This window comes from Myotis yumanensis, unplaced genomic scaffold (genome assembly GCF_028538775.1).
Source record: "Myotis yumanensis isolate MYYU_CA2020_CCGP unplaced genomic scaffold, mMyoYum1.0.hap1 SCAF_4, whole genome shotgun sequence".
Taxonomy (NCBI): domain Eukaryota; kingdom Metazoa; phylum Chordata; class Mammalia; order Chiroptera; family Vespertilionidae; genus Myotis; species Myotis yumanensis.
The window spans coordinates 73,267,206-73,411,384 of NW_027223755.1; the positions used below are offsets into that span (position 1 = coordinate 73,267,206).

At 42.8% G+C, this 144,179-nt stretch overlaps 1 protein-coding gene across 1 annotated transcript; it reads left to right on the forward strand.

The window, feature by feature from the left end:
* Positions 1 to 1,498: 1,498 nt before the first annotated feature.
* On the forward strand, positions 1,499 to 103,868 carry PRDM6 (PR/SET domain 6). Its single transcript, XM_070411491.1, is given in 9 exon segments — positions 1,499 to 1,791; positions 2,283 to 2,868; positions 11,934 to 12,037; positions 12,039 to 12,242; positions 71,636 to 71,763; positions 75,263 to 75,387; positions 86,936 to 87,278; positions 95,665 to 95,841; positions 102,972 to 103,868. Coding segments are annotated over 8 exon segments (1,767 nt in total). The 5' UTR covers positions 1,499 to 1,791; positions 2,283 to 2,297; the 3' UTR covers positions 103,087 to 103,868.
* The last annotated feature ends 40,311 nt before the right edge of the window (positions 103,869 to 144,179 follow it).

Sequence of the window (144,179 nt, forward strand, 5' to 3'; positions counted from 1 at the left end):
GCACCGTGGGTTTTCCCTCGAGGGGCCTGCCTTAGACTTGGGAACCATCACTCTATCCAGGGATGACTGATGACCTTGTCACTACGACGCCAGTCAAAACATTTTCGGTCCCACCCTGTTCCAAAGGGCATCGAGGCATCTTGCGTGAGACCCGGACAAAGTCTAAACAACGCGTTTCCCAGGCTCAGACGACGCGAGTGTAGGCAGACAAAAAGAGACAAGCAGAAGGCAGGGAAGTGTGACTAGTAATTGCTTAGAGTGGCGGGTGTTAGACAAGTTGGTGTGTTTGGACAAAGACAAATGCCATTTCTCTGAGGTGTGTACAGAACTCCAGCGACGGGAAAGCGCATGAGCGGGCCACTTTCACACACCCTGCCCTCGCCCACCGAGTGCTGCGACTGCCTGGAAGAGCTGGGCGTGTGTGTGTGTGTGTGTGTGTGTGTGTGTGTGTGTGTCTGCACAGGGATGGGTGGGCGTGGCCCAAGGCGCTGGGTGGGCAGGGTGGCGGGTTGGGGCTGTGCTTCCACGCTGCCCCTCCACCCGCTAGGTTTTGGGACTAGAGACCTATACATGACCCGCCCCCCCGCCCCCCCCCCCCCCCACACACACCCACCGTCCCTGGCACCCAAAGGAGGACAAGCCTCGCCTGTCTGGGAGCAGTTGTAATAGACATAGCTCTGGATACTTGCCTCGGATCCAGCAAGGAGGAGGAGCGAGACCCCCAGGAAGACAACTCGAAAGCGTGAGTGGGCTGAGCGTTGGGCACGTGGGGCTCCATCCATTCAGCCGCCTTCTAGGCCAGCGGCCAGCCCTGCAGGACCGGCCGCCCTTTAGAGACCCATGGTCTCTCGTATCTCAGCTCTACAAAGCCTGCCTCCTCCGCTGGGGACTAAGGCTCATTCCGGCGCGCGACCCGCCCCGCCCCCAACTCCCCCTCCTGCCCCCCCCCCCCCCCTCCGGGTTTGTGTGAGAAGTCGCGCAGCGGGCTGGTCGAGGCTGTACTCCTCTGCAAACGGGACCCGGCAAAAGCTCAAACCCCATCCCGGGAACTGGTTCACTTGCCCGGCCCAACCCGCCTCCCGGACGTGGACCCCCGCGCGTGTGCGGAGGTGCATTCGGGTCTCCGCATTCCCACTGTTTTCTCCATCAGGGCAGAGAGCCGGTACCTAGAAAAGATCTATCATGGGCAGAAAGAGACAACAGGCGCGCGGGAGACGTCACGCAAAAAAAAAAAAAAAAAAAAAAAAAAAAAAAAAAAGTCGGGGGTGGGACAGCGGAGGAGGTATTAGTGCGGGAAAGGCTCACGGGCAGTTTGTGGATCCAGCCGAGTTAGAACTTCCTTCTTCCCTCCCCTTCGTTCTTCTGGCCTGCCTCCCGCCTCTTCCCCCCATCCCACCCCTCCCCCCTGCCACCCCATCTCTCTCTCTCTCTCTCTCTCTCTCTCTCTCTCTCTCTCTCTCTCACACACACACACACACACACACACACACACTTGTATTTTGTGCTGTCGTAAAACCCACGTGTCCAGCCAGGAGGCTGCCAGAGCGCGGAGCCAAGGAGCCCGGACGCAGCGGCCGAGCGCAACAACCCACCGCGACTCTGCCCCACGCCCGGGTCCGCTCGCGCCCCCGCGCCCTCCGCGGGCCTCCGTAGCCCGTGCTCGCGGCCGGATCTCAGGTCTCTCCTCCCGCGCTGCCAAGGGCATGTAGCGCCCCCGGGGTGCACACGCTCTCGCACCGGTCCGAGACACACGCGCCCACGCACCCGCCGCCGGCGGCTCCGAGTTTTCAGGTAAGACGAGGCTCCTCAGGGGTGAGTGTCTGCGGCCCCTGGGAGAGGAGGCTGGAGGTCCCGGGCTGGGGGCGGAGGGCGCGGCTGACCCGCCTCCTAGCGCCGGGGGCCCAAGCGGCTCGGGCGCTGCGCCACTCCGGCCGGGGTCGGCTCCGGGCGCCGGCCGAGGGTGGGGGCTGCGTCCCGCAGCCGAGTTCCGCGGGGAAGCGCCTGCGCTCCGGGCTTCGACAGTGCAGGGTGGGAGCTCGGCGCCTCTGGCTGCGAGGCCAGGCAGCGTGGACACAGCTCCCACCGCGCGGCGCGGCAGCTTCAGAGTAAACTTTGCGCCCCAGCGGAGTTGGGAGGAAGGAGCCGCCGAATCGGGCTGCGGCTGGCCAAGCCCAGGGCTGCGGCTCCCGCTCCGGGGTCTCGGCGGCTGTCCTGCCCGCCCCTCTCGCGCCAGGCCCGGGGCCCGGCTCACACGCACCCTCCTCTCTGCCCTCTGCCCCCAGCGTGAGGCGTCGGACATGCTGAAGCCCGGAGACCCCGGCGGCTCGGCCTTCCTCAAAGTGGACCCAGCCTATCTGCAGCACTGGCAGCAACTCTTCCCGCACGGCGGCGGCGGGGGCCCGCTCAAGGGCGGCGGGGCCGCGGGGCCCCTGGGCGCGCCGCAGCCTCTCCAGCCGCCGCCGCCGCCCCCTGAGCGCGCGGAGCCTCCGCCGGACAGCCTGCGCCCGCGGCCCGCCTCGCTCTCCTCCGCTGCCTCCACCCCAGCTTCCTCCTCCACCTCGGCCTCCTCCGCCTCCTCCTGCGCCGCCGCCGCCGCCGCCGCGCTGGCGGGTCTCTCGGCCCTGCCCGTGGCGCAGCTGCCGGTGTTCGCCCCCCTGGCCGCCGCCGTCGCCGCGGAGCCGCTGCCCCCCAAGGACCTGTGCCTGGGCGCCGCCTCGGGCCCGGGGCCCTCCAAGTGCGGCGGCGGCGGGGATGGCCTGGGCGCCCCGCGCTTCCGCTGCAGCGCGGAGGAGCTGGACTATTACCTGTACGGCCAGCAGCGCATGGAGATCATCCCGCTCAACCAGCACACCAGCGACCCCAACAACCGTACGTAGCCGCAGCCCGCGCGCTCTCTCCTGTGGCGCTGGCGCCGTCCAGGGCGGGCGCCCGTCGGGGAGGCGGGTCGACCCGGAGGAGAGGGACCCCGGGTGGTGGACTGGTCCCGGCAGCGGGTCCGCACCGCCCAGAGCACAGTGGCAAAGGTTTTCTGGCGTTAGAGAAGGAAGGAGAACGCACGGGGCTCCCGGCTGGCACCTCGGGGTTACCTCTTCCCCTCCGCTCATCCTCTGCTCCGCAGCCCCATGGCTGTAGGACTCGAGTCGCCTGCCGGCCCGGGCTTTCAGATCTCCGCCCTCCCGCGGGACAGTGCCCGGGGACGGTGCCCGGGGACGGCCGGCTCCAGGCAGCGCGCGACGGGGAGTCCCGAGAACCGGCTGGCCTGGCCCTGGGGGTGGGTTGGGGAGGGGGACAAGATAGGGACGCAGAGTTCCTGGGGAGCGTGGATTCCAGGGCTTGCTTCTCCTCTCTACCCTCTTCTGGGGTTAACTCTCCGTTCATTTTCGGGCTGCAGGGTTGTCCAGGAATCTAGGGGAACGGCCGGGCGCTGCTGGCTGGTCTGGCCTCGCGGGACTAGGAGTTTTGGATAATTCTGGGTCAGTTTCTCCAGCAGGCAGACATTATTCTTAGGTCTACCATGTATTTAGAAAAGTAAATGCCAGCTGCTTCGTGAGAAATTTTCCGTCTTCAGGATAGAGTTGTTCCTTGCGGATCCCACATTCTTCTTGCATCCTTGACCCCTTCAAACGTTCGCAGTCCGTAGCCACGTTTGATGGCTTGGCTATTTGTAAAAATGGGGCGACAGTAATTTAGTTTAAGAAGCTTACTCTCCTTGTCCCCCAAGTAAATAGCAAAAACTTAAACTTAAGGTCTCGTCCAGCTTCGGTTCCTATATTCATAATTTCAAACGCTCGTCACAAGTGTGGTTCCATTTTGAAGTTTTGAAGCAAGACTCCCAGTGAAGACCACGAATGTGTATTGCTTTGTCTCCGATCCCTTTTGGTAACTGCGAAAGTTGTGCTGTGTTTACACCTAACGCGTTAGGTACTAAATACACTTCCAGAGACCTCTGGAGAGAACATTAAATCAGGTTCAGAGTCAGGTTGAAAGCAATACAGGATTTGAAAGATCAGCACTTACCATTTTCTTCCTTTCGTTCCTTCATCTAGCTTCTGTGTGAGGATCATAAACATTTGCTGTTATTCTGTTTTTAATAAGCCCCTTCTTGCAGAATGGCTACCATCCCGTGACCTTTTTAATTCGTTGTAAAAGCAAAATACCTCCAGGTTATAATTATTTGAAGGGCTCCCAAAGTCATTACTTTGATGAAAAAGCATGAGGCATGAGCCTAGTGGTTAAGTTGTATTAATCTTTTCATAATGGTGGGAGGTAGTTGTTCTAATGGAGATAATTATTACTAACAAAGAGAGCAGTTGTACTTACTTTTTTCCGTTGTAGAATCTGAAGGTAAAGTGCTGGTTTAAAAGGAGGGTTCCCACTCGGATTTGTTCTGCAGTTAAGAAGATGCTTGCATTTCAGAGTTGCAGAAAATATGTAAAAATTATATTGTCTTAATGGGTTTTTAAAGACACTTCTCTCCTACTGGATTTGAATGTGTTGTTTACAAAGCATTTTTTAAAATGTGAAATAAAAAGATTATTCTTTGGGAAAGGTATTCCTTATTGCTAAGGGTAAGTGTAGTCACTGTGGACTGATAGTGCTTCATCCAGCCTGCAGTTTCTCTTCTGAATGAAAACAGTGCCGGAAAAGACGCCAGCAGCGTGCCTCACCACCCTGGCTGTGTGTTGAGCTTCCTATACTGTTTACAAGGCTGGCTTGAGATTCACTATATTCTCACCAGAGAAAGAATTGGGTTAGATTCCTAATTAATATATGGTTCTTTGAATCACTTTATTGCCTAGGCAACTTTTTCCCTCTGGTTGGAGGAAAGGAAGTATGATTTATTTAAATGATTTCTATTGTGTTAGTCTTTTGGTATATCCTTTTGAGTCTAATGGATTGCTTTAATATGCAAAGTGCATAAGAAAGACGGAGGGGAAAGGAAGTCAGATCGTCCTATTAGAGTTACACTTCATGTTGCTCCCTAATTAAAGGGCAGTTGAGAAAGAAAATAGCAGAGGTAGCTCTGTGCAATGGGAGGCAAGCGGAGGCATTCATTTTAAACCAGAGGATGTGTTTTACAAAGGTGAAGTGGGAAGTGATTGAGTTTAATCTAACTAGGGGCTCAAAAATCAGAAATGCAAAGGATGGGAAACTGTTTCCCTAGGCAGGGGAAGTTGGTATATTTGTTATTGAAAGAAGGTGAAAACCAGAGCTCTCACCCTTCCTTCCAGGTTGTATTTGGGTGGGTGCGGGGGTGGGGGGGGCAGGCCAAAGGGAAACACCTATTAATTTATGACGTAGAGAAATCCCCAGTTTTCCTTCCCGTCTTTTGCCATTTTCTAAAAGAACTCTGTGAAGAGACCACTCAGCAGTGCTTCATTTTGTTACTTTGCATTGAGTAATTTTTCTCTTTTTCTTACAAGGCAAAGAAAGGGACCTCCTCACTTCTCTGTTCCCTACAGAAGAGTAACTTTTTTTGCCTGGGATCAGCAACCCAGTAAGGCGTGTGAATCAGTAACAGTAGTCTCCCCTTGAAACTTGATTGGCATCTGTAGCAAATGCCATAGCGAAAGGTCTTCTAGCTCTCTTTCCCACAAAAAAAGATTAAAAAACAGCAGGAACCATGCAAGCTAGGCGAGTGAGCTGTTCCATTATATTGCTGATATCCAACGCCATGTATTCCATTTATTCTGTGGTTGAAGTACACTTTCCACTGAAGTTCTGAATGCCTAGCTGCCTCTTCTTTCATCTCTTTAAGGTCCGGTGGGGCAATGTGTGATATAATTGGGGGGTGGGACCCTTTCTTCCTCTTCTGTATTACTGCCCTCATTGCTGCTGGGTTGCCCGAAGCCATTGATTCCGTCAGGCTCTGTGTCAGTGGCCTCTTCTCAGGTTCTGGTGCCTCACTTGAAACCCTGTCACTACTCTTGGAGGGTAGTAAGAGCCCCGGGGCTGGGCCTGGAATTTGTGTTTGTATGGAAAGGTCTGGGCCAGTCAACCTTGCATACCTTTTTTTGGAAGTTGCTCCTCCCCTGTACCTGACAGGGAGACGGAGAGCTAAGGACCCCACCCAGTTTCTTGCATCAGGACATTCTATCCCCTCCTGGGTTGGGTGAGCCCTGCTACGCAGGGAACAGCACCAGGAACAGCAAAGGCCCAAGGCTTTCTACTTGGTAGTGCCACCCTTTCCAAGAGTTTGGGGAGAGTGTCCAAGGGAGAGAAAGAAATCTGCACCCAACACTGTTTTGTCTGTTTGGGAGTCAGGGTAAGAGGTAAAGGAGAGTGAGTATTTTCTGACATTCCCCAATCTCTTCCCACCCAGTTGGAAAACACAGGTCCTGTTTAGGAAGCGTCCGGGCCCAGTCACCCACCAGCAAGCTTTCCTGCCATGAGGCACACTCTGCACACCTGAGTCCCAGCTGTCCATGGCCAGCTAGTGGCTGACACTTCAGACCTGGTCCCGGGTAGGCGGGAGGCTGTGCGTCAGTGTGTGGGTTTGTGTGTTTTATATTTTCCTTTCTTTTCTCTCTTTTTGTGTGCAGGCCCAGTCCCATCCCCATAACACACATGATTTAGTTATTTTACATCATTCGTTATCTCGCGCCCTGAAACTGAACATAGAGCCATATATTAGATTGAGGTTAGAAGAGGTGGCGACTGTTTATTTAAGGTGATAAAATGGTCCATCAGCAGTAATCTCCATCGATATGTGCCACCAGGAGATGAAGGATGAGGGGACAAGCCACAATTAATTGCCCTATAGTTTTGTAGGAGCGAGTGGAGCCAGCCCAGACCCGCTTCGATCTCTTCTCGCGCCTCCTATTCATCATCTCCGCCTTGTATATGGCGGCTTCGCAGGGGCAGGGCTGCACGGTTTATCTCCATGCAATATTCTCTCACCGCACACATGGGCGCTCCCATTTAATTTATAAATACAGGTGTGGGGACACTAATAAAATCCACATTTACTCTTTCCTTCTTTCTTTTCCTCCCCATTTTGTCTCTCCCTCTTGGCCCCAGGTCCAGCTGGCCGGCCCGGCCTCAGCCAGGCTGAGCTTGGAAAACCCAAGCCTCCGAGCTTGGCCAGGAGCTTTAAACTCGCCTCGGGAGAGTCCTCCAGTAGGTTCTGTGGCAGCTGGGCTTCCCCCGGGGCCCAGCCACAATCGGCTCCCTTTCCCGGTGGCTGGGCTAACTCACCGGCCTCCGGATCTGCTGAGGAGCCTGGGAGACCCCTGCCGGGTGGGAGGAGAGGAGGGCCTAGTAAGGGTCTCCAGATTTCCGTGGCCTTGCACGAAAGCCCCACGCTGGTAGGAAGGGGGTGAGGCCTTCAAAATGCACACTAGGTTAGGGGGCTCCAGCTTGCAGCCTCACTGCTCACTGCATGCTTCGCCCATAACCAGTTGCTGCTGGAGGGCTGGGGGAGAGTGCTATCTGGATGTGAACTCTGGTGCGGGAGGTTACCAGCTACCCAGCTCCGACAGCCCCTCTGTCCCTACGGCCAGCCTCCCGAAAATGCAGCAACCCTTCCCTCCATCCAGACGCCCAGAGCGCATGAGAGGCTTGCCAGCAGGCGGCACTCCTGGGGCAGAGTCATCCAGCAAGGATCAATGGGTGCTGGCCCCACTGGACTTGGGCTTGCAAGACTGAGGGCAGCAACCTCAGTGGTGGTTGGGGAGGATTCATGGTCCTGCAGTTACCTCTGCCTAGGCGGGGGCAGACTTTTCAGCTGCTCCTTGGTTCCCTTTCCAGAGGATCAGCGAGGGCAGGGGTAGGCTGCCTGTGCCTGGTGCTTCTCAGGGGTCCTAGCTCCGCCTGCATCCACACATGCCTTTGGCCTCTCCAGACACGAAAAAAAAAGCCAGAAACATTTTATATTTTACCTTTCCTAGAACAACAAATGAAAATACCTGAAACAAACAAACACCCCCATGGCCTGTTTTGCCCTCCTTACCTTAAAATAGACTTATTTTCAATTACAAAAGTAATACATGCACTTGTACAAACATCCAAACAATACAAAGGCTATGAAATGAAGAGTGAAAGTCTGCTCCTCACTCCCCTTGGCCTGGCCTGCTGAAGCCAGGAGGTGAGGGAGTCTGTAACTTAATGACACCTCATTCCCTTATTCAGAAACCCATCACAGGGGCCTTCACAGACCTATTCAAGATAGAAAAGCGAGCACGATTTCTTATATTTCTGATACTAAAATGGCATTTCAGAGTATCTTGCTTGAGGATATTATAATATTTCTCACAGTTACAGAAAACCCGTTATGAATAATAACTATGAACTTGTAGAAAGCTGACCCTGATTTTAAGAGAAAGTAAGAACCTTTATTTGCCTCCTCTTTATGAATACAAATAGGCTTATATTATGGATTGCTTGGCATGGAATGCTGTGTGTAATATATGTTGTGTGTGTGCATGTGCATGTGCGTGTGCATGTGCGGGGTGTGTGTGTGTGTGTGTGTGTGGTTTGGGCATCTAGCTCACTTCTCCCTCAAACCTTTTCATGTAGGTGTTCATGGCTTGCTGTCCAGAAAACACTCTGCTAGAATGTTTGTCTACCTGTACCACATTTGTCAACCCCTAGTAGTCAGCTACTTGTTTTAAACATCCTTAAGCTTCTTTGGGACTCCAAGACATAAGTCAGAAGCCTCATGTTTTCAACGACAGAGCTTGTGTATTAAAAAAAACAAAACCCCAAAAAACCCCAGTAACATTAGGATATAACAGTATTTTGCTGCAATTGGTCAACTTTTCTGACAGAATATTTTGCTAAAGCACAAAGTGGTTTATAAATTCAAAAGACTCGTGTTGGGTGGACTAGTTACAGTGGACTGGCCTTGCCTACTCTGCTGTGGACCCAGCATGCATGTTGTCTTCTAAATATTGGGAGAGCCTCAGCTTTTCACTCTGCAAAATGCTACTAAGTTTTTTCAACCTCTCCTGGAGACAATGAAACTTAAGCTGAAGAGAGCTTTAGAGGACTTCTTAGAGAAAGGACTAGTGTATCATGTATAACAAATATTAAGAGTGTGCTTGTTGTCTGGGGGGGGGGGGTGGGAGGGTGGTGGCGGGTTGTGGCTGAAGTTAGTACTTTAGCTCCTTATTTTATTACTGATATAGTTGGTGTGACGCTCCATATTGTGGAGCTATTGGAACTTGACAGAATCTTACTATGTATTGTTAGGGGAGTGAATACTAAACACTTTTGCTTCTCACCCTTTGTTTCATTGAGTCAATCAGAAAGGGACAGTCAGTTAATAAAAAACCTGGGGTGATTTATTTTATGGACATATTGCCTTTGTTTAGCCACTTGTTTTAAGCTATCTTTGCTAAGGTGCTGAAAGTCCATCTCTGAAGTTAGATACTAAAATTCAAAATTATGGGCATTATCTATTTACTTTCCAATTTATTCTCTTACTTCATCCCCAAACTCAAGAGTGTGGGAAAGAGGGAGAGACATGTCTGTAATTCAATCAGCGATTTTGTGGCCCCCAAAGAGTGATTTCCGTGCAATAATTCTATTGATTGAGCTACGAGTTTGGATATAAAATTCTCCCGGCTCTCATTAGTCTTCCTAAATCTCTACTAGTATAGTTTTGGAGGCTTTGGAGTCAGGCAGACCTGATTGTGAATCTTTCTCTACCAGTTTCTAGTTTCTGATCCGTAGTCAAGTTACATTGCTCAGTTGCTTCATCTGCAAAATGGGAATCATGACATTTGGATAATATGGTGACCGTTTGGGTTAAAATAGGTAGGTGCCTGGAACATAGCTGGCACTTGGTAATCATGAACTTTTGTTTTTCTTTTCATTCCCCCTTTATTTCAAAGTTTTTATTTGCAGTCAGAATCTTGAGAGGGTGTGTGAAGTGCATGTGTTCTGGAAGGGCTGACATGTGGAGAACGAGAATGCCTCCTGTCTAGGCCCTAAGGCAGCGGTTCTCAACCTGTGGGTCGTGACCCCCTTGGGGGTCGAACGACCCTTTCACAGGGGTCGCCTAAGACCATCGGAAAACACATATAATTACATATTGTTTTTGTGATTAATCACTATGCTTTAATTATGTTCAATTTGTAACAATGAAATTGGGGGTCACCACAACATGAGGAACTGTATGAAAGGGTCGCAGCATTAGGAACGTTGAGAACCACTGCCCTAAGGTCAAAAGCAGAGCTGGACACTGTCTTTTTACATTAGTCTATGTTGCTGGAAGAGGGGGCCTTTGTGTGATGGGGGTCCAGTGGTATGGACACATCACCACCTGCAGAAACAGGTGGTTGTTTTTCACTTGAGAGGCCCGGGGACACCTCCAAGAAGCTGCACTCAGAGGCCCCCTTATTCCCTGGGCTCTCTGGGGAGGAGTGGAGTAGCTGAACAAGGAGAAGCAGAGCTGACTGGAACCTTTTGCTGAGAGGGGATGCTCACACAGTCAACAGGTCAACCCTCAGCTCTCTGTGAAGCCAGTGGCAAAACCAGGGTTCACTCACCATGCTGGGGTTGATGAGGTTCCTTCATTGAAGATTCTTCAGTGACTCACTTTGCCACAAGTTCCTTGAGCGTTTTTTGTCTGTTTCAGCATGAAGGGGGCACACCCTGTGATCCATCAGGACTGGCTGCGACCAAGGCCCAGCACAGAGAAGCCCCAAGGGCCACCTCCCACCCAGCAGCGTTCCCCTGTGGGTACTGGCTCAGTATCAGGCCCAGTGCCACAGGGCTCCAGGGCCGGGGGCGCCTCTGCTCCCCAGGGAGGCTGGGCCAGGGAGGGCGGGCTTCGCCAGCGGGCGCCGAGGCTGTCTCCCCCAGGCAGGTCTGCTGGGCTGGGGCGCAGACACGGCGGCTCCGCCAGGCCCATTAATAACCCCGAGGGCGCTGCGATCCGACAGCGCGGTTGCCGCAGGCCCTGCTCCCCGCGGCCGCCCGGCCTCTTACCTCGAGTTTGAGTGGAAGCACACTGGGTGTCTACAGCCCGGCCCCCAGGGTGGGGGTCCCTTTGCGCTTTGGCTGCTTTGGCGAACATCTGAGAGAGACAGCTTCACAACAGCTCGTTTGTAAGGCAGGATGATAGCCTTTAGCCTGGGGCGTCCGCCGTCTGAGCAGGAGTTGGGGTCCTCTCCATGGAACCTGTATTCTGATCATTAAAGACCCATTGCCCCGATCGTTAAATTTGCTATTTGTTTCTTCTTGGCTTCTGGGAAGAGCTGGCACGCAAGCATGGACTCCCCTAACCCGCCGGAACAGCCTTCCTCTCCCCATCGGTGCCCGCCCTCCCGGCTGCAGCGCGGAGAGTGGGCACTGCCGGGCGCTGAGGGATCCCGCGCTCCCCGGGTGGCGGTGTCTGGGGCTCCGGCTCTGCCCTTTGGGGCGCTGGAGTGAGGGCGTGGGTTCAGAGGAGTGGGAATGGCCTGCCCACCCGCCCTGGTGATTTTTAAAGTGACTTCTCTAATTGTAAAAAGAGGCGACCCATGTAGAATCTCTCCTAGATACCAAATTGGCCAGAGACGGGCGTTCTGTCTCGGGCTTTCTTCCTGATACAGCAAACACCTGATGGAGAGAGAACTCGCGGGAACCGGGAGGATGGGAGGGAACTGGAGCAGGGGGGAGAGGGAGAGCTAGAAGCCTGGAGGAGAAGCCGCGAACCGTCGGTTCAGCGGACACCACAACGCCACCCACACCCAGCTCGGAAGGCATTTGGGGGCGCCCGGGGTTCTGACCCGGTACCAGGCGGATTTGGGTTCAGCGAATTCCAAGGGAGCGATTTGGGTTCACCTCTCCCCCGACTCCCAGTAGCCTCGGCGCCCTCCCGCCTTCACCTCCCTGCAGGTGGCTCCCGGGGGTGGGGATGCGTTTGTCTCGGGAATTTACCGAGGGTGGGCCACTGAGCTGCCGAGTTAACCTCTCCCTTCCCTCCCTCCCGGTATCCCCGGCAGGTTGCGACATGTGCGCGGACAACCGCCACGGAGAGTGCCCCATGCACGGGCCGCTGCACTCGCTGCGCCGGCTGGTGAGCACCGGCAGCGCCGCGGCCGCCGCGCCCCCCGCCCGAGATGCCCGAGTGGCTGCGGGACCTGCCGCGCGAGGTGTGCCTGTGCACCAGCACCGTGCCCGGCCTGGCCTACGGCATCTGCGCGGCGCAGAGGATCCAGCAGGGCACCTGGATCGGGCCCTTCCAGGGCGTACTCCTGCCCCCAGAGAAGGTGCAGGCCGGCGCCGTGAGAAACACGCAGCATCTCTGGGAGGTAAGTTGCCCGCCGCCTCGCGGAGCCAGAGCTTTGGGCCGCCGAGAGCCTGGCCCTTGGAGGGTGGCAACTTCGGGGAGAGCTTCCCTTGTTTCCTAGAGAGTAATAGTGGAGAACAGATTTCTCTGGTCATGCAAATGCCTGGTGTTTGCACCATCTGCTGTAAAGACCTAACACCAAGGCAGCCGAGCCAGGGACACAGGGCCTGCAGGTTTCCGACGGTGGAATCCCTTAAGGAGCCTCTGTTGCAGCTGAGATGGGTTTGGTCTTTGATATCCCGGCTTCTTGAGAGAAAGAGAAACCAGCTGAGGAGATGGAGCAGAGAGCTCGGGCCTTGGGGGTGTGAGCTGGGTGAACTTTTTGTCCCATTCTAAGCTCTTCCAGTGTGTTTTTGTGGACTGGGCAAAAAGGAACATAAGCATAAATAGGAGGAAAGAGTCAAGCTCATTCTGTCAGATAAAAACAATTTTGTAAACACTGAATCTGAGAGACTGCAACATGTTTCATTCATAACTTTCAAAGTTCCCTCAGTAAGCAAATTATAGCGTCCTGAATCAGAAATCACAAGTTCTAGTTCTTCTCTGTTGTCCTTTGCAGTAAGGCGATGCAGTCTTCAAGAAAATAAAAAATCAAAACACAGGGACACTTTGTGACAATAATCCAGTTGAAGACAATGTTTCAATAGCACAATCTTACCTGACACTATTACTTAAAAATAAACCACCTCTTTGAAAAATGTTAACCAGAGCTTTCTCCCAGAGCTTCATGGTTGACGACTGAGTTCCACTCCTGCAGAGACAGACCCTTAGCCTGTAGGTAATGCCCCCACTAGCTAGCCACCCCCCACCCTTGGAGTTATTTATGAAATACAAGATGCTAGAAGTCTTACTCTTAAGGGTAAGACTTCTAGCATCTTGCATGACCGAGGCCAGGCAATATAATGGAGTGGGAATAGCCAGAAAAGAGTTTCTGAAATGTCAGCAGCCAAGTTGGCATGGACATTGGGGCTCCATTAATGGGTCATTTCTACAGCAGCTTGCCCCTCACACTTGGCTCAGTGGCCAGTCAAGATGATTATTTGCACTGTGAGCTGCCTCATATTCACTACCTAAAACTCATGGGACTCGATAACCCAGTCATATTTTTGCTGAGCACTCATTCTGCCTAGCACTATGTTACACCCTGGAGACACAGTGTTGTGAAAAGCAGACCCAGCCTCCAGAACCCTTACATGACTGTTGGCAATGGGATGTTGAGGCCTGTGTCCCAAAGCTCCCTTTGATGAGGGAGGAGCTAAGAGTATGAGCTCACAGCCCAACACACCAAGATGATCGAATAGGAGATATGGGTCACATACCCTATAGGGCAAGCATGTCAAACTCACGGGCTGCAGGCCCCATTTATTTAAACAAGGCCTGCGAGCCATGAGTTTGACATGCTTGCATAGGGTACGAGCTAATTTTCCTACAGTTACCTGCTGGTGCCCTGAGCCTGGCTTCCAGGTTTCATTTCACTCCTAAAGTGAAATTTAGTCCTTCTGCATAAGATTCTTGAATGAGGAGAAAAAAAAGTTGGGCATATTTATTTTACCAAATAGTGCTTTTTCTCTTTTTAACAGAAACTTTTCTAGGAAAAGAAGGCAGGAGAAAATGGCTTGGTATGCTACAGAGAGGCAGGTTAGAAGTTAGAGCTTTTGGATAGAAAAAAATGACAAGTGGGATATAATCAAAGCGTCTGGTTTCGAAATATTTCCCAGTTGTTTTTTGTTTCTGACTAATTAATCGTAACCTCCAATGTGGTTTAAAGTTTATAAAACACTTCTAGTCAGTTTTCATGTTCCAGTGGTGTTATTAGGAACTCTAATACCATACAGTTAAAGATCTGCCCATACTTTTCTGAGGAAATTATGAAGCCGTTGTTCAGTGGTACAGATTTGCTCTATCTGAAACTGTTCAAAGTGAACATTATTGCCCTTTGATGACTTGGGGTTAGAGTGCCAGGGGACAAATCCATAAACATGAAAAAAGAAATCCTATAGTTTTCAGTTGTGTTTTTTTTTTCCTAAATGGCTGTGGATGATTGGGATGTAGTCAGGAGACCACTATGCATATAGAACATGGTTGATATATAATAAACTAAAAACATGGAGCCTTTCTTTTATTGCCTTTACTTGTTCTTGATGAAGTTTAAATTCTGTTTTAGTAAAGAGACTGGGAAATTTAATTAGGTTTTGTTGTTGTTGATACTTCAATAGACATAAAGTGAGTTTTACCTGTTGTTTGTGTGAGTTGAGTGTGTTGGAGGTAGTGGTGCATAGAAGTGGTTCTGTGTTATAAAAATGAGTTGCTTGGTGTATGCATTAATGATCTACAAGTCCCTCCTCCCTATTCAGGACAGTCTATTTGTTTTTATCATCTGCAGGAATAGTTAGAATAACACATGTTTAGGAGATTGAAGGGATATTAAATGCAGCCATGAAAATGTATCAGTCTCCGGAGGGATCATGTAAAATGTAGCTGACTGGGGCCAGGGAACTTAGAGTCGATGGCTGTTGGTAAGAAAAAGCACTGTAATAGGTTTCAGATTTTTATTAGTATCATTTATTTTTAAGCATTATGATTTATTGTTTTTATGAAATGTGACTATTTGAATTAAGTTATATTTATAGCAGAAGATTCTAAATGTTGGATTGTTCCTTAAATTTTATTCTTTCCTTTCAAACCTAAATTCAGTTGTGAAAATTTTTAATCATTTTATTATTTATATTTAGAAAGAATCGGTAATTGGAATACACTGTAGGTCTATAGGAAATTTTGGCAATAATTATTTAGTGACTCATGTAAAAATTATCCATTTTAAAAACACACTCTTTTAGATATCTTCCAGAATATCACATTGACATAAAGCAGATCTTTAAAAAAATTAAAAGCAGTTGAATCATGACTATTATATTTTAAAAGTCAACTGGAATCGTTTTTCTTTCTCACATTTTTTCAAGTCACTTGCTGATGAAGAAATGTCTTTATATTTAGAGTTCAATACTCAGGTCCTGATGGATCTTACCAGGGTTACTTATCTTTATTTCAGTACAATAAATGGATTGCTAATCTTTTCCCGTCACTGTTTCCAAGTAGATGATGGATTTTTGTTTCAGTTTACAGTTCATTGTTTTTAGTATGGTTGTACTTTATTATACACATGAAGGCTTATTAGAGAAAACATCAGATTCACCTTAGTTATTCCTTTTGTTTAATAATTAAAAGCTATATTTTCTTTGTAGAAAAATGACTTTTTAATATTTAACATACATCAGCTATGGAGAGCTTATTTGATGGGTTTGTAAGTGTGCTATCATCTTTGTGTATAATCCTGGTTCTTAAGAATATAGCAATTAAAAGAAAGTTCAATATCATTCTATTACCTTCAATATGTTTTGACTCTTTTGAATGTTTATAGGAAGTTCTAAGAGTTTTTCTTTTCTTTTTTTTTTTTTAGCAATAAATGACTAATTTTTTGTAATTTAAGGAGATTAATAAGCTAAAAGCCAAAGTATTAATCTCTTTTTGGCCAATTTCTTTTAAAATCAGAATTTTAATATGTGCTACAAGAAATAATAAATTCAGATAGTTTAAAACAAAAACATTACAGGATGGATTAAATAATCACTTGCCGTACTTACATACATTTATTCCAACAAGACTTGAATGCATGATATATTTCTAGCCCTTTGGACGTAATGGGAAAAATCTTTCTGAATGTTTTGCAAAGAAAACATAGTCTTTCTCAGCAATTAGGTCTTATTGATGAGAGTGAGATAATTTTATCCTAATGTGTTTTCTAATAAAGAAGTGAAAAGGCACATTTGATTCCAACATTTATGAAAACATTATCTCAATTATTAATGTGCTCTTTTCCCTTGAGATAAATTAATCTAGTTGCACATGGTTTCCCCTTTCTGTTTAACATCAGAATTTAATATGGCTGGACCTGAGGAATGTACACAGTGTATACTTAAAATTCTACTGGAATAAAATACAGAAGTTTAAAATAGTTACAGTTTAAGATAGGCCAGAATTACTCAGGCCTTTCAATTCAAAGTCTTATTTGACAAGAAATTTTAGCAATGATGACAAAATAAATTGTACCTAAAAAAATTATTCTGGTAATTGAAATAATGTAGTGACTTGTTAGGATTACAGTCAAGGTACTAGAAAGGGATTTAATTTTACAGAACCTGTTTTCCCTTTGCCTGAGTAAATTTGAGTGTCTCATTTTCACTTTACTATGTGGACATTTTCATTGTTTTTCTTCAGAAAATCAAAAGGGATAACATAACGTGGTTCTCTTTGTGGTTTGATGTTGTGCCATAATATTTTAGATTTAATAAGAGTTTTGCTTTTAAGCAAATGGTCTATTTTTCATCATTAACATTTAAGTTAGGTCAAAAGACTTTAATGAAAACCAATATTAAAAATATATTACACATTGCTGCATGTTTATATTTCAAAACCATCATAGGTAATTGGTACTAAAAGGAAATGAATTGATTTTATATTTTAAATGTATTTTATGTTTCTATAAATGACCCAATTCCATTTATAGTACTGTACCCATTTGAATGGATTTAGATGTTGAAAATTAATAATTTAAAATTAATTATTTTAAATTAAAATAATTTTAAAATCAAATTAAAATTGTTCCAGTGATAGTACTATAATTATATACTCCATATTTTGCTTTATAGATTTGGCTCAATTTGGCTTGACTCATCAAAACACCAGGGGATAGAATTATGTGGCTGTCACAGTTATATTGAAGTAAAAATTGTGTTTCTCAGTAATTTATCATTTAATACACTAGACTGCTTGTCAGCTTGGTTTTGAATGTGTCAGTTTTATGAAATCCAAATAATTTCTCCTTAAAAATAAACCATAGTAATGTTACTATTATGTTTTAAATTATGCAGGGTAACAGCTGGTATATCTCTTTGGTTTTGCCTCATTTGATTTGAAGATGTCTTTTACAGTGGTGCCCATTTGATAGAGTGTGAGCATTTTGTAGTTTTACATAAACTGTAAAACCATCTGCCGCCTGTTGGAATCATTTCCAGCATTGTGTTAAAAATCAAAACTTAGTACTTAAAATTGGCTTTGAAAAGATCCATGTAAAGTCTAGTTCCTTTTAACTTATGCATCCCCCTGGACAGTGCCACCTTGGTTTTCTAAGTCCCAAAACGACCCTGCTTAAAAAAAAAAAAATTAAAACAGCCATTTGGAGATTCTCATGCTAGTGAGGTTTCATCCAGATATGCACGTGACGCTACAGTGCATTAGTTGCAAATGCTTTATAAAGAGTAATATGTTCTGTATCTCATTAGTCAGTTCAGTTTATCTATTGTTTACAGATTTCTTCTTTTATTGATAGTATTTATCCACATAAAGAAAATAATTCAAAAGTATTTCTTGACTGCATATTTTCTTACAGCATATAATTAAAAAAAATTTTTTTTCACACTGACTTAAAAGTGGGGTAGAGAAATTCAAATCAGAGTCTCAGACGTTCCTGGATAGATGAGGTACCCCCCCCCCCATCCCCCCCCCCCCCCCGTGACTGCATGGCAGCAAGCGATCTGGTGAAAATGTGATTATGGCAACACTGGGTCTGAGAAGCCTGCAGGGGAGCCTTTATATTTCAGTGCCAATTAAGGCAGTTTTAATTATTGGAGTAAATTTATTGTTATCCAGAAATCACTTATAGTTGGAGTATAATACTATGGGTTTTAAAAAATGAATACGAAAACTGCCTCGTAGCTAGCTGAGGAATCATGTCCACAGTATCAACATTCTCTTTTCTCAGAGGGTGGATGTGATACGTTGATAGTGTGGGGAAAATGTTCTGCCGTTTTTTAAGAATGCCTGCACAGAACCGCTTTTAGACTGCCTTGCTCTGTCTTTTTCTTTCTTTCTTTTTAAGAATCTTATATACTCCAAGATTTCATGAGTTCAGGCATTCCTTGTGTATTTACACAAGAAATACAGACTCTGGTATAACTACTTAGCATAAAAGCCAGAGAAGCCAGAGCAGAATATACTTTTCCTTGTAAGCATTTGCCACCTCACTCAGATAAGTTACAGAATTCCATTATCCAAATTGTTACACATGTGTGACAGAGGTTGACCTTTCGTCATGTCAATCCTTTTTGTGTAGGCCCCAGGCTCCAGCCTAATGGCTCAAACCCTGATTTACTCACTGTAATAAGGGCAGGAGGTCGAGCAATTGTCAGGCTGCCTGTTCGTACTCTTCTTGGAGCCTGGTTGAAGGCTGTTAACACAAAGCTTTTCAAAGTGAATTTACAACCAGCACCACTGACAGAGGCCAATCAGTGCACCATAAATGTCAGGTTAGTGAGATTGAGCAGTAAGTAAAGTACTGACAGCACACTATTGGCTGGAATCAATTGGCCAGGGTTTAACTGAAAAGAGCAATCTACGTGTGGCGGGCTTAGGGCGAGAGCTAAGCGTGCAGCCTCGGTTTCCATGGACCATCTGTTAGATTTACCTGCGAGCAGGAGCGCAAGGGTGGAACGGCACCCATTTGCTTGGGTGCATCCGGAATCTTCCGTGTTGATGTGCTTCAGGATTTGGAAGTTGAGAGTGGCCGAACCTGCTGACGCTGAGGTCGGTGGTAAAAAACAAAACAAAAAACAGCCCAGGAAAAAAGGATCAACTTTGACAATATGGGGCTGTCAGAACTGGGGACACAACCAGTTCATTACAGTTCGGGGAAAGGCAATTTGTTCAAATTCTGAAACGAAAGCAGGGATTTACAGGAGCGCGCAGACACTAGCCGGCTCTTTTGCTCTTCCTAAGGCTCAGCAGTGTGAAACTTTCATGGAAGTCACTAATGAGTGATTATGGGTTGAGAGTCTGAATATCCATGAGATGTGGTTTCCCCACCAGACGGAATGTTTTTATCATTTCGTGTAATGACAGCCTGGACAACAATTCATTTAGCTCTGAAGGCATCAGCATTAAAATGGAGGAATCCATTAAGATGCTGTATGCAAGGATTTATAAATTAGGCAATTTCCTTGATTATTGCAATCATTTACAAAATTGATTGTTCCCGTGTGGTATAGACAGATTTCAGCAACGATCATTGACAACAAGCACATTCTCTGATATCTATAGCTACTGGTCACTAAAGCAGGTCACTATTCCTCATCCTCCCTGCTGTTCTTGGTCTCAAGGTCAGACAGACTTTCAAAGAAGCTTAAAAATAATGAGTTTTCACTTTGTTTCAGAGAAGACCCACCCAGGCTGGGAGGGTAGATGCAAGTTGTGCTAAATGATGCAGCATTGTTTTTATATTTCAATCTTAATTTTGGAGGAGGGTGTTGATGATCCTGATATGCTTCAGATCAGTAGCACAGATTTTGAGATGGTGCCAAACTAAAAGGAAATTATTTTCGCAAATTGCAGCTGTAAATATTTGTTTGATTGAAGAACTGAAAGTCAATAATGTGTTTTATTTGTTGGTCCTTAGAGTTCTAATTATCCAATAGATATATCTTGGAGTCGCTGGATTTTAGGTCAATTAATTCTGGAAGGCATAATAAAGACATTGTTACAAGTGGGAAACGTTCAAAATGTTGCAGTTTTTCCTATACAAGAACACGCACAAGTTCACTTGGTACTTAATCACTAACCACAAACCACAAAGTTGCCTTTATTCCTGAAGTATCAGAGATGGGCATGCCAAATGTGTGTACAGATTTTTGTCCAATGAAAGCTAGCAGTTTATGTTTAGTACAAAATAACTGACTGTAGGCATTTACTTTTAATCATCTTTTTGTTTTTAATCATAATTTTCCATTCTTGGATCTCAGACTGGGGCTTGAAAATAACATTTTAGAAAATTGCCTAACACTGTTGGGAAGGCCAAAATTCTTTAGTTTGTCCTGATTTTTATATATATAATAATTTGATTTCAAGGTATTCCTTTGGTTAAAAGGAGAAATGCTATGTTTGGTGGCACCCTGCATTTTTATTTGACTATGGTTGCTTAATATGTTTGCTTTGAAGTTTGTTTTCATTTTTAATTAATTGTAAAATTCACTGCTTAAAAATTCAACGAAAAGGCATTATTTTCACTTGTCTTGATATTATCTCCTCATTTTTATTAAATTTTTTTGGGGGGGCAGTATTTCTGGTTTCTGTCAAGACTTAAAAGTCATGTGACTAGATTTGTTTTGTGTGAACTGAATGAAGCACTCAGTTATATAGATGTTTTTGCCAGCACCCTTGTACATTTATTTAATAAACCAAAATCTACTGCATGCAATTGTGAAATGATATGGGGATTAAGCCCATTTTATTAAAATGAACAGTGTTTTTCACTCTCTGTGATCATTTTAAATTAAAGCTGTCTCAGATAATGAAGTGTTTTCTATAGAAACATTCGGTGTAATCTAATTCAGTAGAAACTTCTTAAGTGCTTTTTAATTGGAATCAAATGAAATGTAATCAAGTCATGTTTTCAGTGTCTTGTAAAGTACTAAGACCTTTAGCACACTTGGGAATATTAAGGTTTATCACAAAAGTAACAGAATTAAATTCTCAGATATTCATGTAAACTCCAGAATGGTAGATAACCCATAATAAATTCTAGGTTAGAGTATAGTGCTTTCAGAATCTGTTGTGTTTGTCCCAAACTAATATTAAACCTCATTTATGATAACAGAAAAAAGCACAAATAGTACCTGTGGGAAAGAGTTCCGGAAAATATTGTGCTACTGAGGAAAGCATTTAATTTCAATTTATTGCAATTTAAAATTTTACCTGCATAATCTATGAGGTGGAAAATCTAATTATTAAGCTTTAAAATGGTAGAAATGAACTTTTATATTAAAAATAATTAAAGCTCATTGGCCCTGGCCTGGTGGCTCAGTTGGTTAGAGCAGTGGTCAGCAAACTGCAGCTTGCGAGCCACATGCGGCTCTTTGGCCCCTTGAGTGTGGCTCTTCCTAAGCCTTAGGACTACCCTAATTAAGTTAATAACAATGTACCTACCTATATAGTTTAAGTTTAAAAAATTTGGCTCTCAAAAGAAATTTCAATCGTTGTACTGTTGATATTTGGCTCTGTTGACTAATGAGTTTGCTGACCACTGGGTTAGAGCATTGTCCCGATACACCAAGGTTGTGGGTTCAGTTCACAGACAGAATCAATCAATCAATAAATGGAACAGCAAATCCATCCCTCCCTCCCCTCTATCTAAAAGCAATAAAAAAGAATGCTCATCATAAGAATTCAAACTATATGAAAATATAAACCAGTGGTAACCATTGTTGAAGACTTTTATAATGTCCTTTAAAGAGATGACTAATATAACACATATTTCATATTTGCACCATCTCCTTGATACTGCAAAACACGTTTTTAAAGCAGCAACCAATGGGACAGTCTTCATAGGATCTCCTGCAAATGTTTAAATTTGGCTCACGCATGAATAGATTTTAATTTTGTGTTCAGTCCCGTTCTCCCCTCTCTGTATTTTTCCTGGTGGGAAATTTCATTAACAGTCTGCAGAGCCTACTGATATTATAGCAACACTTATACCGATATTGTTTGCATGTTTTATAGCACGTCTTTAATAAAATCAGAGCCTTTCTGGAGTCTTTAGGGAGATTTTAATGGCCCTCAGAGAGAAAGGAGGAAATATTTGTTTTCCTTTTTTACACATGAAGTTGTTAGCAAAAAGATCAGATCTTTTTGAAGTGCTTTTCTAAGTAGGAAGACATTAATTTATCTAGTTGTGAGGCTTCAGTGAAACTTCTTATTTTCTTTGTGCCTCTATTTCTCCATGTGTAAAAAGGAGTTGTACTGGACTATTACGAAAATTAGAGAGACACTGTTTATGACTTTTTTTGTAACCAGAGAGACTTCACTTTTTCAACTGGAATTTTAATAGTAATTTTTAAGTCTCTAGAGGACTGTGCAGATAGTCATAAATAACTGCATTACTTGTCTGTTAAAACCAAAGATTATACTCGGTAGACCATGATACCCAGTTTGGATTTAATTACCACAAAATCAGGCTTAGCTAATATTTAAATGCACATTTATTTAACACTGCTTATAAGTAAGACAAAATTATGTATTAAAGGAATACCACACAACATGGATGTAAAAAGAGTCATTAAATTTCTTTTTTAAAAATTTAAATTCTTTATTGTTTAAACTATGGCTTTAATTTCTAAAACTACATTTCTGATGGAGGCCAACAAGGGCACATGAACATTTCCTAGAGGTACAAGATTTCAGAAAGTGAAATCACTCTTAATCCTCACAACAGAGAACTGACTTTCAAAGTTAAATGGAAGGGGAATGACTTAGTCACACCAAGAAAAATAGTGAGGAAGCCCTAAGCCAGAAGGTCTTTTGATCATAGACCCCAGATCAGGAGCAGTTCATCAGGTGGGTATGGCACTAGATGTTGAATTCTGAATAGAAAAACATCTCAATGCCTAGCATAGTGTGGCTTGTGAATAAATGCTAAATGACAACAAATCGACATAATGGCACGTTTGCCACTGTCCATAAAAAGGGTTGTGCAGCTGTGTGTGTACCAGTGAATACTGATGTAACAGTACGTCATACAAATCCTGACTATGTGTCAGTGTTGACCCCATGACAATCAAGAATGCCAAGTGATAGTCTGCATTTAGAAAATTTTTGATGAAAAAATAAACACAAATACCAAAACGTGTCATAAAGAAGAAAAATGTAGACTAAAATGAATATTTTTTTCCTAACACATACTTATTTCATATTGTAATCATTTCTGTTATGGTTTCTGGAGTTTTTACTTAGATAATAACCTAAGAAGGTGTGGTATTCAAAATATTTTATGAACCAGATTATACCCTGCCCCACAAACCTGGTTGCTGCATTCGTATCTGCACTCCACAGATAACAAATCAGCCCCAAATCTAGCATAGCTAGTTGGGCATTAGCAAAGGTATTAAACAAATAAACAGTAAGAATATTGGGCATATTAATAGTAACCCATAATGGGTATAAAGTTTCATTTTTGTCAGATAAAAGAGTGCTGGAGATAGGTTGCACAACAATGTGAATATGCTTAACACTATTAAACTATACATAAAATGGTAAATTTTATGTGTATTTTATGACAATTTTAAAAAAAGAGTAATTTATTTTTTCCAGTGATTTTTCCCCTCTAGCTCAGTAATTCTTAAACTCTAACATACAGGCATAAGGAGGTCAGCAAAATTCAATCTGGGAACCTGCTCCTAAAAGATTCTGATTCAGTAGAACTGCATTGGGGCTCAGCACTCTATTTTCTTAGCAAATGTCCTGTGTGGTCCTGGGACTACACTTCAAGAAGCAAATGCCAGGCTCCACCTTGTTCTACCTTATTCCTGTGGCTCCCTTCCCACCTCTTCCCTTGGCTATTCTTGAGCTCACCTGGCCTTTCTTCTGCTTCAGTGCCATACTGAGTCTTGCTTCTGTATTAATTCTAGTCTTAACTTTGCTTTCATTCCTGCTACACCTTGGCTAATCTCTGGACATTTCCCTTATTACCCCTTATCTCCCAGATGGATGGATGGATGGATGGATGGGTAGATGATAGATAGATAGATAGATATAAAGATAGGTTAAATATTAAATAACTACTAACAAATAGCAAAATTGACTCCTATGACTTTCACCTTTCCTATATTTCAGAAGTTTACCTGGTCAGGTGGAAGGAAACAGCCAAAAAGGCAGAAACCTTTATGCTGCATGTAAACTGTGGCATATAATGAGCCCCTCAGTAATGCAAGTGTGCTTCAGGAGGAGGTGGCCAACTAGGAAGCATTTGGTAGTGTTCTCAGGGCCTGAGTGCCAGCTCTCACTGGGCCTGAGCCATGTGACCATGAGCAGCCGCCTTAACCCCCTCAGCTCTTCCCAGCACTCATCTGACTGCACAGCCCTCTCCGTCTCCGCCAGCCCCTCTGTGCAGAGAGGCCCTGTATATTCCTTCATGGTGATTGCGATTTGTAGTCTATAAGTTTTCCCTATCCAACTTTACCTACAAATTTGCTGATCTTTTTCTGTCTTCCCCTTTCTTACCTTCTCACACTCAGACGGCTCACCTGTTCCTACTGTTTCACTGACTCCTTATGTGGAGTGGCTCTCAGACTACAGTTGCTGCATGATCTCTCCTACATCCTACATCCTTGGTCGTCTGAGGGACATCTCCATTTCAATATCCTGACATCGCTTCAAGTTGGGTTCACTGCTGCCCCCATTGCACATCTCCTCAACTAGATGTCACTTTATCCTTAACTTATGGTGTTCTCATAGTCCTTTTTGGCTAGTGAGCCCAACATTTTGGAGTTACTGTAACTCCTTTTAAGTATATTTGTATCTTAGCAACTAACAGAATGTCTGGCACGTAAAAGGCATTTAATAAATACCGTTGATCTGATAGTAATGAGAGCTACCACCTTAAGCTGAGACCATGTGCCCAGCACGCTGCTAAGAGCTTTACAGGGGTTATGTTAATTCATCTTCTGATCCAAGGAGGTAGTCATTTTTCAGATGAAGTCACAGAGAAGGTCAATAACTTGCCCACGGTTGTATGCAGGAGGGGTAGGATTTTCACGGAGGTGTTGTGGGCTACTACAGAGTCCTCAGTCTGAGGCTATGCTGCCTGCCCCTCCCACTATCAGACCTGAACTCCGTGCAGCTGACCTGGCCCCTGCACCTGGTGCGAGCCCCTTCCTTGGTGGGTATTGCTTTGGTTTCTCAGGCGCAGCCCAGCCAGAGCTTCACAGAAGCCCATAGCTCGGGCCCTTGACATGATGAGTCCACCTTGGTTCTAGGACTGTGGGCTTCATATTTATTACCCCAGGAAATGCAAACTCCCCGGCACTCAGGGACACACATGTATTGAGAAATTACCGTGAATGAGGCGTCCTGCAGGTCACAGAGATGGGCAGGACCAACTCTGCCCTCAAAGACCTAGAGAAGCAGGCCAGTGAGTAATTCCAGTTAAAAACATCATGCAAAACATGGCTTTTCCTGGTGCCCAGGAGAAAGAGGTGACTTCCTGCGGGAAGAAATTGAACCTGGGGACAGAAATAGTGAGCCAGGAGTCAGGGACTTGGAGGAAAGATGCTCCGGTAAGATCACCCCCTCATCAGTGGAGCTCCACAGCCCCGCCCCGTACAGCTTCATGCCTGTCTGCTCCTTCACCCTAAGGGAACTGGTTCCGTCTCCTTACCGACATCTTGCTAATGTCCACTGTCTCGCTACTGTCCACTGCGGGGATCTAGCCTGACCTGCTGCTTTTTTGGGGGGTGTGACCTGCTCTTGACCAGGAAGGCTCACCCTTCTTATTGTGGTCACCCTTTATCTTTTGCCTTTTTAGAGTCACATCACCCAATAATTTATTTTGGGCTAATCCCGGTTTTCACTACGCTGTCCACATTTCCTTCAACCAACCCCCTGACAGCTGTGAAACTGCTGCTTTATCACTTGATATTGCAGCCTCAGTTGGTAAGCTCATACTTGGGACATACTTAGACTAAAAACTCTTTATTATTTATATGTCATTCAACCTTGAGTGAGCATCCTGTATTTTTATTGGCCAAATTGGGCAATTTTATTAAGGTGAAAATTGAGGAGAGACCTGATGGGAGAAGGAATGAGCTTTGTGACTGTCAGGGAGGCCAGCATGCCAGAAGCCCAGGGTTCAGAGGAGTGTGGGAGGAGATAAGCTCAAATAAATAACTTAGCATTTATTCCGAATGAAGTAGACCTAATTGATCACTCTGGGTGCTGTGTGGAGGACAGTGTGTGGTGGGGTGAGGATGGACGCTCTTAGGAGGAGCTCAAAGGACAGAAGGTGGCTGGAGAAGTCAGGAGCTGTGAGCCTGTAGCTGTTATTTAAGTCTATGGGACCACTTGAGGTCAGCTGGGGAGTGTGGGTAGGCCGAGCTTTGACTAGAGAAGGGCTAATAAGTCTCCAGTTCCATAAATTTCCATGGATTGGACCTGCAGGTTGAACATGGATTAAGAGTCATGTTCAGGGTGGGGCAAAAGTAGGTTTACAGTTGTTTATATGAAAATAATACTGTAATTAATAAGTAATTATACAGGAATAAACTCTGTGTCTTTGTGTATTCACAACTGCAGACCTACTTTTGCCCCACCCTGTAGTTGGAATGGTTTGGGTGGCTCATCTCATTTCCCTCCTCTGCTAGTATCGGCACAGTCCTCACCGTTGTCTGCATGGTTAACGTGACAGTGAGGCAGTAGGATAGTGGCTTTGGAATGATGTCACCACTCCTAAATGTGTTGGGATCTCTTAATCATGAGGTCATTATATGTTCCAGTTGTGGCCCTATCCTGGAATCCTTCCCCAAAGAGAGGGATGCTTAATCTGACTCACCCATATCTTCTATCAAAAACCTCATTCACTTCCTCTACCCAGAGTGGGGCATCTCCCTAATTCTCTTGCATTTTTTACATCGCTTCTTGTGAAGTCTTTATTTTATTTTTTTATGATGACAAGGGACAAAGATAATTATGAAAGGGAATTTGGAAAATGCAGAAAAATATTTTAAAAGGAAAAGCGAATGAGCTATATAATTAATTTGGTGTCATTCTTATTTCAGTTAGATTTTCTTTTAATATATAGATGAAAACATGCTATTTGCCTCATAAAATTATAAACACTGTCCCCATACAGAAAATTCTTGGAGGATATAGCCAATAAAATTATTAGCTATATGCTATAAAAATGTATTAGCTATATACGCTTAATATGGTTCAATTCAATTTTTGAACATTTGTGTTGACCCTCCCTTTCTCCCTCTCTCCTTACTTTAGACATATTTCTAATCATTTGATATCCTGAGCATCTTGGGTCATGCTTGCCAAAATACCTGCAGGAAGAATTATGCACAGAGAAACTCACTTTATACTAATGACCATAATACTAAGAGCAACAGCAAACCTTTGTCCATCGCTTTCTAATTTATAAGAGATTTCACAACCCGCGCACTGATTTTGTAGCTGCAGCCTCTGAAATGCAGGAGCGCTCTGTCCGGTCTGGTCTGGTGTGAGTGAGACGGGGAAGCTGGGGCCAGGAGGCTGCCTGCCCTTCCTCAGAAGGCCCGGGACTGCCTCTTTTGACCCGTGTGCTCCAGGGGAGCTTTCCATCTGTCCAAATGTTAGCCTGGAACTAAACGCCTCCACACAGTGATGAAATCCCTAACAAATGTAGCGACAACACTGAACATAAGGCCTTAATTTTTCCCCAATTGCTTGCATTTACAGTTAATTCGATTTGAATTATAAGTCACCTCCATGTGCATGACTCATGCGCTCATTATTATGAGCTTTGTTTGCTGAAATGTACAAAACAGAGAAGAGTTGGTCTGCAAGCAATGCATAGCCAAGGTAATATTGAACTGGGTTCCAACTGAGAGAGTTGTTTCATATCTTTGCACATCTTGTATTCGAGTTCTGGAATTCTCTAAGAAAACGAAAACATCTTTTTTAAAAAATATGTTTTTATTGATTGTTAGAGAGGGGTAGAGAGGAATATCAATGGGAGAGAAACATAGATCAGATGCCCCCTGCACGCCCCTCCTGGGGATTGAGCCTGCAACTCAGGCATGTGCCCTGACTGGGAAGGGAATCGAACCAGTGACCTCCTGGCTCATGGGTTGATGCCACACCAGCTGGGCGGAAACATCTTTTAAAAGCACATTTGGACCACTGTCCACAGTGGCTATTGGAGGGCATAAATATGCAAATCAAACTTAATTATGTAGCAAAGTGAAGAAAACATTATTTTCCCTTCCCAGGACATTTTGCTTCAGGCCAGCTGAAACCTTTTTCCAAGTGCAGATCTTTGTGGATCCAGAAGGGTGATAAACTAGGCCTTGCAGTTGTGATGAAAGGGAGGAAATGGTTTCAAAAGCAAATCACTTTCACACTTTATAAAAGACTGGAGAGCAACAGTAAGGAAATGTCCAGAAAACAAGCATATAAATAGATAATTGCTGAAATATTTGGATAATTTTGAGTATAAATGCAGGCTAACATTTTTGGACAGTGAAATCAGCTTTTCATAATAACTCCGTCTCCCAGCCAGTAATTTCCTTGTTCTCCCTAATTTATTTCACTTCTGTGGAGCTGGCAAATTCCTATGTTCCGTACCTCAAACAAACCAGTTTCCCCACTACCGCGTTCTGTTGTGAGACTCTTGTCTTGCCCCTGGCTTTAAAAAAAAAATTGATTTCAGAGAGGAAGGGAGAGGGAGAGAGAGAGAGAAACATCAGTGATGAGAGAGAATCATTGATTGGCTACCTCCTGCATGCCCCCTGCCCCCCGGGAATTGAGCCCGTAACCCGGGCATGTGCCCTGACTGAGAATCGAACAGTGACCTCCTGGTTCATAGGTCGATGCTCAACCACTGAGCCACACCAGTCGGGTTTGCCCCTGGCTTTCATGAACAAAAGAGAAGCTCAGGATCCCCAAAAGGGCTTTGGGCTTTCTGATGACTTTCCCCCTAGGGCTCCTGGGATGTCCAATATTGCAGCAGCCCATTTAATTTGGGAGCCATGTCCAAAGTCACTCTAAAGTTATGCAACATTTAACAATCTTAGGGCTCCTGGTAAGGTGGGTGGGACTGGAAGAGAGCAGTAAACATACCCAGTCAATCTCTGCTAGGCACTATGGCTAACGTCGGCAAAGCCAAGGCTGGAGGCTGTCCTCGAAGGCAGTGGGTCATTTGAGGTATTTGTGTGTATGTGTGTGTGTGTGGTTTTGTTTTTGGTCATTTTTTTCCTGGCTAAGGGAGAAGAGTGGCAGCGCCTTCTACTTCTGAAAACTCTGTTCAGGGGCCTGGAACAGTGGAAAATTTCATGCTCTTGACTATGGATGGCAGCAAGTTTGTGTCTGGAAAGTTTAAAATGGACGCTTAAGGGACCCATTAGAAAGGAATAGATAACTAGTAGGAAGTAAGGTGGGGTGCCTTTTGGTATGCTGTCACCTTTCCTCTTGGCTGGAGTCAGGGATGGATTTTTCTCAGCGTCCCCCTGCTGACATAAGATCTCTAACGATAGAAGTGCTATTTAAATCTTGCTGAAGTTGCCAGAGCAAGGAGTTTTATTAAAAGTAACTGTGGAGCATGTCGCATGGGGATGAATGTGAAGTCCCAGCAACATTGCTTTGCATGCATGGTGACTGTCCAACTGAGAACTGGACCCGAAGTTGTGGAGATGTGTAAAGCGTCGATGGAGGCAGTCCCAGTTCTGGAAGTATTTGCCCTGGGACTAAGGAGAGCCATTCATCTGCTCATTCAGCGTAGATTTGAAAAGTTTCTCTTACGTGCCAGGTGCTACATGCAGGGTCGTTGAAGGATAGTGTGGGGTTAGAAAGACACAGTCTGTGCCTGGGAGAAGCTTACAGTCTACATATAAGGAAGACATCAACTATTGGAGAAAGAGATTGAGATGAAGCACATAAGGCAAGATGAGTATGTATGTTAGACACCTGACTGAGACAATCCAGAGGGATATCTGAAGCGTGAAGGAAGCAGCAGCAGGGAGAAGCGTCACCTGAGGCCACTCCAGGCAGGTTTGCACTCAGGTTTTTCCAGGATGAGAGTACGTGGAATAGTAACCAGGAGGAGAGCTGGAATTTAAGGTGGGAAGAATAGCCATGCAAAGGCCCAGAGGAGGAGCAAGAAAGTCGTTTTTGTTTAAAAGGCTGGCTTGGTTTGTGGGTCCCTCCCAGTGGGGTGATAGTAAGAAAGGAGGCTGAAAAACCAGGAAGGCACGTTGATGAGCTTCTTGAAAACTGATTGGAGAGTTGAGAGTTGAAGTGCAGAGAGGAAACTACGACATAATTTCTAGGAGGGTGACTTGAGGAGGGCTGGTGGCAGATGAAGAGGACATGGGTTTGATTCAGCAGATGATATGTCAGCTGGTATAACTAGAGGTAATGGAAGTTTCACTACCATCTGAGATCGGCCTTCATTCAGGCTGATAAAGATTCTGATAAAGCTGGAGGCATCCCGGCTCCCAGAGAATGCCAGTGACTAAAGGACAGCCCGTCTTCCACATGAGCTGTCAATGGGGGTGCACAGCACTGGGAGGGCACTTAGATTTGGTCTGTAACTCCAAGTAACATCTAATCAGATGGACGAAGGAGGAGGAGGGGACAGGTGGGAATGGAATAATGCTCGAAAGGGGAATGGGAACATCTCTAAGGTAGGTAACTGTTCTCTGTGTTAGAAACTTTTCTTTTCTGGCGGTGACTGTGGTAGGGCCACACACAGTTGTATGATCTTCTGTTGAAACAAAGAGGAGTATCTTACGCTTTGTGATAGATGATTGCGTTCTGTTAGGAGTTGGGGATCTAATTGTCTCTGCCCTTATGTAGTCTTTCAACAAACAGTACAGAGCTGTGCAAGTACAACAGAAAAAAACAAACAGAAATCTAGAAATCCCAGTTATATAGGAGCACAGAATTGAAAGATGGAGTGAGGGTGTTTATATGTCACTTCCAGAAAAGTTTGGATAGCATACTGAGTGGCTAACATGTAGTGGGTAGCATTAACTGCTATCTCCTACACATTAAGACATGGGAGAGAGAAAATAACCTAAAACCTAAACGAACCTTCCAACTAACAAGAACACTAAGGAATGCAAATTTTAAAGTGAGTCCAGATTAGTGTAGGGAAGAACAAGATGAGAGATTTTAAAAAAAAAGGAAGGAATGAGAACAAAATGAATGATAAAGGTTGGAAGTGGAGACCTGGGCAAAAGGATGAGTGTGTATATGACAAGAGGGAGAGGGAACTACGAGGGGGAGAGGCACTGAGAGCAGCTGGAGCAGGTGGAGCTCCCGTGCACTGAGCACGTGCGGGTTCCAGGCCTGCCACCCTCAGGGCCACCGGCTGCTTCCTCAGCTGCAATATCACTCCTCCTGCTGCAGTGACCACAGCTTCTGGGGTGATGCCTGGCCCTGCCCCCTCTTGGAATTGGAGGAATGCATCTGTTCCTGGGCTGCAGATTAGAGCTTCGGGCTGGGGGACTCCAAGGAAAGCTGGAGTCCTTGGGTGGCCTCCCAAGACATGCTTCAGACCCTCAGCTGATATTTCTAAACTTCCTTCTCTGACAATCTATAGTTTCTGTTTTTAGAACTACATTGTCAGCGGTGTCAGACCCTGTCCTGATGATTCATCCATTTAAGACCAGCATTACTATCTCTTGTTTGGAAATTAAGCAACAGAAAGGAATTCAAGGGAGCAAGTTAAGTAAAGACATTTAAATTAATGTATATCTATAAGGTTACACTACCAAGTTAAGTCAGCTCAGTTTTATCCCAGAGCTCTATACAAGGTTTAAAAATTTTATTTCATATATCAAAATTTATTTAATTTGAACATTTTAAGTTGAGTTAAACAATTTTAAAGGTTTTCTCCCTCACTATTTCTTCTACAATACTAGTTAGTACACATTAGATATCTTATAGTTTTTGGTGAGTTTTGAGAATCTTTCATTTTAAAAAGGGGTTGGTTTATTTATTTTTAGATCACCTTGCTCCAAAAAGAGATTTAAAGTGGCTCTTAGAAACTCTTTGAGGTGGATAAATGTTTTGAGAAGGTGAAAATGGAAAATTCTAAATAGAAACAAATGTGCATTATTTAAAACTATTCTAGGTACTGTTTTGATGCTGGAATGTGTTATGTCTGAGAAGTGTTGTCTTGACATGGGTGCCCGATGTTCTGTGCTTGTTTGTGGAATGGATGTGATGTGACCATGATGTGCTGTTGCTCCATGATCTGGAGGCAGTGCCATACATGGACAGAGGCCACAGTCTCGGTCTGTGGGGAGTAGCTGATTAGCTGTGCAATGCTGGGTTTCTCTGTTAAATTGTGTGTGTTTTTTCCTTAGTAAATAGGTAATTGGTGCTTATTACCAAAAATTCAGAAAATACAGAACAAAATTTAAAAATTTCATAGCCCACTACCTGGAGACAAACTCTAAAATTTTAAATGTATTTTTTCTAAAAAAATTTATATATATATATTTGTGTGTATTATGCTGAAAATTTTTTTTACTTAAAATTGTTACTTAAACATTCCTAATATCATTAATATTTTTGTAATCATTCTATTCAATATATTGTCCACCAAATGAATGAGTCATAATTTGCTTAACTGTTTGTTTCCTTGTTGTTAGACTAAATTTAGCATCTATGATATTTATAGTTTTCCATTATAATTTTGACTTTTACATATTGGAAATTATTTCTCTCCTATGGGGTTATGGTAATGGGTAAGGTAATATATGATAAATAGTAGGTATTTATTGAATATGGGTTCCCCCTCCCTTTTTTAAACTTTTGGGCTTAACAGGGCTGTTTTAAGGATCTGTGAGTTGCTGAAAATGATAATTCTAAAAATTATCATGTTTTGAAAATGATAATTCTAAAAATGAAAAATTCCTTACTTTATATAGGAGAGAGGGTTCTGAAAACTTACTTTTCTGGTCCAGTTTTACAAACCAGATATCTTTAAACCACTAGGGCAGGGGTTTCCAAACCACTGGGATTCTTTTTTCCCCTCTAACATTTTATAGAAATTAAAATATAAGCAGTAAAATAAGTAGAGAGATATGGTATATTAAATCCTCTTGTATCCAGCATGTATCTTGAATAATTTTTCTTTTCATTCTGCTTCCTCTGTTCTTTCCTGCCTTTTTATTTTGGCTTTGCTTTAATTTCATTTTGTATATTTTTTTTGTTGGACTATTTTAAGTAATTCCCTGATACTATAACATTTAATCTGCAGAAACTTTAGATTAAAAGATACAGGTAAGCCTGGTTAGTGTGGCTCAGTGATTGAGTGTGGACCCAAGAACCAAGAAATCACTAGTTGGATTCTCAGTCAAGTCACATGCCCCCGTCTCAGGCTTGATCCCCAGTAGCGGGTATGCAGGAGGCAGCCAATGGATGTTTCTCTCTCATCAATGTTTCCATCTCTCTATCTCTCTCCTTCCTCTCTTTCTAAAAAATCAATAAAAACATTAAAAAATAAAAGATACAGATAAAAAATAGCACATAACCACAATACTGTCATCATACCCAGTAGTATTAACAATAATAGTATCATCTCCTTTCATAGCCCCTTACCTTCCCTCCTCCCCTATCTTTTAAGAATTGATTTGTTTGAATAACAGTTGAAACAAGATTTTTACATTGCATTTTGTTGAAATACCTCTTAGGTCTTTTTTAATCTAGAAGAGTTCAATAGTTAGGGAGGATTTTTTTTTTAATAAGAATTCTTGAGTCTTTCCTCTAACCTACCGAATCAGTATCATCAGCAATGTAGTCGCATGGTCTGCATTTAATAAGAGCGCTGTTGCTGATTCTGATGGACAGGCAGCTTTGAGACCCCCTGTACAAAAGAGAATACTTAAGACACATTTGGAATGAGGATTTAGCAGAGGAGTAAGCTGTTCTCTAGTTTATTTTACAAATGTGAACCCTTTATTTATTGGATTTCCTCAAAATGGGACTCACTTCTTGTATGGATGATGATTGAGATGATATATGACTTTTCCTACAATCACTCATTTTCATCCCAGTGGTTATTCCTTGTTAGGGGTGTTTTCACTGCTTTCTATTGAGAACTTTATATTAACACTTGGAGTGGGGGAAACGAGTTAAGTCGGCTCGCGTGAATTGCGCGTACTCCGCGGGAGCCGTCTTAACTCGGTTCATATAGATTTGCGGTGGAGTGCGGGAAACGTGTAAACTCGGGCCGATTGTAACTGCGTATTACCAAATATTTGTTTGTTTGCCGTTCACAAAGATACCTACCTGCATATGCGAACCGTTTCATACCCATTGGGGTAATAGGTATCATAAAAATCCCTGATTTTGCGCGGGAAACCTAAATAATTGCCCGCGCCATCTTATATTTTGGTGGGAAATTCACCCCACACCGGAGTGTTAAAACTACTCTATTTGTATCATATCTGTAGTTATCTTTTCTGGGCAAAAAAATGTGTTTAAACTGAGAACATGGCCCTAGCTGGTTTGGCTCAGTGGAAGAGCTTCTGCCTGTGGACTGAAGGGTCCCAGGTTCCATTCTGGTCAGGGGCCCATGCCTGGATTGTGGGCTCAATCCCCAGTAGGGGGTGTGCAGGAGGCAGCCAATTAATAATTCTCTCTCATCATTGATGTTTCTATCTCTCTCCCCCTCTCCCTTCCTCTCTAAAAGCAATAAAAATATATTTAAAAAACCCCACTAATACGAAATATGTAGGGAAGTAGGAAGAAATCATCTATGATCTCTCTGCTTAGAAGTATTTACTGTTAGTATTTTCATTGTACTTCATTCTAGTCTTTTCATATGGTAGTAAACTTTTTAATAGACAAACTCTAAAATCCTATGAACATTTTTGTAATGATTAAATATTCTCTACTATAAGTTTAGTGACTGCCTAGTATTTCAGCATATGGGTATGCTCTAATTTTGGTATTTATCTTGTTTAAATTGTCCCCCAATTTAATGTGGGTAGCTCAGTTGGTTAGAGCATCATCCTGATAGCCCAAGGTTGTCAGGTTGACCCCCTGGTTAGGGTACATATAAGAATTAACCAATGAATGCATAAATAAGTGGAACAGCAAGTCAGTGTTTTTCTCTCTTTCCCTTTCTAAAAATCATACAATAAAAAAAAATTGAGAGAAACCAAGATGGTGGCATAGGTAAACACCTGAAATTGCTGCCTCCCACAAACTCTTCAAAAATACAACGAAAAGACAAAACGGACATCATCCAGAACTACAGGAAGGCTGGCTGAGTGGAAATTCTGCAACTAGAAGGAAAGAGAAAAGCACACTGAGACTCAGAGGAGCTGCAGAAGTAAATTGCAGAGGTACGGAGGCTTGAGCGCGCGCTGAAAGGGGCTGGACCTGAGGACCCGGCTGTCTTTTTGAATCGGGAGGGAGTCACAAGCTCCCGACTGCTCTGAACTCCAGTTCCGGGAAGTCTCTGGGGACCCAGGACTCATACCGGGAGAAACTGGACTATCTGGCAGCAGGCAGAACTTGGAACTTGAGGGCAGCTTTCCCTCAAAGGTGCTTGCAGCAATTACCGGGACACTGAGACATGGGGCTCCTTAGGGCAGGGCTGAGGATCAGCCATAGCTGCTTGCTCCGCCCTGTTGATTCCCTGAGACCCCGCCCCACCCAGGCTGCAGCAGAGGCTTTTGCATATGAATGCCCTGGCCCTTTGCAATCTGAAAAATACCTAACAAATTGCAGCTGGGCCAGACAGACCCAGAACTTCCAAGAGAAGGCCCAAGGCCCCACAGCAGCTTGCATTGCTTCACAGCTGGGCCTCATCTGGCCACCTCCAAACCCCAAACAAGGAAGGGGAATCTGCAGATCTCTTTGTAGCTCCTGTTGGGTAGCCTCAGGCAGAGGCTAAATTAGCACCTCCTTAGATCCAAGAGCCAGTGTACCCAGTGGTCAGAGTGGGACCATCCAGATTACAACTCCTCAGATCCATAAGGGACACACTGAGGGGGCAGACTCAGTGAGCACCAAAGCCCCACTGAAGCAAGTCTTGCCCCAGAAGGGTGTCTTTAGCACAGAAGTTCTCCTACTGTAGACACAGCTGATTCTCACAGCCAATTGGCCTGGAGGTCAATTCCTCCCAGTGATAACTACAACAATCAAGGCTTAACTACAACACGACTACAACAAGACTGTGCACAAAGCCCACAAAGGGGTGCACCAAGAGTGTCCACCTCAGGTAATTGGGGAGGCTGAGCCACTGGGCCCTATAGGACACCTAGCACACAAAGCCACTCTACCAACACAGGGAAGCATAAAAAATGCGGAGACAAAGAAAGAGGTACAAATGACAGAAATGGAGAAAAGCAAACGACTGGATATAGAGTTCAAAACCACGGTTATAAGGTTTTTCAAGAATTTTCTGGAAACCGCCGATAAATTTAGTGAGACCCTGGAGGATATGAAAAAAAGACCAACTAGAAGTTAAGCATACACTGACTGAAATAAAGAATAATATACAGAGATCCAACAGCAGACAAGAGGATCCCAAGAATCAAGTCAAAGACTTGGAATATGAAGAAACAAAAAAACCCAACCAGAAAAGCAAAATGAAAAAAGAATCCAAAAATACGAAGGTAGTGTAAGGAGCCTCTGGGACAACTTTAAACGTACCAACATCCGAATTATAGGGGTGCCAGAAGAAGAGAGAGGGCAAGATATTGAAAACCTATTTGAAGAAATAATGACAGAAAACTTCCCCTACCTGGTGAAAGAAATAGACTTACAAGTCCAGGAAGCGCAGAGAACCCCAAACAAAAGGAATCCAAAGAGGACCACACCAAGACACATCATAATTAAAATGCCAAGGGCAAAAGACAAAGAGACTCTTAAAAGCAGCAAGAGAAAGAAAGTCAGTTACCTAAAAGGGAGTACCCATACGACTGTCAGCTGATTTCTCAACAGAAACTATGCAGGCCAGAAGGGAGTGGCAAGAAATATTCAAAGTGATGAATAGCAAGAACCTACAACCAAGATTACTTTATCCAGCAAAGCTGTCATTCAGAATCGAAGGCCAGATAAAGAGCTTCACAGATAAGAAAAAGCTAAAGGAGTTCATTACCACCAAACCAGCATTATATGAAATGCTGAAAGGTATTCTTTAAGAAGAGGAAGAAGAAAAAGGTAAAGATAAAAATTATGAACAGCAAATACATATCTATCAACAAGTGAATCTAAAAATCAAGTGAATAAAAAATCTGATGAACAGAGTAAACTAGTGAATATAATAGAACCAGGGGCATGGAAAGGGAGTGGACTGACAATTCTTGGGGGTAAGGGGTGTGGGGGGGTGTGGGAAGGGACTGGACAAAAATTGTACACCTATGGATGAGGACAGTGGGAGGGGTAAGGGCAGAGGGTGGGGTGGGAACTGGGTGGAGGAGAGCTATGGGGGGAAAAAAAGAGGAACAACTGTAATAATCTGAACAATAAAGATTTAATTAAGAAAAAAAATTGTTTCCTGGTATGGATAATACTCTATTAGAATCCCTATAGCTTTTTTTTTTTGTACATTTATTACTGTTTTCCTGGTTTAATTCTTGTATTTCTGAGTTGAAATGTTTATATGGCTTTTATTTTGCCTAATTTGCCTTTAGAAGAGTTGTATCAGTTTACATTACTCTGAGTGGATGAGAGTTTCCCTGATACCTTATCTATGCTGTGGACTTTTCTATTATAAACCATTTATGTGTCCCTCCCTTTTTTGTATTAGTGGCTTTTAATGTAGAACCCCAGTTATGCATTCTGAGGCACATTACACCTAATGATTCATGATTTGGGCCTTTTGACTCAATTTTAGGAAAACATGCTTTGTAGGACTGGGAAGCCACCTGTGTGGTCAGTTCAGAAGCTCTCAGCCCCTGTTACAGGGAACAAGGATGATGGGAACATGTAGCTGGTACTGATTTTTTTTTTTCATCTAATTTGAGCATTTTGGATATTGTATTTTTAGCAGAGATAATGAAATGTCCAGGTTCTATAGGTGGTTGTATTTCATGGGTAAGCAAAATGAATCCAAAATAAATACACCTTGCCAATTATTTTTAAGATCCTTGGGGTCCAAGTTTGCAGGAAAAATATTTTACAATTGGGTATATTATTTTCATCTTTATTGTGCTTCATTCTCTTCCCATATTTATACTGATGCTGCAGTAGGCATGTGTTCACTTTCTCCTCCCATGCAAGCTTTATTACCACTCTAATAAAGCTTGAAACTTTAGGCCCATTTGATGCAGACCCTAATATATGCCCCTTGATTTCTTATCTGGCTTTTTGGCTGCCTTTAGTCTAGTTTCTTGTTTCAGATGAGTTCTCGTCACAGGGCAACTGAAAAAGGAATAACATGGAGAAGAAAGGGAGAGACAGCTGAGGTTTGGGTGGGGAAAGGGAGAGCTAGGATATTTGAATATTTTGAAAAAAAACCTGGAGAAATCCATGGTTTGGAGTGGATTACAGCCATTAAGCAAAACTCACCAGAGTGGAATGAGCAAGGTCAGGGGAGAAGGGATCCCTGGCAAAGTTTGACCTGGCCTGGGCGGGCCCGCCTTGGATGACCCTCCTGGTTGGGCAGCTGCTCCTTTTATGTTGAAGGCCTGTTGGGTTATGCGTCTCTGTTTCACACTGCAGTTACCCTGCACAAACACACCAAAATTCTTTGCGTTTGTGACTGTTTATGCAGCACAACAGGAAGAGCTGATCTTGTTATTTCAGTGTAGATGGTCAGCAGGATAATTCCGACTGAAATGGAAATAAATGATTTTTATCTTAAATGGTCCACTTTAGCCATTCACATTATTAGAATGAATGTTGCCAAATTTCAGTTTACTTTTGTGCTGTTTAGACACACTTCATATGGTGCTTTGTTTCAAAAGACCCCCAAGTATTTTTATGGAAGTATTTACAGGAAGTTTGCTTCTCAAGGGCTAAGGCAAAAATGTTATTACTCCTTTGGTAGATGCATGTATCCAAATCTGCTTTTGAAGACAAAAGCCCAACTTAGAGCTGGCATTCACTGCAATGATTTGGGTCTTTCACAGATACAGTGTCTAATTCAGAGACTTTGCTGTTTTTGGCAATCGCACTGCCCTGATTTAGGTGGGACAGAGATCAGGGATTGAAACGGCTCTACTCAGGAGGAAAGTGGACAAGCTTGACAGCAGTAAAAACCAAGACATTGCTGCATCCGGAAAATTTATGGTTAAGACCAGGGAAGTCTGGAGAGTTAGACAACTCTGCCATTTATTAATTTCCTGGCCTATGCAACGTGTTTTACTTTTGAAGACTGAGCCACGACCTCTGAAAGGATATGTCTTTACTAGTAAGCTCTGTATTTTTTCTTCATATAAAATAAAGATATTCTACCTACAGTTTTCTAAAAGAGAAAAGTAAAACAAAGGGGGAAAAAGATCAATGCTTTTCCATCCAGATCTATGAAAATTTTTTATTTTTTCTTCATTCCTATTTTGTCTACCCCAATGGTTTAATGCCAGAACCTCATCATTTACAAGTATTTCTCCAGAGACTGAGTGTGAGCAACTTATAAAAACATTTCTTTAAAACTTTGCATTGCATTATTTTCTGAAAACTCTCCCAATACCTTACTCAATCCTTATAAACACACACACACACACACACACACACACACACACACACACACGGACTCGTCAGCTGTGGGTGTCTTGCACTGCTAACCCAGCTGGGCTTGTAGTGTATTTTAGGTCTTAGTGAGTCACAGTCTATTTGTTTTGGTGCCTCATTTAAATTGTGGTATCATAAATCACTCCATTTTTTAATCATTTGAGTAGCAAACACCCCAAAGCATTAAAGTTAAACAATGTTAATGGGGATTTATTTTGGATGCCATTGTTTTAATATGACAAATGGCCATGCATCAAGCTGCGTAGCACAGTTTATTTATGCAGACATAATTAGGCCTTTGAAATGAAATACACAGTGAGCCATTTGCCAGAAATTCAAAGCCTATTTGACATGGTCCCTCCTCCAATCTTACTCCATGTATGTGCTTAATAGATTTAAAGCAGAATGTAAGCTAGATGGATACTCTTGGTTGGGAGAAATTGCATTTTTGCTTAGGAAATAAGTTACCGGATATTCAGAATGTTCACTTCCTCCTCCATTTCTTTGGCTTTTTAAATGATTTCCAGTAGGAAAGACTTGAAAGTTAGAAGAAAGATATTTTTGGTTTCAGACATCTGAAAAAGAGATAGTTTCCCAAAATGGTCTCACAGAAGAGAGAGGGGGTTTCCTGCTCTGAAGTACAGTAAGACCCGAGGTGCAGGGGCCAGAGAGAAATTGTGAATGTCCTTTCTCAGAGGTCTCGGAGAACAGCATGCATGTGCTCATTTTCAAGACGTGCCAGCACTATAGCATCCTATCTCTGTACGTTCATTCTGTTCTTATGTGTGTATTGGGGGAGAGGGAAAGGAGATGTAATAGTTCATTTACAGCTGACCAGATGTTATTTTAAGGTCCTAAATACTTACATTTCAGTAGTTAGGAAGTAGGGACTAATTGGGATAGCAGACAAGTTCTGAAAATAAGGAGCCAACCTGCAAAGAAATCTTACAAATTCATTTCAGCTTTTCACTCTTATTTCTGCATAACTAGGCCCAGTCGTCTTCATTAATCTGAGAGGGGGTCAGGGAGTATCAATAAAGGCAGAAAGAGAGACCAGTATTCCTTGAGTTACAGCACATTTGTGGCAATCACTGTATCGTTTGCTTGGCGTGTAATGTCAAAGGAGGTAGGTGACTGCTTAAAAGTCTGAAAGGAGGGAGTTGTTGACCCGCATCATTGACCGTGATTTTTCTGTTGAAGTTTCAATGTAGCTTCTCTGTAGTAATGAAGGGCCAAGAAGCCTGGCAGTGACCAGTGGACCACTACTATTTGGATGAGTATTTTCTCTGGCCTTAGCCAATTAGTTATGGAAATGGTCTTATGTCAGCCACCACCATTCCTGGGTTTGGACACACTCTCAGAACCAGCCCAGTTCTTTTAAGACATTACCAGTTCTTGAATTTCATTTTAACCAAGTTTTGTCTGTTTAAAGAAGATACACCTCCTGGATAACAGGTGATACATATTCCTATTTTTTTCTTAGAATGTAGGAAATAAGATCAATTTTAAGGAGACTATTTCTAGGCAATAACAGGAATTTCTAAAGGTTTCCTACCTGTCCCTACCTTGGTTGCCAAGAAAGAAACCTTTTAGCTACTCACTTGATCCTAGCCTCCCAAGAGTTATTGTATTGATCATAATCATTAATAAGCTTTTTATGTTGTATGTGACAGACACAAAATAGTTTCTTCGATTGGTATAAGGAAAGTTGGCAAATGTTTATTGTTTCTGTTGTTTTGGTAGAAAAAACTTAGCAAATTTAACTGAAAACTCAGACTTGCAAAATTTATACAAAAGACCTCACCCTACTTTCAAAACTCACTTTCTTTTACTGCTTTTCACCAGACACACTGGGAAAATCTGACAGTTGAGGTGGAAGGAAAAAAAAATCAAGAAGTTGAGAAAAAGTTCTCATGTTGAATTCTTAGAATTGTAAGCTTGAGGGTAAAAGATCTGGAAAATGGAGAAGCGACGACTTATTTGGGGTTACAAAAATGAAAACATTGTTAGTTGTGAGACTTAATACTTCTCAAGGTTTGTTAACTTTTAAATCTATGCCTGGAAATATGATGGATGAAAGTAAAGCAAAGGATTTTGATCCTAAATCAGAACTTTTAGAGAAATGATATTCTAAGAGCTTCCTCAGGAAATATGTTACTGTGGAGCAATGTAGGATCATATCAAACAGAGGACGTGGCATACAGATTGTCACTGATAAAGTGCAGTAAGAACCTCCTGAGGTAGGCCTTAGAGCTGTAGGTCTACCCCAAAGCCACTGACTCTAGGTGTCTGGAAAACACCTTGTATTACAAGCAAGCACAACAGTGTTTGAAGACATTAAATAAAGCTGATTGTGTGACCTTCCCAAGCATCTTTCTTCCTTCTAGGGCTGTGCTAGGAATGAGCCATCATGTGCTAAGGAAGGGCCTGCGTGGTGATAACATCATGAATAAGGCCTTAGCAACCATGCAGGTCGTTCAAAGCCTCACTGTGCTTTGTGTGGCTTTGGACAAATCACTTTTAATTTTCCTTAGCTTCCTTTTTCTCCTTTGTAAAGAGAGGAATACAAATCTTACCTAGCTAACTTTGATTCATTATCTAAATTTCATAGCATGTTGGTTGTCACATAGTAGGTTCTCTGTAAATGTATTCTTCCCTTAGTGCATTAAACAATTTTAGAGTATGAAGTTCTGTTTCACTTATTATCTAAGCCAGAAAGAATCAGAAAATCCAGCATTTCAAACCTAAGCAATTCTAGTTTATAAAAATAGCATCTGAACTGGCTGCAGCCTACCCACTCACCCTCCCTCCCTCCTGTCCTCCTTTTTTCCCTCCTCCTCTCTTTATCTCTTTCTCACCAGCACTTAGCCCTGAAACACATCTTGAAGAATCAGGAAACTCTCAAGCATGGGGAATAACTAATTTCTTAATACACGGCAGTGCACGAATGTTTTTGGATTACAACCAGGCGCAGGGGGTCTCTTTTTGTAATGGCTTTACTTAAATGCTCTCATTTATTTAAGGATATTGTTTAAACGATAAAGTCTATGTGTTCCATTAAAGTGTTTATAGTATTAAGAGATTAAAAATTGCATTTGAGCCAAATGATAGTCAATAAGCAGTTAGTAATTTTCCCAAGAGATCGTCTGAGAAGCTTTACGGCTGTAAAGTTGCACGTGTATTTTTTCATTCTTAGTAACATACAGTATTTGCTGCTACTATACTCTGTTTATTATGTTAAAAGAGCCTCATTCTTAATATTAACAGCATTTGCTGTGTGCCAGGCATTGTTCTGTATACTTTGCTCACAATATCCATCTAAATCCTCGAATCATCCCTTTGAGGGTAGTTTAATTAGTTCCATTTTATACATCAAAAACTGAGGCCCTGAGAGGCTAAATCTATTAAACAGCATGATGTATTGTAGTCATAAATTTTAATATCTGTCTTTCTCAGTAGACTGAATAAAAGCAACGTGGGATCAAAGGTCATGTCTGACTCAAATGTATATCCTCAAGTTTTGATAAATATTTGCTGAATGAACAATGATGATAGAATTATTTTTTGATATTGAACGGTTGTTATGGTGCCTTGTACAATGTCAACTGTTTTGCATAGAGGATGACTTAGGTTTGCTTCTCAGCTTTGTTCCCTAATATAAGTGTGTTGAGTAAGTTGCTTAGCCTTTCTGTGTCTCAGATGCCTGAAAGGCAAAATGGACATAACGATACTATATTTTTTGAGGTTTAAATGAGTTAATACTTATAAAGCACTCAGGACTGTGCCTAGTACAGAACAAGCAGTCTATAAGTAAATATTAGCTATCATTATTATTTCCAACTTGGGCATGTCTCATTCCAAAGTATGCGCTCTTCTTATAGCACCCCTATCTTTCTTTTTAAGATGTATTTGCATATTTAAAAATAAAAATTGTGTATTTTATATGTACAACATAATTTTATATATATTATATAAAGTGAAATTATCACTATAGCCAAACTAAATGACATACCTTCTCCTCACAGTTACCATTTTTTGGTATGCAGTGAGCGGACCTGAAATCTACTAGCATATGTCAGTGTTCAACACTGTGAAAGTTTAGTCATGATGTGTGCACATTAGCTTTCTTGATGTCCTACTTTATTTTTAAAAAATCTATTTATTCTTTGCTGAAGTATTTAGACATCATGTATACAGCTAAATACTTCAGTATACAGCTCCACACACACACACAAAGCCCACTGCACCTAATTGTACCTAACAAAATTAGCAATAATCCCTCCATCTAATATGCAGTCCATTTTCAGTTTCCCTTTTTACAATAGTATAAAATGTCCTTCTACAGTTACTTAGATTCAGGATCAACTTTTTGGCAAGAATACTTCATAGAAGGGACCATGTCCTTCACATTGCATAACCTGGTGGGCTTCATCATAGCTAGCTGTCGCACTGTTAGCATCAACAAGGTGTAACTGTGTGGTACAGGTGACAGCCTGGTTGTTCCAGTATAAAGTTTTTCTTTTCTCCTTATAACCAACAAGTAGTCAGTCGTTGGCACCCTGCAGATGTCTAGTTCTCATGCACCTTTCTTCTCGGGTCTTAGCATCAGTTGATGACCATAGCTGGACTCAATTATTTCATTAGGGATTGCAAAATAGAGGTTTTTGGATTCTGTCATTTCTTCTACACTCACTTATCAGCTGGAAGGGGTATGACATCAGTTGGATACTTTGAAATATCATTTGTGTAGGAAAGGCACAATAACTGTCTCCTCCTTCCCCTTTAATTACCATTGGAGAAATAGAGAGTTTATGCACAAGCTATTTCCAATGGATGCAAATTATTTTCTAAGGGTTTTCTCTCTCTCTCTTAAAAAATATTTTTCTTTATTGTTCAAAATATTACATACTAGAGGCCCGGTGCACAGATTCGTGTACTGGCAGGGATCGGCCTGCTGTGGGAGTGCCACTCATCCCAGTCAGCCGAGTAGCGCTCCCACTGTGGGAGCGCACTGACTACCAGGGGGCAGCTCTTGCGTTGAGTGTCTGCCCCCTGGTAGTCAGTGTCCATCATAGCGACTGGTCAACTGGTTGTTCTGGTCATTCTGCCATTCGGTTGCTGGGCTTTTATTATATAGGATATCTCCCTTGTTCTCCCCTTTGACCCTCTCCAACCCGCACCTGCCCTCCCTCCCTTAGGCCTACTGCGCTATTGTCTGTGTCCATGGGTTATGCATATGCATATATGCATATAAGTTCTTTGGTTTATCTCTTCCTGTCCTCCCCCCTCCCCTTCCCTCTGAGATTCGTCAGTCTGTTGTATGCTTCCATGTCTCTGGATCATCTTGAAAAAGTTCATGTAGAGAGATCCAAATTTCCTTTGTTTATTACCGGAGCTAACTTCCTACATTGTGATCTTTTCAGCACTGAAAATGCCATTCATTAACACATGGAGTGCATAAATGTGGAGAAACACCTCAGGCCCTCAGAATTAGAATTATTGCTGGCTCAGCCTTCACATAAGGCTAAACAAATTCCTCTGTCCAAGTAACAATGAGTTATGTGGGTTTTTTTGTTTGTTTCCTCTTTCTAACTTGTATCAAAGAGAAGTTTCTAAATCTTGGATGTTCTGTAAGTACCTTCTAATGGGTTTCCTTGTTTAGTTTTTCACAAGAGTAGGTATATCATCCCATATCTCTGGTTGAGCACTCTCAAAGTGTGTTGACATTTCAGGAAGCTTTGAATGTTTCTAAATGCATCAGAGTTTTGGGCTGAGTGGTTGGCCCAGACTCAGAAATGTGCTACTCAAGACAGTTTCCAAGGATGATTTCTAATGATAAAATTGTGGCTGTCTTTGTACACACGCGCATACACACACACACACACACACACACGCGCGCGTACACACGTGTCTGTGCAGGTCAGTTATCTCTTACAGACCCTTGCCATTGTCTTATTATTGTAGAGGTTTTAATTGTTTATTAAAACATTTTGCTCCCAGATGTAGTATTCACTTTTTTTTTACTTTTTCTGTTTTGCTAAGATACAGATATTATATCTTTACAGTTGTTGAAGTTTGATAAACCTTACATGTTATCTTTCACAAACATTATCTAGAAGACCATTTCCTGATGAACAGAACCTTTTGTCCATCCAATTCTCCTTGCTCATGAAGTGTACAAGGTACCTATAATTATCTCCCTAATAAAGGGCCTTGCGAGGAAAGAGGGCACCTTAATATTGATACACATTTTATGTTTTGAAAAGAAGATACAAAGCCAGCGACACCTAGTGTGAGACAGCTGTGAATGTGGAATCAAAACGAAAATTACTTGATTGTAGAAATAGTGTTCTCCTTTGTCGTCACCTCCTTTTCCATTTAAAATAAGGTATTCTTATTATTATAGGCTATGAATTTTGCCAAACTTAGGAGAGAGTAGTAGGAATCTCATATACATTTTTTTCTATATAAACATGCGTGTTTCTCCTCTGAGAGAAATAACCACTTTTGCTAGTACAAGTCATCTTCTCCTTTTGAGATGGAATCAGAGTCAAAACTTCTGCCATAGAAAAGGGGAAAAAATAATTCTGGTAGTTTACTCACATCCTTGAGGGGGGAAAAAAAAGACAAAAGGACAGAACACAACCAAAATATCCTTTTTCATTAAAAGTCAGAATTAGCATTGCAAATGCAATTCAAATTTCAGAGCTGTCACTTAGGGCAAACCTTTTGATAAATTGGATCTTGATATTTACAAAATCTATTAAAATACAGCCAATAGTGTGTTTGTTTACATGTTGACAAGATGATATACACCCTGAAGGTCAGGGGTGATGTGAACTGTTTATGGTGTTCTTGTCAAACTAGTTTAAAAAAAAGGAAGGGGCGGCTGTTTAAAGAGTTTTGATGGAATAATGGCTTCACCACAAGTGTGACAGCAAATGAGAGGATCATCTTGAAAAAGTTCAATTGGACTGAAACAAAAATCTGTGATGTTTATCAATCAAAAGAAAAAAAAAAGAGGGAAAGTTTCTCTTTTTTCCATAGCATGCTAAAAAAAACTGGCAGCTCAAATGGAAAAATAAATAGTGAAATTAAACAGAAAACTATTGATTTAACTTCTTGGGTGGTTTATCACATGCCACAATGAACTTTTCATTCTGTCTTGTCATTTATTAATTACCCTCTTTTAATCAAACCAGTTAAGGATCACTTTACAAACTTTTGGGTTACTTCTGTATAAAGAGTTCCAACAACTCAAAGTCACTTTGTCCTATTACCAAATCTCTTTCTCATATTGTCAGTCAAGCTTTAGCTCTTTCCCCTTGTAAAAACTCAAAATGTATCTGAAAAATAAATGTGGGGTTTATGTAATATTTTTTCTAGTTTGAATTTACCACTGCATTTTGATTCCCCTTCCCTCCCCCCGCCCCCTCAATTGTACTGGGTTTAATTATTGGAGATTTTAGCTCTAAAAGAATGTGGATGCATTCAAAGTCAGTTAAGTTTTTCAGTCGAGGTGTTTATTTTAGTACTTCAAATTAGCATCTAGAAGAAATGGAATAAAAATTGTAATTTCAAGAGAATAGATTAAGCTTACTTTAATGAAGAGGGTTGGTACAGTCAGGAGCAAAATATGCATTGGTATAAGTAGATGGATTTAGATGTTATATCCCTGCAATCTGTTTAGAAAGCATTTTAATTTATATATATTTCAAATTACAGTAGGAAACAGAAAGCTAATTTATGGGCATGTTTGAATTTATTTTTGAAAGGAATTGAAATTTTTCATGTGTTTGTCATAAAATAGATTAATTAAATGAAATTAAGTCTGAATAACTGTGAACACATAAAAATTATTAATTTCATATTTCCACCAATAATTTCTAGTATAAGACTGCTGCCAAATAGTATGTGGTTTAGATCCCAGGAATTAATTCTTTGAGTATGTTGCAATTAATTGGTTCATCTCCAGTTACTATTTAGTGTGCATAGTTGTGTGATAGAATGTTATAGAAGACAGTGTTGTTACTTTTTTTTCTTTTGTTAATCCTAACCCTAGGATATTTTTTTCATTGATTTTTAGAGAGAGTGGAAGGGAGAGAAACATCGAATGTGAAAGAGACACATTGATTGGTTGCCTCCCGCATGCCCTTGACCTTGACCGGGAATTGAGCCGTGACCCTTGGGTGCACAGGGCTGATGCTCTAACCAAATAGCATACTGGCTAGGGCAAAGACAGGGTTTTAAGAAGATGATCACATTGCAGGGACATTTAACCTGCAGTGATTGACACATTCAGCCTCCACAGGCAATAAGGACAACCAGATCTTTCAAAATAAATGCATAAAAGGGGCAAAAAAAATTCTTTAAGAAAAAACTCCCAAATCCCTGTTCTCCTTACGTAATTCAGCTTTGGCTGAAAACAAATTTCTGTGGTTGTCTTGATGTAAAGATCGTGGTCATCCCAGAATTAGCCGTTGTTAAATAGTTTACATAGACTGGAAACCATAGTGAAGTAAAATATATGAAAGTATTTTGAAAACATTAAAGTCCTACACAAATGCAAAGTGTTATATGAACACGAATGAAGCCACCTTGGCCTATGTGCATGTAAACTGTTTTTCTCATCCTATTTGATGAAGGCTTAGAAATCATTAACTCAGATACCAGTGTTAGTGGAAAGCCTTTAAGGCAGTATTGGGTTGTGAAACTCACCATCCTGAAACAGCTAAGGCTGTTCCCCCAAACAAAACCAAAACAAAGCAGGCATCCCTGGCTACCAGAGTGAATGCAGAGGTTTCTCCCTGAGGTGGCTCCACTCTGCGCACATGGCCAGGGTTGCAGCTCAGCTTTGTATTTAAGGCCTATCCATTTAAGAACACTTCAGGGTGTGTCCATTAATGGTTGCTATAGATGGGATGTTGGAAATGCAACATTACCCCAAGCTACTTTTAACTCCCTAGTCCAGAGCCCCAGGAACTATTTCTAAGCCACTAAACTATTACTAATGCTGATTAATCACCCCTGACGGCTTTGAAATAAAACAAATGCTTTAAGAATTAAAGTCTCTGTGTCTCATTATCAAACTTATTAAGTCATTGCAAACTGCTGCATTTTGGATGAAATTTTAAATTCCTAGGACTCTATTCATGAACATTCACACCCCCCAACACATACATATTTATCTGGGTTACACAAATATTAAAATAACCAGAGCAATCTATTTGGACAGCCGAGGTCAACATAATTATTTTAGGGGTTCATTTGTTTGTTTTGTTAACTGTCACACTGCCTTGGAATGTTTTTTTTTAATTTTTATTTTCATTCTCCTTAAGTAAAGAAAATTCAAGTATTAAAATTATATTTCAGATGGTCTAAGGCCGTGGTCGGCAAACTGCGGCTCGCGAGCCACATGCGGCTCTTTGGCCCCTTGAGTGTGGCTCTTCCTAAGCCTTAGGAGTACTCTAATTAAGTTAATAACAATGTACCTACCTATATAGTTTAAGTTTAAAAAATTTGGCTCTCAAAAGAAATTTCACTCATTGTACTGTTGATATTTGGCTCTCTTGACTAATGAGTTTGCCGACCACTGGTCTAAGGTCTTAGAATAAAAATGAAACTTTCTTGTTTGACTAAGTCTTACTGTTCTGCTAGACATGCATGGGGGTTTGCAGAGGTCCCTGAAGTGGCCTTAACTAGGTTTCCAGTGAGACTTTCAGGGAAGACTTCAATATAAAGCTATATTTCCAGCCTCATCCCACTTTGAATTCAGACTTTTATCTCCTTTGGGAAATGGTTGCATTTACAAATTTTAAGACTAATATGATCATAAGACTAATACAACATTGAATGTATTTTTTGGCTTGTTATAACGTGAACTACAGAGGCCTAAAGTGAATCACACCACTTCTATTTTATTTCTGCCCTGTTTTAATGTGAGTATAGGATTCACATTGGCCAAGAATGCAGTAGAAATATGACATTATTCACCCAATCCAGTGGACTGTTTTACCATGTAGATACCTAGGAGACCAATCAATGTGTTTCTAAGGGTTATTATTTGTTTTGTAGAAAGAATGAAAATGTAAAAACAAACAAACAAACAAACAAAAAACACCAACTAGCTAGAAACTAATTAACTAGTAAATATAATAGATTACAAATATATTTTAGTACATTTGATTCTATTTGGGGATATTTTGGCTACAGTTTTTCTTTTTCATTTTAATCTTTTTTTTTTTTTTTGTGGGGAAGAGGCTGGGTATGTAACGTTATTTGGATTTTTTTCCAGTTGCTTGTAGTGCTATTAAAAGTAGCACTGAATATTGCTGATCATATTTATGCTAAACTTAAGCAAGAGAATCCGTATTGCAGGGTATTCTGTTTCCTTATAATTTTCTAGCTGCCATTCTTTTTGATACTATTTTTTGATGTTCTCTCTCTGTCTGCCCCCTCTGCTCTCCTCACATGCTCAGAGTTCTGCCAACAAAGTGTGCATGGGAACCTAAGCAGCTGAGGGGCACCCCAGATTCATAGCATGTTGCTGTGATAAAAGCCCACATGTTGCAGCCAGGCTTCTGGGGCTCCATTCTGAGCTCCATCACTTTCTAAATAACCCTACAATCTTGTGCAAGTTACTTCTCTTCATGCTTCAGTTTCCCATCTGTGAAATAGGTGAATGGATGGCTGTGAGGAGGAAGGGGTATGATATATGGTGCATCTTTGGAACCTTCCCTGGCAAAATTAATCACTAGATAGGCATTTGCTGTCATTTCCCAGTATGCTCATTTCCCCGTCATGTGAACGTTCGTGTGCACAGTAGGATGAGGATAAAGGGGCCTAAATTGGGAGTCCAGAACCCTGAGGTCTGGACCTGGTTCTGCTCTGATTTAGTGTGTAAGGTGACTGTACAAATCACTCTAGGAATCCTGGGATCATCAAATTTTTTAATTTAAAAGAGACTTTTAACATGACCCTGACATTTTACTCATGGATATACCAACCAGAAGATCCACAGAGCTTGAAATTACTTGCATCTAGTACATCAAACCCATAATTTTATAAGTATTATTGCTTATGATGAGGCTAACATGAAAAATTGATTTAAGGAAGAATATTCAATACATAATGGTACGGATAGTGTAAAGAGAAAGCAAAAATAATTTATGTCAATGCTGAGGTAAGGGAAATCCTGCCTACTCCAGGTTTCAAATAGAGAGAGAGAACTGGATGATGGCCCACATGGTTTTCTATAACTAAAGATTTTTTTTTTTCGTTCATGATTATATGGCCAAAGATTTTAAAAACTTTGTAGGCCCAAGTTTTTCCTAGTCTAGTAACTTTTTAAAAAATCAGAGCACAGTGAATATTGGTTCAGCATCTGACAGACTCTGGAATCCTAAGTGCAAAAAGAAGCAGTAGTTGGCGATTGCACCAAGTTGAGGGAAGTGTGAAATGCACTTTAGAAGGAAAAGACAGATATGAAAACCCAAATGTCAGGAATGGCTCTGATAGTGGCGGGTTATCTTATCAAACGCCTATGAACATTTACTCATTCACTTTCAGCCCAGATGGTTAAGCGCCTGTATCATCTCCTCTCCTTATCTGTGTGTACACACAGGTAAACCCGGCTGCACACAGTAGCACGTGTTTGAAATGTTATAGATATTCGGAATCTGTTTTATTCGAGTCATGCTTTAGGGCTCTGGGGAAGCTGGATGCTTTAAGGAGAACTGTCAAACAGTTTTCTTAAAGCAAAGCCGACATCATCAGAATGTTCAGGATTTGGGCGTATTAGACATCACGTGTTTGGTTTGCCCCTCCTCCTGCTTTTTAAAGTGTACTGGGTCATTTTTTTAAGTGAATAAAAATGCTAATAATAAACTTGCACCTCTTTGACAAATAAGTAAAAGAACAGCTTGTTATTATTCTCTCCAACAAGGGACCCAACCTGGCCCAAATCAGCTTTAAAGTATAGTATGGAATCGCTTGGTAGGTTCTGAAAGCCACTTTTTTGTTTTTTTTTGTTTTTTAGATAATCTATAAACTGATCTCCTCCTGGGGACAATCCAGGAGGAGTACTGCTTGAATTTACAGATAAAATTGACTGAAAGCTAGGTCTTGCAATTGTGTTATTAAATTAGCATCCATTCCCCCTCCGCCCCCCCCCCCCCCCCCATAATTTTTGTTTTTTTTTGCATGGTGAGCTTGAAAGAGAGGAGAGTGTGGGCCCTAGGGCCTTTGCTATTCTTGAATGGGTCTTCGGAGAATTATTTCTTGATTGACACATGCTGAACCCATCTTTGGTGAAATAGGCGTCACTCAGTGTGTGCAGGCTGTGCGGACCCTGGTGACTTAATTTTAAGTCACTGCATCTCCTATTTTGAATGTAATGACTGATCCAACGGTCCTTAAAATGTGGGGACTTCAGGACTTTGGGTTGTTATAGGCACAGAGTTGACTTGAAAGATGACAGAGATTTGGAACCAACATGAATTGAACTGAATAGGAGAGAAAGGAGCATGAGGGTTGGGCAAGGTGATGGGCAGGATGACCTGGAAGGAGGAAGGGTTAGGGTTAGGGTTAGGCAAAAAAGGAGCTTCAGGAATAGTCTGCATTTGAGATAAAGTACTCAAAACTGGGTTGTAAAACCAAGGAAATAAAACCATGAGGAGCACCATAGAATTTGTACTTTAACTCAATAGCAATATTAGTTTCTATAATTGCCCTTGTAACAACAACCAGAGTTAACCCTAAAAAATAATTGACTTCATTTTTACAATTTGTTTGTGAAAAGATGCTGACATTATTGTAGCTATTATTGCAAACTTCAGTAAACCCTGCATGTATTTTTTTTTAAAAAAAAGAAACTGTGCAATTGGTAGTCATAGCCGATATCAAACCATTCAAAAATATTCTAAGCACTGTTGCAAGCTCATAGACCTCCTAAGTGACATAACTTCAGATCATAATTATTTAATAATTACTGTGGCTTGTGAAAAAAATTAGTTAAGTTCTAAGATATAGTAACATCTGTAACTTGACATTGTCTGTGCTTGGCCAAATCGACTTGCCTGTATTTTCTTTCACAAAACATTTGGTCTCAATTGTAGTTTTCTTTCTTAAAAAAAAAAAAAAAGTTCAGAAAAAGTTCAAAATGACATGATGAAATATATATTTGTTTGGAAAAATGATCTGGTTATTACTCTGGCAGCTATCTTAAATTTTTAGGGTTATGTGATATAGTTTTTATATTAATACCATCTTTGAAATTTATTTACGTGATGTAACAGCTCCAATGGTTGCATTACATCCTTGAAAGCAAAAATGTACAAACTAGCCAAGATTTATGCAATGCCTAAGCGAGACAAAATTATTTAAGTAAAAAGATAATGGGTTTTAATAATGCCATTTAGAATTTGACATGTATTTAATTTATGGAAAAAGAAATTCAACGATGGTTTATAGAACAAAAATACTCTTACCTAATAAAAAGGTGGCAGATATCTTCATAAGGCTACATCATTTTGCTTTCTAAAGAGAGCAAAGTTCTGAGAAATGGGTTTTATGAATGAGACAATCTTTGTAGGCAGTCCTCCCTACGGTGCATGGAAATGTATTGCATTTACTCTTGCTGGGACTTTGGTTTGTAAATGGTTTACTAATCAAGAGAAGGCAAAGTGTTAGTTCTTAAATACATTATAATTATAGGTATGATTGTTTCTGAAGTTATTTATTGGCCTAATCTTTCATCAGACATGTCCCTTCTTTCAAATTGAACCTCAGATTCTAAGTTAAACATTTTTGTAAAAATAAAGTCAATTATTTTTTAGGGCTACTTCTGCTAGTTACTCTATTGAGAGAGAAAAGTATAAATCCTGTGAAGCTTCTTATGATTTTACCTTCTTGCTTTTATGACCCAGTTTTGAGTAATTATATCCCAAACTTAGAATTGTCTTGTAAAATAATTTTAAAAATCCACATACATACACATACACATACACACACATATATACAGGGTGTCCCAAAAATAAGAATGTATATACACTTTGAATAATTATCAATTCCAATGGGTTAAACATCTGAAAAGAAACATTGGAATTATTATTCAAAGCGTGTATACATTTTTGGGGGATATATATATATATATGTATATGTATATGTATATGTATATGTATATGTATATATGTATATATATATATGAAATTCTGATTGTTTTAAGGATGTAGGACTAATATTATTTTTCCCTTTAAACTATTATTTTAACTTAAAGTGAAATCCAGTGTGAGCCAATGAAGTAAAACTGAGATGACTTAGCAATTTATTTTCAAGTTTGAATGTACATCAATTCATATTTCAAACATTATCGGATACCTGGGCATTTATATTTTTATTTCAAAACAATTGTATAGAGTTTTTTAGAATTTGTTATTATTTGACACTTTTAGTATTTTATAATACAGGATCACTGAAACTACAGAAAAAATAATTTCTTTTTCTAGGAATTCTCTTTTGTAGCTGTGTCTTAGTCACTATTCTTCACTCTTTATATGCCTTATTTCTGTAAATCTTTGCACAGCCTCTGAGATGATTATTCTCTTTTTACACATCAGAAAACAAACTGGAGATACTAAGTTACATGCTTAACGTCACGCAGCTGAGATTTGATTCCTGCTCTGTCCAATCCCACTTAACACACACAGCCAAGGAATGAAAATCCTCTTGTCATTTTCTTTTGTACTTCGTTTTTCAGAAATATTGAAACCCACAAGTAAAAAGCAGTAATAATGGTGTTATTTATTGAGCACTTACTATGTGTCAGACACATGCATTATTTCATTTCATCCTCACAAAAGCCCTTTGAAGTTGCATTAACATCTTTCTCATCTTACAAATGAGATAAGTGTTTTGCCCAGGATGACAAAGCTCCTAATTGCTGAATCCAAGATTCAGACCCAGGCTGCCTGATTCTGCTCCAATACCCTGTCTCCATTTCTCTGAAATCCAAGTGTATACATTCCACATTGGTATAATTGAGTTCACTTACAATTATGTGGAATTTTAAAACTATAATTGCTTAAGAGTTTTTTTCTTTTTAAAAAAAAGTATGTTTCTATTGATTTGAGAGAGAAAGAGAGAAGGAGAGGGAAACATTGCTGTGAAAAAGAAACATCTATCAGCTGTCTCCTGCACACCCCCTACTGGGATCAAGCCTGCAGCCCAGGCATGTGCCCTGACCAGGAATCAAATTGGTGACCTTTTGGTGCATGGGACGATGCTCAATCAACTAAGCCACACTGGCCAGGGCAAGAGTTTATTCTTGAGTTTATTATAGAGTGTAGAGTTATACACTATAGGTTGGCAGACATAAATTATAATTAAATTTGCACAGTTCTAATGAAAAAGTATGTGAACTACAGTTATGTTATTCTTCCCCCTCTCCCCCCTTATTGGGCATTGCAATATTATTATTTATATTCTCAAAATGGTTGTGTTATGGCTTTTATTCATCTGGGTTCCAGCAGCTACATACTTACTATTTATTTATTTTTGTTAAACCTCACCAGAGAATATTGTTTTTCATTGATTTTTAGAGAGGGGGGAAAGAAGGGAGGGGGGGAACAGAGCAAGAGAGAAAAAGAAACATCGATGTGAGAGAGAGACATGATTGGTTACCTCTAGCACGTGTCCTGACTGGGCCGGGATTGAACCTGCAACCCAGGTACATGCCCTTGACTGGGAATCGAACCCTCTACCCTTCAGTGCTCTGGATGGCACCCTAATCATTGAGCATACCAGCCAGGGCTCCACATACTTACCTTTAAGACATATTCACATAGTCATCAATTCATAGGATCATAGGTGTTGGGCTGAAGGACCTCAGAGATCATCTTACTTAATATCCATACTTCACATCCGAGGACATGCAGAGTCAGATAAAGTGGCTTACCTACATCACAAAGTTAGCATTGCCCAAGTCAGAATTAGAACCCAGGATTCCTTATTTGTAGCTCATCTACCAATGACTAATATAAAGGTATGGACCAGAGAAAGGCAAACAATGCTTTAAATATATAAAACCTTTACAGCTTAAAAAGCAAATGATTCTGTTGGATGGACTGATTAAATGTGATTATATACTTCCTTTTTAGTAGGAAAAAATGAATGGTGCCATCAAGGTTTTGATAAAGCTAAATGGGGATGCTTTGGAGTATTAATAACCATTGAGTCACTAAATCCAGAATAGGCAGTGGTTAATGTCCACAAAGCTGAAAAACTGAGCTGTCCGGTGTGATCTGGCCCACTCACAGGATGCCTAACCTAAAAATATCAGCCTTATGAAATAAATCACCAAAGAACTCCATTCCAGTGGTCCTGGAAATATGGTCAGAGATTTAGGCGTAACCAATACATCAAAACAGTTGCAATCAAATACACAGTGAAAATGTGGTAAAAGGAGCATAGGAAGCTCAGGGTAAAAATGAGACCAATTCAGAGACCAAAGAAACTTACCAGTTTTTGAAGAGCACCTCCTGAAACGTACATAAAACACCCCAAGAATTCTAGCTTTTCCACACATGCCCTTATCTCCTTTTCACTTCATCCAGTACTGCCCTTCTCTGCGAATGTGTGGAATTTTGCAGTTGTGTGTGTGTGTGCATGTGTGTGTGTACACACGCATGTATGTGTGAACACACCCCCTTTGAGAATCTACTGAAATCTGTGGACTTAGATGTAAATACATCATTTTCTTGAAATTTTAGGGTGTTTGTGGCCCTGTCTGAAACCTCTCTGTGGACCCCAGTGTAAGAGGTCTCTTTCTGTTCTTTCTTTGGAAATAAATGCTTCCTGTGGAAAGAAGTGAATTCTAAGTCTTGTCTAAAAATGAGGAAGTGTACAGGTTATAACAATGTGGTAATTAGGTGGTTGCCTTTCTTGGTGTTGACATTAGTCTTTCCTTTGCTAACCAGAGGATTTGCAGACCTTATACCCCAGATATTCAGGTTTGTTGGGTCTCTTGCTTGGATTTCCGAGGAATCATGCCTCATGGACTTGATGGCCTGTCCAGGAACACAGGACCGTCTCTCGGTGAGACAGTGCCATGTGCCAGTGTCAGCTGCACAGTTGCCAGCCCTCTGGCCCAGCTGTGTGAAGGGAGCTTTATCAACAAGCCCAAATCAGGGCTGAGGAGATGCCTGGGCCACTTCCGCTTTTTGAGGCCCTTGATATATGGAAAAATGGAAAAAAAATACCCAAACAGGGTTACGAAAACAGGGATATACTTTAAATGTTTACCTTTAACAACTTAATGCTTTCAATACCAGAAAGATATAATTGTGCTATTCATAATTACAGGATTTATAAAAATGTTAATTTATGGCTCACTTCAGGCAGTGTGGTCCAGTCAAAGGACCCACGATTGGAGTGTGTAAAGAAGGCCTCCTATTAATCCTGTCAACCTGTCTGGGATTGTATGTATAACCTCATTTGAAAATCACTTCAAAGGCCCACATTGAGGCTCTTCATGGATTGGCCCTGCTGGCATCCCATGGAGAGGATTCGCAGAAAGCTCTTCTGCAGGAGGCGCTGGGGTGGCCCTGTCACCAGAATCCCCACCTTCTCCCCTGAGCCCACCTCCTGAGGAGGCTTGTCCTCTTGTCCTGAACTGCAGGGATGCAGTCAGAGCCTCAACCTGGTGCTGTCCAAGGACCCAAATGGACCATGTGTGCAACAGGAAGTCTCAGGATGGTCATTTGTCCTCCCAGGATGACTTCAGCACTTGTCATGGTTCCTTGAATTTCTTTCAAAGGGCATTATGCCCCCATTCAAGCCTCACTTGAAGGTAAAGCTCAAAATGCAAATAATCTTTCTGGGAGTAGCACCTTGACCGAGGTTCCCGGCTAGGAGAAAAATCTCAGCTACTGGGGTCCTGGTGCAAGTGAGCACTGGACCCTGTGGAGAGGGACTGAAGCAGGATGGAGGGTAGAAAGAGAGTCACCTACAGGGAAGGCTAGGAGGAGCAACAATAACCCTCAGCAGGGGGCAATTTGGGGAGTTGGGATGGGGGGAGGGACCAGCATTGGCAGAGAGGCAGGTATGTGCCAGGCTCTGAGTAGCCTCTGGCCTTGCCATTATCTGAAGTCTTCATCCAACTGTTTTGCAGTGGACTCAACTCTTCAGAGACTGTTGGGCATTTTTAAAGAAACTTAAGTGTTCTAAAAGATAAATATGTGAAGGTGATGGATATGTTAATAATATGTGGGGGTGATCCTTTTACAATGTATAACATAGCAAATCACCATGATGTACACTTCAGATACCTTACAATTTTATTTGTTAATTATACCTCAATAAAACTGGGGGGAAAAGCCCAAAGAACTGGAAAAGATAAGTGTTAATTTTAGCCAGTGAGGCAAAGCACACTTCTTCAAGTAATGTTGCATCCCTTAAAATTCTCCCAGTTGGATTTCCAACTCTGCTTGGCTGTGTTGGCCTGCCCAGAGAGCAGACAGACATGGTCCAGCCCTTAAGGCTAGGGTATCCTTTCATCTGTATCCTTGTGACTATCCATCCTTTCATCTACCTATCCATCCACCTACTCACCCATCCATCCATCCATCCATCCATCCATCCAACCAACCAACCAACCACCAAACAAACCAACCATCCAACCAACCAACACACATTTATTGAACACCAGGTACCTATAGTAAGCTAAGGTCTGTGTTAATTGTTAGGGATACTGTGTGGCAAATAAGACAGATTTTATCTTTGCCTTCATTGAGGTTATAGTCTGGCAGATTTTAATCAAGTGTTTATTTAATGCTGCCTTCACAGTCCAGAATTTGTTTAAATAACTAGTTTTAACTTGTTACGTTCTGTTGTTCTTTTTATAAAATTATAATGGATTACCCTTCCCATACCTAGTAATCCAATTCTAGACATCAAATGTCCAAAATTTGAGTGGGGAAAAATCTACAGATTGTGGTGCTAGAATAAATGTCTTCTGATTTATGTGTGTATCTCTCCTACTGAACTATAAATTATTTGAGGGTAGGGACTGGGTCTTAAGTTTTTAATGCCCGGCATTAAGCAGAGTGGCTGGCACATAGGAGCTGCTTACAAAATGTTTGTTGAAAGAGTGCTGCCTGGAAGGGCAGCAGTGTACCTTCCAGGCTCACCATCACTGCCGTCACATTCTGTCCTTGGTACTTCACCTTCTGTATTTTGATAGGGAGGAGACCTATGGCAAACGAGTGTGTTTGTTCAGTCCTCTGTACAACTGTGCAACCCTTCCTTCAAGAAAAATGGTTCAGAGAAGCCCAAATCCATCTCTGTCCCATGTCTCTTGTTCCAGGACAAACTTAGCATTTCATTCAGTTTTTCCTGTAAACAGTTATGTTGGGAGGAGAGCAACTTCAGGGCTCTCCCTCGGGACCATGCCTGGCCTGGGCCAGTTGTCACCCGCAGATGCTCACTTTGTGGAGCACTGTGAAACTGAGGGTTCATAGTGTCTCTGCCATTGTCCTGGGATCCTGGGCAGGAAAGTATAAATCGGGAAATGAGTGTCTCGACTTGACGTAAGGAATGTCTCCTAAATTTAAGACCTGAAAATATGTTTTGTGCCCTGGACAGATGGTCACTTTCCCTCTAATAAAGTGTGTCTGACAATCACACTTTATTGGTGTGGTTAGGAAAAGAATGTCGTAGACTTAGGAAAACATAATAATTTAAAGAGTGACACATTTCAGCGAAGAAATAAAGCTGTAGACTGCTCTGAAAAGAGAGTAAAACCATAGGAAACCATTACTTCATTGGGACAAATATTTTGTGTCTTCAGAAAGTTCTTACTAAAAAAAACCACGGGTGAGTTCTAGGGCATGGTGTGTGCGTCTGCGCATACATGGAAGTTGCCTCTGTCTGATTTTTCAGGGATATTCCCTACTCACTACCATGTAAGCATTTAATATGATTGCTGTCTACATAGCAGTTTGCACCTAGGCTCTGGTCCAAGCTGTTTCTTGGACATCGTGTTCCTCATTAGCTCCCACGTTGAAGTGTAAAACCAGTAACAGTTTTCACCAAGGTCTCTATGGTCTTACCTAGAATTTATAAACCAGAAGTTTCCACAACAGTGAGGGTTAAACAGTACTCCATAGATGCATTGCATGAGCCATTGAGAATTCGAGTGTGTGCCACAGTGTGTGAACTAACTTTAGTGTGTTATTTTATAGTTCTCCGGTGCAGAGCTGTTTGGTATACTATTATGAATAATGTGCAGATCCCATCAGCTCACACTGGTAATATTTCTAGAATTATTTTAACAAAATGTTCCCCTTTCCTGTTTGATGGAAAACTAAGGTTTTGTTTTTCCAAATGGAGGAGCGTGTTTGCTCGGATTTCCCCGTGGTTTATTTTCCAAAATTGATCCTTTCTCGCATACAACATGTTTTTGCTGTTTACTTTTTTCACAACTCACATTTACCGATGTGAGAAAGGATGGTGCATTTCTGCTAGTCAGTGGGAGACCAGCCTCCAGGCAGGATGCTCTGACTCGGAATGCTGAGGTCTAGTGCCACTGATCCCTTTCCAGCTCAGCAAAAGTGAAAATGAGAGAGAAGAGGCCAGAATGGGGGGGTGGGGGCGGCGCTCATTGGGAACTGGGGTGTTTTACTCATTCATCTCAGTGTATGGAGAAAAACGTGGTAACAACTTGAGCTGTCTTTGTCACACACACAGTTCATGGCAGCAATCTTTATAAGCGCCCCCCCCCCCCCCCCCCGCCCGGCACTTAATAAATACGAGAAGATACAGGCTTCCTTCATAACTTAGATCTCAATATTCAAACTTCCGTGAGAGTTTTTCTTCATTTACACAGATTTCTCTCCCCTGAACAAACGTCCATTTTAAAACGTGGACTCGTACATATGAAACAAGCCTGCACAGGCTCCAAGTTCATGTCATTTGTAAATATTTAATAGAAGTCAGGACTTCTTGTTGGTAACCTTAAAAACTGGATTTTTAGTAAACCGAACAGAAGCAACTTTTAAATGGGTGAGTTCTGTCGAAGAATTTTGGAGTTTGTGAAAGACATTGATGAGGATACTAAAAAAAAGAAATGAAAGAAAGGAATGGCCACATGAAACTATTTCTGAGGCTGTTCTTAGCAATGCAGGGTTAGCAGCATTTTCCTTTTTTGTGTTGATGTTGTGTGGACATGGAGACAGTTGTGCACTGTGGATATTATTGCTGCCACGGAGGAGAGGGAAAAAGAGGTCTGCAGCCGAGCCTGTGGATGGCACCAAGCCAGTGCCCTGAAAAATGGCAAACATGTCACAGCTAACAGCTGGATGCAGAAATATTTCTCTTTAATTTGGACGGATAAAATTTTTTTCCCAGCAGGGCGCTCTTGGAAGAGTACAACATCAAAGAGGGCGGGTCTCACCAGTCAGACATCAGCTGGCTCCGGGATGGAGCAAAATGAATGAACTGTCAGGACTTTTCCAGCATCGAGGCTTCTGCCAAGTGAAAAGTTAAAGGTTCCGTGGCTTGTTCAGATCGCAGACAAAATCCTGATAATGGAAGCCTAATTCTCCCAAGTCTTCCTCTGATCAACAGGCAGAGGATGTCTGAAGAGGACCCCAGGTTGATGGATGGCAGGCTTCGTATTGATGGCTGCTGGCGTCCCCGTCCCCGGAGATAAGTGTGACTCAGCCATTGTTCAGCAGCTCTCGGGAGTGCCCAGATCTCTGGGCTGGAATCCCAAGTCGCCCAGTCTCTCCTGCTAGCCTGACACAGACCAGTCTCCAACCCACAGTGTGACCAAAATACCCGTTTCCATTTCTTCACGAGGCCGGCGCTCTGCGGCAGCCTTCGCAAACCCCGCCAAGGGTGTTTTACAGTTTATTGACACTTTTCAACTGTTTTTCTGATGACCGTATTTCAGTCTTGACTTATATGTTAGTATTATCTGCAAGCTCAACATAAACCTCTAATGATTTTCTAATATTTCTGGGACTTGATGAATGTGAATTGACAAAGTACAGTATATAGCTTTCTATCAGCATTACTGAAAATACCGCGACGGTGTATATAACCATTACTCATTTATTTTATGGGGCGTTTATTACTTGCCCTTTGAAGCCTCGTTTCAAAATCTTGCCATTCCGAGCATTCCAAAACAGTCCAAACCAAAGTAAGAGGAAAGAGTTTTCGTATGAGAAATAACAACAAAAATACATTAATTCTAATGGAGGGAGGAAAAAGAAGTGATTAAAATGAAGAAAAACACCTATAGTATTATATCCTGGAGAAAAAAGTTGGAAAACTGAACACAAATAAATAGGGCCACAGTAGCTAGTATTTGCTTTAATGAAGAAGCTTTTCTTGTAAAATAGGCATCTTCATCTGCAAACTTTTGCCTCACCTGGTTTTTGATGTTCCCGGCCATTATGGCCCATTGCCAGCGGAAGGAGAGTGGTTTAATACGGTGTTGGGGACTTGTATCTTTATCCATGGCATGGTTGCTTTGTATAAATTTTACTGACAGATTAAGTAATTCTCACTAAATTGACATTTACTCTGAAAATAGGCTTGCTTTATAAATGCCATTATTAATCATTATGAACATTTTTATGGCCCTTCTTTGGAGAATTTCAGATGCTTTTAGAGGAAAAGCTGTACTATTTCTCTTTGATAGGACAACTGGGATGTGATGAAAATAGCAATAATATGACAACCTGTGATTCAGGAGGGTTTCATCCTTGTCACACTCATGAACTGTCTGACTGTGGGCAAGTCATTTAACCTTATAGCCCAAGGTTTCTTACCTGTAAAACAGAATAATGTTCCAGCCTGCTTTGAGGTCAGTTAGAAGGCTCAAATAAGCCTGTGGAAGTATTTCATAAACTAAAATCCTACATAAATGTGTATGACCTGATATCCTCCCTCCCTCCCTCCCTCCCTTCTTTCCTTCCTCCTTACCAGAGGATATTTTTTAAAAATTGATTTTAGAGAGATAAAGAAACATCGATGTGAGAGAGAAACATTGTTCAGTTGTCTTCAGTATGCGCCCCAACCGGGGATGGAACCTGTAACCTAGGTGTGTGCTTTGTCCAGGAATCGAGCCCACAACCTTTTGGTGTACAGGACGATGCTACGACTGAGTCCCCCGGCCAGGGCTTGCTTTCTTTGTGTTAAGGTGGGGACAAATGGTTTCACTCATTTTTAAAGCGTTGTTTTGGGGTCTGTCTTCTCAAGCCTTGATTTGCTTGATTGGAAACGTTAAAAGTAAAGCGGTTAAGAGACCACCGTGGTGTTCTTGCTATCTCCCTCTCTAGCTTGGGAGGAAGTGCCCGGAACCCCTGGCTAACAGGGATCTCTATGGATCTGATGCTATGGCTGCCGTCCACAAGTGTGCCCCACTCCTCGTCCAGGTACAGCGGATCACACACACAGCTCACCTACCTTGACATGTCCCTGGCTCATGTAGGAATGAGGCACTGTAAGTTGGACCTCCTCTGGCCAGACATGCCAGTGGTCTCAGAGGTCAGGCAACCCTGCATGATCGGTGGCATTCAGAGAGAGGTCTTTGGGGTCCTTAAGCCGTAATTAATTAGAACACTTGTAATAACTACCTGTTAGCTCCGGGGATGCTCCCAGAATGCTCTTAGAGGTGTGGTGGGAGCTTGTGTCTTGTGGATGCCATTTTTATAACGCTGTGTTAACTGAAGACCGATTGAAATTTAGGTAATGGAAAATGTAGGACTGAAGAAATGCTTCTGGACTATTTTCTAGGTAGGATTCGCATTCATCCAGTATTTTAAATGATTTGTCTTATTTTTCGATAGACTCATTTGGGAAATAAAAACATAAATGAGAATGACTGGTTTTCTCTTACACCTCCCTGATTCCATCCCCAATTTTTTTCTCCTCTCCCTCTCAACAGAAGTTGATTTCCTGGTATATACAAAGCCTTGTGTAAGGTAGCTGTGGATAAATTTAAAAAATATTCGAAATGCATTTCTGCTTTCATTGAGCTTACAAACTGGTAACTTTAGCAACAGGGAGTTTGCCTACGCTGTGCATGTTATCCTGTGGTCAGTGTCCCGAGCAGGTCAGAGATGATGCTGGGCTGACGTTTTCCGTATGGTTATGGTGATGGCCCAAAGGACAGCTAATGCTCTTTGGGCGCTTACTGTGTGCCCAGTGCCTGTCGAGTCCTTCATATGTACTAGCTCATGCCTATCAGTCCTTTGACCGCCATTAGCCCCACTCTTTTTCCAAGACTGTCTAGCTTCCTCAAGAAATTACATACCTGGCCAAACTCACACGGCCACCTGAGGTGCAGCCACGATTGTAACTCACAGGTAGGGGAGCTGACACCCACATACGTGCTCTTAACCTCTGTGCTCTATCCTCTCCATTCACTTCCCTCACGTGTTTTCACGGGTGGTGCTTAAGAAGTCATCACTAACAACCACACTATTAAAAGTAAAATCTTTTTATTTAGCAACAGAGGTATTCCGGTTTTAACCTTTCACAGTCAAAACAATGCTGTGGCTCACTGCTCTCCACAGGCCACAACGCATTGCACCTCCCGACACAGAGGAACCTCACAGGAAAACATTGTTATCCATTGTGGCAAACAGGATATTTTCCCATTGAGTTTCTCAGATTACTAATACACTCGATTATTGAAACCCTAATTTTCTGAATTTTACAGAAAGGCGGGGCCCTATAAAGGCATGGGGTGGAGAATAGGGGGAAGAAGTTTGAGAAACCGTCTTTGTATCTGTTCCTCCCTAGATCCTCCATGTGCAGTCAGAGGACCCCAAACCGCTAGGTCCTCAGGTCTAAACCGGAAAACCCCCAAAGTCCTCTCTCCCCTCAGCCAGTTTCTGTGGTAATTGTTTAAGACATTTTAATCCTCTTACGAAATTCACCCTTGCATTTCATAGAATTATAAGAAGTTAGATTCAAGGAGGATGTCATATTCTCCTAAAAAAAGCCCTGGTTGTGAGCTCTTACTACTAGAATGAAGTTTTAATTGCCTTTGGTGGTGATTTCTTCGCAAGCTTGGAATAAAATCTGAGCTCTCTAAGAAGCTGAAGGATTATTGTGGAGATTCAGTTCAGTTCACTTCAGCATGCTTTGAGTTCCTCTTACATGCTGGGCCCTGTGTTAGATGTTTGGGCCTAAAATATGCTCCCTCGTGTTAGCTGCTCAGCAGAAGCTGAAGGAGGCTGGCATTTTAGCACAAGACCCAATGCTGGTGTCTGCGGCCTCGGCACAGGGGCATCCAATGCGTGGAACCATCAGAGAGGGACCCTGGGACGCCTTCCTGCTCATCTGGGAAATAAAAACATAAATTAGAATGACTGGTTTTCTCCTACACCTCCCTGATGTCATCCCCAATTTTTTTCTCCTCTCCCTCTCAACAGAAGTTGACTAATTATTTTTATATAAAACCTTTTTTTTTCTCATGCCAAAATTCAGGCACCCAGGTTCTGGGAGGAACAGATTACTGTTTTAGTTACAATTCAAGTTCCTTTCATTAAGAGCAGTGACTCTCTTCTGGGTGTTTGCAGGGTTGCATGAGCTGAGGGCGGCCTCAGCACCCTTCTGATGGGAAGGCAGAGGTGATGGAGGGTGTGAGGACACCTGGAGACTGGGCCCCATTCAGCCACTGACTGGTGGTAGTCTTGCTTTGTCTCAGTCACCAACTTTTGGAGACCCCATTTCCTTATGTGTAAGCCAAGGAGGTTGGAACAGATGGTCTTCGAGGTCCTTTCCAAATCTGATTTTCCGAGGCTCTAATTGTGGCCAAGGCACTCAGTGTTCTAGCGGAAGAGCTGGTGACTGACCTCTTCATGGAGGTCTACCTGCTGGAGGAAGTGTGCTGCCTGTGGTTTTCAAACAGGGTCCCTCAGTTCACTGCAGGCCCCTGGTGAGGCCCCAGGAGCCGCCTCAGAGAGCAAGGGTGAGGTTCGTTCGCTGAGCTGGCGGTGTGTTCCCGTTGGACTTGCTTTTTATCCATTTTTATAGTGGACCAGGAAACTTTCTTTCTGTTTTTATAGTGGACCAGGGCAACTTTTCATGTTTTTAGAGTGGAATTGCATTTTAGACTTCTTTGCATTAAAAAGGATCCCTTGCTTAAAAAGATCATTGAAAGCCTGTGCTGGTAAAAATGAAAGAAATGCATGCTTTTCTCTGCCCTCCCGCTCCCTGGAAAACAAGCACAGAAAGCCGGCTCTCAGTCAGAGGATGGCTTCGGGCAGCACAGGAGTGATGAATGTTCGCAGTGTTTCCAAGCTATCAGTTCAAACGGTTTCCCTGGAAAGTGGCCCTGCTGTACCAGACTCATTCAGGGGAGCAGTAATTCCTTTACAGCTGGGATTACACACTTAGATACTGAAAGAGGCCAAGCAGATAAGTGAATTACTGAGGAAGCATGTAAGACTATAGGGAGTGGTAGGGACTATGGAAAACTAGAAAAGCACATGGCCAATCTAAAGGGACCACTTTTGCCCCAGCCAATGTTCTCAGTGGTTAGAGCTTTCGCCCACACACCAAAGGGTCTCAGGTTCGATTCCTGGTCAAGGACATGTATCTGGGTTTCAGGTTCCATCCCCGGCCCTGGTTGGGAGGCAGCCAATCAATGTGCTTCTTTCACATCTCTCTCTCTCTGTCTCTCTCTGTCTCTCTGTCTCTCTCTCTCTCTCTCTCTCTCTCTCTCTCTCCATTTGTCCCTCCCTCTCTCCCTTCCTCCTTTACACTCTGTCTAAAAATCACTGGAAAAAAAATATCCTTGAGTGAGGATTAACAACAACAACAAAAAACTAAAGAGTCCACTTACTTTTTCTCGCTTCAGTGGATGATTACCAGACAATGGGCAGGTGCCCATATTTTGATTTTTTTTCTCTCTCAAGAAAATAGGTAAAATTTTCAAAAATGTTAAATATATATGTATTTTTATTGACAGTATTACAAATGTCAACAATACATTTTCCCCTTCTTTAGTCTCCTCTGCCCAGCCCCTCCTTGCACCCCTGCCCCCCCACCCCCCGCCGTCTTCACCACCCTATTGCCCGTGTCCATGGACTATGCATACAAGTGGAGGAAAAGCAGTGTTGGTCAATTGCCCAAATTCAGCCTGGGAGCCACTAGTCTGCAGATCTGACTTTAGAGAAACAGATTGCTCAGAGGCACCAACATACACGAATTCTTATTCAAAAGATGGTTTTCTTGCTATTATATTAAAATAGGCCCAAGTAGGTCTCTGGCTCACACTGTCTCTGTGATTATTATTATTGCTAATGTAAGTTGGCAGCATTTATAAATGACAGAGCCATGGACAGGCCACTCATAACCAGGGTTTATAAGATACAATGTTGGTGCATTTTTTGCTCATGCTGTTCTCATTTAAAGTAGATTCTTGTTCTAGGAAAATAAGATTGTGGGAAAGAGTGGTGCTTCCTAATATCCAGGATGGCAATAAAACATGTCTTTTGCCTGGTGGTTTTCAGTTAATGCCACACATGGTTTGTAATGAGGGAGAATTTGTGATTGTTATTTCAACCACATCTGTTACATCCTAATAAGTATGATTGAATTGAAAACTTTAAAAATCCCCTTAACTTGGTAAAAATTAGCTCTTTTCCTTTATGTTTCTGCTCCCATTGATACAAGATAAAAGAGAAAGTACAGACCCAAAACAGTGGCTTTCAAATATCAACAGCAACAATCACAAAAGAAACCAGTAATTGATAATGTAGTGATATGTATTACAACTATTTTTCCCAGGAGCATAATACAGGTATAGTTTTTAATCTTGAGAAAAATAGTCAGCTTCTTTATTTTAACAACACATGCAAAAACTAATCTACAAAGAAAGAAATGGCTAAGTTTTCTTTTTATTTATTTCTCTCTCGATTTTTTGGGGGAAGAACACACACCAAAAAGCAGGAAGTATAATCTAGAAAGCCAATATAGAATTTTTTAGGAAAAATGAAGCATTGCAGATAAAGTGTTACTTCCCTTTACTCCACTCTCTTCTTTCCAATAAGCCAGTATTATGAGGACGTTATCAGGAATCCTTCCAGTGTGCCTTTTCAGAATTTTACAATATGTATGTAGATAGATAGATACAGATAGATAGATAGATAGATAGATACATGGCCATATGTATATCACAATAAACACGATTATAAGGTAGGCTATTAATAATGTTATTTTGTACATTTTGAAATGTTAACAAATGGTATTATATGCAACCTGATTTTCTCAGTCAAGGTACATTTTTTGGTATTTATCTATATGAACTGGATCTTAATATATACAGATCTAGTTCAGCCATTTTAAGTTCTTTATACTATTACGTTGAATAAGTAAGCCACTATTTATTCTTCTGATGATACTCATCATTCACTATTATGAACAGTGCAACAGAGAATGCCCTTGAACTTGTCTCCTCAGGCACATGTATCAGAGTTTCATTGGAGTAACTTTCTAGATATGAAATTGTTGAGTCATTTTCAACTCAAAATTTTGGTTGTTTATGTTCATTCAGGATAAAATCCAGTTTTCATCAAAACTGTGCTGAAGTCAAGCATTCTTTCAGAACAGATCTTTCCCTAATCTAAATCTAAATCTAACTCTTTGCCTTCATTCTCACTATTTGAATGAATAAAATTTCTCACCTTTAACACATACATAAGTCCTAAGGGGATTGTCTAAACACTTTGTATATGGCTTCTAATATTTTTCTGCTTATTTAAAATCTTCTGAAAGGTAATAAATACAAAATAACTCTTGGTTTTGGCATTAATTTGTCTCCTTAAAATCCTTACATTTTTACACCTATTCAGTATTGAACTTCAAATTTTCCTTTAGTGTCACACAAATGTAGATGTTAATGCAACCTCGAAGAGCTTCCTGAACTTGAAATTGTTGCTGCTACTCTAGACTGAAACCGGTTGGAACATTTCCCCTTTCATGTAGGAGGCAGAACATCAGCCCCTTTCTGGTACAGTAGATGGGTAAGGCACAGTGTCCTTGTATGCTTTAGTTACATGCAGAATTTTACCCCCTTCTTTTTTTTTTTTTTAAACTGAGCTCTTCAATGGAAACAAAGTTGAGCTGGTGATGGAGAATAATGATAGGGCCCAAATTAGTACCTAGAACTTTTTTGAGACGTTGTCCTTAATTCCCATTTAGCACTCACATTTGGGTGTTTTCCCAATATTATTCTCCTTTAACTAGAGGAATGAACAGAAATAGGCATCAGTGCCTTCTGGTCCATTGTTTCTCTCTTAAGAAACACTGAGTTTAAATGTTAACTCTTAACAGATATGGCCCAAGATGATCGTGAGGCCAATGCAGAAGCACACGTGTTTGGCCTCTCTGTGTAACTGATAGGAGTTGCTAGCCACAAGAGCAGGATGAGCTCCCACCTACTGTGAATAAACTTTGTTATGACTTGAGGTTTTATGACATTTATGAAGCTTTTTATTTGGGAGAGAGTCAGGTGATATGGAGGTCATCAGGTTTTTGTTCCGAAAGATCACTCTGGCTACATTTAGAGAAGAGATTGGAAGAGGCCTGGAGAAGCTGTAGAGACATCAGTTAAGAGACTATTGCAATACTTTTGTGAGCAAGGAGGCTAACTGGGGAGGGAGAGATGGATGCACCTGAAAAGTTTAAGAGGCAAATCCAACCAGCTTTGGTGATAGCTGGGCTCTGGGGGCTGAGGGCAGGAAGAGGATCAATCAAGATCAAATGAGTTTCCTCAACTCTGATTGGCTGCACGATTATGGGCTCTAATTAGGTGTACGGGATTTTCATCACAGCTTCCTGTGAAATAGTTTAATATCAGTATTAGCTGAAGCTAGGGAAGCTCAACCTCACGCCATGTTCTACATTGTGTGATATTTGTAAGAACCCTGACTAAGCAGCTGTCTACTTTTCTTCAAGGCAAGTAGCAGTTTCATTGTACAGACAAAAGTTGTAGGATTCCTGTAGTCATAATATGCTTAATTTAAGGAAATTAATGTTGAAACAAGAGTGTAGGAGGAAACACTTTATGCTGTACTTACATGCAAGACTGATTGGCTAGTGTCTGGTGTTCAGATGAGCTAACACAGAAGGTAGCATCCACTACATATAAATGTTGAGAGTTTTCCTTGCTAGGACGTTGGCTAGAAGCACAGAGGAGAACTGCATTTCTCAAAATGCTTCATAATTATTTTCACCAGCAGTTCTCTTGGAAAGCTTGTTTGTTCATGGGGAAAGGACAGGGCAGAGGGCTGGGCCATCAACATTTTTGGCTCCATAATAGATAAACAGTGGCGTTTAAGGAACTGATGGCCTTGTTCAGTGTTCATGGGCTGTCAACAGCAGGCTCGGGGTTGAGACCTTCAATCTTTGAACCAGCTTCTTAAAACAAAATCAAAACAAACCAAAACAAAAACAATAAAATAACTACAGTGCCATCTAACCTAAATACCAAGTCTGTCGTCAGATTGCTCATGCAGCAGATGTATCCACCCCCCCGAAATGATTCCATTCTCTGCCATCATCCCCAAACCAGGAATTTAAAGAAGTTATTAATCTAAAATATAATGTAATGATGTATTCATTCTTCTTGGCTATAATGATTATCAGCTGGGACCACTCTGGCATCTGATGCCATCATAACTTCTCAAACAATTGTCTTTATTAGATTGGTGTCTATCTTTTATTTGTGGGGGTTAATGGAACAGTTGGGGTGGAAAACTGAGTTCAAGGAAAGAAAAAAAACAGCTGTTTTAAAATGGTGATTAAGAAAGGGGGGGGGCTGTCATCACTAAGCCCTTTGGCCCCCACAATAGAAATACTGAGCTAAATTAATGTGAATGACCATAGTAATTTTAAGACCCAAATGTAACCAGTGAGGCTCTCTGTAAGACTTATTTTCTATGACTGTTTAGGAAGAAGTGGAAAGCTGATTAGCAAGAGTAAAAGACATGATTTCTTAGGATGCTCTGGGCATGCTCTGTCAGATCCCACCACTGATTTTATTGGAAAAGGTCCAGTTTCACAATGGTCCTTCTGAGAATTGTACCACTTCCTGGATTCTCCTTGGACAGGGAATGACCTAGAATTGCTGTCCACATGTAACCCCTGATCTCCTGCTCCTGTAGGGACCACATCCTCCCAGGTGCCCAGGGCTGACCTGGCTCCTGGAAGCTGCCTGCCTCTGCTGTCGGCACTGACTCCACCTGTGCCTGGCTGCCTGCTTGTTTTGCATAAGACCTTTTTGTCCAATGCTGATTGCCTGGTTTGAAGCAGATTTCATTTCTTTGAATGCAGTGTTGAAAGAAAATCTGTTTGAGATGACCCAAGGCAATTGTTACTAGACCAACCTCAGTTACGACGTTTGAATCCATAGAAAACAGTATTTTTTTCCTTTTCGAGGGTCTCTCTTTTTTGATGACTCCTCTCCTAATAGTTTCAGGTCCGGACAGTTGCAATCCTACATCTTCTGCGAGGTGAGAGTCCATTTATTTCATCCACATCAGAGTCTATTTGACCAGGGCTGGTACAGCTCCATCACTCTCCACCTGCCTCCTGTTGGGTGTCGCCCAGCTTGCAGGGCAGATGATTGCTGCCTCCGAATGCCTTCGGACAGTTGTGTGCTGGAGCCTGGAGGCCTGCAGTGTGGATGTTCCAGCCGTGTCCGTGTGGCCTCTCCTTTCAGCTGGCTTTGTTTATCCAGCAGCTCATTACTTAAGAGAAGCCTGTCAAAATAGGTTAAATATCCTTTGGGAAACATGGTCCCTCACATCCTTGAGATACCACAAATATGTTTAATACAGGGAAGATTGGCTTGATAAGAAGAGTGTGATTGACTTGCATCACTGAAAAATATTTCCCTGTTATTCCGGTTGAGTTTCCATGAGCATCAATAAGCACTAGCAAAGCGAAGGACAATAAATTTCTGCAGCCGACACATAAAGACACCAAGGGAAGCAGGGAAAATGATTGCTGATGATTCATTCTAACTACTTGACCTTCTGACCTCTTCTCTAGATATATGACCAAGATGGGACACTACAGCACTTTATTGATGGTGGGGAACCTAGTAAGTCGAGCTGGATGAGGTATATCCGATGTGCAAGGCACTGCGGAGAGCAGAATCTAACAGTAGTTCAGTACAGGTAAAGTATACCTCGATTTCCCACTTACGGAGCGGAAGCCCTTGGGCTTGCATATACGAATTCAGGCTTGCTGCTAGTTTTGAAACAATTCTGCAGGGCTTTTTGCAGGACCTCTGCAAGGACTGGCAGAAATTATTTATTTATTGCTAGGTCTCTGAAACCTTAGTTCTTGCAGCAGTAATTGCATGAGAATTCAAGAATAAAGATCCTAGTAGAAGGCCTCTTTCACTCAGTGCACGTGGTACAGTCATTTCCACATCCTCACCTGAACTTCCACGTTGGCTGGATGAGCCCAGCACACCCGCTGATGGGCGCACACACACAGATGTGCAGATCCAGCCCCAGACGCCTCGCTTTCAGTCACCTCAGGTTTTCTCCCCGGAGGAAGAGTTTCATTTGCACAAAGGCCTGGGAAACCAAGGTCCCTCGGCCTTCCCAAGGCTGCTTTTCCAAACCCGTTCTGCTCAGCAGCAGCACCTGAGCCAGAGTGACCTCTCCTGAGCCCTGGAAAGGTGCCAGTCCATTGGACTTTGGTCCTTGGACGATTCAGAATATGTTTCAGGTGAGGCGGTTCCAGAGCACAGGGAAGCCCCTGGTTTCCGAGCTGTTTGCCCAAAGACAAGGTGGAGCCACCCCCATTTCTCAGAGTCTCACAGGGGAGCCTCTGGAGTGGGGGGAGGGGAGGGGAGGCTGAGAAGCAGATGCTGAGCCACATCTGCTCAGTGCACCTGTTGGTCAAGCTTCCCCGTTTAGTGCTAAAGAAGGCTGGCATGGAGACAAGCGATCACATAGGAAAAAAGCCCTACCACTAAGCCTTCTTTTCTCAAAATTCCCTCGAAAACATGTGCCATATAAATACATGACCTCAGTTATAAACAGCCATGCTCCCTTTAGAATCAGAAGCAACTGTTTAACTTTATTAGGCACCATTGACACATCAAAGCAAGAGGCCCTGACCTCGGCAACTTGGAGTTCTGCCTGTGGCTCTTTATTTTCCTTTCCTTTTTTTTTTTTTAAATGAAGCCTTTAAAAAAGAGAGAAGGAGCTTTATGCCCCGTATAGGTTAAAGGCTGCACCACTCTGGCTCGCTCTCTGAAGGTCTCCAACCCAAAGGAGCATGTTGGGGCAGCGTGCGACACTGCACTGCCTTGGTTTCCTGTGCAGTTATGTGTCATGAAATAATGGTCACACCAAACAGCGCACGGCAGTAGTTCCTTACCCTGCTGTGTCCGGGCCTGGCCCACCTTTATTGAGGCTGCATTTCTGTGATGAAGGTTTTACGAAACTCGCAGCTAGAAAATTAGTAAAGATTGCGCTTGTCCATTCAGCAAGAGATAGCTTGGCTGGGCCTGTAATGAGCGCTCAGGGAGCTCTTGAGGCGAAGTCGGGATCCGGGCAAACGAGAAAGCCCGGAGAGGAAGGTGGGCATGAGTAAGTCATTACCTAGCTGTCAATAGTAAGTGGATTTTATAGCTCCCCTTTCTTGAGGGCGCTTAAACTCCAAGTTCTCTCTGCCGTGCCGATCTGTTTTCGATTACTTCAGATCTTTATAAAATGAGCTACAAAAACACAATTTTAAAAAAAAAGAAACACTGGCATCCATCACCGGTGACCACGTCCAAGAGTAAGAAAATAGAAAAGTTGGACCCTGAAGAGCCAGCCTAATTTTTATTGTACATGAATGTCCTCTTCACAGAAAGTCAGCTGGTTTAGATTCGTTCTGTTATGATTTGTAATATCTAAATGGAATTTTCTTCAAAGCGCCCTTGATTGATTGACCCTGAGCTGAACGTTTTGTTTTTATTTTGAGGCTGACAATAATGTTTGTTGGCATGTGCTCTGCTTCAACTGTGTGGGGACGCCGCGGAGCTATCTTTATGAGTCATCCAACCACAATACTAAATACATGTCAGCAAAGGAAATATTATCTGAAAAGGGAAAAATCCCTTTGATGTGCTTCAGCATGCAGAGATTTCTGCGAGTTTTGGAAGCTCTGCCCGCTTGTAAGGAACGGTGTACGCTTACACTTTTTTTCCCCCCCTCCCCTTTCGGCCGACTCCGTGCCTCCGAGGACCACCCATCGCTCGAAAACAGTTCTGCTCTTTCAGCGGCAAAGTGTGTCATTTGGTTTTAGCACATTCATTTGCCGGGCGCTGTGTTTATATTAAGGGAAGCCAAACCGAGAGATGAAATGTTACAAGGGTGAAGTACAAAGTAGACTCAATTTTTCTCAAGTTAGGAGATGCCAGTGATTTATAGCTCGGCTCCAATTTTGATTTTTTTTTTTTTTTTTTTATGTAGCAGTGGAAAGAATTAATAAAATGCACAGCGCTCGGGGATGCAGAGGGAGGAAGGGTAGTGAGGGCCGGACAACTGGCTGGAGTTTTTGTCAGATATTCATAGAATGTTGGGGAAAAACATTCTGCTTAGCTAGCAGTGCCCTCGTGAGACAGAATGGCAGCAAGTAAGGAAAATAACAAGATAAATGAAATTTTTGCAGCTGCAAGTAAAATATTGAGAATCTGCACTTTTTTATTGATCTTTATGATCCTATTGCCAAGAGCCACTTTGTGGTGACAAAATATGTTGACAAGTGCATATCTCACTGCTATGAAAAATGTGGTGAAGGATTCGCCTTCTGTCTGCAGTGTTGTACAAGGAACAAATTGCCTGCTACAGCCCATTCCTTACACAGAGGCTACGGTGAAGGCCCACCCTCAACACTTTTATCTGGAACTGGAGGCTAATATTTGCAGCAATTCTTCATTGAGAAAACCAGTTGCGGTCTCATTTTTTAAAAAAACCTGTAGATTTTTCTTTGCAGTACCAAAGCTGTGTAAAATAATGTTTCTTTCTTGGTACCTTCACTCTGTCATTTCAGAGTGTAATCTTTCCACCTGAGTCAAGTGCTTCTCTAGTACTTATCGAATTGCCATCCATTTCACAGAAGAGGGGGTTTCTCTTCCCCTGTATCTAACTTTAGAAGGAAGGCGATGGGAGGGGGACTTTTATTTCTCTCAATCCTTACATCACAGAGCTGTTTAATTTTATTACAAATTTGTGAACTCCCAATGCCAAGTTGCAAGAATACACGTAATGCTTTTCCTTCAAATAAGAAATTAATAGTGTTAATTTATATACAAGGTTGAGGCACCAGTGTCTGCAATTTGCCAAGAGAGAGAATTTTCTCATCAGTGTGAGATGGAATTCTTTTTTAAAAAATGAACCCTTCCTTTTTGCTGTCTCCTGGGCCAAATATCAGTCTCCTCAGCCAAGACGCTGTAGGAAGGGGCCCTGTGGAAATAAACTGTGAGCTGTTTATCATACTGGGTTACAGGCTTTCATTGGCTGCTGGGAACAATAAGGTGGGTGCTGATTTTATTGTAAGCATTAACTGTGTAGGTGGAGATGGGCAGAAGTTTTTGGGGGCAATGAGAATGTGATGGGGGCACATGAGTGCTACATGTTACTAAGCTGGGTTTTCTTTTGTTTTGAATAGGTCGAATATATTCTACCGAGCCTGTATAGATATCCCCAGGGGCACCGAGCTTCTGGTGTGGTACAATGACAGCTATACGTCTTTCTTTGGGATCCCCTTACAATGCATTGCCCAGGATGAAAACTGTAAGAATTTATTTTAGCTCTGAATTTACACCTCAAAATCCCTATAAAGCTGACGTTTTAGAGTGTTGTTTGAAACTCCTGAAACATGCGGTTCACTCTGCTACATGACACAAGCGTGCATGGTCTGTTCCATCACTCTCTTTTCCCTGTGTGTCCTTGGCTTTTTCGCAGGGCATCTTGCCTTATACAGGGCAATCCTTCTGTGCCTGTTAACAGTGTCAAAACGTATGTCAGAGTTTCACATAATCGCCGGCAGCAATGTTTGGGCAGCTGGGAGTTACTGTGTGTCTGGTTCTGTGCTTGCCACCTTGCAGGGTACCTTGTAAGGTACAACTTCTGCTTGTAAGGTACAACTTCTGCTCCTAAGGTGACATGCAGTCCTGCTGCGTCACCCCCCCTGCAGAAATGAGAGAATGAGAAAGCAAGGCCCGCTCAGCCGGACTAGCACCCCACCAGTCCATGGCGTGTGCTTTCTCCTAATTGGTCACTGCAAGGAGAAATGATGGTAAAAATTGTAGACCTATGACTGAGGAATGTGTGTCCCTCTACATTTCTTAGCCTGAATGAACCATGTAATGTTCTTCTATCCTTCTTGCCAGGGCAGTCATTATCTTCTTAAAAAGAATCTAATATCTAAGCAAATGCAAACTTGCAGCAATTTCCACTTAAACTTTATATCGGTGCTTTATCAATTCTTTGGAAAATATTTTAAGGTGATTTTCAGTATTTGAAACAGAATTGGGTAATTCTGATGACCTTCAGTGAGAAACACTGGTTTCAATGATGCTATTTTCTTTCTTGTCCCAAAATTGACTAATCTGTGACCTGATTCTTTGGGATTATGCAACAGAAAAAGAAGCAGAGAGAATAGATCTATTCAAGAAACTTTATTTTGAAAACAAGTTTTATGTTACTCTATCCTTCTCCACTTAACTTTCTCTCTCACCCACACAAACGCCACCCCCCCCCCCCCCCCAATGTTCACATTACTACTGAACAAAATGCTGATGATCAGGTATTTCTTTTCCATGTTGCCTTTATTTTCTTTGTGAAAAATAGAATCCTCAGAAGGCGTATTACTATCAACATTCCTTTTCTACTTGAACCCAAAACCAATCTCAAATCAAAACATGAATCTTTGGACATATAGTACATTCCTCCGTCTTCCCAAGTTTCCATTGGAAAGTTTCTTTCCTGCAGTGATACCCCAGTTTGAAGGAGTGTGTGTTTGCATAAAAGAAAATCTCAGTGTTGGACATGAGTGTGTGGTTGGTGTTAGAGGCAGATAGGGGCATGGAGGCCAGTATGCTCTTTCATCCCAGAATGGCCCCAGCTTCCCTAGCACTAGCTCTAGGTCCCTGGACAGAAAAAGCACCAGTATCAGACCCCCAAGCCCCCACCCTGACCCGACCTGCTGGCATGGGCCTGTCTGTACGTAGAGCCTTGACATAACCTCACTTTCTGAAATACTGCATTTGATCCAAAAGGATTCCAGAAGTCCTTTAATAAAACCTGCTACAAACTCTGAAGATGTTATTATGATATGTGTGTTGAAGATTATCTGGGAATAAACAGCAAAGCCTAGAGTTCTAAAGTACATAGCCCCATAGTCCAACTAGCCATTTGTTTGCTCATTCGTTCATTCATTCATTGTTCAGATATTTACTCAACACCTACTATAGGCCAGTGTCTTTGCTAGGTGCTGCAAATACAGCAGTGGACAAAATAGACAAGAATTCCTGCCTTCATGGAATGTTCCTTCCTGTGGAGGGAGACAGATTATGAACAAATAAAGGAGTTAATAAATAGTTTGTCAGGTGGTGATAAGTGTTGTAGAGATAACAAGACAGAGAAGGGGCAAGGAGTGCCAGGAGTTGGGAATCACAGTTTTAGAGAGTGATCAGGGTGGTTCCTACTGGAAATGTGACCTTTGGGATGAGACGTAAGGAGGTGAAAGGACAAGTGTTACTGGGGAGAAGAGTGTTCCAAGGCAGGCTGTCCAAGAGCGCAAGACCTCGAGATAGGACTGTTCCTGGCTTGTTGGAAGAGCATCACAGAGTTTGGTGTAGATGTTTGGGAGTGAGAGAGATAGAGAGAAGTTAACTTAGGTATTGGGGGGAGGTGGGGCTTGTAGGGCCAGGAGGCCACTATCTGGGCCCTGTATTTTACTGTGTAGGCCATTGCAGAGTTCTGAGCAGAAGAGTGATACGATCTGACTGAGGTTGTAACAGGATGACTCTGGCTACTGCGTGGAGACAGTGAGGGGTGAGGGTGGAGCAGGGGAGAGATGATGTAGTGTGGAGCAGTGTAGACGTGGTGGAGGTGGGGAGAAGTGGCTGGATTCTGGATATATTTCTATTTGTTTGTTTTTTGTTTGTTAATCCTCACCCGAGGATATTTTTCCATTGATTTTTTTATTTTTTAGAGAGAGTGGAAGGGAGCGGGGGAGAGAAAGTGAAACAGATGTGAGTGAGACATATCGCGTGGATGCCTCCCACTCATGCCCCGACCAGGACCAGGGATCAAACCTGCAATCCAGGATTGACCCGGGTTCAATTCCTGGTCAATTTATTTGAACCAGCAACCTTTTGGTCCTTGGGCCAACAACACTTGCTGACACCTTGGATGCTGAGTAAGAGAGAAAGGAGTCAAGACAATTCCAAGGCTTTGGTCTGAGCCACTGTAAGGATGGAATGGCCATTTACTGAGTTATTTAGTTAGAAAGGAAAAGTGCCATGGAACGATGACTTAGGGGATGCATTTCTTACCCTTGACATGGATCTTTGGGGTGGAAGTCACACATCTACAACATTGCTTCCGCTTCATGGCTTTGTTACATGATGAGAGAGACTTAGAGGTTGGGCTGGAGGATTCCTGTGTACTGTTCACAGCCACCTGAAAATTGGTGTCTGAGAGCATACCTTGTGGTCTTCAGATTCAATACCATCAAAAAATGTACTTTCTGGAAACACCATTTGCTTTGCTTTTCAGTTCTTCCTTCTCCTAGAGTCCAACCCGGATGAAGCTTTGCTGACTAGAGTATTGAATAATCTCTACCAGGGCATATGTTTTATCATTTAGCACCTGAAATCCTCGGAAGAAAATCCACAAAACCACAGCAGCTTGAAGTATTGTGGATTCAGTAGGTAAACTAAGCAGCTCTTTTGGGTCGAGTTTAATCTCTAACTGAGGGCGGAGGGAACTTTAAAAGGAATTAAGTCACTGACTAAAATGCTCAACAGTGACAATCCCCTTCCCCCCTAAGGGTATTATAGGAATTTTATTTCAGTTCCTGTCTCATATAGCTGTCATGTGACTGGCCACCCAAGAAACCAGCAGAAAGCTGCATCATAGAGTGTGGGGGAGATAGATATATGACTTTGACTCTAACTCGAAGGTGGATTCTCATTCCATGTGACTCAGTGAGGGACCTGGGAATGCTTATACTGAGGACTCCTTATTCTGTACTGAGAAAATACTGTGTGTGATTTAAAAGCACAGATGTGGGGAAATGCCTGGGCAGGTAATGTGGCAGATCGGCTTCCTCAGCACTGAGAAATTTAATCTCAACTGGATCAGCAAACATAAGAATTTTTATTTTGAGTTAGTCACAAAATAAATGAAGGGCCTTAAAAAATGCTTCTTGCCCTGACGGGGTAACTCGGTTCGGTTAAGGCATTGTCCCTCTATGCCAAGGTTGCGGGTGCAATCCCAGTCAGGGCACATACAAGAACCAAGCAATGAATGCATAAATAAGTGGAAAAACATATCGATGTTTCTCTCTCTGTCTCTCTTCCCCCACTTCCTTTCTCTCCGAAATCAATTTAAAGAACTGTTCTTAACAAAAGCTTCTTGCGATCAAAAACTTACTTGACAAAATGCCTCCACAGAGCCTCCTCATAGTGCTGTGCACACAGCGCACAATTAATACATGCTCACTGGGTAAATATGGAGAATCTGATTGCCATTAAATATCTGGGGATTAAATATTTCAGCCGGATTTTTCTTTGTTAATGAAATTGATATTTGGCCCAAGACATTAAAGGAAAATATGATTTTGCTCAGTGAATAGTACTGGTTAAGCACTTTCATTTATAAAAATATCATTTTCTTCCCATGGTTCTTTCAACATGGAAAGTACACATTTCCTATGGAGCGTGTGCGGTGGGTTCAGGCTCGAGTAACCGCCCCCCTGGCAGTGTCCGTGAAGCCGTGGGGCACACGCACTGCCCGGACAAGCCACTGGAAGCCGCCTCGCCTCAAAGAGAAGGCAGCGTCTCACACAGGCACCTGGGTTCTGGAAGCAATCCCTGTGTTATTTTCTTTTTAAAAAGCCATCGTTTTAAATGTAACAGAGCTCCAACGAGAGAGCCACTGCCTGGACTGCGGGCCCTTCAGGAGAGCCTGAAGGAACGCCTATGTCGACAGATTGCATCCGCGAGAAGGAGCGAGGTGCCCCCAGTTTCCAGTGGGGATTAGCTCCTGCGGAGTGTAAAGACCATGGCGTGTTCATATTCATTTCAGAGGAAATTAAAAAAAAAAAACCCTGGGAATAAATGTCAAACAAGTCTTCCTGCTGCTTTCCCTGCCTCGGCCGATGAAGCTGAGGTAGCAGAATGTGAAACTTGAGGGCAACGCGGGAGTTGCCAGCACTGGAGTGAACTCTGCCTCCGGGAGGCCGGCCTTTGTCTTTTGATTTTAAAGAGCAGAAAGTAAAAAGGGGCACCCCTGTGTAGTGCTCCCCACCCTCACTATCCCTCCAATAATGAAAAACCTCGGCCCCGGGATAAAGAAGGTCCTACTTAAGCTTTATATCCATGACCGTGGAGGAGATTGCAGTATAGTCCCATCCAACAAGAACATCTGTGCAAGGGCCCATGGGAAGCACACGCAGACCCTCTCCTTACGGACTCAGTCTAGGACAGTGATGGCGAACCTTTTGAGCTCGGCGTGTCAGCATTTTGAAAAACCCTAACTTAACTCTGGTGCCGTGTCACATATAGAAATTTTTTGATATTTGTAACCATAGTAAAACGAAGATTTATATTTTTGATATTTATTTTATATATTTAAATGCCATTTAACAAAGAAAAATCAACCAAAAAAATGAGTTCGCGTGTCACCTCTGACACATGTGTCATAGGTTCGCATCACTGGTCTAGGAGAAGGCACATAAGCCCACAACTACAACACAGAACACCATGTAGCCGCCCTGTGAGCTGCCATAACCAGGAGCCCAGGGCGTGGGTGGGTGTGTAGCTCAGGGTCAGTGCAGTTCCCCGAATACAGTGGGAAGCTGGAGTTGGACTCCTTACATAAATCTGCAACTGGAAGTTACTTTTCATACCTGAATGGGGACTAGAAAAAAGCTAACCTCAAGTCAACAGGCCAAGGACGTGTCCTTCTTGAGCCATTGGGTGAGAATAGAATACCACACTCGATAAAGCTGCCCTCGCTAAGGACTGGCGTGTCTTGGGTTGGTTCTGCCTGCCAGGTGTGGAAATCCTGGACCAGGAAACGGATATAAAAATTGGCCCAGAAGTGGAGAATCCTGTAGGGCTATGGGACAAGCAAGGAGGGGTCACCCCATTGGGACGCCTCTGAGTCTGCGCAGGACTCCAGCAGGTCACTCACTGAACACGCACCCACACAGAGAAATGACAATGACAAGCACAGGGAATCTGCTGTCGTGGGAGGTTTGGCCTCTCAGGGGCTGCCCAGACCCCACCCTTGGCACAGGGCGAGGGACTCATCCCCCCCATTCCCCCACAGCCTTCAGGTGCGTGCGACTCCAGGAATCACCGTTAGCCTGAGGGCCACTTTCCTTGGTCATGCTCTCTCCATAGCCCATGTCTACTGACAGTCACTGTAGGGGATATTGAAGATGGTTCCCTTGTCCCAAAGCAGGACAACTAAGGACCTTCCCGGCCCAGACCTGTTCATCTCCTTTCTCAACAGAATCCTCCTCCTCACTCCCAGGAGGTGTTGATTCAGGAGCACTCCCCAGGAAACTGCACACGAAGCTCCAAATGTCCACTTCAGAGTCTGCTTCCCAGGGAACCTGACTTAAGACAGGTACCCCCAGGCTTATGTTTCCCATCCAGATCTCCACTGAGCCCAGACTCCTGCCCAACGGTCTACTCCTCATCTTTGCTGGCATGCCTCACAGGCGTCTCCAGCTAAGCATGTAGATCTGAACCCGTTCTCTCCCTCCCACCAACTGCCTCTCCCCCAGCTCAGTAACTCTCACTCCCACTCATCCAGATGCCCTTCCTCACCCTTCTATCCAGTCAGTCAGCATGTCCTGTTGGTTGTATATTCTTTATAAAAAAAGGTATTTTATTGATTTCAGAGAGGAAGGGAGAGGGGGAGAGAGCTATAAACATCAGTGATGAGAAAGAATCATTGATCAGCTGTCTCCTGCACTAGGGATCGAGCCTACAATCTGGGCATGTGCCCTGACTGGGAATCGAACCGTGACCTCCTGGTTCATAGGTCCATGCTCAACCACTGAGCCATGCCGGCTGGGTGGTTGTATATTCTTAAATGCATTTCTTTTAGTTTCTGCTGCCCCCACCCCGGTCAGCGTCACCACCAGCCCTGGTCTGGACTGCTGCAGTTGCCTCTTGCATGTCACAATGTCCTTTTAGGATTACAGTAGCCAAAGTGAAGTTTTTCATTGATTTGCTTATTTTATTGTCTCAGCTTACTTGCTTTGTTAATAGGTATTTGGTTACATATATCAAAATCCAGAGGACCATGGGCTTATATAATTCTCCTTTCAAGAGGTCATCAATTGACAGATTCTCAGGTGTCTTTCCAAACATATTTTTTTTTCCCATTCAAGCATCAAGCATATTCTCCCATCCTGTCTCTGGCTCTCACTCTGCCTCCTGCCCCTTTTTATACAAATAGTAACATACTATATACATTGCTTTGCACCTCACTTTTTTATTTAACAATATAGAGTGATGATGCGTTTAATATGTTAATCTGATCAGCTCACACCATCACCCTAGCTTTACATTCTTTTTTTGGCTTGTCATTACTCTCATAATAAATCTCGAGTTTTTTTAGTATGATAGCCTTTGGGCCACACATAGTCTTCAGAAATATTTTGCATGGCTCACAGTGTTTTACAAAATTAGAGTCAAGCATCATTAGACTGGCTCTGCCCTATTCAGTTTGCTGCAGACCCCAACGTCCTCCATTGTATCATTTGCCCCCCATCACTTCCTTCTGTTACCTGCCCAGCCCCCACAGGCACTGGCGATTGCACTGCCTTCCTCTCCAGCCCCAGCTGCCGTCCCCTCCCCTCTTTCTCTGGCCACATCAGCCTGCTTTTGGTTTCTTCAGTGCTCCTGCACACCTTCTCACCTCAGCACGACACACAGACTCTATGGCAAAGCTGCCGGTGTTTCATCTCCTCGCATTGCTTTTTCCTCTTTTCACACCTGTCTGATCTGTGTACCCTTCACGACTCACCTTCAAGGTCAATGCCTTAGGGACGCCACCCCTCACACCACATGGATTCATCCCTTTCTTCTCTCATAGAGCTGATCAAACTTGTATCGGCTGTTATATTGTTAATTCTAAAAGTTATATATTTGTCACATTTTACTCTTAACCTGGAAGATGTCTTACAGTGAATGGTGACTTACAATGAATGACTTACAACTTGCCATTAGTGGAATTTTAGATGTGATGAAGCTGTGTAAATATTTGTTTGTAACAACATCTGTTTACTGGCTGTCTCTCTCTCTGGAGTTTAAGTGGCGGGAGGCCAAGGGCCATGGCGCTCTCGTTCCCCGTATCTGCAGTGTCAGGCATGGGATAGATGCTCAGTAACTACTTGTGGATTGAATGAATGGACAAGGGAGGAAAGCAGGACTTTGTTTTATGGATCCTAATTTGCCTCTCAACGTTTTAATTTTCCAGGATTTGATGAGTTTATGTTCTATATCCTTACTGTACTGTATCCTTTAGGGCTCTATAAGCTTGCCGTCCTCCCATTCATCTTTGTTTTGTAGACTGAAGAGATGTTACTAGCCATTTGTCTTCAAGTAGGAAGCACTTCATCCTCTTGGTCCCTTCAGTCAGTCATCTCTGGGCCTTTTGCAGTTGTCTGTACCGTCTTGTGTTGGAATGAGTGTTTTCTGAATTCATTCCCTATTTTTTTTCCTGATAGTTCCCTGCGTTTTGTTAATGCTCTAGATTGCTATAGCCAGTCAGTCTGGTATTTGGAAAGAATAATTTCTGTGTCCTTTAGGTCCTGAAGAAAGGATACTTTGTCGATCTCTGGGATGCAAGCATTGCTACCTATATCTCAAAAAAATATTACATTTGTTTTGGGGTGTCCCAGAAAAGAAAAAAATAAGACAAGAATTTCATTACACCCATTCCCACTCTTACTGCCTAAATACTACTATTACTAACATTAACACAGATCTCATAAATCTGAGATTATTATAAAAACTGGTTGAAGTTTTCCTTTATTACCATTTTGACATTGATCATTAAACTTAATAAAACTTCATTGGCCCACAAATTCTTTAGTTTAATATAAAGGTTGTGTGACCGTAGCAGTTTTTGAAAATTAATTTATTAGGTTGCTTTTCAGGAGGGTAAATGAGAAGTCAGGATTTATAACCTATACTTAGAGTGTTATTTGAATTATTTCCCCCTGAAGGCATCACAGCCTTCTTCCCAACAGTGAAGCTCTGGCCGGTTTCCTGCTCGCATGCATGTTGATGACATGTTCATCCCACCGTCTTCCCACCGTGCCTTCCTTCCTGTTAGTGGGCATTTCCCAGCCCGCAGGAGCTCAGTGTTGTCTGAAAACTTGTGGGTTTCTCTGTGCTGTGTCTCTCCCAGATTAGTTATGAACGGGCTACACAAGATGAGTTCCACCCCCATCTCTGACAATGCTGCTGCTTTTATTTTTTTATTTAAAAAGTGCCAAAGTAGGAGAAAACATTGCTCCTTATTTTTTAATACCTTTTTTTTAAAAAAAAGTCTGTGTGCAAAGATTTTTTAAAAGTCTAAAATGTATGGATAAATGTTATATTGATCATACACTTTTGCCCCAGAAGTTGAAATTGTACATAAATATTTATATATAAAAACACATACATAAATAAACCTGTATGTATGTATGTGTGTATAGGCATATATGTATTTATATGTATATATGACATGTTCATGTGAGATGGACTGGCTATAAAATGTCCTTTTTATTTTTGAAGCACAGCTTGTGAGCAGAGACAGTGTAGGAGTGTGGTCAGCAAAAAAATTATCTGGAAGTCAAAAAGCTAAAGCTTCCAGCTCTGCTGTGCCAATAACGGAATGTGTGACCCTGGGCAAGTTATTGGCCCTTCTTGGACTTGCGCTGTTTTTATTTTGTAATAAGAGAGAGTAGAATTCAATCACTGGTTCTCAGCCCAGTTACACATTAGAAATGAAGATGCCCAGAATCTACCAAGTGATTCTGATCTAATTTTTAAAAAGTCTCCCCTGTGAGTCTCAGGTGCAGTCAGGGTCAAGAACTGTCACCTAGGAAAACTCTCTGCTCTCTCCAGGCCTGCGAGTCTCTTGCTTTCCTTTTCCTTCTCAGGGTAGGATGGATCATGCGAGCAGAGCTATTCCCTCTGTTGGATTTGTCTCATTACATGGGATTACACAGAATGCTCTGAGTTAAAGAGTGCTCAGTGCCAGCACACCAACCCCTCTGTGTCCCCACACATGGTGTCTCCCTGTCTGTCCACTCCAGCACGGAGCCCCTTGCAGCATGCTCCTCTGCATAGTTGAGTGTGCTCGAGTCTTCATGCTCTGTAGGGACCTCAGCAGTGCTCTGTGGCTGGAAAGGATAAGAGCCTCCAGTTCATGTGTCTCCTTCCACGTGGCCTTGAACCATGGCCAACAGCCACGGTTTACTTCCCATCCCTAATCTTTTTGCCAAACAACCTTTTCAAGTTTTTTGATCTCTAATTTCCTTCTCTTGATCACTTTATAGTCTTTAATCTTTGTGACCCCTGAAATAACTAAAACATGCATTTATTGACACAGTAGGTACTTAGAAAAAGAATAATAGTTTTTAAGCATATTAGGTTCTAATCACTTCTGAATCTGTGGGTTGACCAGTGAATACATGATATATATTTTTAACACAATAACAGCTTATAAGAAGAAAAACAAATTTCAAGTATATTACGTTTCCCCCCTCAAAAATGTTTCTTCTAGTTCTTTCCTCACTCCCACTGCCACGATCCCAGTTTAAGGCCAGGTTCCTTCATTCTGTTCTCTTTTCCTTCTATAAATAATGAGAATTGGCTATTATTGATGGTAGGCCCTGTGATGAGTATTTTAATTATCTCATTTAAAACTCACAAAGGGGGGTAAAGAGGAGGAAATCAGGGCTCATGGAGCTCAACATCTATTGAGTATTAACCCTGGCATTTACTAGATGCTATCTGTGCATTATCTCACTCAGCCTTTTGGGTGATCATTTCACATTTGACCAAGGACTATATGTGGACTTCAGTGTTTCATAGTTGCCCACAGTCACAAGGCTAGTAAATAGTGGAGTTAAAATCTAGGCCACCTCAACCAGTAAAGCGTGCTGCTGTTACTTTTATTACTACCACTATCTTCATTTTACAGATGGGGAAATTACGGCACAGAGAGATTTATTAACTGTGCCTAAGATCACCAAGCTATAAAAGGTAGAGACAGGATTTGAACCTAGGTCTTTGTAGTTCCAAAGCCCAAGTTGCAAGTACTCATACTCTTGCCTCCATTCTGACTTTATCCTTGGCACCCTGTCTGTAAATCATGCCTCACTCAAGCCCTCCCTGAACACTGGGTTTTTTCTTGCTATTTCTGCTCAGAAACAGTTTGCATCTATTTTCTAGGCCTGAAGTCATTTGTTTATTTTTTTTTTGGACTTTAAAGGTTGTTTGAGGTCTAGCCTCCCCGTCCCCTGCCTTACTGCCTTATTCCCACAGTGTCGAGAGCCCATGGCCCTGCTTCGTCAGTGTGTCTCTCACCATCTCACCAGCATGCTAGACTTCTGTCTCCAGGTGTCTTTCATTTCGTATTATTCCCTTCATCTCTTCAGCCAGTTTTTCTTGAAGACCTGTCCTTTGCTGGCAGGGTCTGCTGGAAGGCCTGAACCTACCTTCCCTGCACGGCTCAAGGCCACCTTCTCTGCCAGTCCCTGCTGTTCTCTTCCCCTCTCTTGCTGTACCTCCCATCTGAGCTCCCTCCAAACCCAGGGTGCAGTGTGGAGCCTCAGGAGGGAGTCCTTATGTGTAAAGTCATAAGTGAAATCCGTGAGGACAAAGACCACATACGAACAACCCTGAGCATGTAATAGTTGCATGATGAACAAGCACTGAATGAGTTATTAATTTTGCTATTATGTTCATTCTGAATCCAGAAAAGTGAAGTTTTAAAATGTTGGTTTATAAGAATTTTTTAAAGTGCACGTGATTGTGCTTATTTTAAGGGCTGATAAAACTGATCCTGTAAAACTCTGTCGTTCTCCCAGTAAATGTCCCCTCCACGGTCATGGAAGCCATGTGCCGACAAGATGCCCTGCAGCCCTTTGGCAAGAGCAACAAACTCTCCCCCGCCGCCCAACAGCGCTCTGTGGTGTTCCCGCAGACGCCCTGCAGCAGGAACTTCTCTCTCCTGGATAAATCGGGGTCCATTGAATCCGGATTTAACCAAATCAACGCGAAAAACCAGCGCGTCCTGGCGAGCCCGACGTCCACAAGCCAGCTGCACTCGGAGTTCAGTGACTGGCATCTTTGGAAGTGCGGGCAGTGCTTTAAGACGTTCACGCAGAGGATCCTGTTACAGATGCACGTGTGCACGCAGAACCCCGACAGGTAACCCTGACTCTTCTGCTCGCGGTATGTTTGCTTAGTAAAACCCCTTCTTGCTTTCCTGACAGGTGCCAATCACCTCCTCCAGCCACCCCTTGGGGGAAACCCTATGATCAGAGGCGTCTGCATTCTGGCAGGTCAGAGGCTGTGAGGCCACCCTTGCCTTGGCTGTGTAGAAGGGCCACACAAACAGTGGTATCGAGAGGACTCTGCGCTTGCTTCCCAAGCAGTCCGAGTCTAAAGGGGAGCAAGATAGGAACAGTTATGAATATCATGGGTGGAAAAATGAGGTCAGGATAATTAGAATCCTCTCCGTCTTCCAAAGATAATACAGCCGGCCGCCCTGCTGCTGCCACGGTCGTTTCAGGGTTCACCTCCAATGTGCCGGGGGTAGGAACTTAATTAAGTACTAAGAGGTAATGAATTGGAATTTTTTGCTTAGTACTATTTTTCTTCAGAGCATGCAAACCCATAAATCCTGCAAAGCTGTCAAAAGGAAATACCTCCTCTGCTAGTGATGTGGAGGAAAACAGATGCCACTTATTCAATAAACTAATATCCACACCGAAGAAAAATGTGGACTAGATACCTCAGAGTCAAAGTTGGTTTGAAAGTTTGTCAATAAAGAATTTTATGGCCATGAACTGAGGATGAAATTTAGCTGAACAAGTGAATTAAAATTTCAGGTAGTCTGACGAGTGGCATAGTAGATATAATGGAACTATTATTTATGAATCAAAACTGGTTTATTCGACAGCCTTGATCGCTGGGAGCGCAAAAGACAAAAATCAAATTAATTCAAAAAGAAGAAAGTGTGTTTTATCTCTTCTTCACAGCCTGTGGAAATTTGATTAACCCTCACATATCTAAGGATAGCATCAAAAATCACTTTCAATATAAAAGCAGGAAATAATTTTTGGAAGTAGAAAAAGAGACTAGGGAGCAGGACTCCTGAGTTATTTTCTTCGTTGGGCCACTGGATTAACCTTAAGCCACATGGCCCTCCTTGCCGTACGATGTGCACCAAGCTCTTCCCTCCCAGCTCCCCAGCTCAGCAGGATAGACACGTGCTAGGAAACCCAGCAGGGAAGGTATGGGCATGGTGCACACCTTCCCTGCTGGGTTTCCTGGGTGGGTCTTTTCTAAAATATCATTTTAGGGTCCATAGAACACCTACATGTGTACGTGTTTTTATTTGCGCCATTCTGGAAACCACTTACTTAGCATCGATCATTGCTGTAGCTAATTAATGCCGAAACATTTGCTTTAGGGCCTGGTAAGGCAGCTGTGTCTTTACAACCTTTTACCTTCAGTAGGAGAGCCTCAACCCTCACCTGGTGAAAATTAGTACTATTGGCTTCAGAGGGGGCACAAAAGTTTTGAAAATGTTCCGTTCGCTCAGGAAGGATTCTTTTTAAAAAGTTTGCCTTTCTTGCGAGTATCCATATAGCCACAAGATAGATGCATTCAAAGTTTGCAAAGCATTTCAGTAGTTTAGGGGTATCTTGTTATTATAAACTTAACTTTTAAATTGAGTGAGTTCAAGCGGATAGATTTGTTATTTGCACAGATTCATTGTTATAATAACTGAACGTGCAAGGTGAAAATGAAATGATAGTTGAAAGTTTCTGGATGGCAAGCTTACCTTTGAGTATAATATAATCCCACGCTGAATATCACGTAAAGCAATGAAAACATGTCACGGTGAATCGGAAGATACCAAAACAGACTGTTTGGACTGGCCTCAGGCACACTTAGAAAACCGTCTGTGTATTAAGGTTTAAGTCGTTGCGGTGTCTGTCCTGGCAGATGATGGTGTCACAACTTGTAACACATTTATGTAAACTGTCAGAGGAGTACCTGACAAATCAGGAAACGTATGTGGACAAAACACACTTCCTTGAAAGACTTGGGTCAGTGCTCATTCCAAGCTAATTTAGAGTTCCTGGCAAAAATCCAAGTGGCATGAGCCTCCTGTCCTGTGCTAGACGCTGACGGGCATCTCTGGCTCAGATGCCCAAGCGTGGTGTGGCCACGCCTTCCCTCCCCAGATGAGGTGAGGTAATAGGTGCTCGGTATCCATGTAGTTAGCCAGAGAGGGACCCTGATTACTCAGGCAGTGGGTTCTGTTTCTCACTTTCCCGTGCTTTATTGGTGACATGAGAGGTGGTCACCGTCACTCATAAATAAGTTAAAATTAAGAATTCAAAAAATTAGTCCCTTTATAGGCAAAATAATGATGATGATATACTTGAATTCCTCCATTACATCCCAGTTGGTTATTGAGGATAAGGGGAACATAGGAGATGCCCAGTCAGTCACTCTGGCCCACTGGTCTCATTCTGGAGACATGATTTGCCTTTAGCAGTGGGACTGGAATGGTTTCTTTCAGTCCCAGAACCTAGGATGTTGTCTTTGTACCAGCAAATTTGGAAGTAAAAGATAACTCTCCATAATTCTTAACCCCATGGGTGCTAAATAAGAGAAATATATAAAACTAAAATGGAACACAAATTTGTGTATGATGGTTGCAAAATTTGGAGCCTTTGCTATTATCCACGTGGAGAATGACAAGTGCTGAATGTCCGTGTTTTCTTTAGGGAGAGACCATAAATTGAGTGGCTTTCCATCTTTGGCAGTTTATGCCAGTTCAGACACAGACAGTGAAAAAGCTTGGAACTTACCAGTCAGAATTTATTTCCCATTGATTTGAGAAAGAGACACACTTTTATTTTGATAGGAAAATCTCACTAGAACCACAGGCAAGAAAGGGAGATGCAGAAGACAAAGCCAGCAGGTAAACAAGTTAGAGTTTCAAATTTGAAACAGGCCCCTGAATCTTAAGTCCAAAAGATTTTTCACTCAACAGACTAAGTATTTAGCCATGAAACATAAGACATTTCAACCTTCATCAAAGAGACTTTGTGTGTCTATATTTGTGAGCTTTTTCATGTGAGGGGCCATAAAAAAATCTATGCCTTGATATAAAGAAAAGAGATCCAAGGAAACCCAGGGTTGCCAGCATCACCGGTTTTTATTTTTACTACCGTGTTATTTACATTGAACACAGAAAAACGATTCACATTCATGAGGGTCTGAAGAGCCACAGAATTGTTATTTCTTGACTTTGTTCTGTTAATATTAAACAAACAAGCCCCCAAATACCTTCTTCCTTTCTCCCAGTCAACTGGCTTTTTTTCTCTCCTCCTAAGCAAATTCAAAGGGAAGAAACTGCTGGAATCTAGACCAACCAGGATTTCATCCAGGAACTTCATAAACATTTGGGGTTTTACATAAGCTTCTGACCTAGGCCAGGGCAGCTTGACTCACTCTTTCTCAAACCAGGAGTTAGCAATCCCTTTTCTCTTCTGTTTTTCTGCTGCAGAAACCCTCAACAGTCCCATTGGGGGGGCTCCAGAAAGGGGTAAGCAAAGCCTTCAATCACCGCGGGTTATTTGCTGATAATATGTTCTTTATTTTTTCTGCAGAAAGTGTATTTTTAATGCTTATCTTCATTTTGCATCCTTTTCCTTTTCTCTTTTTTTGGTTGTTTGTGTCACGTGGGGAGAGTTTGCCTTTAACCTCCTGGATGCATCATCCGCTGCCCACACTTGTGTTTTGAGTATCATTGTTTGTATATGGCTGTGTTGGTACCAGAGGGGAAGATGACTCTCGAGGTTGCTGTTGGTGGGAGGAGCCTGGAGCTAATCCATCACCATAATGGTTTCTTTGGAATGTGTCAGTGTTCTTGTGTCCCACTGCCCGCCTCCCCCCAAGTGTGAAGGTTATCTTCTTTCTGGCATTCCATGTTTTCCAGGTCCCTTGGCTCTGCTTTTGCTGCTTCCCTGCAACCTTTTCCTCCTCACATAGAGCTCAGGTCATTTCTCACTCCACACAGCCAACAGCAGGCTCCCTTTGAAGTCTTTGGGGATTTGCACTTGGTCTGACTAACAGGGCAAGGAGAGGAAGTGGCCCCAACTGAACAACTTTTGTCCTGGAGGCTTTCAGGCCATGAAAGAAAAATCAAAGAATTAATAATATTTTAAACCAAACCACACTTAATGTTGTTAAATGCTTCATTCTTTTCCTATGTGTACACCAAACCAATTACAGACTCACAGTAAATGAATTGCACATTTTAGTGGAGGAGTCTTTGGCAGAGGAGCTGCCAGTTACGGAGAATGCCAGGGGAATGTACAAAATTGTCCCCCTGCTTTCCTTCTGCTTAAGATCTGACCAGCCATCGTAGACACTAACGAAATGGACCTAGGCTTTGTCTGTCTCCTAGTTATTTCATTCTTGAGTATGGAACACCTTCTAGTTTTTCATGAAGCTTGATATCTCTGTGGAAACTAGCCAGTGGAGGCTGTTTGAATTAAAATTAATCAAAGTAAGTAAAATAACACTTTAGTCGCCCTAACACATTTCAAGTGGCAAGTGGCTCCATATTGGACAGTGTAGATACGGAACATTTCCATCACTGGACAGCACTGCTGGTAACATTGCACCCCTCAGGTCTCCAGTAGCCAGAGAGCCATAAGCTCATTGTGGTTGTGAGATGTCCCTTTGCAAGGAACGCTCTTTGCGCTTGTTTTGAGAATAGTAAAGTGCTGTCTGTGTATGATGGCTTGGGAAGAATCAAAGGGCATTAGAAAGGAGAGTCCCCTTTAGTTGTTCAGTGACACGAGGTTCTGGAAGGAGTGAAGCTGAACGCAGCATTTGACGATGTTTGTCCTGCCCTGCTTCTTCTGGTACAACTCACCGAAGGGAGACAGAACTTCGGAGGTGAACCTGATTGTGTCCAAAAATTTAATATATTCAGTCTTACCTTTCGGCTAGATCTTTGAAAAGTTGATGGACTGTTAATCATCAGAATAAGAAGCTGAGTAATGGCAATTATTCCTGTGTCCCCAACAACCCCAGCAGTAAATTGAGAGGTGAGGCATTCAGGATATGCTCATGGGAACTTGCCTACAGGGTCTCAACTCCTATGGCCAGTTGTCCCCAAAGAAGTTGTGAGGTTTGAGATTCCACAGCAGTGAGGATGTTTTCTAGGCCCTGCGTTTGGGCTTGAGGATTTCATTCTGTCTTGAATGTTTTCCTGCATCCTTAGAGGAAAGCCTAGGAGGAAGTCAGTGTTAAAATTACTTTCTGGGTCGTTTTCTTTATTCATTTTTTTTAGGAAATATTGACAATCCAGGCAAAGAAGGGATCTTGTTGACTCACTATGTAACTTCTGTGCTTTCTTAGGGCTAATTTCTGTAGATTTCTAGGCTGAGAGAGGCAATCTGTTTTTATACTGGCAAGTAGAGCAGACATTTTAGTTCTAAATTCTACATAAAGTCAGCTTCCATACAGGTACACATGACCTTATGGTCTAAAATTTTATTCCTTATGGTACCTAAGAAGAAAGGCTGCCATTTGATTTTTTGAGATCAACTACAATAAGGTTTGGTCCTACATTTTGGTACTCGGTTTTCTTGTTGCTCTGATTTGCAGCCGTTTACCAAGTACGTTTAAAATGGCGCGCACGCACACACACACACACACACACACACACGCGCGCGCGCACACACACACACACACACACACGGGAAGCTCTATGTACAGGGAACTGGCTAGTGCACATGACGGCAGGTGGAGATCATGTTGTTGATGCCGTCTCCTGTGAGCTGTGTCGTGGATAGATCGCAGGCGGCACACCTCTGAGAGCAGGAGCAGAGCATGACAGGATGCAGGAGAGCGTCTAGGTCAGTCCACCCCCCTTACCAGAGGTGAGAGGTGAAAAAATACAGTCAGGGAAGTTGAGTGACTTGTCCAAGTCCCACAGCTGATTGGGGCCAGAGGCTGAAGTAGCACTTACCTCTCCTATTTTTCCTGTTCTAGACCTTTTCATTCAGCTAAGCTAAGTTCTGCAACGTTTTAAAAGCTGTGCCACACATAGGTCACTAGATGCCTAGCAAACACCTCTCAGGCTGGTGCTGGGTAGAGGTGATGTGTTGGGATCCCATTTGCCTTTCATTGGTATTACCTTGATATAAGAATGCAACCCAAGCCTCTCTGTGGTCATTTTTGTAAATCTTCGTGACCGTTGACATAAAAAGAATGGATTGACTTCTGACGATAGAAAATAAATCACCCCAACTTTTGACAGCAGAGTTAGAAAAAGCAAAGAAAAGATTAATTGGTTTTGTTTAGTGGCTTATTGTTTATTGTGATAGCTATTAAAAATAGATAACCAGAGGCTAATAAATGTTAATGGTCCCTTTACTATTAGAAAAATCAATTGTCAGTGGATATAGCATATAATAATGTATTATTTTATTTATAATCTTCAATAACATTTAGAACATTCACCCCTGAGAGAGTGATTTCTTGAAAAACTCTAAAGTTAATGGTTATAACAAAGAACAGATTTGGCAGGAGGACATTTTCATCTACATATAACTTCAATGGCTTTCAAAGCGTTATTTTATAATTATAATAAAATGTGTATGCAATTTGTCAAGATTGATAAACTCCTTATCAAGGACTCTTACATATTTCTTTGAAACCTGTTTGAGAGCAGTTAAATAGATTTCTAAGTGTAAGTAATTAAAATTGTATAGTATTGAGTTATTGATCAATCCTGGACTATTAATCAAGCTAAAAAATTCTACAATCAGTGCTCAGCGTGCTGAAGTCTGGTAAAATAATGGTATTTGTGTTCAGTGAGGCAAGTAGCCACAATTAAGCACTTCGCTTGACAAATGAGAGGGTCCACTTTATTTTGCACTTAATTGAATTGTTGTACATGCTCGGTCACCATTGTCTCCTAGCCCTGCATTTTGGTTTCTGGTCGTCGGAGCTTAAGTGTTTGTTGAAGGTAGAGCAATTAAGTCCGCTTGCACCGTTGGCTTTCTAAATGCAGCCAGAAAAGTCCAGGCCATACACTAGGGCTCGTGAGTGCTGTTAATATCCCTCATGACAGATTCTTAATCTTCCTAACAAAAATTTTGATAAACAAATTGGAGCCCTGTCGAAGAATGACATGAAGTAGCTTCAGATAGTGACAGCTGCCCAGGTTTTCTATCACTCGGCAGCTTTTGCTGAAGTAAGCAGAACTTCTGTAGAGAAGATAGAATTTTAATCTATTTTATGAAAACCCAAAATTGATCTGATTCTCAGGAGCTGGAAAGAATGTTCTCCGGCAATCTTGCTAATTATCACGTATTTGCCACAACTTCCTTCCATTTGCTTTTGCATTGTAGTCGCCCTTCTGCAGGCACAGTGGCATTCCGTCGTTTCTGAACTGTGATAACTTACTGCTTCTACCACATGAACCAGGGAGCTGGAGTTCAGGAGAAAGGCCCAACGGAGAAATATTATGGGGGTGGAGGGACGGTGGAGGAGAGTAGGTAGAAGTCAGGACTTACTTTACAAAGGAACCAATCTGGGCGCATGCCTGCGTTCATCTTGTGTATCAGACGCCTCCACGTTGAGGCAGTGCCATCAACAGATCCCAAGACAGATGAGTATTTATTAAAACACACATGGAGCCCTAACCAGTTTGGCTCAGTGGATAGAGCATCAGCCTGCGGACTGAAGGGTCCCAGGTTCGATTCCGGTCAAGAGCATGTACCTTGGTTGCGGGCACATCCCCAGTAGCGGGTGTGCAGGAGGCAGCTGATCGATGTTTCTCTCTCATCGATGTTTCTAACTCTCTATCCCTCTCCCATCCTCTCTATAAAAAAATCAATAAAATATATTTTAAAAAAACAAAACAAAACAAAAAAACCCCAAACAAACAAACAAAAAGACCCCCACACACATGCATCTGCTGACGCACCTGCGTGTTTACCTGGCGCCTAGAATAAGGTCCCACTGCCCCAGAGGGCCTTTGGCATCAAGAGCTTATTTCCTTCGAGGACAGTTTACCCTCGGTTTTCTGAACCGACAGAAATAAGGACGCGTTCCCTGTCCCAGAGGATTATTGTAAAGATTAAAGTAGATAAGTGGTTTTAAGCCCCCTTGAAAAATTAAAGGTGCCATGGAATTATCAGAGACAGTTACATATTTTCTCTTGTAAGATGCTGGCTAATCAAGCCTGTACTCTCTGTGCTCCCCACAAACACATTAGCATTGGCCTGGGGAAAGGGATAGAAATAAGAAAGTTGGGGTTCTTGAAACGGTAAAGTTAATACCAGAAAAAAAATAACCATTTGGGAATTAATGTCTCAGTAGTTATGTGAATTTTGTTCTTGTGGCAACAAGCCATGGGAAACCAGTGGCCAAAGTTCTATGCAAAACAGAAAATGTCACCAAGAAGTTGTGGCCTTTGTTTCACGTTACTGCCGTCCACTGACCAACATGGAAAATAATGACCAGGCAGTCTGTTTGTTTGTTTCAGACCTTACCAGTGCGGCCACTGCTCCCAGTCCTTTTCCCAGCCTTCAGAACTGAGGAACCACGTGGTCACTCACTCCAGTGACCGGCCTTTCAAGTGCGGCTACTGTGGCCGTGCCTTTGCCGGGGCCACCACCCTCAACAACCACATCCGGACCCACACTGGAGAAAAGCCCTTCAAGTAAGTGGTGGCTAACCTTTCACCCCATCTTTCTCCTAGCCTTTCCGACAGCTGCAGACAAGGCGGATCGGTGCTGCCTGGCTCAGCCAGTGGCTGGAGAAGGCTATTTGGAAGGTCAGTGTCCAGGATGTAACAGGACCTACTTGTTTAGTGGCTGTTGTTTGCAAAATGAGGTCAGGAAACCTATACATTGATCCTCACTCAAGCTGTTCAACCTTGGACATGAGACCAACTTTCTGGGACTGTTTTCTCATCAGTGAAATAAGAAAGTAGGAGTAAGTCATGTTAAGATCTTTCTAGTTTCCGTGGATCTGTGCTTCTAGAAGTGGAGCTGGGAGCTCAGTTTCAGAGTGCCACCTTACGGCCATCAGCAAGCCCCATGACCATCAGCAAGGTGGCCACAATTTAGGACATCTCTTGAGGACCTTGAACCCTGTAGGATTCTGGTGAATTTTTTCCCTCCTCTTGGTTTGACTCTATTATGGCAGCCAACTTGCAGTTTTCAGTGTGCTTTTTGGATCAACATTACCATGTTGGTGAGAAAAAAAAAATCCAAACACAGGGCGCGTTTGAGTTCTTGAAGATTCAGGGAATGTAGAAAGAAGTGGAACTGAATTCCAAGGGCTTTGGCTAAGCGAGAGAGTTTGTTTCTTGATATAACACAATCATGAAGGCAATGGACATCTGAATCATGCAAGATGGCCCATTCACTTATTCATTCATTCATTCGTTTGTTCATGTCAGTGTTCATTCATTTGGCAAATACTCGCTGAGCACTTTCTTTTGTACTGGGCGCCCTTCAAGGCACAAAAGATACAAAGGTGAATGAGACTTAGCCCTCCAGCCTTTGAAGACCTCATGGTTTATGGGGAAGCCCAATTGATGAACAAGTCTCACCACATAGAGCAGCGGTTCTCAACCTGTGGGTCGCGACCCCTTTGGCGGTCGAACGACCCTTTCACAGGGGTCGCCTAAGACCATCCTGCATATCAGATATTTACATTAAGATTCATAACAGTAGCAACATTACAGTTATGAAGTAGCAACGAAAATAATTTTATGGTTGGGATCACAACATGAGGAACTGTATTTAAAAGGCCAGAAGGTTGAGAACCACTGACATAGAGTGAAAGATGCCAATGTGAAATGCAATTAGACGTGTATGTACAGTGTCTCAGAGTAGTGTAGAGGTGGAGGAATCAATTTTGTCTCTGGGAGATGATGTCAGTGTTTTTTCCTAAATTTCTTTTTTCAATTATAGTTTCCACTCAACATTATTTTGCTTTAGTTTCAGATGTACAGCATAGTGGTTAGGCAGTCATATACTTACAAAGTTCTTTCCATACCCTCATATTTCAAGTGCTCACCTGGCACCATACATAGTTATGACAATATTATTACTCTATTCCCTATGCTATACTTACATCCCAGTGACTGTTACTAAATTACCAATTTGTATTTTTTAATCCCTTCTCCTTTTTCACACAGCCCCCTAAACCTCCTCCTCCTGGCAATCATGTTTGTTTTGCGCATCAATGAGTCTGTTTTGTTTTATTTCTAAGATGTGTTTTGAAGGCATTCGAAAGAAAGAGACGTTTCTGGTAGCCCAGCCAGCATATGGACGGCTTGGGAATGTGGAGTAGTATGGATGACTGGTCGGTGGTCTCAAAGCCTTTTCTACTCTCTGTGTAATGGACTCCTTTCTGTTCAACCCTCTGACATCTCTCTTTACTTTTTACCATAGTGGCTTCCCCTGGTTAAGAAGGCAAATAAAAAGGGCATAGATGTATCGCCTATTTACCTTCTATAGGACAAGACCAAGCACGAAAGGAAAAGATTCAGGCAGTAGAACTAACCCCCTGGCTCAGTATCAGCCCAGGAGCCTTTCGGGGCTCTCATTATCCATGAGTTCCCCCCTGGACCTCCAGGTGTGGTGGTTGCCCTGGTGCTCAGTCTATGTCAGGCTCAGCTCAAGATGGCAGAGTCCTGCTGGTCGGGATCCTGCCACCTCTGTTCTGCCAGCGAGGAGGAGCTCCTAAAAGGCTGTCATCTTCACTCAACTCCCCATGAATCAGTCACCTTCACTCATTATCCTTCATTGTGTTCCATTGTGGTTTAATTTATGACATGGATAAGAAAAATAGTTTTAACTTTCGTCTTTGTATGTGGGTGCGCCTTGATCACTGCATGAAGACATCTGGCTAGGGGGACTGAATGGGTTTTCAAATGGAGCCTGCACTAATGCCAGCCACGCTGTGACCTCTGAGTCTGAGCTAGCCCAAAGGTCTTTTAAGTTTCCCTAAGGACCAGATGGGTTAGCACAGCCCTAGAGTTCCCTGTTGTGGGTGTTTGTGTCCTGCAAGGTGGGCTCTGCATTGCCCTCAGGCCTGACCCTCAGGGGGTCACAGACTCTGGCTTCCCCGCTGCTCTGGATGTGGAAGGTGACCGTGGCTCCTCTCCCCGAGAGCCTTTGAGCAAGAGAGCTTTTCAAAAGAGGCGCAGGACTGACAGTCTTTCTGGCCCCTCATAGTACAGAGGGCAGCCAGACGGACACAGTGCCAGGATCAGATTGATTTTTATCTTGTTGCTGTATAAATAGATTTTAGTAATTAATTGAAGAGGTTTCAGGGTCAAAATGGGAAATAGATTTCTATTAATGTTAAGGTGTTACTTATGTGTAACCTCGTTGACTCCACTCAATTTTTTTTCTTTAACATCCTGTTTTTGTCATGTTTCCAATACAGTTGCCATTTTAACTTACTTTTAATTCATCAGGGTACTCTTTTGAAGGGCTTTAGCAATTTTATCTTCTTCCTTTCTAAACGGATGCTTTTGTGACCATAACCTACTTTCATCTGGGGGGAGGGGAGAGCAAATAGCCCGAGTTGGGTGGATTAGATTCTATGTGTATGTTTAGTTCCTTCTGCTTCTACTCTTAAGATTAGCCACATGCTGCAGGCATTTTTTTAACTTATATATATTCCTGGGGGTAAGAACTGAGTGTACGCTTATTTTATAAGTGCAAGATTTTAACATCTTCTAGAAAGTGGAGGGCCAAGTCCTTCAGCATACACAAACGGATCGGTCAGGATTGAACTATCCCAAGGGAGTTTGGGAATCTTCCAACATAGCTCATGGATATCCGTCCCATGGACATTTGTAAATATTATGAAGATGTCCTTTTACAAGCTTATAAAACAAACATTCAAAAAAACTTTTCTTGCAGATTAGTCAATAAAATGGGTTTCACCACAACAGTTAATTTTACTACTTCAACTAATGGGTATTGGCTTAAACAATGTTGCAAAGAAGGAAAAGAATCTTGTAAAAGATACACAACCCTAAACTCTCCACGTTGGGCAGCTTCCAAATAGATGCCCCAAATGGCTCAGTCTCCCAATTGTCCCACCCACCCAGGGCCCAGGAGGCCTTCACAGAATTCCCGGGGGCCCGGCCAGATGGAACCTGCCACATCTTCCCAACCTCTAAAATCTTCTGCTGAGACTTGGTTTTTGAAGGCAGATCAAGATGATTGCCACCCAGGGAAGGCTGGAGAAGATTTGGCACTAAGGGATCAGTCACATTCCAGGCTTTGCCTCACAGTCTGATGGGCTGAATTCCCACTGAAAGCCTCCATCCCTCAAGGTCTGTCGGGTAGCTAAACCTGCTGTAGACTTAGACTTTTAAAGATAAAGGAGCACATAGGAAAAAATGCATACCAAGGATGATATTACAGGTCTTGGCTTTCAGTTTGTATTGTGAGACTGGAAGTCATGGCGAACGAGGAACAAAAGCAAGACATCGTTTCATTTAACAGCAATTGCCAAGCACTTGATTGAAAAAAAGGAAGGAAATAAAGAAGGAAGTTGGCAGTCTAAAACGTATTCTTTGCAATGACAAATCCTTTCTCCATCTCTGTTACTAAATGCAATCTTTCAGGATTTCAGGGAGGTTGCGCTGCCTGGAAGGATCCCCGTGAGCTGCTTCCCGCCTGGCTCTGTGCCTGGGAAGCCCAGGACGTATCCTAGGAGAGGCTCTTGCCTGCATCTGTTAGAAGCAGGGGCAATACTCATCACTACATTTTGCCTTAAGTAAAGACAGTTTGGCTCAGTATGTTAAAAAAAATCAAAGGATATTCCAGAGAGCAGCTAATACTTTAATAAGAACTAGGCAAAATCAAAGCCAATTGAAAAAGCACATCAGTAAAAATGCACTGAGCACATCATAGGTATGAAGCCCCCTGTGCAGTGTGGTTTGGTTCGTGAAGTATTTTTTGACAGGTTGGAGGGGCACAGAAAGGAACAGAACTTGACATTATTTTGCATCTCTGTCAATTTCAGATGGTAATTGTTAAACTCCCTGTACCTATAATCCAGTCAACCATCACAGTAAGTAAAGAATGATCTCAAATCTAAAAGGAAATCGAGTCCAGTTAAGAGACCCCTACTGGTAGAGAGTTGGGGACTTCCCCTTTGCTGAACTATTTGGACGCCTTTCCACTTCACTGTTCCGGCGAGGTTCCCTTCAAGGCCGTGACGTCATCACAAGGAAGAGGACCCTGTGTGCAAGAACATTTCTTTGCTCCCAGCTCATTACCTGCATCTCCCTCTCCTCCTTATTCTGCTCCCCTGCATGAAGTCCAGGCTTAGAGGTACCCATGCACAGTCATGCGTCTGGGATTGTAGTTCAGGGTTAAATGCCAACCCAGCTGATGCCCAGATCTGACCTGCTAGAACCTAGGTATTTGCATTGAATCTGTCCTTCTGATGAGTGTTATGAAGCTATGAAAATAACTTGTGAAGGAAATTTTTCTAAAATTAAAGATGATATACATAAAACTGAAGTCCTTCCATTATTTAAAAATATTTTTATATCTAAGCTCTCTTCCTCAATAATACAAACTGTATTCTTCTAATTTCCAAATCACATAGATATTTCTAGTAGCCTGGTTCTAAGTATAATTTTACTCACACTTGTGGGCAGATGGCACTAACAATGAAGTTTCAGTAATGATCTCATGGGATGGTTAGATCTGACTTCGTAAATTCCCTGACCATTACAGCAAACTGTTCATAAGTAAAGATCTGTGAGGCATTTAGGCAAACACTTGAGAAATGCTTAATTCTCCTCTTAATGTCTTTGTCCAATCTGAATGTTTATATATTACATATCCACATACACTTTTGCCTTCTATGAAATATGAGACTTCCTCCTTTTGAATACTTTATATTCTAATACACAAGGTTAGAAGTGTAAAAGTATGAGCCAGGTAAATTGTCAAGCCTCATAATTGTTCCAACGGTTCTGCTCTCATCGAAATTGATTCTAGAGTTTGAAATAATAAAAAAAGGACTTTAATAATTTGAAAGTTTGTCAAGCAGTGAAAGGTAGTATATTTTGACACACTAATCCAGGAACTAATCAGTTTTCTAATAAACAATCAGCAATTCACTAACATGTCATCAGCACTTCAGGAGCTCTGGAGAGGGGATGAGCTGCCCGTGGACGTTAATGAATACACCAAAAATCATTAGCTGGTCAATACTTCTGAGTTATTTTCATTGAGTTGATAGGTCTGATACATTAAAGCTGACATTATACATTTGTCAAGATCACAGTGCAGTTTTTAACAGTGGAACAGGCTGCTAAAATTATTCCCTGAAAGAAACACAACTTCTTCACGCTGCCACACAGCTGGCATAGGGATCTTGAAAAAACCATGCCAGATAGTCAAGCGCCAACCTCCCACCACTCACAAATGTGCAAGAATCTCCGGGGTGAATGGGCGTGTTCTGTTTTTATAGGTGATTATTCCTATGGCAGGGGGTTTTGTATACTTTACTAAAAAGGAAGGAAAAAGAGGGGACTGATCACCAGATAACAAGACTCGGGCACAGGATAGGGCAATGTGGATTTTTCTCCTGATGATTTCTGCCACATTCCCAATTATGCAGGGACCCCAGGACCCAAGGTAGTGTTACTGAAAAGAGAGACTGTTGTCTGCAGCTCTCCTGAATATCTTTCCTTCAAAGGTTTGAAGAGAGAATATTAAGGGGATGGCTGAGGTGGCTACTATGCCCTAAAGAGTGCCTGATCATTGCTCCAGGCTGCCCAGGCAAGCAGGGTAGTGACAGGAAGTCACTGGGTCCAGCTTGCTGCCATAGTGTGTGTGTGTGTGTGTGTGTGTGTGTGTGTACAATCATAGACAACCAGCCAGTAACACCAACCATCACAGAAGAACTAGAAGCCACCATTAGGGGTGTGTGTTTGTGTGTGTGTGTGTGTGTGTTAGATTGAATAGCCATCAAGTTAGTAATGTGTGTTGCCTGGGAGATAGGTCAGGCCCACGGTTCCTTGATTATAATCTTTTTTGTTAAGTTCTGGAGAGGAAATAGTCTTGAGGTGTGAAACCAGGTTTCTCATCAGACACACCACCCCTTCATTATGGCCCGCAAGGATATTCTATGACTGTACTTTGGGGAGAGGTGAACTTCTTGACCCACACGATCATAGGTTTATTTCAGGTTTTTTGAGCCCCTACCCAACCACAAACGTTGTGCTAATCCTGAGTTTGGTTGGGCTGTGAAACTAGAACAAACTTCTGCACAAAAGCAACTGCCCACACGACCCTGCCTCACCGCCGCAGACTAATACATTCCTTCCTCTGGTTTCCAAACGCCAAGAGGCTCGCCCCTTGGCTGCTGTTTTGAGGGGAGTCGAATTCCCGATTTTAAATGAGCAGCAGGTGAAATTTTATTTGTCATCAATTTCTCTTTCGGGTTATGGAGCAGAAAACTGGAGACAAGCTGCTGCTTTGATGGCTCACTCCTAAAAATCTCTTTTTGTTCTTTATCTATTTGAACTGACAGCGATCAGAGCTGCAGCAGGACAGGGCTCTCTGGAGAAATCACCTTCCCCCGCCTATTGACAGATCCCTCTGTTCTGCATCAGACGGGCTTTGTCCCATCACAGGCGTCCAGGCCTTGGAAGGAGCCACCAATTAAACCTCTTGAGCCGGGGAAATCTGAAGCCACTTTGGAGTGTCTGTTCTGATTAGGCAGGATGAGAGGACGCCCAGCACCCTGCAGGCCCCGCTCCCTGGTCTCAATTTTCTCTCTTGCCTCCACCAGGTGCGAGAGGTGTGAGAGGAGCTTCACACAGGCCACCCAGCTGAGCCGGCACCAGCGGATGCCCAATGAGTGCAAGCCAATCACCGAGAGCCCAGAATCAATCGAAGTGGATTAACTGATTGACTGGTTGGAATTAAACTGCAAGGAAAGTCATGATTAAATGTCACGGACACTTAAGCAAAACCAAAGATTTCCTCGGAGCAACTTTCAATCAGTCCCAGAAAACCAAAAGCAGTAATAAAATAAGTAAGATGTTAAGAGAGATCGATCCTGGCGTGGAAGTCAGACCGGGGAAGAGATTATTTATTTATGACTAGGGATGAGACTCATTTCAGTGGACAACTAACCTGGGATGGCCCACAGGTCCAGTCCCACCATGTATTTGCTTTGTTTCTAAAAAGCTTTTCTAAACTGTTATTTAATACCAAAGGGAGGAATCGTATGGGTTCTTCTGCCCACCGTTGTGACTAAGAATGCACAGGGACTTGTTTCTCGTTGCACCTTTTTTTAGTAGCATGATCCAAGGGGACCCATTGTACAGCCCTTCTTCCTGCTGTTTCGGTTTGGCCTGGCCCGGCACGGCCCGTGGAAGCAGAAGCAAGAGCGTCCACCCGGTCGGTGCCACCTTCAGCCCCACAGGCATCCCATTCTGTGTTTTCCCGAGTTCACGCCTCATGCACTTGTCACGTGGTTCCTTCCATCCAACAGCCTGGTCTTGATGCAGAAGAGCCCGGAAGTGGAAGAAAATGGGGGACTTACTTTGTCCTGTTTCAAAAACATGTAAATGTAAGGAGCTTCATAATACAGTATATTGTTCTGAAGCAGCTAGTGGAGAAAATTTTGTTTTCAATAACATTTTAGCTTAAAAAAAACCCCACAAAAATAAAAGTTCTTCGGTATGAGGCTGAATATAAGTACTAGGCTTCAAGTAATTTTTTGTTGTTGTTGTTGTGTCTGTGGAAGTGTTGAATATGCGAAAAATAGTGCCAAGCCCCATTGTCAGGGCCCTTTTAGGCAGTTTCATCTTCCTTCCTCGGGTGTGCAGGGAGCATTCCTGCAGGAACAGGCGCAAGGAACCGAGACAAGGAAACATTGAGAGGAGGAGCCACAGCGAGGATTGTGCTTAGAACAGACTGCCCGGGAAAAAGCTAAATTTATCAATGGAAATTACCTTTTTGTCTCCTGTGGCCCTTGGTAATATTCTTCTCTCAGCACTGACCCATTGAAAGGAAGAATGATGTACACAATTTCATGATTTCTGAATTGAATCTGGATTGCTAGGAAAGTAAGTTTAACTTCAGCGAGGCTTTTGGTAATTCAACAATGATGTTCCATAAATTGGATCATCTTCCATGAAATGATTCAACTTCTGGAAAAAACAGGCTTCTGTCCTCTTGTCTATTAGTTCACAGTAGCATCGCAGAGACTGAGTCTACCTTGATGGCCAGTGCAGATAAAACTGTTCCATCTAGCATGCTTCGTTAACAGTAGCAATCTCTGTGTAGATTTCTTGGTCGCCTGATAACAAACATTGCCTTTTGAGGAACTCCTTGTCTTTTTAGGCCTCCCATTGTCTTCTCTCAACAAGAATGTGAGATACGTCACTGAACTGACCACTGGTTCAGTTTGATGGATCATCATGTATTTGGTTCTCAGAAGATCCTCCTCCCCTTTTAATTTTGCTTCCCCATCCCTTGGCACCGCTGCCAAATTCAAAATGGAGTAAAACAGGGCTCCGCTGGTTGTGTTCGTAATTTACATGTATGTGATTATAGGCCCCCTAAAGGAACGTGGCAACTTCTGACTCCCTATGTCCATTCTCAAGTCATTCACCTACAGCTTCCTCCCAGTTCTCGTTGGCTTCTCACCATGCGAATAGTAAGCTGTGTGACTGTGGCTGATTGAAAGGTTTCTCTCTGCTCACTAGGGGTGTGTTCTGATTTTGCTGCTCCTTGCCTGAAGCGATGGAGGCATTTGCCAACAACGTGTGGCAACGGGAAGGGTGGAAAGAGTATGTAGCCATCTCAACCCAAACCTGAGAGACAGTGACAGATGGGCTGCACAGATGAGCAAGCTGTTCCCTTTATTAAGGTTAAAACACTTGGTTGTACCTTTTTAAAATAATAGGGGGTTCACCTGTATGTTTCTAATATTTTTCTTTCCTGCGAGAAAAATGAGTTCAGTCATTTGCCCCCTTTCATAATTGAACACGGTGCACCCCACTGAGCTCCTCCCCCTGCAAGCATGGGAAGCCTTCACTTGCTCTTGATATCTGGCACGGGGAGGGCTTTCATCGCAATAGTCTCTTCCACTCCAATGGCTTTCCCATCTGATCCCCAGGTGTCACTTACTATGGCAGTAACCTCTGTACCAAAAGATTCTTCTAGCCTTTGGGCCCAGTTAAGTTTGTTTCTCTCCTTTATTAGTAAGAGAATATCTTGGCATGTATTGTCTACCAAATTTGGTTAGAAAAATATTTTAGAAAATAAGGTACATTCACAGCTTTCCCATTGCTGAGCCATTGCCAGGGGGTAGCAGACAGCCTAGGCCAGTGGTCGGCAAACTGTGGCCCCTTGAGTGTGGCTCTTCCACAAAACACCACGTACAGTGCGATTGAAACTTCGTGGCCACACTCAAGGGGGCAAAGAGCCGCATGTGGCTCGCGAGCCGCAGTTTGCCGACCACTGGCCCTAGGCCGTCTGTCCATGAGACAGGCCTTCACCGCACATTGACTTGGGGCAGTGAAGCAGGTACTGAGATCATGGAGTCCCAAATGCTTTTAGTTGAAGTATGTTCTGGGGAGGGGTTTTTTTTCTTCAAACCGCCCAACAATTGCTTCAGCATTTTCTATGTAAAATTGGCAGATACTCCCTTGGAACACTGTAAATGGTGGTAGAGAATGCAGGTCTAAAGATTTGCCAGTCCCCCTTCTTAGTGACTTTCTAATGAATCATGGCAGAAAGAGAATAAATGCTCCGAGTCATTGAGGAGAGGGGAGGATAGCCAAGATGAGAAAGGGAGACAGTCGGAGTTTGAAGCAATCCCTTTGCCCTTTTCGATCAATGGAGACAGATTCCCCCCTCTCCCCAGAATAAGACCTACCATCACAGCACATGTTTGTTGGCCTAGCTCTGAGTCTAAACCAGAGGTAATGCCACATACAAGTGGAGAGACGGAGGAGGAGGGGTGGGGCTGCAGACATCACCTTTCTAAAAGTAGCTCAATAACCTTAGCAAAGCTGAAGATTTTCCCCAGGACATGCACATGGTTTCTTAAGATAAGCTTTTCATTTTGGTTGTTTTTATTGTTAAAAAATGACTCCCCCCCCCCCCCCCCCCCCCCCCCCCAGTATCTATGCTTTTGTAAAGTTACTGTGTGGGTAATGAAAGCTATAAAACGAAATCTTGTGTAATTTTGTATAAGTTGATTCAATTAGTAGATAGTTACTGAATGTTCAGGCAAGGGTTAGCCTTATGGGGGAAACTGTTTTTTCATAATAGAAAAAGATTATGATACCACTTCTGTCTTCACAGGGCTTACAATTTATTGGATTGCACCTTAGAAAAACTTCATTCTAGTCCAGCTACGCAAAGATTTACACACATGTACCAACTCCTCCAGTTTTTTCATCAGTCAATTGGTTCATTGTTTTATTAATTTACTCAAGGAACATGCACTGATCTCTTGATGTGTATAAGATCCCACTCTAGGTGCTTGCTATTAAGCAGCACTACTCAAGTGACTATTTGTGAGGAAATAATGTTTTCCCCGGTAGTGGTAGGCTGGTAGCACGGATATCTTAGTCCTAGGACCATTGTCTCAGTGAAGTTACAGGGATTCCTGCAGGATCAGAGGGATGTACGCTCTGCTGAGGATCAGAAGGGAGCATATTTCAAAACAAATAAGATGCATGACTTGATTGGTTTTGGTTGACTCCCTGGGCTCTTGGTTCTTAGCAATAATATCAAGATACTAGGATTAGGGCCAGGGTGGTAGGGGTTTTATGACCCTATTCCAGTGATAAGGCAACAAATGGGGCCAGGGCCGGGAAGGAACTGCAGACCTGCCTGAGTCTGAGGAGCCTCCTGTGACTGGTCTGGGCACTGCAGCCCTGTCCCCGGTGTGTGCCCGTGGTGCTTCCAGAGGTGGGGATGTCTACACTGCACTCGGGTGCTTCAGAGGGCACAGAGTGGATATTCATCTCTGATTTAAAAATGGCAGCTTTGGTTAAGTTTTGGCTTTTTAAGCTCTTTATGCACTAAAACTGGAGGATCTTCCTCTTCAGCAGCATGGCCCTCCGAGGCCCCAGGTCTCTGGTGCATCGTTGCAAAGCTCATTGCTAGTCATTGGTTATAAGGAGTTGTTCTTGTGAAAAACAAACAAACCCGAACAACAAGTATTTAATTGCTTTTCGTACTAGAAGTCGCACTGTTACTACAGGGTGTCCCCCCAAAAGTGTATACACACTTTGAATTATTATAAAGTCAGTGTTTATATACATTTCACCTTCAAAATTTAAAAGAATGTACAGTATTTTTTTTTGTCAATGCCTGTTTTCAAACTGATGACCGTTCTGGCCCAGGCACTATTGACTGGTAACGTGAAGCAATGGAATCGCAAACATCAAGAGTCATTTCGTTCGGCATTTGTGTGCCCTCACTGTGTTGACTGCTGCCAGTTTTGAACCCTAAACTTTATCTTTTATGTATCCCCATAAAAAAGTCTTCGGCACTTTATTACAAATGTTCTTTGTTCAAAGCTTAGTCTGGCTTTACCCACCATTTCAAATCAGTTAAACCTGAAAAGGAGTGAAAATTAAGTGAGTTATCAGCTATTAAAGTGTGTATGCATTTTGGGGGCACATCTTATATATATTTGTTTTGCATGAACTTAAAAAATGAAATGCAATATCTGTTGAGTTGTTTAAAATGGGGAACATGGCACAAAGTAGGGCATTTCCAGAACAGCCTGGGGTCTGTGGGTCGCTTGGAGCAAACCGGTCATTCTCATATTAAGGCTACATGTGCCTGCAGAAACCAGGCCAGGGATGACAAATAAACGAAATAAGCACACTTTCCAAAAAGTTAGCTTCTGTTTCCTTCCGTCCTGTCATTTAATTTTATTTCCCACTGCCTTTACGAATTCCTGACACCAAATCTTGAAAGATACTAAGAGATATGCTTCTCTAAGTGGTAACAGCAAGTTCCAGAAATGTCATTCGTTTGTCAGGATCCTTTCAAGGTGAAGAGGTTTGGAGACATTTGATGAAGTGACTAGATGTTTGGGTACTTATCCCCCCAAGGGCCTGAGGCTCTCCCATCACTGGCACTTCTCTGAACTACCACAAAACAGCGAACGGAGTCCTGGGAAGAGCCACATATTTCAGGCCTTCTCAAGATTAAATTCTACAAGCCCAGAGACCAGCTGTCAGGTATAACTGAGCAGAGAGCCAAACTGAAAAGAATATTGCTCTATCTGTGGAAGCCTTGCTGCAGATGTTTAGCCTGTAATCCACGGTTGTGTTTAACATTTAAAATACCTATTTCGGTTCTTCTTTTAAGTAATGAATGTCAGATGTTGCATCAGATCAATATGAACAATGATAAAAATGTCAGTCAGAAAACAGAGCAAAGACAATAAAACTATCTAATCATCTTCCCTATATGTTGAGAAGCTACCATTGTATTTAGAATTATGAAAGTCTCTGTTGCGTGAATTTTAATGGAAAAATAAAGTCGGAGCTTATTCCGTCAGATGTAGATGGGGATGATAACGACAGCAACGTACACAGTGCAATTACTGTCAGGCACTGTTTGAAGTGCTTTACAGGGATTATTTCATTTAACCCTCAATTACTCTGTGACAAAGATACTATCATTACTCCTTTCAAATATATACTTAATCTGCTCTTAGCCGCTTCTCCCCCCCCCCCCCCCCCCCGCCCCAAACCACATGATAGGAACTTTTCAAAGGGAAATACTTCCTTATTTAAAGCTTATTTTCTGAGAATGAGAGCTTTTAAAAATAAACACAAGTATAATTTACTTATAAAATGTGTTTGGGGAAACCATGCTATCCTTAATGCTAAAATACTCTTAAAATATAGTACATCCTTGTAGTTGCCGATTTTGTAATCTCCAAATCTGTGCGGCTGGACAGCAGAGTGTCAAACATCCCATTGCTGGCAGGAATTGTTTTTATTTTTCTGACTATGTAGTTAAAATTCTGCATTAAAAGAAAACAAATCCTCTCGAGTATGTGATCACACATTAGGACAAATGGCACCAGGCAGGAAGGCAGGTGATGTTGGGCAGTGGCCAAAAATGAAGAACGAGGCTTGAACACTATTGACAAGAGAAGACGTATCCCGAGCAAGGCTAAGTGGAATCTAGTTGTCTGTCTTTGTCCTGACTGAATGCTAAGTGAGTGCCTTTTCGGACGTCAATGGAGTAATTATGCAGTTGTGTCCATTAAGAATATGAGCTTATGCTGTTTGCCTGCTGGTTTAAAGCAGTGAGATAGAAAGCCTGGGGTCAGGTTTGGTTTGTCCAAGACACAGGTAACACAGTTCCATGAATGAGGCACTCAAGGAGCCAGTTCAAGGTCTTAGGCTCAGTCTAGACGAGACTATTTGTAAGATGCACTCAAAAAGTGAGTTTACACAATTTCTTTATGACCTGACTTTACTAGAAGGAAGTTCTTCACCATGGCATGGAAACCACACTGTATGCTACTTTTGTCCAAATTCGGATTCTAATGGGCACATTTGTTTATGAAAAAGATGAACACACGTTTTCCCTGTCAGTCAAACAGGATGGGCTCTGGTTGGTATTTCCTGTTTCCTGCCTTGCAGAGCATCCCTGCTGCTGCCTTTCTCCCCTAATGCTTGGCACAGCACTCCCAACTGAAAACAATCCTGATACAAACTTCAGCAAGTTGGAGATATATTTCTACAGCAGAACTCTTTGGAGCTAAAAAAAAAAAAAAAAAAAAAAAATCCTGTCACAGCAGGTGATCACCACATGTCCATGAGAACAGCCATTTCAGACCAAATGTCCACCAACTCACAGTCCCTGCTGGTCCCCTGCAAGCATTCTCTAACGAGAGAAACAACCCTCGTAGACTTTACTTTCACCGAACAAGCTCGGACACATACTCAGGTTTCTTCCAAGTTGGAGAGATGAAATAGCAAAAACCATTCTTTTCCTGGGAAGTTATAAGTACTCGGAGAAAGAGCTTCCTCTTGGTACACATGCAGAGGCCAAGGTGGTAACTCACACGAAGGAAAACTTGGGCTCAGAAAAGCAAAGTAATTTTGGAAACCTGATGTCCCCAAGTTCATTTATTTTGTTATATTACAGGGAAGGCACATCTAGCTTAATAGTATGCGAATAGAAGTGTGACATTTAGATGTTGTCAAGGCATTGTGTAAATTTCCTTAATATACTCATTTAAACTACTGTAAATGGCCCCCCACTGGAATAGAAATATGTCTCTCTCCATCTTCCTACCACATAAAATGTCTAGGGTTAGTGCTCTATTTCAGTTTTCTGAGGTTTGGAAATTTTAAATAAGTCAGTCAAGAGAATGAGGAGAAGCTCACTGTGGGTGGGAGGGCGCTGACTCTACGGGTCACTGGTATGACAAGAATGATTATCCTGCAGTTAGAATGGGAAACAATGTGCTTATGTTGTTTAGCTCTATTAAACGCACGTCTTTTAAAAAAAAACTACAAAGGACCCATGAGATCATGCATGCAGCTGGACTCTTAGGATAGAATCTATGGGATTACATTATGTTTAAATGAAAAACAGGCACACTTTTAGAGATAATTGACCAAGACATGTAAATATATTTGATTAATAAAACATTCCTATGCTGACTTAATCTGCCGATGGTATCTCTCTCCAGTCCCATGTTGGTTGCGTGTCCAACTGTTTGATTCTAGCGTGCAGCTTAGGTAGTAGGAAGTCAACCAACTCTTCCTGGGAACGCAGACGTTGGAAAATAGAATGCTTGTAGCACTAGCTATCAGAGTGACTGTTAAAATTCAGCCCCATGGTTTCTTCAGGTATGTTTAGATTGCTTTTTGCCTCGATCCTGTGCTTGCATGCTCATTCGCTCGGCTGAGTCCAGTCTGTTCTGAAGGAAACTTACATGCAGAGGCCCAGCTGCAGTTCTGCTGCAGGGTGGCCTTAACATTTGACCTCTGGCCCTCGGAAGACCTGGAAAAGAGCAGAAAGCTCCTGCTCTAAGGGTATTTCAGGGCCAGGAAACTCTCAGTGAGAAAGCCAAAGTCAGCTGTTGGATTTACCTTTTGTTCTGTTAGAACATAAAGTTCTACTTTGCTCTGAGAAAAAGTACTTGAGCTTCAAGGAACAGCAGGGAGAACACAGAGGCTGGAGTGGATTGAGAGCCCGGAAAATTGTAGGTGGTAAAGTGGGCTGGGCCATTAGAACCTTGAAGGCTGCAACGAGAACATGGCTGTTTCCTCTGAGTGAGGGAGGGGAAACCGGCGTTGAGCAGAGGTGGGCCTGATCTGATTGTAAACCATCCTTCCATCTGCTGTGCTGAGAATAGGTGAGGGGAATGTGGGCTGCAGATGGAGGCGGTTAGGAGGGCTTCTTGATACAGGGGGGAGATGGCGATGTCTTCTGCTCTGATGGTGGGACAGGCGCAGGGAGTGGTTAAATTCTGGGTGTATTTTGAAGTTGCACAGAATTTACTGCCAAGTTGGCTGTGGGATGTTATATAAAAAGAGAAGTCAAGATGACTCCAAGGCTTTTGGGCTTAAGCAATGGGAAGATGAACTTTTTCAGGAATATGATCATGCACAGTGGGCAGCGCTCTGACAAGGATGCTGACTCCCCTGCGTGGCCAGACTCAGCAGCCGGCCCTGTTTGCAAACAGGGAGTTGAATTTTTCCTGCTTCCTCTGTGGCACCACATGGGTATTCCATTACCCGGGAATGACTTGCAAACGTTTCTTGAGAGAACAATTACATCAGAAGGGAGGCTCTCCTTTAGAAATCAGTAGAACTCTGCACCGTGGGACACTGGTCTCATGCTGGAGGTTCTTTAAGGAAGGGTGCTCTGGGAATGCACATGGCACCATTCTCCTGCATCTCCAGTTCTCTGGTCAGAATATAGACCCAGTTCAGTGCCACTTGGTCGGGGGAGGGCAGGGCCTGACAGGGGGGTGGTTCTGGTTTTCAGCCTTGTGGTTGGGACAGTTTCAAGCAGCTTTAATGTGACTTCAAGTCCTCAGACAACTTGTATTGGCTGTTCATCACTCATTTATACACTCACTTAACAAATACTTTTTAAAAAGTCTATGTGCTGAGATGCTTCTATAAAAAAATGAATGGGGCATGGTCAGTAGTAGGTGCTTCTTTTCCTGTTTATGACTGGGTACGAGGCCCACGGAGACCTAGACAGAAAGCCAGGCCAAATCAGTAAGTTAGAGAGGTCCTTTTGTTATCATTAAAAGGGGTGACACAACCAGGCAGGGATTTTTTTCCACCTCTTATTCCAGATTATTCCTTTTTCCCCATCCCCAAATTAAAACCAGATCTGAGTGTATAGAATTTATGCACAATTTACAAATATGAGGGATTAATAATTATTTGGAATCCCAATCACAACCAGAATAAATTATTTAGTACCTATCAGAGCAAGTACAACAGAACTTTTAGTCATAAACTCACCATATTATAGTGAGGGGACTGTTCTTACAAGGTCTTTCCTTCAATTTTACCTGTGTTCAGGTAGTCAGTACACACACACACACACACACACACACACACACACCTGCACAGGCACACACATTTTATATGAGATAATCTACTTTATCTCTGATATCCTTAATAAAAAAATTTCAAGCTTCTGTTTGTATTCTCTTCTGGGTTTTACCATACTCCTTCCCCTTTGTAGTGGGTTGAGTGGTACCCAGAACCCATGAATGTGACCTTATTTCGGAAAAGGGTCTTTGTGGACATAATTAAGGATCTCGAGGTCATCCTGGATTGCTCAGTTAGCTCCTGAATCCAGTGATGTATCCTTTATAAGAGACAGAAGAGACGACACATGAGGAGATGGCCATGTGAAGACAGAAGCAGAGATTGGAGTGCAGTGCGGTAGCCACAAGCCAAGGAATGCCTGGAGCCAACAGAAACTAAGAAAGGCAGAGAAAGGTTCTCCCCTAAAGCCTTTGGAGGGAGCCTGGCCCTGCTGACACCTTGATTTCAAACTGCTAGAGCCTCCAGATCTGTGAGATAATAAATTTCTATTGTGTTTAGCCACCAAGTTTGTGGTAATTTGTCAGGGCAGCTGTAGGAAACTAACACACCATGGAGCTTACGCATTTTGCATAACAGTGAGTGGGCAATGAAGTGTGCTTTGGGAAATTCTCTCCACGGAGATAAGTTCATTTGCTCTTACTCTCATTGGTCAGTGAGGCTTTCCATGTGGCTTTTGGCGTGCAAAATGACTACCTTCCTAATAACTGTTCTTGAGTCAGTTAAATGCCTGGATCTATACAGAATCTGTATTCTGCTGACTCTCAGGGTTGGCAAGCTCCTTTTCAGACATTTGCTAACTATTACCTCTTTTTTAAACTTTTATTGTGTGTAGACAATATAATGGCAAAGGGCATATGTGTAGCCTGCCAATTTTAGGTATAGTATTTTAAAAGAGTTCTTATAAGCTTTAGATAATAAATAAAACATTTAAAAAGTCACCATATTTTTTTTTCACATAAACTATAGGAATGGCAGTATCTGTAATCTTTCCCCAAATTATTTTCCTGAAAGGTAATCTCATCAAGTGGCTCCAAGCTGAATAGCTTGAGTCATAGATCAGTTTCCACATCTCATCCGTTTCTTTCCTTTTTCTTTCTTTGTTTTAATTTAGAAACACTTAATCTCCAATTCTAAGTTATTGGCAAGGGCAGCAGGTAGCTGATGGCTTTGTCAGAGAGTCGTTGACGTTCAGGTTAGACGCAAAGCCAGGAATTACGAATTTTTTCACTGAAAATTTCATTCGGCATTGTGTCAGAAATCTAACCTGAAGAACATACACAGTTTCAAAGCTGGAAATTTGAAATTTCAACGTGAGAGTTAAAGGCTGGTTTGCTAATCCACTCTGGGTGCCGTGGCTGTGAAAGGTATTTTTTCCTGTTCTGCTGCAGCATTTGTTTATGGTTTTAAAATGTATCCAATATTACATCATTGATTTTTTTCTCCAAAAAAATGACAAAAATGATCAAGTGTCAGAAAAGCTCTTGGCAGTTAGACATGTGTGTTCCAGTTTTGTCTTATTAAGAAATTATGGCTTTAACGTAAAATTCACGATATTGTAGAACGTATCATAGAATCAGAATGCATTATGAGCAGTTCATAAAAATACAGCCCACCAATTTTAGGTACATTTTGCATTCCTTGGGGAATAAATATTGGGGGGAGAGGGGGAATGTTTTAAAATGATCAAATGGCCTTTTACTTTGCCTCTCTCTGTTTTCATTCTCTTTGCCCTGTGAGCTTGTATTTGGGCCACATGAAGCAGAGTGTTTCTCCACACCTCCGATATGAGTTGGCATTTAACTTGTCGGTCAATAGAGTGTGTAAAGTGACTGCGTGCCAGTTCTGAGCCCGGCCCTCAGGAGGTTTTGTGTGTTGCTGCTTGCTCTCTCATACCTCTTTCATTGCCATGAGAACAGGCCTGGGGAGGAGGAGAGACACTTGGAACTGACCCAAGTTGTCCCAGTAGCTTTAGCTGATATCCAGCCAACTCCTATACGCTGTGTGAGCCTAGCCAGCTTCCCGGTGCTGCCAAGCTACTTCCCAGTGGTCCCCCGACACGAGCAGCATGCGTGTTGTGTGCCATGAAGATTTTTGTGATTCTTTGTTCCATGGGATGGCTGTGTCGTAGATAGCTCTGCGTGGAGAACCAGCAGGCCTGTATGTCACTGCTTTTTCATACAGTGCACCGAAAAGACATCCAGTAGTCGTGAGTTGATTATAGTTACAATTTTCATTATTTCCTTCAACATTTAAGTAAGATTTGGAGGCTGTTCTTGGTGAATAAAGCTGGGTATGGATTGACACTTATTTAATAATGGACCATTATTTTACTCTTGTATTCTTGGTGCACACATAGTTTAGCACCCTGTCAGTACTCAAACTAACTTTCCTTTTCTGTCACAGCCCATCAAATAATGAGTAACCAGAAGTGTCTGTTCTGTCCAGTATTCCCTTGCCATGTTAATGAGAACAACAGCCGTCCCACATTTCTCCCTCATATATGGGCATATATGCACTGCATCGTACAGCAGCAGTTTTAGCCAACTGCAGGGTGAATTATCCGTAGCACACGTTTTATTTACTTATTTGACAAACAGTTATATGGCAGGTGCCTTCTGCCAGGCACTATCCTAAGTGCTTTATATTATTGATTTACTTAATCCTCTTAGCAGCTCTGAGGTGCTATTATTATCACTTTTATACATGAGGAGACTGAGGCACGGGGAGGGGCCATCCCATTCCCACTGCTACACTGCTAGCAAGTAGCAAAGCTGGGGTGTGGACTGCAGCGTTCTGGCTCTGGAATCTATGTTCTTCACCGCTACACATGAAAGTCATTGTTCCTCCACACTTTGTCATTGTGATGATGTAACACCCACGGTGCCACTTGAAGAGGGAGCTTCTCCCATAGCTTGTTCTGCTCTCTTGCCAAACATGATATCAACCAGTAAATATATAGCTGGCTTTACAAGTGTATTGGCAACGGTGTGACTTGTTAAATGAGGCCTCTGTACTTTTCATCTCTCTTGTCCCTCAGCAGGAGATTGGACATTTCTTAATGGAGAGCACTAAGAAATACTTTGTTGGTTTTCCACGAAGGCTATTTATGCTGTGTTTAAAAATAAGGGAAAGGCTTGAGTGTTTGCTAACCCAACATGATAAAGTTTCATAACATAATGTTTCATAACTAGAGATAAGGGATAAATGGGTAGGTGATCTTATAAAATGTAATTTTCAGGTATCATATACTTGGATTCGTACACACCCCAGCCCATATAATACATACTTTATATTTCCACTTGCGTTCTGGTGGTCATTTAAATTTATGACATTATTCATACATATTTTAAAGGTACTTTAAAGGTACATACATATTTTAAAGGTACTTTATTTTGAAGAACAACTTTTTAAAAATATATTTTTATTGATTTCAAAGAAGAAGGGAGAGGGAGAGAAACAGCAATGGTGAGAGAGAGAAAACCATTGATTGGCTGCCTCCTGCACACCCCCTAGTGCGGATCAAGCCCATAACCTGGGCATGTGCCATGACCAGGAATCAAACTGTGACCTCCTGATTCATAGGTTGATGCTCAACACTGAGATACACTGTGGCCAGACACAAAGTATATATTTTTATTATGTGTGTGTGTGTGTGTGTGTGTGTGTGTGTGTGTGAGAGAGAGAGAGAGAGAGAGAGAGAGAGAGAGAGAGAGAGAGAGAGAGACTTGGAAATAAAATGATGCAGCAGGGGTCAAATCATTCATGGACTCAAGCCAGATTACCTGGGCTCAAATTTCAAACCCAACACTTAAGAATTATATGACCATGAACTAGATACTTAATCTCTCTGTAACTCACTTTTCTCAGTTATAAAATAGAGATAGAAGTAATAGTACCTACCTCCTAGGATCAGTCTGAAGGTTAAATGTATTCACTTGGAACAGTATCTGGCATATAAGTGCTTTTATGCCACCTAACAAATAAAAATGTCTGTATAACAAAGATGAAAAGTACAAATTTATTATAAACATCAACATGCAAATATAAAGAATAACTGTATCCTGTTAGCTGAAAATTAGCCATGACAACCTTATGTGTAATTTTAACAGTGCATGTGTCACTTTTACGACTATAATGGTTACTGAGGACAGAACTGGATTTTTTGAAAACCATAATCAACCTAACATTGTAAATTTGTGACATGTATGCAGACAAAGTTGTCTCCTCACCTTTTCTGCTGAAATCACCAAACTACCAAGGGACCACACTCAGGCTACTGTTTCTCCATAACCAGTGACCCCCAAACTTAGTGACTTAAAGCAACCTTTTTACTTCGCTCACAATTTTGTGGATAAGGAATTTGGGAAGGGCTCAGCGAGGCGGTCCTTGTTTGGGATCTCTCAACAAGTTGCAGCCAGCACTTGGGTGGGGCTGGGTCACCTGAGGTGTGACTGCATGTCCAAGACGGCTCTCTGGTGTGGCTGGCAGTGATGCCTGCTGTCAGCTCTGAGCTCAGAGGGACTATTGACCGGAGTCCCTAGCAGTCCTAGGGGAGTTTGATATATTACATGGTGGCTGATTTCCCCCCAGTAGAGCATCTCAAAAGAACCAGCATATCTTCCACCATATTCTGTAGATTGAAGCTATTACAAACCTGATCAGATTCAAGGGAGGGGACATGGACCCTTGACTTCTCAATGGAAGGAATGTCAAGGAATTTGGGGGCCGGCCATGTTTTTAAACTGCCACTGACCCCTTGATAGAACTCTAGTAACTACCAAAGATCTGCAGAAACGTTCCTCTGTAATATGTCTATCTAGATTATTCAATCCTAGCCTCTTCATTTTTTCCTTAAAGGTCTAATGTTTTAACCTTTGAGCCATTGACAGAGATTTATTCTAGGACTTTCATAATAGCAATAGCCTGGGTCCAGAGCAAAGAGAACTTGGAAATCAGCTGAAACTTTGAAAGAGGGAGGAGAAGTTTCTTAAAAGTCATTGGCAGCAATGCTCATCTTGCTCCGGGCTTGGAGAGCTCATAGTCCTGCAACCACAGGGCAATTATATGCCTCCCTTTAGGGGCAGCCTCAGATGTGTAAACATCAGCTTCTTAAAGCTGGTGATAGGAATTGCTGTTTCTTGGTCCTATTGCTTCTCTAAGTGACTTTTGTACCTGACTCTGTAGAAAAAGCCCTTCTTCACACTATGCTGTTTGTCTCCCTCACAGACTCCCAGGGCTCAGTGGCACCTCCTATATGAAGAATTTTCCTGGCTCAGAGTATTAAAGTGCCTCTTGGCTGAGTACTCCTTTTTAGGGGCAAGAAGGGGCATGATCCATTGAGTCCCAAATATGAGGGTACCACCCACATGAAACAGTCCAGAAAGCAACTTCTGTAAGAGCAATTATTCTTAGATGGATCTTTATGAAAATAAGCCAAAATCTACAGCTGGATGAATTCTGTTTTCAGGTTTAGAACTATTTCACTTTCTAAAAGGTGACATTGTCTGTGGGAGAGGTAATGGTATCTCCATTGCTGTCAACTAGTGGCAACTTAGATGAGTTTTCTCTGGGCCAAATAACAGAAGGCCATGAGTCCCTCAGATGAGGTGAATAAATTGGATTCCGTGTAGAGGTTCCTTGAGTCTTACCAAAAGAGGTGCAAAGAATCACTAATAGGTTTGGTTTACTTTCTTTTAAAAGGCTATTTCCCCACAGTTAAGAGCCTCCCATCAGCATCCTGGTCTTCCTTTGTAGCTCGTTTTTCTTTTTAAAAAATTAAATTTATTTGGGTGACATTGGTTAATAAGACTATGTAGATGTCAGGTATACATTTCTATGATACATGATCTGTATAATGCATTGTGTGCCCACTACCCACAGTAAAATCATCTGCCGTCACTATATATTTGGCCTCCTTTGTCCTTTACCAACCCCCTTCCCTCTGGTAACCATACTGTCATCTGTGTTTATGAGTAAAAGACCATTTCTCACAGTTAAGAGCATCCGTCCAGCATCCTGGTCTTCCTCCCACTTTGTAGCTTGTTTTCCTTTTAAGATGGCTTTCCTGGACTGAGTCTTTTTCTGTGCAAGCTGGGCACTCGCTTGGTGGGGCACGTTACTCTATGAATATGAGCCACACAACCCAGAGGCTTCTCATGCCCTCCCCCTGCTTTTGGCAGGAGAAGCCTTAAGGAGCTAGAGCTCATCACTGCTCACAGAACCCCAAGTTCTGCAGCGTTCATTTGGCAGCATTTCCTTACTGCTCTTTACCTTTGGCCCAAGTTTTGAAAGTGCTCGAACTCCACAGGCCTGAGCTTTGGATATGAACTTGAGTCATTGGCTTTGCAGTCATCTGGCCAATCACAAAGCCTCCTTCATTAAAACAAAGGAGACGGGAATAGGCTAAGGTTTTCTTGTACATCGACAAGAGCTTCAAAGCAACATTTCCAAACATGCTGATGACTCAGATCAGATAGAGTTCATTTCCCTGAACAAGACAAGAATCTAAAGAAGCAGGAAGGGAAACTCTTGCAGACCGGTGTCTTTGGGTTTTCCAAACTCCAGCCTCATTCCAAACGCCATCAGGCTCGATCCTGCCTTCTCTCCTCACCTGTCTACTTGAACCGACACTGCCTTCAGTCTTTCAGAGAAACCTGACTTACCCCAAATGGGTAACCTCACACTTCAAAGCTGGGTGGGATTCTTGGGCTCTTTTCATTACCAAAATGCTTTCAGTTCAGAGTAAATCTTTAATTTTATTTTTTAAATTGTGGTAAAATACACATAATATAATATTTGCCATTTTAATCAATGTTAAGTGTCCAGTAAAGAAGCATCAAGTGGATTCACAATTTTGTGCAGCCATCACCTTATTCCATCTCTAGAACTTTCATCTTCTCAAACTGAAACTCTATACCCATCAACCAATAACTCCCCATTCCCCTCTCTCCCTGGCCTAACCCATGGCAATGACCATTCTATTTCCTGTCTCTATGAATTTGACTACTTGGGATACCTCAAATGAAGTGGAACCATACAATATTTGTCCTTTAAAAAAAAAAAAAAAAAAATATATATATATATATATATATATATATATATATATATATATTATTGATTTTTTACAGAGAGGAAGGGAAAGGGATAGAGAGCCAGAAACATCGATGAGAGAGAAACATCGATCACCTGCCTCCTGCACACTCCCCACTGGGGATGTGCCCCCAACCAAGGTGCATGCCCTTGACTGGAATCGAACCTGGGACCCTTGAGTCCGCAGGCTGACGCTCTATCCACTGAGCCAAACTGGTCAGGGCATATTTGTCCTTTTGTGATGGTTTATTTCTCTTAGAATAATATCTTCCAGTTTCATTCATGTTGTAGCATAAAGAAGAATTTTTTTCTTCTTTAAGGCTGAATGATATTCCATTGTATGTACATATTACATGTTCTTTACCCATTCATACACTGATGGATACTTGGGTTGCTTCTGCCTTTTGGCTATTGTGAATAATTCTGATATGAACATAGATGTACAAATATCTCTGTGAGATCCTACTTTGAATTCTTTTGGGTATATATAACAATTCTATTTTTAATTTTTTGAGGAAAATTATCATGTCTTTTTTCATAATGGCTGCCTTCTTTTACACTCCCATCAGCAGTGCACAAGTTTTGCAATTTTTAAAAATATATATTTTTATTGATTTCAGAGAGGAAGGGAAAGGGAGAGAGAGAGAAATATCAATGATGAAAGATAATCATTGATTGGCTGCCTCCTGCAACTGGGGATTGAACCCGCAACCTGGGCATGTGCCATGTCTGGGAATCAAACCGTGATCTACTGGTTCATAGGTCTCATAGGTCAATGCTCAACCGCTGAGTCACGCCGGTGGGGCAAGGGTTACAATTTTTCACATCCTCTCTAAAACTAATTATTTTCTGTGTTTTTTCCAAAAATAATAATCACCTCAATGGTATCAAGTGGGATCTCATTGTGATTCTGATTTGCATTTATTTCCCTAAGGATTAGTGATGTTGAGCACCTTTGCATGTGCTTATTGGCCATTTGTTATATATTCTTTGGAGACACATCTACTTATGTCCTTTGTTTTTATTGATTTTAGAGAGAAGAAGGGAGAAGGAAAGAGAGTGATTGGTTGCTTCCGATATGCACATCCCCAACCGGGGTTCAAACCTGCAACCTGGGCATGTGCCCTGGCGGGGAATCAAACTGGTGGCCTTTTGGTGCATGGGATGATACTTAACCTAATGAGCCACACCAACCAGGGCCCTTTGCTCATATTTAAATCAGGTTAGTTTTCTTGTTGAAATATAAGAGTTTGATATATTCTGTATATTAACCCTTTATCAGATATATGATTTGCAAATATTTTCTCCCATTCTCTGGGTTGCCTTTCACTCTGTTGATAGTGCCCTTTGATACACAAAATTTGAAAATTTCAATGAAGTCCACTTTATTTCTTTCCTTTTTTGCCTGTGTCTTTGGTGTCATGTCCAAGAAATCATTGCCAAATCTAATGTCATGAAGCTTTCTTTATGTTTTCTTCTAAGAGTTTTATAGTTTTAGTTCTTATGTTTAGGTCTTTGATCTAATGTTTATATATGGTTATAAGGGTTCAAGTTTACTCTTTTGCATGTGGATATCCAGTTTTCTCAGCATCATTTGTTGAAAAGACTGCCTTTTTTCCGTTGAATGATCTTGGTTCTTTTGCTGAAAATTATTTGACTTTATATGTGAGGTTTTATATGGGGGCTCTCAAAGTAATTCTTGACTCAATAGATTGTGTTGATGATCACAGAAGTCTTTCAGACCAGAGGCTAGACACTGGCCCCCAGGATATCCTAGAATACTTAAGTCACCATCATCATCAGTTCATTTACCCATGAGCAGCTTGGGGGAGGGGGGCATAAAAGATTTCTGTATAAAAGATTTTATACTGTATGTTCCAAATGAATGGGTTAACACATTCCTGAAATGCTAGTGGGCTGAGGTAGCAGGGCGTGTAATGAGCAGGCCATTGAATATTGATGAATGCTAGAAACTGAGAAACACGGGGTGCCTTCATAATGTGTAAGAGCTTGGCGTTCAGAGAACCTTCCTTGACCAAGTGAAGTCCAGTCTGAAAGCTGAAGGACAATAGGTGTTGCTTTAGTGAAGACTTGGAGAAAGGTGTATCAGGAAACAGGATGTTTTTGAGTCTTATCTGGTCTTCTGAACATGCTTTGACAATACTGAGCTACAGAGAATTACATTGATGTTTCCTACAAGTCTCCTTCCCTAGACATGAAGTTCCTTGTGGCAGGACTGTGTGATAATCACCGTTGTATGTTCAGTACCTAGCAGCTGCCTGTAGTGGGAGTTCAGTCCATGCTTTTTTTCTAAGACCAATGAACACGGAGCCTGTAGCTTTGGCTTCTGGTAGCTTCTAACCAAGACATCACCATTCAATGAAACATTTTCCTGTGGAGTTGCTGATTGTTTTCCTCATAGCAGCCTTGTGATACAGGCATTGTTATCTAGTTTAAAGATAAGAAAACGAAGGCACATAGAAAATAATTTGTCTAAAATCACAAAGCTAGTGAGTGAGTGGAGAAGCTAGGATTTGGACCCAGATTTGATTGGCATCAAAAGTCATGTTCTTGTAATTATTTCATACTGGCTTGTCCTGGATAATTCAAAATTGTGGGTAGGGAAACCAGCTTTCATTGAGTGCCTAGGTATCAGACTAGCCATTTGACAGGTGTTAAGATAATCGCTAACTTGTACTGAGCACTTAGTACATACCTGGCTATTCCAAACACAGTGCATGTCTTTTCTCTGTAATTATCATCATTTTACTGATGGGAAATATTGAAGCACAAAGATCTCGGATCAGACCTGGGCAGGCGGCTGGGAGACGGCACCCACAGCACGCTGGGCGCTGCCCTGCTTTCTTGGGGATGCCAGAAGCAGTGATTATCATCTTTATTTTAACGAGGAGAGAACTCAGGCGGGTGGACATGTATGTCTTTGCTCTTGGTTTTAAATCATTTGTATTATTTGGAATGATCTCTTCCTTCTCCCTTGTCAGACCCCCATCTACCTCCAAATAATTAGGAAAATCGCTTACTACAGGGCAGAATCTCTAAGACATTCTTTCTCTCAAGCAGAGGCTGAGTCACTCACGCCGCCAATCCTTCTCCGACATCTTGGTTGTTTGATGTTGTTTCTGCCTTCGGAGGGCTGATTAAGAGCCCAGCAAAGAGAGGAGCTGCAGAGCTTCTGAGCCCCGAAGGCTCCCTTGACCCCAGGCACCCCGGGCTGGGTCAGACATGGCGACCATGATTTATAGACCAATAAACAGGGCCTTTCCAAACCCTGTTGCCCCGCCTTCAACGGGGCGGGCCATGAACTTTCTGAGTGTAAAAGCGACTTTTCATCAATTATTTTGCGTGTGCACGGTTGAGAAAAGCCTGAACATTTGGGGTGGGGAGGGGGTTATGGGAGTGAGAACGAGGGAATGACATGAAGAAATTAGACAAAAAAAGTGAGACTCAAACCCCTCCCCGGCATAAACACCATTCTGACTTCGAGGTTGGGCCCAGTCAACTGCCCGTGTTCATTGTGTTCCCCTGCAGACCACGTCTGCAGACAGTGACTGCTGGCTCATGCGTGCCCCTAAGGAGAAAAATTACACATGTAGGAAATGAGATTCTCCTCCCTCTGCCTCCTCCCCCACCCCAATGCTATCTCTCCCCGCCTGACCCCCCCCCCCCCCCTTCCTGCCCCAAACAAATGTTTTTTGAGCTACATGATGCAATGTGATTTTTTTTTTCTGGACAGAGGAGCAGTTGTTTCTTTCTCAACTAATTTTTGTTCCAAGACCTCACAAGGCGTGAGGAGAACAACTTCCTGAGTGAAGAAAGTGTCTGCATCTAAAGATACACAAATCTAAGAAACTTAATGGGAGGAGGGTAGAGACTGAGGGAATGGGAAGCAGAAGAAAGTAATTCCTGCTGCAGGGAATAGGGAATGAAGGCGCCTCTCTCTCTCTCTCTCTCTCTCTCCCCCCCTTGTATCTACAAATAATCCTATTGCCTTTAAATAAGTTCAGCTTTCTTCAGCTTGAAAACATTTCTAAGCATCCTTTTCTTTTTCTTTTAAAGATCTCCGTCACTGATTGTGGTCTTTGGGATATGGAAGATCCGTAGGAGATGTTATTCCAATAAATCCTAGTCTGACGTGTGGGATGGTTACATTATAAATTCTATTGAGGCATATTTTCCTCCAGTTTCAACTCCAGCAAGTGTTCCTTATATAAAATACTCGGATTACACACAAGTGAGCACTAAAGCGGAGACGGCTGGGGGAGGGGAGAGATGGGGTAGGCGTCCCATCCAGAAAAGTCCCGCAGCCAAGCACCTCAAGGGCGCAGTCAGCAGGCTTCCCAGGGAGGCGGTACCTCATGGCCAGGACCTTACATTAAAATGACTTTTTACTTGACTCATTTGTTAGTCCGTTACCAGTTCTCATATCAGATTGCATTTCGTCTCATATTAAATCAAGGTAACCTGGCGTGTGAAATAGGCTCCTTCGTTGCACTTCCAACTCCCGGCAGGAGAGGAGCTTCCCACAGCATCTTGCCTCACACTCCTCCCAGAAACCCGGAGCTGTGCAACCTCTGGCAGAAAGTATGCTGTGCGGGTTGACTCTCAGATTCTCCCACAAAGACATGTGATGAGCAGAAGAAGGCCGAATCGTGTGCTAAGGACCGATTTTCCTCTTTAGGGTTCAAATCATTCTCTTCCAACTACTGTCCTAAAAGGAGCTGAACTTGAGTGACACCTGTGGCTAATCCTGCAGTCAGTGCGGACACAAAAAGCAGGAGACCCAGAACTAATGACAAAGGAACAGAGAAAACCTGCATTAAAAAGCCACGTGCTTATATTTTGGGGCCAACTGGATCTTCCTTACAGGATGAATCGCTCCATTTCCAAACTGTGTGTCCTTTTACGGGGGCTCAGGGGGAGGGCTGGTTAATCACCAAGACTTCACTGGTAGGAAAACTGAGCCTTCATATAATTCCCTCTATTTACCCCACGAAGGTGCTGTTGGGCCTTTGTGCCACCCGTGACAGGCGTGGCTACAGGGTTGGCATGCAATCCTGCCCTCCACAGACCAGGACCACACATGTCACATCAATTATGTGGCTCCCCGGTACCCTTGTGTTTCCAAATGCTTAATGCACCTATGAGTAAATGATTTCTCTCCACTACTGCTTAAAGTGCCAGGAGGCAGGAGAAGTTTAAACAGACCTAAGATCAACATTGTGCGTTTACTTGGCCTCCCCATCTAGCAACACTGCCATAAATTTCTCCGGCTTCTTAGTTGAGAATTTAAAAGGCCTATAGTCTTGGCAAGGTTTATATAACAACGTTTCTTCTGTATGGATTATAAACTTGCAAGATCCCAAGCAGGGGCGGGGTAGCATGTTTGGTCAGTGGGTCAACCTGAGAAGCCAGCAGAAAAACTCAATACCTCATCCAGCCGAACACTTTCTCTGGGTTTGGCTTGGTGGGTGGGAACAGCGGGGTCAGCTCCATCCCTGCGAGGGTCAGGAGCCTGCGCCTTGCGGGCTTTGCTAGAGTAGAGGCCTGTCTTCTGTGGCCCTTGCTGAGCCAGGGGCCCTAAGCAATGCTGGGATGCTGTAAGTTCCAGCTCTGTGAGGCTCTCAGACAGCCACTCCTCAGAGAGCAGGAGTGGGTGCCTGTTTGTGCTGAGGGTGGCCCCGGGAGGCCCGAGGTTTATCGACCAGTCAAGCGTGCTTGATTCTATCAAAGAGCCTTGGTGATAAGACGGCACCTCTTCTCTGCCTGGCCACGCTTTCCTCTTCAGGATGACCCGCTGTGGAAGCCACACCTGCTTGCCTCCACTCCCAGGCGCTCGCTCCATAGTTGGAATGGGATGTTCTTGAACGAGCCTGGTGGGGGGATCCTCTAGGTGACTTAGCTCAGGGGCAGTGCCCATGTCCCTCACTAAAGCCAGAGAGCATCTCCTTAATGAGAACTGGTCTCCTCTGGGGGAAGCGCTCCCCTTGCAGGGATGGGGAACCTTTTTGCTGCCACAGGTCATTTGTATGTTTATACATCATTCGTGGGCCATACAAAATTATCACCTTAAAAATTAGCCTGCTCTATTTGGTCAAACATTTAATTAACTCACCCCTAATGCCCTGGCAGGGCCAGACCAAAGGATTTTGCAATCCTAACAAGGCCCAAGGGCCGGCCGGACATTCCCCACCCCTGCCAGTACATACGGAGTTTTCTGCCTCTCAAGGGGTCACTCCATAGAACAATAAGACTCAACATTGAACAGGACTCCTCATGCGCCCAGAGCCATGTGTTAGAAGCAGAAGGACAAAAGTGGTGTAAAACTGGCCAGCAATGGCTGGGCTCCCCTCTCCAACCCTCAGAGCGATGAGTACATGCGCAGAGACCTTTATAATCCTGCTACAGGGAAAATGCAAAGCCACGACTTTGGAGGGACTTTTAAGTTTTACTTGGGCTAGAAAAATTGTGAAGATTGCTCTCATATTTCTAATTCACCATCCAAAATGGGCTGACCAAGAAGTTTCTAACCAGCCAGGAGGGAAAGCTAGGAAGTTCTTGGATTGAAAATTAGAAGGAGGCTAACTTTGCACTTTATCAAGACTTACCTTATGCAAAGGAAACTCAAGGATAGAGATATGGAAACTGCGGAAGACCGATTGGACGTCATTGGTTTATAGTATTTGGCCAGAATGAGACGTGTCAGGGGAGAAATGACAGACATTTAAGGAATGCCTGGTCACACAGGTGTTTCTGGTTTGTTCACATAATTCACGGCCCAGACAGTATTAAGTGGAAAGGCTCCATTGACAATGGATTCAAGGACTCTGTCTATGCATCACCAACCTCTGAAACGCATCACCTGAGGGGTATTAAGTGAAGAAGAAGAAAAAATAATAGTTAGGACTGCAGTTTAGATTAGTACTTTTTTAAACTTCCTAAAACAATGGAACCTGTGAAACATGAAAATCTTAAACAAAATCACAATATAGCCTGGCCAGTGTGGCCCAATGGTTGAGCGTCAATTTATGAACCAGGGGGTCACTGTTTGATTCCTGGTCAGGGCACATGTCTGGGTTGCGGGCTCAATCCCTGGTGGCGGTCGTGTAGGAAGCAGCCAAGCTATGATTCCCTCTCATCATTGACATTTCTCTCTCTCTCCCCCTCTCTCTTCTCCTCTGAAATCAATAAAAAATATATATTTAAAATATCACAATATATAAAACAGATAACAGTGGAAATGTTTTGGTGGAGGGGGACACTGGCCTCCTTTGCGCCCCTTGAAACACACTGAGGGCTCCATAGAAGAGAGAGTGGAAATGTGTGTTCTAAGTAGTTATTTGTAAAACATCATCAGCGTGGAAGCATTGGACCAGGTATCCTCCACACACCTGTTCCCAAGGGGACATAGTGGGTGGATTCTAGCCTCTGCATTTCTGGAGATGAAACTTTTGGGCTTGGTTTTGCCATGAGTGATGCCTTCAGGGACCAAGTGAATGCCACCAGCTGCCATCGTTGTCCACTTGCCTCCCTTCTGCTAGGGAAGCTCCAATGCACCAGCACCCAACGTATGAAACCCGTGGGAGTTCCATTCGTTCAAGCCTCCCCCGGGCTGGGAAGACCTGTCCCAGCTACTCTCTAATTCCAGAATTGGTGTGTAGCAGTAAGCAGTCTGAAAGGACTCAGAAAAATGGATTTTATCACAACCTTGCATGTTGAAAATGTCAATAATAATTTCTTCATTGCGCTTGCAAAAACTATTCTCACCAAAAATTCATGTGTGTCTGCAGAGACTGTTAGCAAAAACAAAGAGGCCATTTAAGATTATCTTTGGACTTCCTGTGAGCATTATCCCTTCCCAAGGATGGTGTGTCGATCTTTCTAATTTGGGGTGTGATTAAAATGGATTGGTTTTCAAATCCGACACCTCTGCCCATGTCAGGCCTTAGTTGTGTGTCTGATGCCTTACTCACCTTACCTTCTGTTCCACGTGCGGAGCCAGCACCTCTGGAAGCCAAGTGCCTGTGGATTTTGAAAATACAGTGTGAGCCCTGGAACTGGGTTAGCTGTACGTGAAATAAGCAGGTTAGCAAAGGAGGTACAAATCTCATCAAAAGGTCTGTAACCCAGTGGATATTCACTTCCAAATGCATTTGGAATCATAGCCTTCTCCAAAGATAGATAAATATAGATAAGATGACGCTGCCTTAGAGGGTTCTTTCCTATTTAAATTTTCTTTAACTTAGCAGGAATTGACAATTAAAATATGTAATGAAATCCATTTTATATGGAGATTTGATTCCAAAGTCAGTATTTAAGACAAGAAATGTGTGTAGTCCAATCCTTGAAAACCCCTTGTAATACATATAAAGTACACTAATATGTATGTGCCAAAGTTTCATTATATAGTAAAATGAAATATATTATAAAGATTACATATGCAAGAAACAATTTTGTATTATTTCTAATTGTATGAAAACACAGACTTTGGTTGAGTGTATGTGGCCTCTTCCAGGCATGCGTCTGTGTGGGCCACACAGGCCATGGGGCCGATCCTGAATAACTCCATATTCACAGACGCCCTTCCCAGAGTGTGTTTATGCATCACCAGCCCTCGGTTTTTATGGTTCTATTTCTTTGCAGCATCTCGTAAGTTCTTGGCCTCTAACTTACTTTCCATGAGATGAAACGTAAGAGGATTGACATCTTTTATTTAGGTTAGACATCGTCTTTTTAAGACATTCTTCTGGGATGAAGGACTAGTTTGAAAAAGGGAGAAAAGGTCTCGGAAATCAGCCTTGTAAATTAAAAGCAAACACAAATAGGTTAATACTAATGAAATACAAATAAATTAATACCAATTTCGAGGGGTTTTTCCTGGCATTTGAGGGGAAGGAGACATTATGCCTTCCCCACTTACTGGGTTTAAATCTTATGCTGAAAATGGTCAAACTACCAACCGTTCTCCTTGTATGCCAGTTAAGAAAATTATTTGAAATCTCAAGTGAGCTCTTGCATCTTAGATCTTGAGGACAGACCGACCATTCAAATAACCTAAGTGCATGCCACCCCGTATTCTTGTTGGCTCTTGGGACTGACCTCTCCATGATTCTGTTGCTAAAAAAAAAAAAAAAAAAAGTTAAAATACCTAAGAGCAGCATTCACATACTTTTTCTCATTTGACCTTCACCATGACCCTGTGCAAGTCATTGTGAAGTAGAGTAGCTTTAGTCCCACTTTACAGATGAGAAAACAGAGTCTCAGAAAGCCCAGGCGACTCACCTAATTAATGGCTAGTGAGTAGTGGGGCTGAGACTGGAGGCCAGCCTTCTAAGGACTTTCTGCTCCCCAGGCAAACCTTTAGTGTTTGACCTTAACTACGTCAAGGTTGACGATGTCTCTGTTTCCTGCCCTGCTTATGTTTGTGCAGACAATAAGGACAGTATTTGTTTCACACTGCACTGGTGGAGGAGGAATTTAACCAGGCTACGGATTTGTGTTCTTAGATTTTATTTCTCTCTTCATCTGACAGCCAACACAATCTAGTCCCTCCTAATACTTGATCCGTGATTTTAAGGTTAGACCAGCTGCAAACTCGGGTCCCCAGGCCACCTGCACTTCTGACCAACTGGCTACAGATTTGAGGATTCCCACTACCCCTTCTCCTGACAGGGCTTCTGGGTCCAGGGGCCTACCTCAGCAACAAGGTATTTGGGGAGGTTTGGGGGGAGTGTTCCTTAGGCAATAAAGCACGTGAGTTGATGTGAGAGGGTCTTTCTTTTAGCAACATGGTATCTGGTTCAGGGGGTGAAATATTGAGGAGGCAGGAGTTGCTTGAACCTTTTTGTATTTTTATATTTTCTGGCGTCTGCTCCGATGTACTGTGTGTTTTGGGTGTTAGCTGGTCTGCACCGTTCAAGTTGGCATCTGCTACAATGAATGATCAGACCTCTGGCTGGAAACCCCAGGACATACCTCTTGCTGCAGTGGCTGCTTGCCCTGGTCTCAAGACACCGGAACAATGTCTTTCGCTGCCCTCTCTCGATCCCACTGATGGCTGCATCCCATCCCGCTGGCTGTCCAGAGGCATGGTGATGAAAGGAGTTTTGTGGGGGGCGGTCACCTCTCAGTACCCCCAGTGGAAACCCATTCTCCACCCTGCCAAAGTATCCAACCCCACCTTCTGGCCATTCACGAATCTCTCTCTCTCTCTCTCTCTCTCTCTCTCTCTCTCTCTCTCTCTCTCTCTCTCCAGCTCTAGGGATCACTCTTTTAGGTGGAGGTGAGGGATAGGGCCCCAGAGACATTGATTCAGTCTGATTACCATCACTTCTTCTGTCACTCAAGCATAAGCAGCTTTTGAACGGAAAACCTCATAAGTTGCCCCTTTGTTCACCCGTCCCCTCTGAAATTGCCCTCCAGCGCAAGCCATGTGGCTAATGGTCCTAATGGGAGATGCTCACGGGATCACAGGGCTCAAAAATGCAAAGGAAAAAAAAACCCTCACATAGTTAATATATCACATTATTCTCCCTCCACACTAAGAAGTATATAGAGATTTGATACATGGCTATTAAATACAAAACATACACGATCACATAACTTTAGTTCCCTTTTCCAAAGCCAAAGACAAATGGTCCATCAAAAGGTCTATAAAGTTACAACTGAAACAGTCTTTCAAATCATGTGCGGAAGGTACCATTAAAACATGCATCATGTTAAAGGGCAACGTGAAAGTGGAACCCTCAGAAGTGATTTCACATTTGGGGAAACCTCAGTATTACACGTTGCAAAGTGAGTAACTCCACATGTTTCAGCTCCAGTGGTATTCGTCTTTGCAATAGCCTGTGTTTAAAAATTGTTAGTAGCTTGTCAACCATTACAGTGGATTGTTAATGTTCTCTTTCCCAACACTTAGAAGTGAAATTTATAATCTGTGTATCACTAAATAAAAAATGCAGAATGGCACCTTTGAAGCACACTGCACGGTGTGAAATTAACTCAGATAAATGCAATTTATAGCTACCTTCCAGCAAGTGCTTCCATGGCTAAAGAGTACTGTACAATAGATTTCCATTTCCCAAGTCACATCAGTTTTTACGTAGAGCATTTCTGAAAACAGGTACAGCCCCTTCCAAACAGCCTCCTGGTGATCGTTGACCATCCCCTCTGCATTGGTTGTAAAAGCTTGACCAGGGCACAGCAGCAGTTCACTGTTTTGGTGTCCTGATCTGGCAATCACTGTTGCCAGGGCTGCCAAGGATTGTGCCTTCAGTTATTGTGGGAAGAAGAAGAAGAAAAAAAAACCCATCCAGAACTTTTCCTGGAGTTTAGAGCCACATCATTTGGAAAAGAGGGCTAGGTCTTGGGCCAAGCTCCCTTCCATGACTACATGCTTGGAACAGGAAGCTTCTCTGTGGCTGGAGAATTGATTGATTGCTTGATATTTATTGAGGACCCGTGGTGGGTTTGGTTCTCAATATATCTGAACACGTCAGTATTTTCTTTCTCGACCAGAAACATGATGCTTCAAGATGCTGCTTTAATTGTTTCCAAAACAATTCTACCTGGAGTCCTTCCTATATCCTCTCAAGATGGCTGGGCTGGAAACAAAAATTAAGTAAGCCTCGTTTTATCAGCAGTTTCTTGCCCTTTACCTGTGGACCCCCCTATATTTCCCACTACTGAGTCCAACCCCTGACTAGAATTAGAATTGCCTTTTGTCATCAGTAAAGTCTGTGAAAGCCAATCCCTTCCTGACCTCCATGGCAGCTCTTGGTATATTTCAGAGCAAAGGTCATCTGGAATTGGGAGAAATCCTACCATTTTTATCACCCATAGGACTAAAAGCCCAAGGGTTGGCAAAACTTCTGGATGGTCTATGTTTCCAAAATGACTGCCCCGAAGGCTTGCTCTCCTCTGGGCTAGATGATTTCATTAATTGATGTCTAACTCATAAGTCTGAGTTATTTATTGTGAAACCAAATAGGGACCATATGACTTTGAAGATCTGATCAGACCAGGCTGTGTGGGCCAGATACTGAACAGATCAAGCCTCCCAGCATTAATCTGTCACAGCCCATTTTTCACTTGCTAAATCAGCTTTATGCAAATGTCCCCAACAGGGGCTCACCTATTCAAGAACTCCTCTCCCTCACCTCCAACATCTGTGGATGTTTTGGAGATCTGAGCACATAAGCTCAAGTCTTCAGTTATGCACTTAGAATTTTAGGGTGGAAAGAAATATTAGCAGGCATCTTGTTTAAGCCCCAATTTAACATGTGGTGAAATGACTTGTCCAAGATCACAGAGCCAACATGACACCAACAGGAGGAAATTGCTATTACATAAGTTATGCATAAAAAGTGCTAGAAAGAGTCCAATGCCTTATTTAGCCTTTGGAAAACATTCTTCTATTCCCAGACACTTGCCACTACCTGGCCCCAACTAACCTTATTTGATAGGTTATTAAAGCAAAACATAATATAAACTAACCAGCAAGCAAAAAACAATATCTATTTTGGAAAATTCCAACTCTCCTACTCAGAAATAACTATTGTTAATATTTTGATGTATATATTGCCACTCTATTTTTAACAGGCATAGCAGCCATGTGGCTTTTTAGAAAACTTTGATTACATTAAAATTAGTGAAAGTAATAGATTTACTTACCTCATTCAACAAACACAGACTAAGACTGTGCACTGGTTATACCGGGAACCAGTATGTGTTTCAGATGCAGCCCGGCCTCTGACAGATGTGAACATGGCGTTGTTATTTGGGTCCTGATTCTTTTATGAGAAACTCAGGTCTCTAGATTTAGGAATAGTATCGTTCGGTCCCCAGACTTCCCTGTGAATATCTACTCTCCTGCTGCAATGACTTCTGACACCAGCTACCTGGAGTTAGACTTCACAGTCCAGGGCACGGTCCTCCGCAAGACTACCCTCACTTTAGACCAGGAGTCTTCAAACTTTTTAAACAGGGGGCCAGTTCACTGTCCCTCAGACCGTTGGAGGTCGGACTATAGTTTTAAAAAAAACTATGAACAAATTCCTATGCACACTGCACATATCTTATTTTGAAGTAAAAAAACAAATGTTTTCGGTGGGCCGCATGTGGCCCATGGACCGTAGTTTGAGGACCCCTGCTTTAGACACTGCAAACTTGGGACCCCTGGCTACCTGCATTTCTGATCAACTGGCTACAAATCAGAGGGTTCCCACTACCTCCTCGGGTTTGATAATTTTGTAGAGTGACTCACGGAACTCGGGAAAGTGCTTTTCTTAGGATTGCAGTTTTATACAGTATAAGGATACAAGTCAGAGCCAGCCAAAAGAAAAGATAGGCAGGACGAGGTCGGGAGGTGCCCAAGGGCAGTGTTTGTGTTCTCAGTGAGCATCGTGCTCGGGTACGTGGAGGAGTGACCACCAGGGAAGCTTGCCCCAGCTCCCATGTCCAGAATTTTGACTGGCATTTCACTAGGTATGACGGAGCAAATCATCATCCACCTGGCTCCATGTCCAGTCCCCGTCCTCACTGATGGGGCTGATATCACATGGCTCAAAGCCCCGACCCTTTAATCACGTGGTTGGTCTTTCTGGCACCATCGGCCCCATCTTGAGCCATCTCATTGGCATGAACTTGGATGTGTTCTGGGGGAGCCCACCCGAATAACGTCCTCCTGTCAGGCTCCCTCCCAGGAACCAGAGACAAAGGCCAGCCGAATTGCTTTTACCCTGGACCTGCCTGAATACCAGCCCTTCCCTTCATCAGACCCTCACCTCCTAAGCACACTTGTAGCACTGGGTAAAGAAATGGGTTTAGCTGACAGGACATGTGTGTGGGTATAGGTAGATATCAAGTCTTTGAAATACTACAGAGATCTCCCACTTTAAGTGCCCATCAGCGTTGTTCCCCATCGCTGGGGAGGGAAGGGGTCTTTCCATCCAGGGTTCTCAGTCAAGACCTCTGACGTAGTTACTGCAGCTGCAGTTGAGTAGCCACGCCTCTGACTCTCTAGCTTGCCTGGAATGCCCAAAGACTCGGTGTTGGTCTCATCTAAGATCTGAACTCACTCCCTTCCTGGGTGGCCTCGATCCTTTCATTTTCTAAATTGGCCGCTAGGCAAGCCCTTAGGCTGAGCAGATGGTAGGGAGAAAACTCTTGCAGCTTCATTCCAGAGCTGCTCCTATTTTATTTTCCTTTCCAGTTCAGATCAGTATCTCCCCACACCCCCTTCCAAAATCTAAGAGGGAAAAAGTGTATGTTTTAGAAAAAGGTAGTGCAGGGTAGATGCTGGAGCGGGTGGGAGCCTCAGGAGCACCAAGAAGCACAAACTCTTCTCTCTGGAATCAGAGGTGCCAGCAGGTCCTGGAACTTTGCATTCCTTTTGTCTAGCACTCCCTCTAGTGACACCGGAATTCTCTTAGGATACAATTGGGCACAGAGTAAAGATGACACGCATCCTCATGGAGGCTTGACGTGCTACAAGGTTAGAGAGAGGAGCGAGTGATTCCATTTGGAAGTGACCTGTGACCTGGAACTTGAAGGGTGATTAGAGTCTGGACATGTGGAGAGTGAAAGAGAAAGGGTCACACTAGCTAAGACCAGGAGGAAAGAGAATTAGGTGAACAAAGAGTTAACCATGATAATTGAGATTTCGAGTTCATAAAAAGGAATATGGATGCTGCATCTGAGAAGGTTCACGTTTCAGGGTCCATGGAAGGCCAGGCCAAGGATAATGAGGAGCCAGTAATCTGCATTCTAGCCCGAGACTTAGTGCTTTGTTCTTCTACTTCTGAGAAGCACGGGCCCCACCCTGTTTATTCCCCCTCCACTGAGCAGGAACATATGCAAACTGTCGTAGGCAGATGGGTGTTTATCCAGTCATCTCAAAGTTCTTTAGGGAAAAAAATGTACCATTTGATCATGTGCTCCCATGCTTTGGGTTTGTATCTGGGTCTCCATCTGTGCATGGGAAAAAGTTGCATAAAATAGAGCACTGATAACATTTGGCCATGCCCAAATGCTGATGTGAACATGAAAAACAGGGTTTCACAGACTTAACTCAAAATGCCTCCTGTGTCTATGCAAAGAAATAGTTGCCAACTTAATTCTGTTTTGATTTTCCCTGATGTGTGACTTGATCTGTGGGCTGGATTTCCAGAGCCACGGTAGTGCCAAACCCCATTAGTGTTTAAGGCATACTCATGCCCAAATATGGATCTCTCGTGTTTGGTGTTGACCATGTGCCTGGGTCCAACCATCCAATCCAGGACGGAGTCCTCGCCAGGGCTCCGACAGACACAACATAGACTAGCATTATGTGATGTATAAACAATTTTGCCTGAGATGACAGCATGTGAATAGCTCAGCTGGTAGATTTGTGAGCAGGAAGTATGATGTAGGCTGTGAATGGCTGCTTCGAAAATTGCATTCTAATTGTTCCCTGCCAGCTTTAATCTCAGCCTCCAAAATAAAGACAAGGAGGTACTTAACTGCTCCTTGGAGCTTCGAAATTCCACTGTCTTCTAGACTAGAGAGAGACTAACAAAGAATAGTATGACAGAGGATCGAGCCTGACACCCGGGCATGTGCCCTGACTGGGAATTAACCAGCAACCCTTCCGTGCACGGGATGACACCCAACCAACTGAGCCACACTGGCCAGGGCCATTTACTCAATTTAACAAAGAGTATTGAGCACTTACTCTGTGCCAGGCAGTGTCCATAGGGAAAAAGCTCTTTACTTTATAGATTCCCAGTCTAGCTAGTTTGGGCTCAAGATATCTCAGTAGCTTCTTTCTGCTTCCACTATTTATTTATAAATACTCTTACTACATAGAGACCCTCCTAAAATAATACTAATCTCTTAAAATTATTCCCTCCAAATTTCACTGTGCCAATAGACAGCTGTGAGGGTTAAGTGAGATGGGGTGGATAAAGCACCTTGCAAAAAGTATGTGCTTAGTAAATTCTAGTTCTCTTCCACTTTAAAAAAAATATAAACTACCAATTCAGACCGCTCATGATTAGGGCTGAGGATGGGCTCCACTCTCTAAAACGTCCATTCCTCATCTGTAAAGTGGCCCTGAGGAAAGGTTTAATTGAAGGGAGCACATAAAGTCCTCAGCACAGTGACAGGTCATGGTAAGAATCCAGTTTCTGCTTCTCTCACAAAGTGTGGGATGGTCCCAGACGGGACCATCATCTGGATGATTCAAGAAAAATGTGGACAAGCTAAAACACTGGGCTGAAATTACCAAGAAGAAATCAAGCAGGCTGGTTATAAAATGTGCCCGTAGATTAAAAATAATGATTCAAGTGCCAGTTGGTGGAAGGGGTCTGCAGAGGTGAGAAGGTCTGCGAGTGCTGGTTGACTCAAGTCAGTGGTCCTGGCTGAGGCGTGGCCACTGTTGTAACTGGAGAGTTCCTGGACTGCTTTCATAGATGATGACTCCAGAAGGGAGAAGTAATTTAGGTCAACTCACCCCTAATTTAATTATGACATAAATTATCGTGCTCAGTTCTGAAAAAGTGTGGACTAACGAAGAACATCCTGAGGAGGGAGAGCCAGGAGATGCAGCACCGAGAAGCCTGCTTCGTGGGAAACAGAGTAACACGTTGATAAAAAGCATGAGCTTCGGAGCCAGATAGACATAGGTTCTAGCATTAGATGCCCCTCTAACTTAGTGAGTCTTCCTGAACATGTTATTTAGCTTCTTGAATTTCTTTACCTATTAGATGCATATTAAATGAGATGATGCATTGTGTTTGTTAAAGTAAGACCTATTTGCTGTTCAAGTAAGTCTACTGAAGGTAAGACCTACCAACAGAAAAAAATTCTGAATTCTCAGAGACCCAAGGCAATTAAAGTTTGTATCTTGCTGGTAGATATTGCCATCAGATGGCCTTCTGTGAAGTTATTCAAGGACCCAACATCCTTCTATCTTATGGCTATCCCTGCAGATAAGGAGAGAGACTACTTTTTTCTGAACCTCTTTAGTAAGGAAGTGACATACATCATTTCCACTCACATGCCATTGTCAAGAACTCAACCCTGTGGCCACACCTAAATGCAAGGGATTCTGGGAAATACACCTAAATGCGAGAGATTCTGGGAAATATGCCCAGGAAGAAAGGGAAGAAAGGGAACAAGTTTTGGTGGACACACGGCAGTCTCTGCCATGGTCCAGCATTCTGATCACTAGTTTATCCACTTCCTTCTTCCTCCATAGTTACCTCTTTCCCAAGGAGATAACTTTGAGTCCCATCCAGTGACAGCATCTGGCTCAAAGCCCAGGATCTCTGGGTGATGGATAATGCTTTCTACCAGGTCTAGAAGAGGGTCCTTGTGGTCCTGCTCTATGAGAAACCCTTGTCCCTTGTTTTCCACCTGAGCACTCTGGCTCCACCCTCTGAAAATGTTCTTTGTCCACTAACCTCCAAGAGCTCCCCTAAACTGGGCCTTGCGGAGTCTCCCTTACAGGTCGTTTTGCTTCCTGATAGTGAAGGTTCAGGGACCTGAAGGATGTTTTAAAGGTTAAATAGTCAAGAGTTTTTATTTCTTAGTCCAGGCTCAGAGTTTCGTTATCAATAGAAAGTTCTTAGAAATTTAGGAGGCGTCCAATCTATTTGCTTTTGTCAGGTACTTGTAGTAGTAACCAAACTCAGAATTCTTTCTTAGATATTTTTCTCAAAACTTCATATTTCTTTGCTTTCTTGTTTCTTTCTCTCTCTCTCTTACATGGCAGTTTTGTTCAGGTCACAATATGTTGGGTGATAAACCTTTAATCTATTTTTTGCACTAGGACTGAGTCTCTTTGTTCAACTGGGAAGTTGTATTGGGCCTTTATCACCAAAGCATTTAATTTCATCTCTTATACTTTGGGTTTTGGAAGCAATTGACCTTTCTATTCTGATCCCTTGACTTTCTCTATTCCCTCCAACCTTGCTTGAAAATTGGCCAGTTCTTCCAAAGAGATGAGTTCATCTCTTTCTTGTAATACTTCGCTAAAGCCAGTGAGTAGCCAACATGTACCATCATCCTGACCCTTCCTACCACTTCTTGAACTCCTAGAACTGGCTGCTAAGCCATTGCCACATATTTTAGGTTTTTGCTATGGCCACATCTGACTCCCCCTACCAATTTCTGTAAGAGTTAAGGCAAAACGGTTGCTATAACAGATAAACTTCAAATCCTGAATGACTTAACATGAGAAAGTTGTTTCTTATTCACATTACAGTCATGGTGGGGTGGCCATCCCTGTACAGGGGCCAGGCTCCAAGCATCTTTTTTTTTGCCTCCACCCATCTCTTGGTCTTCAGAATCCTCTTCATTCAGCAGGCAGAGGGCAAAGACACCCTCTTTCAGCAGGGAAGACACCCCCACTTCTTACAGCACTCACAACATGCAACTCATATTCGTTGCTATTTCTGTTACTACTTGACGGTGAAAATAATAGATGAAGGAAATGAATAGTTTTAGCGTGGAGTAAAGAAGACTGAGAAAACATGGCAGCAACTTTCAAGTGTAGTGTGACAGAGAAATTGGCCTTCTGTGTAGCTCCTTTCCAGAGGGCAAAACTGGGAGCAGCGAGTGCATAGAGCAGTGTTCCATGTAAGATAAGGTGAACTTTCTTATAATTTGGAATGAATCCCACATGTAGTGTCATTTTAAAGATCTCAAATGCTGAGATGCTGGGAGTGCAAAAGCAGAGGCTGCTGCTGCATACCTTTGAAAGAAGATTCCTGCTTTAGGGAACCCTTCCAGCCATGGGACTCCTGAGGCCTCTTTCAACACTGATATTTCATTTTCTGTGTCTGAGACAGTGGAGGGAAAGGACTTTGATTGGTGGTATCTCTAGCAACGTGTTGACATCTGAGACTATCTATCCTTAACCAATAACTACAGTTTCTGCCTTTGGGAACATTTACTACTTGTTTGTTCATATGCGATTGGTAAAATATTGCACCCCCTATATGACTGTTGCACAACCTCACGGTAAAATCTCCAAGTGCTCCGTCAGTCACTACAGGAAATGGACTCATATGTTACACCACCACCCACCCAGTGGCTCAGGCCCGAAACCTGGGAGTCATCCCTGAATCCTCCATCTCACTCACCGCCGCGTCTGACCAATCACCAAGTAGTTGCTCTTCTGTTTTCTAAATATTTTGCAGATCCATCCACTTCTTTTCATTCTCACTCCCATCACTCTGATACAGGCCACTGTCATCTTTCATCTGCCTTTTTCCAATCCATTTCCACACAGCAGCCAGGCTAAGCCTTCCCATATGTCCCCCTGGTGAACCATGGTCCACAACATCAGCAGTGCAAGGAATACAGTAGCACTTTACTTCTAATGGAGCGCCTTTCTCTTGCTTTTTGAAGATCTTTCTTTCTGGGCAGATAGAGCGTATTATTGAGGTTTTGATGACTCTCGGGAATTGCCAAGCTTCCAGGGCTTTGTGTGGTCAAGGTTGTAGAGGCATCCAACAGGGGTTCTCTGGGATGACCCTTGCCCACATCTCTATTTCTCTTCCAGGAGCTCTCTGAGGTCTCATTGCTGCTGCTGAAACTTTATCCCCATGTACCCACCCTTCCACGGACTACTAATACTCTCCTCTCTTCCCCATCTCCAAAGGTATCTATATTTTTCTACCTGGAGGGAAGCCAATGTCTCTATCCTCTTTCTCCCTATAACCCCCATCTACTTCCTTTGCAAATCTCGAGTTCTCCTAAGGACTTAAACTTTTGTAAATAAAAGCCAGAATTCTTGCAGGGTGTATCTTCTTACTGCCCTGCAAGTAAACAACTCCCCTAAAATAATGGCAAGCACAGTCAAATACCTGTTTGGGAAGGGAAAAGATAACAAAGAAAATGTGAGGATGAAAAAGAAATTAACCACTATTTCAAAATACTCTCGGGCCCCACGTGCAAATCTGCTTGTGTCACGTATCTATTTGATTACTTCCTGTTGCCCTTGGGATCAAGTTCAAATGTCTCTTAAGGTTTTGGGGACCTTTGCATGATGTCATCTCTGCTGACCTCTGCAGCTCCTCTCATACCCTCTCCCCTCTATCTCAGACATTCTGAACAGTCTGCCGTCAATCAGGCCTGGGGTCTTTAAATGCGCTGGTCCTGGGCCTGGAATGTTCTTCCCCTGCCCTCTCCCCATCTAGCTCACTGCTAGCAAGTTCCAGGTCTGGATTAAAATATGCACTCATTGGGGGACTGCCCTTGCCCCCCACAAGGTGTGATCCTCTTCTTCTGGGATCTCACAGTAGCACCTGCACCTCTCCTTCCTCACCTGTCATGCAGAAAGCACCACATTGTAGGCTTGTTCAATGTCTGTGAGTTCCTTAAGAGTGCCGATGGTGCCGATGGTACTGCTGATGTTGCTGGTGCTGCTGGTGCTGATGGTGCTGCTGGTGCTGCTGGTGCTGATGGTGCTGATGGTGTGGGGCCTGCTACTTGATACCACTTTCTCGGTGCCTCAGATAAGGCCCTAGAGCAGCGGTTCTCAATCTGTGGGTCTCGACCCCTTTGGGGGTTGAACGACCCTTTCACAGGGGTCGCCTAAGACCATCAGAAAACACATATATAATTACATATTGTTTTTGTGATTAATCACTATGCTTTAATTATGTTCAATTTGTAACAATGAAATTGGGGGTCACCACAACATGAGGAACTGTATTAAAGGGTCATGGCATTAGGAAGTTTGAGACCACTGCCCTAGAGTATCATCTTGCTATTAGGTAATGTGGTTCACAGAAAGGCTGGAGTGATTGTGTGTGGAGGGGAGGGTGGAAGAGAGAGACAGATTTTCTATTCTGGCTTACCTGTGCCCTCATTTTTCCCTGTGGAGTTATAAATAAGGATTTGCTTTTAAACCAAGCTCATGGAGGAAGCATTTTACAGACACCGTTGTAGTCATCCTTAATACAGATTTGCTTTCCATTCAGAATAGTCTCATGTTAATTCTTGGACATCTTCCTACAAATGTCCCCCCTGCCTGATTTCTGTGGGAGCAGAGAGGAGGAGGGGAAGAGGAGGGCGACTGCGTTTTTGTTCACAGAAGCAAGGCTCTGGGAGTGAGGACATTGACGCTCAACTATTTTTAGGAAATGTCTATTTGTTTTTAACACACTGGGAGCTTGTTTTAAATATCTCCACTATTTGCAAAAAGAGAAAGGAAAGAAACAGGAAATGAAAAAGTCAGCAGACAGAAGGAGGATCAGATAAAGTTCCAAAGGCCTCCAACATCAATATTTTTTTTTTAAGGGGGAAAAAAGCGAACTTTTTTTTTTATTGAAAAAACCTGGTTTTATTAACTGATGATAGCTTTATGACAGTTGTGTGATCTGGTCTATAATTTCTAGTCATTCTTGAATCTGTCCCTCTGGAACCTCTGTTACAGTTGCTCAGGAAGTAAATCTGAGCAGCATGATTTCTGCAGCCAGCTGACACCCAGGGCCCCTGGCGCCGCTCTGTTCACACGGCCCCGCAGATGTGAGCTGTGTGCACGCAGACATTCCCATACCCCGGTGTCACACCCTCCCAGGGAACTGTGTAGCACAATGGTGCAAAAACAAAATAAAATTACTCAGGGCCCACCACATAAATAATATTCTAATACCACCAAGAGAAGTTGTCGCTCTTCTTTTTCCTCCCCTTCAAGTCTTTAATGAGTTCCCTCCTTTACACGAGACACTGAGTTAAAACCTAGATATTTCTAAAACCGAATATTGGAATCCTGATCTTGAAAAACAACAGTGCAGTCATATTAATATGTGATTTTCCTAAAAGTAGGGACAGTTTGGAGAGAGAAGCCTCTGAAATTATGAATTTATACATTGTAACCTTGAGATCATTTTTTTCTCTTATGGCACAGGAGGGAGTGCTCTCTATAGCAGGGATAATGATTCCACTTAAATAAAATAATTAGGGACTTTAAACAGTTTTGTAATAAGATGAAAAACACATCAGTATTTTATTCTCACTTCTGGAAAATTTATCCAAAGAAAATTAATCCTAAAGATGGAGGAAGCTTTATGCACAAACGTGTCCAATGCCATTTTGAAAACAAGGAAAACCATCTAATGCCTTTAAGTAAATTATTTGCAATATTTTGCATTTTAAAATAAAATGTGCAAAGAATTAATAAAGGCCTGGAAAGTTGTCGTGTAATGTTAAGTCATAATGTGAAAATTTGAATACAGATTGCAAACATCCACAACCCAATAACCATGAGTAGAGAGAAAAACAGACATAAATTTACTAATATTGTAACTTGTTGTTCTTTCGGTGTGTGAATTATGGGTGTGTTTTTTCTAATACTTTCCTATAGTAAGTATGCAATATTCACAGTGAAGGAAAAATTTGATTTTTCCAACAATGAATCATCTTAGCCTAATCTTTTCTTTCACTCGTCCAATGTGGGCGGGCACTTGACTGTTAAGGTAATTAAATGATTGATTTTTTTTTAATGATTTATTTTTTGACTACTCACTTGCCATAGACTATTATTTAGTTAACTAGGTAAAGAGCATAAAGTTATTATTATAAACATGATGAGAGACCCACTTCTGTTCCTGCTGTCCCGGATGAAATGATCCATACCCATTTTTTTCTCAAAGGAAGAAAAATCTTATTGGTGGTTAAAATCTTGGGTAGCAGGTCTGAGTTCCACATTCACTGGTGGAGAACGTCCTGTCTGAATTTTAATTTATAGATTGAAGAAACAAGTTCAGCCAGAATAATTATTTTAAAAAATCATAACAATAATAGCAATAAATCCCCAAATGTTACTTGTTCTTAACCAGATAATTTCCAAGCGATTTCTGTACAGCTCCTCATTGAATGTCCCAAAAGCTTTAGAATTGTTTCAATTTTGTAGGCGGACGGATGAAATCACCATATACAACTAACCAGGCTTCCAGAAGAATTTCATTTATAATAACACTATCCAATTTTTTCTAAATAACATGTAATCCAAACGTGCTGTTACCACATGCTAGAAGCAGAACATGTTTGGTTGGAATAAGTGACCACATTAAAAAAGGAATTGTGAGTCATGCTGAAGACTGCAGACTTACGGCAAAATCAGGGAGAATCTCGAGTAACTCACCCAAGAATGAGTCCTTCCTGAACTTGGCTGCTCACACGGTAGAGGCCTCATCTTATGTAGCTGAAATGTTTTCCTTCAAACTTGGCTGGTTTTGTATGTGAGGTTGTGAAATCCTTTGGACTAAGGCATCATTTGCCTTTTTCTTAAGAAAAAGAGAGAGATGATAATAGCTTCCTTTTGGTGGACACATGTATCTACTATGATTGTGTGCTTTCTTCTGAGATCACCAGGGGCAGAGGAAATTGTAGGATATAACTAAATAGGAATCTGGTACAGAGCAGATATTTCCTCTCCCTCCACGATGACCCTTGCTTAAGGTCACCCTTTTCCTTGATGATTATGGCAATGTGGAGTGGAGGCAGTCAGGTGCCTCCTGGAGGTGTGACCCCAAATCAATGGGCAGAGTAAAGGGGGCATAACCTGTGGCAGGGGAGGCTCAAGAGAGAAGCATCCAGGAGCAGGCTGGACACATCGGTGTGTAAACCGGATCTCTCCGAGAAACTCTAAGAAGCAACCGTCTCTGATGTCTGCCTGTGTGCTGTCCAGCTAAAGGCAGGGGCTGGGCTGTATCGCCCCTTGAGGTCCCTCCAAACTTTTTGAGGCTGACGCAGGCTTCCTTTCCTGTCAATGCCACTGCCAAACACCTGGCAGACAAAATCCCCCAGAGGCCCCTCCGTCAACTCCCAGGACGGGAGAAAATGGCCACACGTGTTTAATAGCGTGTGACCATGCCTTGTTTTAGGTCATCGGACTGTGACTTAGAACGGCAGGGATGGCTGGATGGTTTTGAATTTCCAAACAATCCCAAAAGTCTTTGTTCATCTGGCACTGCTGCAGGCTGGGCTGTGGCCATGCTTTTAGTTGTCATTCCTGAGCTCCTGGGGTGGAGTGTCTCCCAAACGAAACAGCAGGAGAAGCAGGAGCAGCAGGATGAAGGCAAACAGGGGTGACTCCTGGCCCTGCAAGAAATATGCCCCAATTCTGCCTCCAACCTGCAGATCTGAGGGTTTTGAAGTGGATGGAATAGGTCCTGTGTGAGAAAGCGTCGCTCCACATCCTGACCCGTGGAGTCATCATTTCCCTCACCTATTCCAGCACCCACCCGAAAGTGTGCAGTGCCTCCCTGCCCCTGGTCTTTGCCCATCAGAGACCTAATTCAACTTCA